The sequence below is a fragment of the Syzygium oleosum genome, unplaced genomic scaffold, assembly GCF_021117445.2.
Source record: "Syzygium oleosum isolate NSW1041296 unplaced genomic scaffold, Sole_v2.1 Sole_v2.05, whole genome shotgun sequence".
In the NCBI taxonomy this organism is placed as follows: domain Eukaryota; kingdom Viridiplantae; phylum Streptophyta; class Magnoliopsida; order Myrtales; family Myrtaceae; genus Syzygium; species Syzygium oleosum.
The window spans coordinates 13,630,351-13,757,339 of NW_026607489.1; the positions used below are offsets into that span (position 1 = coordinate 13,630,351).

The 126,989-nt window shown below is 40.6% G+C and overlaps 15 protein-coding genes and 1 pseudogene across 43 annotated transcripts; 7 read left to right on the plus strand and 9 right to left on the minus strand.

Moving 5' to 3' along the window:
* Positions 1-1,587: 1,587 nt before the first annotated feature.
* LOC115667047 (cationic amino acid transporter 8, vacuolar-like) lies at positions 1,588-11,645 on the minus strand. Its single transcript, XM_056311943.1, has 3 exons — positions 10,866-11,645; positions 5,540-5,752; positions 1,588-2,630 (listed from the first exon to the last, which is right to left on the minus strand). Exons 1-3 carry the CDS (start codon positions 11,263-11,265, stop codon positions 1,867-1,869), a joined length of 1,377 nt encoding a protein of 458 aa, XP_056167918.1. The 5' UTR covers positions 11,266-11,645; the 3' UTR covers positions 1,588-1,866.
* Positions 11,646-16,441: 4,796 nt separating this feature from the next.
* LOC115667031 (cationic amino acid transporter 8, vacuolar-like) lies at positions 16,442-18,588 on the minus strand. Its single transcript, XM_030588666.2, has one exon. The coding sequence runs from the start codon at positions 18,314-18,316 to the stop codon at positions 16,562-16,564; it is 1,755 nt and encodes a 584-aa protein (XP_030444526.1). The 5' UTR covers positions 18,317-18,588; the 3' UTR covers positions 16,442-16,561.
* Positions 18,589-30,292: 11,704 nt separating this feature from the next.
* On the plus strand, positions 30,293-38,179 carry LOC115663055 (ubiquitin carboxyl-terminal hydrolase 15). 3 transcript variants are annotated; one of them, XM_030585112.2, is made up of 14 exons: positions 30,293-30,603; positions 31,626-32,042; positions 32,773-33,142; positions 33,234-33,666; positions 33,752-33,891; positions 33,990-34,078; positions 34,376-34,461; positions 34,576-34,738; positions 34,925-35,048; positions 35,152-35,309; positions 35,395-35,479; positions 36,031-36,243; positions 37,070-37,131; positions 37,300-38,179. In XM_030585112.2, the coding sequence occupies exons 2-14, from the start codon at positions 31,756-31,758 to the stop codon at positions 38,009-38,011; spliced, it is 2,922 nt and encodes a 973-aa protein (XP_030440972.1). In that variant the 5' UTR covers positions 30,293-30,603; positions 31,626-31,755; the 3' UTR covers positions 38,012-38,179. The 3 variants fall into 3 exon arrangements, with proteins under 3 accessions (XP_030440972.1, XP_056167413.1, XP_030440990.1); XM_056311438.1 differs by having other exon boundaries at positions 31,639-32,042; XM_030585130.2 differs by having other exon boundaries at positions 30,294-30,603; positions 33,773-33,891.
* Positions 38,180-38,916: 737 nt separating this feature from the next.
* Positions 38,917-44,862, plus strand: LOC115663089 (putative pentatricopeptide repeat-containing protein At3g23330). 16 transcript variants are annotated; one of them, XM_056311733.1, is made up of 6 exons: positions 38,917-42,064; positions 42,241-42,402; positions 42,553-42,614; positions 42,713-42,787; positions 44,054-44,152; positions 44,234-44,862. In XM_056311733.1, exon 1 carries the CDS (start codon positions 39,120-39,122, stop codon positions 41,820-41,822), a length of 2,703 nt encoding a protein of 900 aa, XP_056167708.1. In that variant the 5' UTR covers positions 38,917-39,119; the 3' UTR covers positions 41,823-42,064; positions 42,241-42,402; positions 42,553-42,614; positions 42,713-42,787; positions 44,054-44,152; positions 44,234-44,862. The 16 variants fall into 16 exon arrangements, with proteins under 16 accessions (XP_056167708.1, XP_056167705.1, XP_056167710.1 ...); XM_056311730.1 differs by having other exon boundaries at positions 42,553-42,787; XM_056311735.1 differs by having other exon boundaries at positions 42,553-42,787; positions 44,254-44,862.
* A 4,151-nt stretch (positions 44,863-49,013) lies between these two features.
* On the plus strand, positions 49,014-51,203 carry LOC115665407 (pentatricopeptide repeat-containing protein At3g14580, mitochondrial). Its single transcript, XM_056311271.1, has 2 exons — positions 49,014-50,466; positions 50,551-51,203. Exon 1 carries the CDS (start codon positions 49,137-49,139, stop codon positions 50,331-50,333), a length of 1,197 nt encoding a protein of 398 aa, XP_056167246.1. The 5' UTR covers positions 49,014-49,136; the 3' UTR covers positions 50,334-50,466; positions 50,551-51,203.
* A 129-nt stretch (positions 51,204-51,332) lies between these two features.
* On the minus strand, positions 51,333-57,524 carry LOC115665391 (C2 domain-containing protein At1g53590-like). 3 transcript variants are annotated; one of them, XM_030587291.2, is made up of 13 exons: positions 56,914-57,522; positions 56,497-56,788; positions 56,232-56,306; positions 55,994-56,137; positions 55,401-55,496; positions 55,197-55,328; positions 54,362-54,514; positions 54,213-54,254; positions 53,997-54,048; positions 53,783-53,875; positions 53,503-53,686; positions 53,078-53,198; positions 51,333-52,667 (listed from the first exon to the last, which is right to left on the minus strand). In XM_030587291.2, the coding sequence occupies exons 2-13, from the start codon at positions 56,620-56,622 to the stop codon at positions 51,591-51,593; spliced, it is 2,295 nt and encodes a 764-aa protein (XP_030443151.1). In that variant the 5' UTR covers positions 56,623-56,788; positions 56,914-57,522; the 3' UTR covers positions 51,333-51,590. The 3 variants fall into 3 exon arrangements, with proteins under 3 accessions (XP_030443151.1, XP_056167245.1, XP_056167244.1); XM_056311270.1 differs by having other exon boundaries at positions 53,783-53,857; positions 56,497-57,524; XM_056311269.1 differs by having other exon boundaries at positions 56,497-57,522.
* A 14,029-nt stretch (positions 57,525-71,553) lies between these two features.
* LOC115665912 (60S ribosomal protein L18a-like protein) lies at positions 71,554-73,329 on the plus strand. The gene is made up of 4 exons (XM_030587727.2): positions 71,554-71,961; positions 72,162-72,237; positions 72,594-72,714; positions 72,973-73,329. Exons 1-4 carry the CDS (start codon positions 71,718-71,720, stop codon positions 73,030-73,032), a joined length of 501 nt encoding a protein of 166 aa, XP_030443587.1. The 5' UTR covers positions 71,554-71,717; the 3' UTR covers positions 73,033-73,329.
* A 231-nt stretch (positions 73,330-73,560) lies between these two features.
* On the minus strand, positions 73,561-75,614 carry LOC115665901 (uncharacterized). The gene is made up of 4 exons (XM_030587720.2): positions 75,102-75,614; positions 74,775-74,999; positions 74,305-74,415; positions 73,561-74,166 (listed from the first exon to the last, which is right to left on the minus strand). The coding sequence occupies exons 1-4, from the start codon at positions 75,228-75,230 to the stop codon at positions 74,128-74,130; spliced, it is 504 nt and encodes a 167-aa protein (XP_030443580.1). The 5' UTR covers positions 75,231-75,614; the 3' UTR covers positions 73,561-74,127.
* Positions 75,615-75,750: 136 nt separating this feature from the next.
* LOC115665887 (solanesyl diphosphate synthase 1, chloroplastic-like) lies at positions 75,751-79,603 on the minus strand. The gene is made up of 6 exons (XM_030587708.2): positions 79,001-79,603; positions 78,684-78,814; positions 77,602-77,729; positions 77,409-77,512; positions 76,856-76,983; positions 75,751-76,687 (listed from the first exon to the last, which is right to left on the minus strand). The coding sequence occupies exons 1-6, from the start codon at positions 79,215-79,217 to the stop codon at positions 76,139-76,141; spliced, it is 1,257 nt and encodes a 418-aa protein (XP_030443568.1). The 5' UTR covers positions 79,218-79,603; the 3' UTR covers positions 75,751-76,138.
* Positions 79,604-80,256: 653 nt separating this feature from the next.
* LOC115666305 (glucan endo-1,3-beta-glucosidase) lies at positions 80,257-81,812 on the minus strand. Its single transcript, XM_030588054.2, has 4 exons — positions 81,534-81,812; positions 80,987-81,015; positions 80,647-80,881; positions 80,257-80,457 (listed from the first exon to the last, which is right to left on the minus strand). Exons 1-4 carry the CDS (start codon positions 81,586-81,588, stop codon positions 80,432-80,434), a joined length of 345 nt encoding a protein of 114 aa, XP_030443914.1. The 5' UTR covers positions 81,589-81,812; the 3' UTR covers positions 80,257-80,431.
* Positions 81,813-82,207: 395 nt separating this feature from the next.
* On the minus strand, positions 82,208-90,521 carry LOC115666285 (SH2 domain-containing protein B-like). 9 transcript variants are annotated; one of them, XR_008816661.1, is made up of 13 exons: positions 90,150-90,519; positions 89,326-89,517; positions 88,527-88,733; positions 88,361-88,450; positions 87,682-87,759; positions 87,366-87,530; positions 86,227-86,568; positions 85,006-85,289; positions 84,431-84,593; positions 83,199-83,548; positions 82,974-83,030; positions 82,788-82,871; positions 82,605-82,694 (listed from the first exon to the last, which is right to left on the minus strand). XR_008816661.1 is itself a non-coding variant. In XM_056311833.1 (13 exons), the coding sequence occupies exons 1-12, from the start codon at positions 90,342-90,344 to the stop codon at positions 82,844-82,846; spliced, it is 2,154 nt and encodes a 717-aa protein (XP_056167808.1). In that variant the 5' UTR covers positions 90,345-90,518; the 3' UTR covers positions 82,605-82,636; positions 82,814-82,843. The 9 variants fall into 9 exon arrangements, 6 of the variants coding, with proteins under 6 accessions (XP_056167809.1, XP_056167806.1, XP_056167805.1 ...); XR_008816660.1 differs by having other exon boundaries at positions 82,605-82,636; positions 82,974-83,033; positions 90,150-90,518; XR_008816659.1 differs by having other exon boundaries at positions 82,974-83,033; positions 90,150-90,518.
* A 5,063-nt stretch (positions 90,522-95,584) lies between these two features.
* Positions 95,585-96,319, plus strand: LOC115665447 (protein VACUOLELESS GAMETOPHYTES-like). The gene has a single exon (XM_030587341.2). The coding sequence runs from the start codon at positions 95,585-95,587 to the stop codon at positions 96,317-96,319; it is 735 nt and encodes a 244-aa protein (XP_030443201.1).
* Positions 96,320-99,082: 2,763 nt separating this feature from the next.
* Positions 99,083-102,106, plus strand: LOC115665428 (ribokinase). 2 transcript variants are annotated; one of them, XM_030587317.2, is made up of 4 exons: positions 99,087-99,914; positions 100,920-101,105; positions 101,431-101,626; positions 101,713-102,106. In XM_030587317.2, the coding sequence occupies exons 1-4, from the start codon at positions 99,243-99,245 to the stop codon at positions 101,802-101,804; spliced, it is 1,146 nt and encodes a 381-aa protein (XP_030443177.1). In that variant the 5' UTR covers positions 99,087-99,242; the 3' UTR covers positions 101,805-102,106. The 2 variants fall into 2 exon arrangements, with proteins under 2 accessions (XP_056167842.1, XP_030443177.1); XM_056311867.1 differs by lacking the exon at positions 100,920-101,105 and having other exon boundaries at positions 99,083-99,914.
* Positions 102,107-104,540: 2,434 nt separating this feature from the next.
* Positions 104,541-106,347, minus strand: LOC115665435 (uncharacterized). The gene is made up of 2 exons (XM_030587327.2): positions 105,035-106,347; positions 104,541-104,874 (listed from the first exon to the last, which is right to left on the minus strand). The coding sequence occupies exons 1-2, from the start codon at positions 106,040-106,042 to the stop codon at positions 104,824-104,826; spliced, it is 1,059 nt and encodes a 352-aa protein (XP_030443187.1). The 5' UTR covers positions 106,043-106,347; the 3' UTR covers positions 104,541-104,823.
* Positions 106,348-107,383: 1,036 nt separating this feature from the next.
* On the minus strand, positions 107,384-110,466 carry LOC115665418 (probable sodium/metabolite cotransporter BASS1, chloroplastic). The gene is made up of 7 exons (XM_030587310.2): positions 109,797-110,466; positions 109,000-109,093; positions 108,872-108,905; positions 108,725-108,779; positions 108,375-108,458; positions 108,005-108,292; positions 107,384-107,760 (listed from the first exon to the last, which is right to left on the minus strand). The coding sequence occupies exons 1-7, from the start codon at positions 110,355-110,357 to the stop codon at positions 107,608-107,610; spliced, it is 1,269 nt and encodes a 422-aa protein (XP_030443170.1). The 5' UTR covers positions 110,358-110,466; the 3' UTR covers positions 107,384-107,607.
* A 3,474-nt stretch (positions 110,467-113,940) lies between these two features.
* Positions 113,941-114,874, plus strand: LOC115667384 (uncharacterized; annotated as a pseudogene).
* Positions 114,875-126,989: the final 12,115 nt, after the last annotated feature.

Here is a 126,989-nt window from a genome sequence, read left to right on the forward strand (position 1 = left end):
GACTGGTATTCCTGGAGGTCCTCCAATTGATACTTGACCTGTTCATATTCAACATCTTACAGTAGTTGAAAGCACAAATGTGCTTCAACGAGTTCATTCTCTTATTTCTTATGGGGACAAAAACCTTGAGCTAGTGCACAACTGGCCTTGATTTAGGGGAAATTTCACCAATGCTGAACCATGAAAATTATGTGTGTATACACGATGTGTCTGCCTATTCACGCACGCATTCCGGTACACACTCTAGTTGTGATCAAGATAGCATTTATTTGAATTGACTAGAGATGTACTTCTCAGATCATAATGCCATGCAAGTGAGAGTTACCAGCACTAGCGGACATGAACGAGGTGGCTGGCAGAAACACTGGAAGAGTGCCAGGAGATTGTATGCAAGAAAAAGGCCCATTGACATCCCACGTCGTCTCCTCGACGCAGTGACCAACGTTTCCACGGCTTCAATTCCTTTGTATTAGGGGCTAGTCTACAGTAAGAAAAGAAACAGGCCCATAAAGCATATACATAATATTGAAAACAGGCAACAAACATTTCACCTTCTCTGTGGAAACGATATTCGTATATGTTTCACACCATCACGATCATCTGAGTTGTTTTATACTTAAACTTTCATCCAATTTATCGATAAGTTTTTCTTCACCTGCGAATCTCGACTACTAGAAGTCAATGCCCAGAGGAAGCTTCAATATACTGGCTTTAGTTTAACTCCTGCTCATCCTGTCGCTTATCAAGAAACAGATCTAACAAAGTAAGAATAGTGATGACTCGCTCGTCACCGCAAGACTGTTTTCGTATGATAGAGTATTCTCCCATGCCCATATGAACTTCTTGTGTTAACTTCGTTGGATATCAAAGAAACCAAGATTCCAGATAAGAATTTTGCAGGATGAAGCAGTTGCAAACTATTATCATAAAAAATCACGCTTTCTTCTGAAAATCCGAAATGAACACGTTCTGCTTAGCAGATGACACAAAAAATGAAGAGCAGCTTCCATGCCGCATTTCTAAACATCGCTTCCTTTTGTGATGCGGTCATTTAGATTCAGAACAATGTCCAGACTGCAGTATATTAGTGCACTCGTCGTAATGTTATAAGTATCATGTTAGGTGCCCTCATGATCACGACAAACATGAAAATAACGTATGCCGATCAGCAAATTCAGATACCCAGTAAATTGACGCCATAGGACATGCGGCTCAACAGTACGGACGAGAGAGTTGTGGACTGGAACCCAGACCTAACAAAATGTTACCGAGGCAAAAGAAAAAAATGACCAAAAAAGGCACAATGACATGTTTGCCATTTTAATATCATTCCTCTATTTAACATGGCTTAACAAAAGTCACCAGAACTTTCTCCAGCATTTCCCATGGTGCAGCCCCAGTTTCTGAAACCAAAAAGAACAGCAGATTCAATCAATATTACTTAACTTTTGTCTAAAAATCCTCAGCAGTGAGCACCCAGCTGACCAGAGTTTTCAAAAGCCACAAGAGGCATTAGCTGATGATGGAATTCTGTAACCAATGGTAACAGACAGACCTCTTCCCAAAACTCCTTAAAATAACAGAATGTTCAAGAGAAGAAAAGGCAAATATAATCTATTTCAAAGAGTGATGAACAATAATTTCTACAGTCGGCATGTATATACCCAGCAGTAGCAAAATAAGATGACGTGTTGTGGCTGAAGATAAAAAATTCTTTCAGATGATGCGCTAATCAAAAGGAAAATTTGATATCAAGCTAAGTCACGATCTGCAGATCCTGCAAAAATAGCCAACCCAACGGCAACTATTTCCAAACTGGAAGGGGAATACTACTGTCCAGTGTCCAAGGCTAACCAGAACCATCCCCTATGACAAGCCACGATCCACATTCTCCTTTCCCTCTTTGACTTTTGATTCCTGTGCTATATGGTGAGCCACGTCATAAGTTGCGTGAAGCCCGACCAAGAAATAGTAGAGTATCATCACTGCGGTGCATATGAAGAATCTCCAGAATGCTTCAGCGCCCAGTGAACCAATCAAAAATACATTCATCCCAATTGACAACGACGGCAAATATGGAACCAGGGGAATCCCCCAGAGCTGTGGAGCACGCCGCTGAGGCAGCAATTGCATTCCTAAAGTGCCCAAAAACCAAAAAATAACAGCAACCACGTAACCAATCCATCCTCCAGTGTTTGTGCCCCAGACTGCTGTCCCTCCAATGCAAGAAGCGACTATAACAAAGAGATAAACCAAAAACTTGTGAAGGTCGCTCTTTGGAGTCTCGCCCTTAACATAATATCGTCTCACCAGAAATGCAATAGCCATGAGCATAAAAATGAACAGCGTGCTGAAGGACAACACGCTAGACAAGACATCCAAGCTAGAGAAGAATGCCACAACAGCACTAAGCACGGTGATCAATAGCGTGGCATTAATAGGAGTGCCAGTTTTCGGGTGAACAAGGGCGAACCAGGGCGGGATCATATGAGCCCTGGCAATCTGAGTCATATACCGAGCTTGCCCGAGAGCCCCGACCAGCAAACTTGTGGTCATTCCCTTGAGGGCACAAATGCTGACGACATACTTAGCCCACTTCATGCCGATCCTCGAGAAAGCAACAGAATAAGCTGCATTGTCACACCCCGAACCCTACGGACACGCAATATCCCGCTATGGTCGTTATGATGCGACGACCCAGGACTCGTCGCCGACCCTTTTCTTTTTATCTTTGAATTACGCAAGCGGAAACGATAACCAACACAACAATCCCCAAACAGTAATCAAATCAGGGATAGCAGAGGAAAACTAAACATAACAAAAGTCATTTTTAATATTCACTTGATTAACTCCTGGGAACATACTTACAAACCCACTCTGGGCGTTTTCACAAAGAGCCAGCAAAAGACAAAAGTTAGGGTTAATCTACTCCACCAACAAGTCGAACTCCAAAAAAACCAGCTTCCGAACACCCTGAACCAATTGGGTGCATCAACGTGCTAACGGCCTGAAAAGTGGTTAACAACAACAAATGAGACGAAAGTCTCAATAAGTTAACAGCCTAAGCCCCGCTTAGGAGGTCAACTCGCACGGGGGTCCCTAACCAGGCAATAGGGCATCATCAGCACATCGTTAAACAATCACAGGCATCCTTACCTCGCCTTGAGACATTCGTTGATGAAATGCATATGTCGCAAACTCGAAACATCTAAATCATTTACTCATGCATCAATGCATCACAAGCGTGCGTGTCTCGATTATAAGATAGAATCCACTTGGGCACGTCCCATACCATGCCTAGCAGTTTCTACCACATAATCAGGCACTATGTATCACACGTATTCCAGTTATTACGCCCCCTCGGGGCCACTACACATCAAGCGATACGCAGCAAGATGGCAGTCTTCCGGTAAAAACCGGGCTCCGTCCCTCCTCGTCGGGCACGGCTACGTCAAACGATACACAGGATGACGGCATTCCAATACGGCAACATCAAACGATACACAGTAAGATGGTATCCCGTAAGGAGCATCGAGTCCGGCCTCAGGCCGCGACAAGGCATCCGGGGTATCGGTACTCCAGATAATCCCCAGGCATCCGATAAATCGGGCATCGTCAAGCGATACACAGCAAGACGGCTCCAACGTGTGACCACACGAGCACACAAGCATTCCGGCCAATTATTATCTTCTCAATTAGTCCATGCATACATGAATCGTGCTCTCCTCAATGTCATGCAATAATACCAAGTGGCCACACATGCAAGCAGTCAATCAATTCTCACAAGCTTCGATATCAAACACGAATATCAACCACCAAGCATCACTAACATTACTTGGTATAACAGAATAAAATAATTTAATTCCAAAAGTCTCATAAATTTTCCACAGAAACTTTCGATCAAACAATTTGCCATAAAATCAATTTAATACGACAATTCGCGGCAAAATCGCCAACATTCAAGCTAGAAATCATAATTTGAAATTATAAATTTTCCAAAATAACAATAAATTAAATTCGGAATTAATTAATTAATAATATCCGAAAATAATTTAATTTTCCAAAATGTCAAAATATTTCCTTGAATCAAAAATCATTCAAATCATTTTCTAAATACGCCAACTTATACGGCGAAAACCAACATTGGCATCACAATTTGACGCTAGAAATTTTCCGAAAATAATAATATTTAATTTCCGGAAATTAATTATTTAATGATAAAATATTAATATTTAATTCGGAATTAATTTATTAACTAATAAAATAATATTTAAATTCCGAAAATAATTGATTTAATATAATAATCAATAACAATCAAATAACTGATAACTTATCACCACATCCGCGATAACCTATCGCACAACCACCGATAACCTATCACTTAAACCCAATAAAACAAACAAAATACTAATCTAAACATAAATTAAACTACTCAAAGCAAGTTTAACACCCTAAACACGGGATTAGAGGTTAACCTACTCGGCTAACGCCGGCGACGACGCGAGGACGACAGCATCGACGAGGGCGGTCCGCGGTGGTTTCCGGCTCGGCCCGGCGAGTGACGGACGGGCGACGAACGAGCGCGACGAAGGGAGTGGCTGCTGTGGTGGCTGGTCGGGGCTGTTCTCGGCATGAACAGCAGCTGGTGGCGGTGATTTGGGGTGCCGGACAGCGGCGGCAAGTGGCGGAGGCGAACGGTGGCTGAACTAGCGAGAGGCGCTTCTCGCGCGCGGGTTGGGCGAACAGGCGACGAGAGGTTTCGAGCGGCCAGGGGCGGTGCCGCACGGCCAAGGAGGAGAGCTGGGACGGGGTGGTTCACGGTGGGGAGGAGCAGTGCTCGGCGGCGCGAGGCGGTAGGCGGCGGTGGCTGGGCCGGCGAGAAGGGCCGGTCGGCGGGCAGCGAAAGAAGCAAGAAGCAGATGAAGAAGAAGCACACGCACGAAGGAGAAGCAGCGACCAAGAAGGAAAAGAAGGAAAAGAAGAAAAGAAAAAGGAAAAGAAAAGAAAGAGGGAAAGAGGGAGAGAGGGGTAGGTGGGGGTGTCAGCCGCAGGGGGGGTCAGCGGGAAAGAGGGGAGGAGAGAGAGAGAGAAAAATGCAAAGGTCAAATCGCAATAATTGCGATCTAACGGCCACGATTTAAATCCGGAAACGATCCGACGGTCCCCGAAAAATCCTAATTAATATTTTTAGGATTTGTTTAAAAGGGTGTTAATAAAAACACACTGCGAGGGTGATCTACCAGTCCAAATTCGCACCTGGTCAAAAACTCACTTTCCACATATCCCGTGCAATATCGAGGCTAGCCACAATAATATCGACACCGTCCAATTAAATTCGTCCTGGAACTCCGAGAAATTCGACACCAAAGTTTGGGCTCTAAATAACGGCTAAATTTGATCGAGTGCGATTCTAGCGAAATCTCAATTTTAAAATCAATAACCGAGAGTGATCAGTTCCCGGGCGAGATTTTACTATAAGCACACCGACGAATTACACGTTTTATAAATCCCAAAAATGGCCCGAAATTCAGAATGTCACATGCATTGCGGTCAATTTTGGTGTACTTCTGCATCATGGTCAGTGCCAGAGCCATCAAACAGTAAATCACGGTGATCACGGTCATCGAACCGGCCAAACCGATTGGGATGTCCCTGGACGGCTTCTTTGTCTCTTCGGCCATGGTCGCCACCATGTCAAACCCTGTGTAAGACCAATACACGATCGCCGCGGCCGCAAAAACCCCACTCGCTCCTTGAGGAAAAAAGTATTGAACAAACACAACACCAGCACGTGAAGTAGTGTTGAACTGGTCAAATTTCAGTTTTACATGTCTTCAATAATGTAGTAGTGGAGTCCTAGTTTGTAGGGATTTGTTTCTACACGTTTTAGTTAGTAGGATATGTTAGTGGGTCTTTGTTATTATTATCCTGTTGTTATTTTCTTGCTGAGTAGTTTTCAATGTTATGTCTATTTAATAGGCTTGTGATCTGTTGAGTAAAAAGTACGGGAGTTTTTCAGCAGCAATTTTTTGTGTGTGTCCTCTTCTACTTTTTGCTCTCTTTAGAGGTTATTGAACCATATTTGCCGCTTGTTCTTTTTCAACAATCTGGTATCAAAGCTAGGTTCTGGGTATTTCGTGAGCATCTCTATTGCCAAGATGGGTGATCTTCAAGTCGTTGGCGGAATCAAGAAGCTCAGCAACCAAAACTACAATTCTTGGTCTACCTGCATGATGTCTTATATGCAGGGCCAGGATTTGTGGGAGGTTGTCAATGGAAACGATGTGAGACAACCGGAGGCTGAAGATGCGAATGGGACATTGCGGAAGTGGAAGATTAAAGCGGGCAAAGCCATGTTCGTTTTGAAGACGACAGTTGAAGAGGATGTGCTGGAGCATATCCGAGATGCGGAAACTCCCAAAGAAGCTTGGGATACGTTCACCAAGCTGTTCTCTAAGAAGAACGATACGAAGCTCCAACTCTTAGAAAGCGAGTTGTTGTCGATGGTGCAACGCGACATGACGGTCACTCAGTACTTCCACAAAGTGAAGACGTTATGCCGAGAGATTACTGAATTGGATCCGGAGGCTCCGATTGGCGATACCAGGATGAAGCGGATCATCATTCATGGTTTGAAGCCAGAATTCAGGAGTTTTGTTGCTGCCATACAAGGATGACAAACTCAGCCGTCGCTTGTCGAATTCGAAAATTTGCTAGCTGGTCAAGAAGCATTAGCCAAGCAAATGGGAGGAGTCTCGTTGAAGAATGGAGAAGAGGCACTCTATGCCAACAAAGGCAAGTGGAATTCCAAGCGGCATGCCCACGGTGGATCCAAAAAGAACGATGACAAGGCGAGAAGTCATCAAGATGAAGGGAGCGTTCGTGCATGGAAAGGTTCTAAGAACCACGGCAATGGCCAAAAGTTTGAAGGGAAGTGCTACATGCAATAAAAAAGGTCATATGGCGAAATATTGCTGGTCAAAAAAGAAGGCCATCGAGAGTAACGCTGCTACTTCAAAAAACGAAGACGAATGGGATGCTAAGGCTTTCTTTGCTGTAGATAAGGAGGAGCTAGCCCTTACTGCAACAACATTCAATCAAATCGATTATGAGAATGATTGGATTGTTGACTCAGGCTGCTCAAACCATATGACCGGCAATAAAGAAAAGTTGCAGAACTTGTCGGAGTACAAGGGAAGTCGGGTGGTGGTGACGGCGAATAACTCAAAGTTACCGATAGCCCACATCGGTAATACGACCGTCTCTCCCCAATGTAGCGATGCCGAGGTGCCACTCCAAAACGTCTATCATGTTCCAGGTATGAGAAAAAATCTTCTCTCGGTAGCACAATTAACATCTTCTGGCCATTTTGTTCTGTTCGGTCCACAAGATGTGAAGATATATCGAGACCTTGAGATTACAGAAGAGCCAATAATGAAGGGACGAAGAACGGAGTCTGTCTACGTAATGTCTGCGGAAACCGCATATGTAGACAAGACGATAAGGAATGAGACGGCAAACTTATGGCACATGCGACTAAGTCACGTTAGCTATTCCAAGCTAGATGTGATGATGAAGAAGTCGATGTTGAAGGGACTTCCACTACTTGAAGTGAGAACAGACACTGTATGTGCAGGCTGTCAGTATGGAAAAGCGCACCAGTTGCCGTATGAAGAGTCTAAATTTAAAGCGAAGGAACCATTAGAGTTAATACACTCTGATATGTTTGGACCAATTAAGCAAGCCTCCGTTGGTGGGATGAAGTATATGGTGACCTTCATTGACGACTTCTCGAGGTACGTGTGGGTTTACTTTATGAAGGAAAAATCTGAAACTCTTTCAAAATTCATAGAGTTCAAGAAGGTAGCGGAAGCGGAGGTTGGTAAAAGAGTCCGTTGTCTACGCACCGACAATGGGGGAGAGTACATCTCAAATGAGTTCACAGATTTCCTTCAGGAGTGCAGAATACGCCATCAGTTCACATGTGCTAGCACTCCGCAGCAAAACGGGGTGTCAGAAAGGAAAAACAGGCATCTGGCAGAAGTATGTCGAAGTATGCTTCATTCAAAGAATGTTCCGGGACGGTTTTGGGCGGAAGCTATGAAGACTGCGGCCTTCGTGACCAATAGGCTTCCTCAACAAAGGTTATGCTTTCGTTCACCCTTTGAAAAAATATGGAACATGAAGCCTGCTGTTGGTCATTTTCGAGTTTTTGGATGCGTGTGCTATGTATTTGTACCTGACCAGTTACGTAGCAAGATGGAGAAAAAGGCTGTTAGGTGTATCTTTGTAGGATACGACAGTCAAAGAAAAGGGTGGCGATGTTGCGATCCAACAACCGGGAAATGCTACACATCTCGGAATGTGGTGTTTGATGAAGCTTCCTCATGGTGGTCCTCGAACAAGGAAGTACTACCGGACTCGGATGTTTTTAAGGAAATGTTAGAAATTTCTCAATTCCAGTTGAGTTCAAGTGAAACAGAGGTTGCAGACGACGATGTAGATGTTGAAGAAGGCATAGCTCAAAATCCTTGGCAAACAGGTGTATACCAAAGGCCAAGCGAAGAAGATGAGCCAAGTGGAGCAAGTACACCAACTGCACTTAGAAGGTCAACAAGAGCCCGAAAGCCAAATCCTAAGTATGCTAATGCTGCCATAGTAGAAGAGGCAGATGCAAAAGAGCCTGAGACATTTGAGGAAGCGTCTCAGAGTTCGGAATGGATTAAGGCTATGGAAGAGGAAATTGCTGCGTTAGAGCGAAATCAGACTTGGGAGCTCATACCAAAGCCAAGAGATGTGAAGCCTATTTCTTGCAAATGGGTGTACAAGATAAAGCGTCGCACAGATGGATCAATAGAGAGGCACAAAGCTCGTCTGGTAGCTCGAGGGTTCCCTCAACAATATGGACTAGACTATGATGAAACATTTAGTCCAGTTGCGAAGTTTACAACTGTACAAGTTCTATTGGCACTTGCAGCAAGCAAAAGTTGGAACTTGTGGCAAATGGACGTGAAAAATGCATTTTTGCATGGGGAGCTAGATCGGGAGATCTACATGAGCCAACCAATGGGCTTTCAGAATCAAGATCATCCTGAGTATGTGTGTAAGCTCCGAAAGGCTCTCTATGGGCTAAAACAAGCACCGAGAGCTTGGTATGGTAAGATTGCTGAATTTCTTACTCATAGTGGTTATTCGGTGACATGTGCGGATTCTAGCTTGTTTGTCAAAGCTAAAGGAGGGAAGCTAGCTATTTTGCTGGTGTATGTGGATGATTTAATCATCACAGGAGATTGGGAAGAAGAAATTCTCCAAACCAAGGAGAATTTGTCAGTTCGCTTTCAGATGAAAGAACTTGGACAGCTCAAACATTTTCTTGGTTTAGAGGTCGACTACACTCAGGAAGGAATATTTCTCCATCAGCAAAAGTATTCAAAAGATTTGTTGAAGAAATTTGCAATGCTTAGATGCAAGCCAATCTCGACACCGATGGAGGCAAACGTCAAAATGTGTGCTCATGAAGGGAAAGATTTAGAAGATGCTACCATGTATCGGCAGTTGGTGGGTAGTCTTATCTACTTAACTTTAACAAGACCGGATGTTTCTTTTGCAGTTGGTGTGATGAGTCGCTACATGCAAAATCCAAAGAAGACTCATTTGGAATCAGTTCGTCGAATCTTGAGATATGTGAAGAGCACGCTTGGCTATGGTATTATGTACAAGAAAGGTGGAGATTGCAGACTAGTTGGCTACTGTGATGCTGACTATGCAGGTGACCATGATTCCCGGCGTTCAACTACCGGGTATGTCTTCATGCTTGGGTCCGGAGCAATTTCTTGGTGTAGTAAAAGACAACCAACGGTGTCTTTGTCAACCACGAAAGCAGAATATCGAGCAGCAGCGATGGCAGCTCAAGAAAGCACTTGGCTTATGCAATTATTGAAAAACTTGCATCAACCAACAGAGTATGGTGTCTCTTTGTACTGCGACAACTTGTCGGCAATACGTTTGGCAGAGAATCCAGTTTTTCATGCAAGAACTAAGCATGTGGAGGTGCATCATCATTTTATCAGAGAGAAAGTCTTGCAAGAAGAAATTGAGTTGGAGCATGTCAAAACAGAAAACCAAGTTGCAGATTTGTTTACAAAAAGCTTGAGTAGCAATAAGTTCGAAAGTTTCTGTCATCAGCTCGGTATGGTGAAAAGAGTAGAAGCTGGTGTTGAGGGGGAGTATTGAACAAACACAACACCAGCACGTGAAGTAGTGTTGAACTGGTCAAATTTCAGTTTTACATGTCTTCAATAATGTAGTAGTGGAGTCCTAGTTTGTAGGGGTTTGTTTCTACACGTTTTAGTTAGTGGGATATGTTAGTGGGTCTTTGTTATTGTTATCCTGTTGTTATTTTCTTGCTGAGTAGTTTTCAATGTTATGCCTATTTAATAGGCTTGTGATCTGTTGAGTAAAAAGTACGAGAGTTTTTCAGCAGCAATTTTTTGTGTGTGTCATCTTCTACTTTTTGCTCTCTTTAGAGGCTATTGAACCATACTTGCCGCTTGTTCTTTTTCAACAAAAAGGGGACTAAATTCGACACATGACCATGAGAGAACCCAATTGCTATAATAAGCACTATGACCCCAGCACTGATCACAGAACTGATCCAATTCAAGCAAGAGGCCCGCTTTGTCCCGGCCATCGCAATGCTATTAGCCACCACAAGCACCACAACAGCCAAAGGGTCCAGAAGATTAAACCCCTCGGTCAAACCCTTGACGTGAAATCTCAAGAAATCAGGGTCGTTAGAATATTACCGGCCGCAATAAAAGCAATGAAATCGCCTAGCTCAATACGCAAGTACGAGAAAGACCCACCTGCGACGGGGATTTCGACCGCGAACTCCGTGTAGCAGAAGGCGGAGAGCAATGCAGAGAGGCCCGAGACGGCGTAGGAGAGCACGATGGCCGGGCCGGCGTGGTCGTGGGCCTCCTGGCCGGTGATGACGAAGATGCCCGACCCGACAACGGAGCCGAAGCAGAGCCACATGAGGTCCCACCAGTTGAGGCAGCGCTTCATGTCATTCTCGCTCTCCTTCTTGAGCTCGACGAGCTCCTTGGACTGAGTCGACCGGTAGAGGATGCGATCCCGGAGGCGAGGGAAGGTCTGAGAGAGGGCTGTCCTGTAGGAGGCGAAGCTGACGAAGGATTCCTCGGGGAAGAAGTCTTGCTTGCTCCATCTCCAGTAGCTCCTCTGCTCTTGCTTCTGCGCATCCATGGTGGCGATCCAGGAAAGGTTGTTTGGGGGGGCTGGCGAGGATTCTTGAACAGGGCACGATGTGCATTTGCTTTTGGCCAAGATGGGTGTGAATCGAATTGGGATGGAGAATTCTCTGCCTATATTTCATTCTTCTTCTGGGGAAGTTTTGGATTCTGTGGAATCCTAGAAAATCAGGGGATTTGGCAACCGGGTGTGTGGGGGAGGTCGGTAACTCCGATCCCGGAATTCTAGCAGGTGCGGCTACGTTGGACTGGGCTTGGCCGTTGTCAGGAATGATCGCCTCGAGAAGGGAGTGAATCTGGACAGCGCAGGTTCTTGACCAGATTCATAACTAAACCATGCCACCCATCCAACGGAAGATAGAGCTCTGTATCCAAAACAGAGTCAACAAGATTGACTTAGTATTCTGTAAAAGACATAATATACAGAGAGGAAGGTAGCGTCGGTCTAATGATAAACGGCAGAGATTGCATGCATGAACAGCGAAATGACGAGCACAACCGATTCCCACCTGATTTTTCTGGATGTTCTCCTGTCCAAAGGGCAACTAGCGAGCATATCAATCTGTCAAGTCTTTCTTTACCTGTGCATCCTCGATTGACTATTGCACTCCGGTCAAATTGACTTCTTTTCTCTCTTTGGTAGATGATGATGATGATGATTGATGACGCCTATATGTGGAAAAAGTACTTAAAAAGTATGTTGCATTGTAGTTCGGAACCTTTTAACATTGGTACTGACTAAGTCAATCTAATCAATTTTGATCGGAAATCGTTGAAGTGAACACTGGTCGTATCAAGTAGAACGATCGGTGCTAACGTTAATATTTTTTAATAATATTTTTAATAGTAATTGAATTTTCTTATAATTTTTTTGGTTCTTTTTTTCCTTTTTTTTCTATTCTTTATTTTTATTTTTTGGGCTGAGGGTGAACAAGGGCCGTCAGCTAACCCTCGTCGGCTCTAGCGAGGCCCTCGCTAGCCAAAGTGAGGGTGCACGACCCCTTGCCCAGATCTAGCGAGGGTCACGACACCCAAATCGAGTGAGGGCACAAGGCCCTCGCCGACGGCCAATGGGGGCATCTAGGCCCTTGCTTGTGACTGGCGAGGGTCAACTGGCATCCTTTCTTGGCCCATGACCAAAAAGAGAGAGAGATAGTAAAAACATAAAAGAAAAAAACCAAAATAATTACAACATATTTAAAATATTATTTAAAATATCCACGTTAGCGCTGGTTGTGCCACCTAGAACAGCTAACATCCACGTCAGTAATTTCCGGTCAAATGGACTTAATTGATACCAATGCAAAAAGGTTTAGGACTAAATTGGTCCAATTAAAAGGTTTATGATTCAATTGGTACCGATACAATAAGTTTAAGACTTTTTTGATATAATTCCTCTTACGTCATTGCAATTAGAATTAATATGGACACATGACAAAAGTCCAAGAAATATAGAAATAATTTGAATTGATTGCTTTCTTTTTCATCCCATTTATTGTAAATAGGTTCCCTCCATATTAGGCAAGTGGGATGGATCATCAAGTTCGAGTCAAATCGAAAATGGTTTGACCCAAATTAACCTATTCAACCCGTTTTGGCCCATTTTATATAAAAGAATTTTGGTAACCCATACCGGACCCAACCAAAGATTCAATTCTAAGCAAAATTTCTCATCAAATTGTTGCCTTTGAAGAATGGGTCCATCAAGACCATCCTAGGTCTACAGAGGCCAAGCTCGAGACTCCGGTGCCCATGCCTCAGCTTCCCGACATGTGTATTTGCGTTCATCGAGACCAAACCTGGGTCCATAGAGGCCAGGCTACGGACCTAGTGCCCATGCTTGGCTTCCCAGTGCCTAGGCTTGAGTTTCTAATGCTTGAGCCCATAGAGGCAAGGCCCATGACCCTGGAGCCTCGGCCTACGACTCTGGAGCCTCGGCCTGGGTCCATCGAGGGGTCCTAAGCCAGGCTTCCATAGACTTGGGCTCGATTCTCCGGCTGCTTATGTCCAAATCACAGTTAATGTCAATTTAGGAAAGTGAAAGCAGGTTTTCCTTTCAAACGCAACTCATTTTTTAGATTTCAGTTAAACACCGGAAAATATCATTATTTTCCTAGATAATTACTTCTTGGAAAAATATTTTCTAGAAATGTCAAAATTTCTATGAAATAAATGGAGCGTGAGATTGGTCGACTTATAAATTTCGAACATGCATATTTTAGAAAAGTAAAGATAAATCCCCAATCTACTTGTAGATTAAATCAGTGTTTTATAAGTTAATTGTGGAGAACGCTTGTGTCACCGCCTAGAGAAATGTATCACTCTCGAGGGTTTTTGAACGATGGATCGTAATCGATCCATGAACGAGCTGGCGAACCTCGAGGGTTTTAAGTCATAGGGTTTTCTTGTACGTTCTAGAATACTCCTGGGGGCGAGCAATATTATAATTGTATCCTCTTGTAATAAATGGAGGTAGTTCGTAATTGGGGAGATGTGATATCCACCGTTAGTTCAAAGAGAGATTTATAGATATGGTTGACCCTGTACTCGTATATAAAGGGATCTCCTACCTATCATTTGTACATATCATTCTCATAATAATAATACAATCCAAAACTTCTCTTTCTTGAAGTTTCTCATTTTAAGATCCTTGTGTGCAAGTGAGTGTGGAAAATACTGATTTGAGAAGAAATTCCTAAGATCGCACGAGGCTAATTCGATCGGCATCCCTTACCAATTGATGGCTCATTTAACCTCATCTCAAGCCTAAGTGGGTTCTGACCAAAAAAAAAAAAGCCTAAGTTGGTTGTCTTCTCCAACTCAACAACGTCCATCTCCTTCCACATAACACCTCTCTCTGAGTCTTTCTTGGCTTCCGAATAGATCTCCCGAGGCCTACACATTCAAGCCAGTGTGGAATCGTTTGGTATATCATCATCCTCATCGGCTCCTCCCTTTCTCTGTTTCTCAATTTTCACTGCCATCTCTCAAAACCTGTCCACCACCACGCCTCCAACGGCGCCACCACCACCACCATCATGAGCCTCCTCCTCCTCCTCCTCTCCCCCAGAAGTTGGAGCGGGGATCAGGGGAGCCGGAAAAAGAAAAGAAGCTCTAATTTCGACACTCATTCTTCAAGGTTCCACCCATTTCTTCTCCAGATTCATAACAATCGATCAACTGTCTTACAAAATTCATTCACCCATATTGCATTTCTTTTGGGAAAAGAGTGACCCCGTGAAATATCAATCGTCTTCAATATGAATCGCCAAATAGAGCTGTGACAACCATTGGTGAAGCTTAACCTCATACATGAAGAGGAGGAAAAGGATGAGGAGGCCAGTTTGCAAAAACAAAACAATCGATTCAATTGTTGAGCACATGCCAACCTATCAAATAGGTACCGTGGCCTTATAATTTTTTATCGTGAGATTGAAATATAGTAAATCTCAATCGTTTAACGAATTTTAGCTTGACAATTGTGATTTTTTTAATTTTTGAGAGAATTATAATTTCCCCCAAGTTTTGAGATTGTGGCAAGTTACCTGTGATGCTTTGATTTTTGCAATTTGCAATTTGCCCTTTGACTTTTTTAAATTTGTTGCAATTTCCTCCCTAACGTTGACTATTGACTAATGTTTTTCAAGTATCAAACCATGTTACTAGTTTTGAAAGGCAATTTGATTATGTATCGTCTCTATATATGAGAAAAAAAAATATAAGGGCTACTCAAAATATATATTTCAGAGTTGTATATCGATATGAGTGTGGTGTTGACTACGGTCATGTGCTCGCCGGAACTTTAGTCACTTACTCTCGTGTGTGTAATATACTTCTGGATTATTCTTTTACTTTTTGTATGTATATACTTATATAACAACTTTACCCTCCACAATTGAGTATGTGATCGAAGCTCCAAGCAGTATTTGGTCAGAATCAACTCTAGGGGACATGTTGCAATCAATTTCTAAAATTCATGGGGTAAATTATGAAAATTAAGGATGATCGACATCCAAACTCATAAAATATTTTGTGCGTCCTGTCCGAAGAATAGATTAAATATTTATTAAAAAGAAGAAAGTCATAGTCGCTAGTAGAAACGTATTACCTTAAGTCACTTCATGGTAGCTTTCTAATTTTTGATGTAGGTCTTTGTCATAGTATTAAATACAATCTCTTATTAGGAAAAATTGTAAAAAAAGTCATGAACTTAATATACGACAATCAATTCAATACTAAACCTTTCAATTGTGCCAATTTAATCTAAATATTTTGATAACTTGCCAATTTAGTCATAAACCATTAGACAACTTACCAATTTAGTCATAATTTTTTTCAATTGTGCTAGTGTAGTTCTAAGACTTTTAATGATTTACCATTTTAGTCTTAAACCTCTTCACGATTTGTCAATTTAGTCCTTTCAGCTAATTTTGATCATAAATTACAGACGAGGCATCTATTCAGCCTTCCTAAATGGCACGCCGGCACTAATGAAGACAATTTTTGCAATTTTTAAATTTAATGATTTTTTCCCTTTTCTTTTAATTTCTTTATCCTTTTTACCCTCCGCCGGCCTCGAGCAAGGATCGCCCTTGCTTGGCCTGGCAAGGGCCGCAGTCATTGCCCATGCCTGGGATGGAGAGGGCAGCCCTCACCTAAGGCTAATGGAGGGAAAAAGGAAAAAGAAAAAAGAAAAGAAAAGGAAAAAAAGAAAAAAAAATAAAAGAAACTATAAAAATTGTCAATGTCAGCGTCAACGTACCACATACGACAATCGATGTTTACTAGACTGCAACGTCAGTAATTTGTGGTCAAAATTGATCGAAATGACTAAATTAGCAAATCGTCAAAAGGTTTAACATCCGAACTCCTTAGGAGAAGAGATTTATGATACGCTTGAACCAAATTGACACAATTGAAATGTCAAAAATTAAATTAGCCGCCGTACAATGGATTTAGGACTCTTTGGACAATTTTCCCTCTGTTGTTGAGTCCTAAACACGTCGCTCGGGTCAAGATCGAGAAATTTACAGCTTGCTTACCTCCTAATCTGTCTTTGACCAAAAAAAAAAAAACTCCTAATCTGTCTCTCTCTCTCTCTCTCTCTCTCTCTATATATATATATATATCTAGTATAGGTAAGAATACCTTCTCTCCTTCATAGAGTTAGGTTTTAACAATGTATCATACTTTATTATTCGGCAAAAGTATCCAATTCATCAGCAACGATGTCCAAACTGGAAGGGGATATACTACTATACAGTATCCAAGGCTATACCCAACACCACCCCCTATGACAAGCCATGATCTACTTTCCCCTTTCCATCTTCGACTTTTGATTCCTGTGCCATATGGCGAGCCACGTCGTAAGTCGCGTGAAGCCCGACGAGGAGATAGTAGAGTATCATCACCGCAGTGCAGATGAAGAACCTCCAGAATGCTTCAGTGCCCAGCGAACCGATCAGGAATATGTTCGTCCCGATCGACAACGACGGCAGATGTGGAACCAGGGGAACCCCCCAGAGCTGTGGCACACGCAGCTGCGGCAGCAATTCCATTCCTAAAGTGCCCAAAACCCAGAAAACAACAGCAACCACATAACCGATCCATCCTCCAACGTTTGAGCGCCAAAGTGCTGTCCCTCCGATGCAAGAAGCGACTATGACGAACAGAGAAGCCAAAAACTTGCGAAGATCGCTCTTTGGAGTCTCGCCCTTAACATAATACCGTCTCACCAGCAATGCAATGGCGACGAGCATGAAAATTAGCAGCGTACTGAAGGAGAACACGCTAGACAATACATCCAAGCTAGAGAATAATGCCACAGCAGAACCAAGCACGGTGATCAATAGAGTAGCATTAACAGGAGTGCCGGTTTTTGGGTGAACGAGAGCGAACCAGGGCGGGATCATATGAGCCCTGGCAATCTGAGTCATATACCGAGCTTGCCCAAGAGCCCCGACCAGCAAACTTGTGGTCATTCCCTTGAGGGCACAAATGCTGACGACATACTTAGCCCACTTCATGCCAATCCTCGCGAAAGCGACAGAATAAGCCGCATTGGGGTCAATTTCAGTGTACTTCTGCATCATGGTCAGTGCCAGAGCCATCAAACAGTAAATCACGGTGATCACAGTCATCGAACCGGCCAAACCGATTGGGATGTCCCTGGACGGCTTCTTCGTCTCTTCGGCCATGGTCGCCACCATGTCAAACCCCGTGTAAGACCAGTACACGACTGCTGCGGCGGTGAAAACCCCGCTCGCTCCTAGAGGGAAAAAGGGGACTAAATTGGACACATGACCACGAGAGAACCCAATTGCTATTATAAGCACTATGACCCCCGCACTAATCACAGAACTGATCCAATTCAAGCAAGAGGTATGCTTTGTCCCGGCCATCGCAATGCTATTAGCCACCACAATCACCACTACAGCCAAAGGGTCCAAGAGATTAAACCCCTCGGCCAAACCCTTGACGTGAAATCTCAAGAAATCAGGGTCGTTCTTGATCATGCTCGCGAAATACGACGTCCAAGAACGACCCAAGCCAGCCGCGCCCACAATGGCCTCCAAGAGAATATTACCGGCCGCAATGAAAGCAATGAAATCGCCTAGCTCAATACGCAAGTACGAGAAAGACCCACCAGCGACGGGGATTTCGACCGCGAACTCCGTGTAGCAGAAGGCGGAGAGCAATGCAGAGAGGCCCGAGATGGCGTAGGAGAGCACGATCGCAGGGCCGGCGTGGTCGTGGGCCTCCTGGCCGGTGATGACGAAGATGCCCGACCCGACAACGGAGCCGAAGCAGAGCCACATGAGGTCCCACCAGTTGAGGCAGCGTTTCATGTCATTCTCGCTCTCCTTCTTGAGCTCGACGAGCTCTTTGGACCGAGTCGACCGGTCAAGGATGCGATCCCTGAGGCGAGGGAAGGTCTGGGAGAGGGCTGCCTTGTAGGAGGCGAAGCTGGCGAAGGATTCCTCGGGGAAGAAGTCTTGCTTGCTCCATCTCCAGTAGCTCCTCTGCTCTTGCTTCTGCGCATCCATGGTGGCGATCCAGGGAAGGTTTTGGGGGGAGGGGTCGGACAGGATTCAGGAACAGGGCACACGATGTGCGTTTACTTAAGGCCAAGATGGGCGCAACTCGAATTGGAATGGAAAGTTCTTTTATATATTCTTCTATTTTCTTTGGGAAAGTTTAATTTGGTCGGTGTGCGTAGGGGAGGTAGGTAACTAATTAGCATGTGCTTGTTGGCTAGCAAATTAAGTTTTGCTCGGCCATTTACAGGAATGAAGAATGGGAGTGAATCTGGACTGTGCCTTTGGCCGTTTACAGGAATGAAGAAGGGGAGTGAATCTGGACGGTACCTCTCTTTTAAGGCAGTCTTTGATTTCCTTGCCTTTTGCAAGCATCCTCCATCGCCAGCTGCACTTACCTTTGCAAGCATATCCTCCATCGCCTGCTGCACTCGGGCCATATTGATTTCTTTTTCTCTCTTTGATAGATGTAGATGATGATGTTGATGGATTTTTTATTGATGATTGGTGACTGATGATGCTTATGTCGTTGCAATCAGACTTTTATGTGGACACATGACTAAAGTCCCAAATCAAAAACTGTGTACTGATGTTTTAATTATTTCTACGTGCTTAATAATTAATATATATTCAAATCTCTCGAGGATGATTGGCATCCAAAATCTAGTGGAATTTTGTTCATATCTTTTAAATTAATGGAGTATTTAAAAAAAAAAAAATGAAAGACGCGATCGCTTGTAGAAACCAATCAACTTAGACCATGTTTGGTCATCTGGATTTTTAGCGAAGATAAGACTGGATAGGATAGTATAAGTAGAGGTTCTACTATATCCTATCCACTGTTTGGTGAATCGTGATAATAAAGCCGGATACTTTCATATCCCATCATGTCTATTATTTAGTACGAACGAAATATTGATGTAAATGAACCTAAAAATGCACAAACAGAGATGGCAAAAATCTCTTATGATTCACTGCTAAAGAAACGACAAATGCATAAACAGAGACAATCTCCATCGATCAATTCATAATCATTGCACCGTCTACATCTTACACGGAAAAAGAACTCATTGCAGCATTCCAAAATCATAGGTTCAACAATGACAACTACGGCTACATCGACGAAATAGATCAACCAGCGAACACCAAAATCTAGTAAAAGAAAGCTAACATGATTATTAACCTTTGCAATTCTGAAATATAGTGCTTTGACTCTTTCGCCACTTTCATGAAATTTCAAATAAACCACGAAGCTACGGAAAAGATGGGTTTCGACTTTTTTGCTACTTTCATATACTTTTGACATGAATCAAAGAACTGCAGATATTTTTATACATGTTATATCCCTCTTGTATCCAATTTATCCTATCTTCGGCAGGAATCAAATACGGAATAAGATAAATTCTATCATATCCTGACTTTTATCCTAGCTATCAAACATAGCCTTAAGTTTTCCATATTTTATATGCAGGTCTTTGTCATAATATTAAGTACCATCTCTTGCCGACTGGTAAACGTGTCATTCATATCAACATTACGAAATTCACGATATGTTTAATTCCTAATGGCTCGGGAAAAGCTCACATATATCTATATATAGCATAGTATAGCATCTTCTCTCCTTAAAGAGTAGGTTAATGACGATTAAGAAATTGCGATATAGCGCTTGGTTATTCTATACTCTTTTCTATTTCACCTACTGTACATTAAGATTGATAAGAATTGATGATATTAACTAATCCAACCAGAAAATTTGGCAACGATGCTTCCTTGATCCTCTTTTTTTTGCACTCAAATCAAATTGACACTGCATAATAGATGGAACTAGGATAATGCTTACAAAACGGTCCGTTACTTGTGCAAAGAGTAACTTACCATAACTGACCACAAAATGCTTGAAACCTTATGACTTGTATGTTCGATTCCTGTAATAGTACCTTTTGGTTTTAGATGCAAACTAAGAAACAATTCTTTTATTTGTTTTTTTTCCCTTGCAGTCTGCGAACTCTTTCTGTAGAGAATGTGTAAAAAAGTTATACAGTGATTTTTTCGTTGTTTTATTTATTGACAGATTTTCAAAACACTAGTTTTCTTTTCAAAAATTCCCAACACATGAAAACACAAAAAAATTCTACAATATGCATCTAGTGTAAGTATGTCTGTCTTTCACTTACTGACCCGCCTCTATGGAATTTCATGCAGTATTTCAGTAAATCATATGAATTTTGTGCTTAGAGACATTTTTCAAATATAATATTATCTTAAACATATCATGAACGCGAATCTGTATTATTTAATGAGATATGACATTTGAATTGTAACGCATTATTTGTTAGATAATCAACGTGTTGTGTTTTAATTGATCATTTTGATGTGATTGATTACAGTAGGCATTCTCTAATGGGCCTATTTTATTGTTAAAATTTCATTTATTGGGCGGGGAGTACTTTTATAGAAGCAATATGTCTATGAGGCGTGTCTGATTTTCTTTTTTTCTTTTGGTTTAAAGTGAGTGTTGCAAAATTATTTGTACTTAATCTAAACTAAAGGTTCGTTTGTTTTGCGAAAAACTTAGGGTGTGTTTGTTTTGGTGAAAGTATTTTATCTGAAAGTATTTTCTGGATTTTCATCTGTTTGATTCTCTGAAAATAATTTGGTTAACGGAAAATACTTTTCGGTCAACACAAATGTCATGTTTAATCTTAGGAAAGTGAATTCCCTAATCTAAAAAGGTAAAAACACTTTCCGGAATTGCTCATATTGAATTTGTTAATATTTTTTCTTTTCTTTCTAAGAAAGAAAACATTTATGTATTTTCTTTTCTTAATAAAAATAACAAATAATTTGAAATAATTTAAAAAATACGAATTTTTCTTATAATTTTCACCATCAGATTTTTCTCACCAAATAATTGAAAATACTTTCCAAGTCTTTTTTAAGTTTTATCCAAATACCGAAAAATGAACTCATTTTCCTGAAAAATAATTTGTTGGAAAGTATTTTCCAGAAATGGTCCATTTTCCACAAAACAAACGCACCCTTAATGATAAAGGAAAATGCTTTCTGGAAAATCATTTTCCAAGAAAACGCTTAGTTTTCCTTTGTTTGGTGATACAGGATGGAAATTGTTTTCTGATGCTTGGATATCATTGGAAAATGATTTCAATTTCATAACTTTATTTCAGGCAAAAAAAATCAAAATTCTTAATATTTTTATTTTAAAAATCGATTTTTTTATTTTTTCTTTTCTTTTTTGAAAAAATTAGAATTTTTTATAATTTTCTTTTTTCTCTTTTCTTTTTTCTTTTTTCCTTTCTTTCCTTTTCTTTTTCCTCCTTACTCCGCCGTGATTGGCTAGCGACGGCAACCGGCGAGCTTGAGGGTCGCTCGGCGATGGCCATAGGCAAGCTCGAGCTCAGGTTGTCAAGCTTCAGGCTCGCTGCCAGAGGTCGCAGGTTTACTAGCCTAGGGCAATGTGACGCCTCAGAACGTCACACGCGATACATGTCGTTTCCAATTATTACTTAAAATTATTAAAACACGCGAAAGCATATTAAAGCATTCGCACAATTCTCATACAAGTTTAATAAAATATATATGCATCTTTTTATAAACATTATCATCAGTTCTACAATACAACATTTAGCAAAAAACAAAATACATAATTTCTAGAAAGGGTCAAAGTCGCTTAACTTCAGCATTATACTACTATGTCCAAAAGTTTGCCTGTACACTAACGGACCATCAACTAAGGGTCGATGACTTCACTCGACGACATGCCACCATCACCAAACCCTGGAGGACCATCAAAGCGTCTAAGCGGTCCAACTAACTCATCCTCGATATTCACATACCAAGCGACATAACGATAGATTATATACTCTAGTAACCCACGTCGACCCATAAAACGGTAGTATACCTAGTATAAACTACTGGTGATCCAGGTACAATAATATCTTCATAACTATAATCGAAAAACATGGAATCTCCAAAACGCGGCGGCGGTGAGGGATCCATTTTACATATCTGAACAATAAGGAGTGAGCCGAGGCCCAGTAATTAAAATCTTTAAGTCTAAGATAGAAGATTTACTCACCACTCAATTTGGTATCAACAATAATTATGAGTTCAATACAGTACATAACACATGAATAAATGTATTATCCTTCCAATCATGACGTGTCAGTGAAACAACAATAACATTGCATAAAATCAATCACTCATGTGCAAGCGGATGACAAATTATATATCGTGAATATCATATAATATCTCATCGATTCACACATATGAATTCACATTCGTCACTGGCTAGGACCATCTTGATTCATGAGGCATCTCGACTAACAAGGCATCGTCACCATCAATTCATGGGGAACGGAAATCATTCATACCTTTTGCAACACCTCGGCCCATTTATCACGAGTGTTCTCTTCATTAGTGAGGATAAATACACCACTCTAAATCCGCATGATTATGGTCTTTTCTTAATATCATACCATAACTACAAGAGCCATGTCATCATAGGATTTCATATCATTTCAACCTTATAGAGAACCGTTTCATAGGGTAGAAAATCTTGCTAACTCCAGAGTCTTATCCATAAACTCATACAAGGGAATTCGCTTGGTGTCGAATAGGTTGTGGCAAAGGTCTTAATCACTTAACATCAAAGACATACATAATTAATTACAACACAAAACATGTCACGTATTTTCATAATTACAAACGCAAACAACATGTCAATCTATTGTTATTTCACATAATATACAAGACAATCAATTAATTATGCACCTTCCAACATGAGAACTAACCTAAAATTTTCACTAAGCCAATGTCAATTAGAGAAGAACTTTTGCAAGTTCTATAACATTTAAATACTACTACCCATAATTTAGTATCTCATTTAATTATTTTAAACCCCCTTGATTTAGCTCACTTTTACCACATATAAAAGAGATAAATTCCAAATTCTAAAAAAGATATTAACCTAGTAAATTTCTCATTTTATAATTTTATCCTTAATTTTCGATTTTTAATCCACCAAGCCATAATAATCAAAATAAAAAATATATGCTATTAATATGCTATTTAAAACACACAAATATCTTATTTACATTGTAGACTCCACATATATTACAAAATTTTCAAAACTGCCACTTTTAATTACTTAATACAAATTTCTCTAATTTTGCATAGTTAAACATATTACCTAATGAAGCAATTATCTCTAAAAACTAACTTAACCACTTATCAAAATGAGGGCCCACGTACTGTGAACAGTCCCCAGAACTTCCAGTTTTTACAGATTCACCCCTCAACTTGGTAAAATTACAAATTTTCCCCTTAAACTTTTAAACTCATTTTTTTCAACCGGTTTGATTTTATTTAATTAATATTACTTAATAGCTCACTAATTAACACTAAAAATCATAAATTAACACTGTTCACAGCCCCTCCTCATTTTCTGTAAATTCGAAATTCTTCCTTACCATAACAAGAAAAATTACCAAAATACCCTTTTATGCCTAATTTTACCATGTTCACACTTTTCCAACTCAAAATGTAACAAAACCTCTTAGTAATCTCTCAAAGACCACCCAAGCATGTGAAAAACTTTTACTTCAAGCTCAATAATCACCAAAGCTTAACATACATCTATTGAAACTTGCTCACACATAGCATACGATCTAAACTAAATTACAAACAATCAATCAATCAAGATCAAGAGTACTAAATAAATCGTTATAGCTTAGTCCTTAGAGTTTTCACTTACCCAAAGTAAAATCTTCAACAAAGCAAGCCTCTAACCACCTTGAAATCAAAATAGATACTAAGAATTAACAAATCTTATTCTTGTGAAAACAACAAAGCATATTTGATAAAGAAAAAGGAAAAGAAAGTCCAACAATATACCTTGTCACAAAGCTAGATTGAAAGTGAGCTTGAACTTTGATATATATATTTTTTTAAAGAAAGCCAAAACGAAAATTTGCTTGGGAAAGAGAAGGAGAAGAAGGGGGTGGTGTACGTGAAGAAGAAGAAGAAGAAGAAGAAATGCCCTTTTAGTCTCTTATCTTTCAAAAATTTTACCATAATGAAAAGTATTTTGGGATCACATTAATTGACTTGGGTTAGAAACTATAATAACAAATAACTATAGTTACATTTAAATAATAACTTTCTAGGGTTAAAATATAATAGATCATGAGTTACATTTAAATAATAACTTACTAGGGTTAAAATATAATAGATCATGCATGATGTCATAAACTTAGGTCCCAAGCATTTCAATTAGGCATATAACAAAATAGGGTGAGAATTAAGACATTTATTCATGTTAATATAGTGACAAATAAGATAATTTAATTGAATAGAGGAAGATATTAAGTTATTTTGGGTACATACTATACATAGAGGTAAATAAACAGATAAATCAGTATTCGTTTGAAATGTCGGTAAATCAGAAAATTATTTTGAAACCGCTAAAATCATTAATAAAAAGTATAGCATAAAAGTAACACCTTAACTCAATAAAATTTTTAATATTTGGAAATCATTCGATACGTATTTTGGAGCGTATCGGTCCCCGTTGACAATTACTAAATTAATTTTATTACCTTAATAACTCTCACTGCTTAGTATTTTAAATATCATAAACTATGAAGAAAATTTCGGATGTCATAAGCAAGCTCGATGCTCGTCACCAGAGGCCGCCGCAAGCTCATCGACCTAGGGTAAGCTCATCGGTGACCAGCCGAGGAAGAAGAGAAAAAAAGGAAGAAAAGAAAAAGAAAGAAAAAAGAAAAGAAAAAAATAATTCAATTTTTTTTTATGAAAATAAAAAAAATGATTTTAAAAAATAAAAAATTGAATTTTTTAAAATAAATATTTTTATAAGAACAAACATTTCATTAATTAAGGACTCGAGCCCGAGCGCCGAGGACATGCGCATGGCCATTGTGAACTCGGGCCAAAGGGTCGGGACTAGAGCTTGATCATCGACAACCTGAGCACGGCCTTTATGGACCCGAGTTTGAGTGCCGAAACATCGAGTACAAGCACTAGGGGTTTTGGCTCAGCCTCGATGGGTGTAGGTGTTGGGGGCCCGGGCCCTGGGCTCTAAGGTCTCGAGCTTGGCCGCCGAGACCTGATCTTGAATGTCGTTACTTGGGAATCAGGGTTGGGGTTTTCGTGCCCAAGCGTAGAGTTTCGGATCTAAGCGTTAATAGCTGTCATATTTTGGAAAACGTTTTTCGATTTTTTCAAAGAGAAAATCATTTTCCTAAATTTAAGTTTTGGTAAGAAAACCTTTTTCCGTTGACTAGGAAAACATTTTTTTTAAACTCATTTTCCTAAGCAAACCAAACGCCGAAAAATGAGGAAAGTGTTTTTGTGGAAAATATTTTTCGCGAAACAAGCAGACCCTAAAACTCCAAGCAAAAAAAAAGAGAGAGGGGCTAAAATAAGACAAAAAGGACCAAGAAAAAGAAAGAAATGGAGAAAAAAAAGGCATCCATTGCACAACAGGAATTTCCTTCTATGTTGCATCAAAGGAGAAACTAGATTGCCTAAAGCACTAAAAAACACGTAAAAGCAATCATTGTACCATATGAATTTGTTCTTTTTCCTTTTCTTTTTGGCGAGCAAAGAGTACAATAAAAACTATCTCATCACTAGTGATAAGGCAAAGGAATATTTCACAGATTGCCCTGGCCTATTGCAAAAACAAAAAAAACAAAGCAATCGATTCAAGTGTGGAACACATTTCAAGTTGCGGTCTGATCGGCATCTTGGCCTTATAATCTTTTGTTGTGAGATGGAAATGTAACAAGTTTCGACAGTGTAACAATTTTTAGCTTGATAATTGTGAATTTTTTATTTATTTTTGGGAGTATTATAATTTCCCCCAAGCTCTGAGATTGTGGCAAGTTACCCTGTGATGTTTCGATTTTTGCAATTTGCACCTTGAATTCTTGAAATTTGTTGCAATTTTCTCCCTAACTTTGACTCTAGACAAAATTTTCTCTCATATCCAACCATGTTGCTAGTTTTGAAAGGCAATTTGATCATGTATCATCTATATATGTGAGGAAAAAAAAATAAAGACTACTAAAAATATATATTGCAGAACTATATATCAATATGCACGTGGCGTTGACTCCGGTCATATATTTGCCGTAACTTTAGTCATATACTCTCGCGTGTAATATTTTTCTAGATCAATTTTTTACTTTTTTCTATGTATATACTTATATAAGAATTACCCTCCACAATCAATTACATGATCGGAGCTCCAAGCGACATTTGGTCAAAATCAACTCTAGATGACACACCAGGTCTTTGTCATGGTATTAAATACTATCTCCTATTGACTCATTAACACGTCACTCACTTCAACATCAAGAAATTCACAGCTTGTCTAACTCCCAATTCGACTCTCTCTCTCTCTCTCTCCATATATCTAATATAGGTAAGAATGTATGAGGGTTAGGTTTTGACAGTTAAGAATTTGCGGTACAACACTTTATTATTCTATATTCATTTCTTTTTCAGCAACTGTATATGTTGAGGTAGATAATAATTAAATAATATTAACTCGTCCAACGAAAAATTCAGCAATAATGCTTTTATCCTTTTTTTCCGCTTAAATCGAATCAACCTTGCATAATAGGAAAAACTATTGCATAAGGACGAAAAAAAGAAAGAAAAATAAAAAAAAATGGAAAAAAAGCAACCGTTGTACGTGAGGAATTTCCTTTTACATTGCATTAAAGGAGAAACTATATTCCCAAAAGCCAAAAGCCAAAAGACAAAAAAAAACATAAAAGCAATCGCGGTACAATAAGAATTTATCTTTTTTCCTTTTCTTTTTGGCAAGCAGAGAGTACAATAAAAACTATTCCGCCACTCGTGATAAGGCGAAGGGAATAATTCACAGGTTGATCGTTTTGTTGCAAAAACAAAGCAATCGATTTAGGATGTGTTTATTTTGCAAAAAAATGAATGATTTAGAAAACATTCTCCAGAAAATGATTGCTTGCATCACTTATAAAAATGATGAATGAGAAATATTTTTATAGTCCATAGAACTATTCAGACATAATTTGTTATTGATAATGAAAATATTTTTACTGGTTAATTATTTCAAGTTATACAAATAATCATTTTTTGAAAAATATTTTTCAAATCATTCGTCTTCTACAAAATAGATGGGTCGTTAACCGTGGAACACATGTCAAGCTATAGTCCCACAAGTACCGTGGCCTTACAATCTTTTATTCTGAAACTGAAATGTAACAAATCTCAACCATTTAACAAATAATTGTGATTTTTTATTTTCGAGAGAATTAAAAATTCCCCCCAAGTTATGGGATTGGGGCAAGTTTCCCTGTGATGTTATAATTTTTTGCACTTGGCCCCTTGAAATTTTGAAATTTATAGCAATTTCCTCCCTAACATTGACTTTAAACAAAATTTTCTCATACATTCAACCATGTGACTAGTTATGAAAGGTAAATTGATCATGTATCATCTCTATATGTGAGAAAAAAAAATATAAATGCTACAAAAAACAAATTTTAGAACTGTATATCGATATGCGTATGACGTTGATACCGATCAAATACATGTCGAAACTTTAGTCCCATACTATCGCATGTAATATATTTCTAAATTATTCTTTTACTTTTTGTATATTCTTATATAACGACTTTGCCATTCACAATCAGTTACGTGATTAGAGCTCCAAGCGAAATTTGGTTGGAATCAACTCTAGGGGACACATTGCAATCAATTTTCAAAATTTATAAGGGCAAATTAAGTAAATTAAGGATGATTTACTTCCAAACTCATAAAGAATTTTGTTCGTCTCGTTTAAAGAATGGGTTAAATATTTTATAAAAAAGAAGAAAGGCATAGTCAATAATAGAGACATATCAACTTAAGTCACTTCACGATAGATTTGTATTTTTTGACGCATGTCTTTGTTATAGTATTAAATACTATCTCAAACCGACTCACAAACATGTCATTCACGTCAACATCGAGAAATTCACAATTTGTTTAACTCCTAATCTCTCTCTATTTATAATATAGATAAGAATACATTCTCTCCTTCAAGAATTAGGTTTCGATAATTAAGAAATTGTGGTATAACGCTTTATAATTCTAAACTCTTTTCTTTTCTGCCGACTATATTAAGATTAATAAGGAACATGGTGAGGTGGGGACATTTATTTTCAAGTGTGGAATTCAACTCTTACGCTTCACAAAGAAAAATAGCAAAAGCCTAAAAAAGAGAAAAGAAATTTAGAGTAAGACAGACAGGAAAAAAAAAGCAACAAATTTGGCAATAACGCTTTATTTATCTTTTTTCCATTCAAATCCAACCAACATAGGATGAGCTATTGCATAAAGACAAGGCAAAAAAAAAAGGAAAGTAAAAGAAAAAAAGAGAGAAAAAAAGCACCCGTTGTGCAAGAGGAATTTCTTTTTACATTTGCATCAAAGGAGAAACTATTTTTCCTCAAGCGGAAAAAAGGAAAATAAAAGGAGAAAAATATGAAACACAAAAGCAATCATTGTGCAATGGGAATTTGTCTTTTTCCTTTTCTTTTTGGCAGGCAGAGGGGTACACCAAAAAGCATTGCATCAATTATATAAGTTTGGCGAAGGGAATAATATTTCACGGGCTGCCCCATTCTATTGAAAAAAAATCAATTCAAGCGTGAAACACATGTTGAGCCATAGTTTTCCACGGGTACCGTGGACTTATAATCTTTTACTGTGGGATATATATTCCGACATAAATAGTTTGTGATTTTTTTATTTTCGAGAGAATTATATTTTCCCCCAATTTTTTTGGATTGGGACAAGTTGTCCCATGATATTCGGATTTTTGCAATTTGCGTACCGGCCTTTTGAATTTCATGGCAATTCCTCCCCCAGTTCCGACTCCAACCGAATTTTTCTCACATAGCTGCTAACCATGTGATTGGTTATAAAAGGCCAACTAATTATAACGATCTTTACATGTGTGGAAAAAAATGTTAGTACAGCTCAAAAAATGCATTCCACAACTGTATATTGATACGCGCGTGTGTGGCATTGACTCTGGTCAAATGCTCGCCGGAACTCTAGTTGCATGCTCTCACACATAAAATTATTCCGAATTACTTTTCAAATTTTTATACGTATAAATTGATATGACGACTTTGCCCTCCGCAACTGGTCCCGTGCTTCGAAATCAACTCCAGGGGTCGCATTGCAACCGACTTCTAGAATTCGCGGGGCAAATTAGGAAAAATTTCATACGTCGGGGGGGGGGGGTGATTTGCGAAAACCCTAAAAGCCCGGGACGAGTATGCAATTTCGCTTTTCGTCTTCTGGGGATCCAATGGTAAAAAAAAAAAAATCGGTGGAGATAGGCGCCCACGAGGGACCAAAATCTGGAAATTTTGCAGGAATTTCTTTTTTTTCTCCCCCCCCCCCCACCCTCTTACATATATACAAGAAATCGAGACAAAACAGGACAGCCCCAAGACAACATTCATCCCCCACCCCTCCCCCTCTCCGGCGATCCCACCCGTACACGTGGCCCTCGGATGGGAATTATTGGGAAGAACATCCGGCGGGCCCCACCCGTTTGAACACTGACTTACGCTGGTTGTTTTTTTGGTTGTTTTTTTCTTCCCTTTTGACCCCCCCAATCAAACCGAGAATTTCCTCCCGATAGATAAACGAAAACCAAAAAAAAATGTACGGGGAAGTTTTTTTTTTCCAGGGATCCGACGGTGCAGAACGAATCGGGACGCGCGCTCTCAAGATCACCACCACCCCCGAAGGGGGGAAAGGGGGGGGGGAGGGGGGGGCGGTGCGCCGCGGTAGGCCCCACCCGCCCTGACAGTTAATGGCGAATCAGGGCCCTCCACGTGGCCCGAGGGGGAGTGGGGGTTGTGCTGAAAGCGGCCCGTTCTTCTCGAGTCCGGGTGACCGGACGCAGAGGAGCCCAAAATCTTGAAAAAGTAAGCTCGGCCCTGTGCGAGGTGGAAGCTGAAAAATTTACTTATGCTGGTGTGTCTGTGTGCGTTTGTGTGTGTGTGTGTGTGTGTGTGTGTCTGCGCGGAGTGTGAAGAGAGTTTGTGTTTTTTCCGGGGGAAGTTTGTGCCTTTTACCTTACCATCCGTGGAATCAAAGAATCTTTCTCCTCCTTCTTGGTGAAGAAAAGATTGGAGGAGCTCAAGAAGTTGGAACCCAACAGTGGGTCGTGCTTGGATTTTCTCTTCAGCTCACATGAGGTACGGGGCTCATTGGTTTCGATTTTTCCAGCCGTTTGGTGTGCTTTTTGTACTTGCATCTCGGGTTTTGATGATGCCTGCGAAATTGTGGGTCTTCTTGGTTCACCCTGACGAATCTCTGCGGGATGGTCTTCAATGTTAGCCTCTTGGGTTGGGATGAAGTAAAGCTTTTTCTTTTTTAATAGGTCTTCTTGCCCCTTGAGAAAATGGTGAATCTTGTTCCACTTGAGAATGCTGGGTTTTTAAGGGGGGGTTATGTTGGCAGTGTTTTTTAGGCTTCTCATTTGGCGGGGGATGTGCAATCTTGGAACTTCTGGTCTTCTTTAGTGCTGGATTTGTAATGCTTCCTTAGGCCACTGTAGTGGTTGGGTACATAAACTTAGTCAAGTTAGGAGCTTTAGATGTGTTGGCTCTGAGATGCTATCAAGGTAGACCCCAAGATGGAAGCGGAAACCTCCATCACAGTCGTGGAATGGTCAGCGTTGTTGAAATATCTCACTAGATTTTTTGTTCTATTATCTCTAGGGACTCTCAGCTTAGTCCGTGCCTTTGGCCCCCTAGGTTTGAGGAAAGAGCACTCCGCAGTCCGCACCTATTGCACCAATCTAATAGCATTCTCCTTCCTGTCCACCTCAATAAAATAATCAAGGCAAACTCCATTGTACTTACTGTTCCAAAGGCTGGTAAGAAATGCTTGTTGCATTTTAAAAGGAAACTATGGATTAATCTCGAGTTTTTCGATGACAGCCAGCATCAAACTTCTGGTGTATACTTGTAGAGTCATGTGTGGTACATCCTTTGCACTTTAGGAGCGATTGTAGACAAGGATTTAAAAGGCAATTGTCTTCTTTTTTTTTTTTTTTTAATCTCTTTTGATAACTTGTTGTTCGGCTGGCTTGCTCTGAATGATAACAGTCATGCACGTATCGTTGTTATCACTATTTTGAAGAGGTATTATTATTGACTGATCAATGATGCTACTCTCATGTGTACTGAGAATCATGATTCCTGGAACTCAACAGGTTTGCTTTGCAGAGCAGAGTTTTCCTTAGCGAACCTCCATGTTGAGAATGTTTCCCTGGAGTAGTTGCAAAGATTAGCCCCAGATAGCTGGTTCACATTAATTTTGGACATGAGTATGCTACTGGGACCATGCTTGAACCAAGGGAAGCTGATATTCCAATCTTGTTTCTTGTCTTGGTCGTGTTTCCTTTGGTTGCTTACATTTTACTTGGGAAGTGGAGTGATTCTGCAAAGAAGAAAGAGAGGATAAGTTTGCTTGCTCAGCTTGCTGCCGAGGAAGCTTTTAAAGCTGAAGCTATGGCTGTGGCTGACGTTGTCCCTCTTGTGGCTTCCTCAAAAAATGGAACGCATCAATGTGTACGATGCTCTGGTCGAGCAACAACTCGCTGCTCCAGATGCAAGTCTGTTAGATATTGGTCAGTGACACTGCAACTCACTCTCCTCGTTAGAAAAAAAGTGGTAACGATGGGAAAAAGTTAATTAAAATATGCGAAGCAGGAAACACAATCCCCCAAGGGACTGCCATTCGAGTTTTAAAGGGCTTACAATTTTTGACACAAATTAACATGATTATAAGGCAAACCTGAAAGTGACACGGCTTGGCACGACTTTGATATACATAAGTTTTATAGCATTATTAGCAATTATATAGTGTTATCCAATTACATGACTTGTCGCGATTATTACATGTGAACGTGAATTGCCACTGTCAAATGAGTTGATGAAAGGGCTGTCGATACTACCCTGATTGCATTTAAGTTACGATTGTATAGTTTGATCCACTAAATTTCTGCTTCCTTGGATGATAATCACTTACTTTAGACATATCTCTGTACGATTTTCGAGTGCATTTTACTCAAAAACTCCAGTTTTAGGTGTACCAATGGATTCTTTTTTATTTATTTATGTTGCTAATTTATTGATGGAGGCTCTTGAAGATGGAAAAGCATTGAGCATTGCCGTTCAAAATCATGGAAATCTTTTAATTAAGATATTTTCTTTTGAGCGAAACTGTGGTCATTTAGTTGAAAAAGGAGAAACTTATATTATGAACAGAAAGGTTAATTCCAGAAACTGTGCATCTGTAATATCTAATGGCAGGAGTGTTTGCAGAACTAAGTTATACCTTAAAATTCTTGCACGCAGTTCCGGTAAGTGTCAGATAATTCACTGGAGGCAAGTACATAGGCAAGAATGTCAACCACTGGCCATCACCTGGAACAATTCATGTCCTCAGCCCGGCTTAATGGAAGAAAATCTGGATGATCTAACGTACAATTCTGTGAGCTCCAGTTCCTCAGCTTCTGTTTCTTGTTCGTCTATTGATGCATCTCAAGTCTCAGCAGCAGAGAGGAAGAGTAAAGAGAAGCGAGTTTCATGTAAATTATGCAGGGGAATATCAAGAAAAGATGACGGATTCAAATATGATTTCCTTGATGAAGTTAGTGGGAACATGACTGAGTGTTCATCCTCTTTTAATTTGTGCCCCCGAAAGGAGGCTTTTGTAAGGCATAAGGTGTCATCTTTTGTGACAACTCTTTTTCCATTTGTGGTATTCTCATGATGGCTGGATTTTTTTACTAAATGTTATTCTTCATTATGTGCAGGCCAATACCAATGGATCGTTAGGGTCTGAAGGAGAAACTACTGGAAGGAACAGCTTCAATTGCATGAATGGGTATATCAATGGATATGCTGGTTTGACTCATAAAATTGAGGAGAATAGCAAGTGGGCAAGCCAACAAGAGAACTTATCTAATACAAGGGAGAATCATGGCAACTTCTTTTCTTCATCAGAACATGGGGTCAGTTCAAGTGAGAAATCCCCATTTACTGTTCCAGGTGGTAGCAATGTCTTTGAAACTTCTAGTGCTCAAACCATGGAATCGGACTGTCAGTCTAAAGCGACTACAAGGGGCAGTGTTAAAGCAGAAAGGGCTTCGCTTTCTTTTGAGAGCGGTGTACCTAAACCACCGAATTCAATGATAAAAGCGTCTACTGAGCGATGCTTAGGGAGTGAGAGGAGGGAACAAGTTACAGGTGATTCGAGTTCATTTAGTTGATTGCTATTTGCAATCTTAAGCATTTTATTGTTTATCCCAATTTCTTGAAGTAGCTTCACTAGTGCTAGGGGTAATTGCTGCAGAAGGGACCAGTACTTTCGCTAATACTGGAATCACGAAGATGATGGGTGTAAGGAAGTCAACGAAACTTACCCGCTTGGATGCTTCGGAACATAATGGCGAGAGGCAAAAAAAATCTAAGGTCAGTAACCATTAAATGCATTTTTCTTGCAATTTAGACATTTTCCCTTGATAAGGAAAAGAGTGTCTCTTAAAGTCTTAAAACATTTTCTACTACAGATGCTATTTCCTTATGAAGAATTTACAAGGTTCTTTCAGTATGAAGTTTTCGACTTATCACCTAGGGGACTTATCAATTGCGGCAACAGGTGATTCTATCATGCTTCTGCTTTTGCTTTTGGTTTCAGCTTAAATCATCTGGTTAGAGTATGAGACTACGAAAGACTGCAATTTCTTGTGAAGTGTGATTCTTTATACAGATAGTTCTGAAGCAATGAATTAAAGACGAAAATACTAATAGAAAACTACTTATGAGATGATGGTCATGTAATTATTGTTCTATTTGTCACTGTAGAAGTTCTAGCCTTAAAGCTAATCAAGGTTTTTGCTTTTTATTGGCATCAGCATGGATGTCTTATGTTCTTGTTTTCATATTTGCTTTGCAGTTGCTATGCCAATGCTGTGTTGCAGTGTTTGACATATACAAAGCCTCTCACTATCTATTTGCTCCACAAAGAACATTCAAGAGCCTGTAATTCCATCCATTCATACTCTTTGTAGTTAACTGATCATTGCTTTCTACCAATTTGCATAATTTCCTCTAGGTTGTCATCATCTATCCTCGTATCTTTTATATGCATTCCAGGTTTTGGAAAAGATTGGTGTCTTTTGTGTGAACTTGAGCAACATGTGACGATGCTGAGAGAATTCGGTGCACCACTGTCTCCTAGCAGAATACTGGTGCACATGCGGAGTCTTAATCGCCATATTGGTGAAGGAAGTCAGGAAGATGCTCATGAATTTTTGAGGTATTTAAAGGGAACTTTTCGAATATGTAAATACACGTTTGTAAAGACTTCGTGCTTGTTTTTTTGTAGCCGTGAATCTTTTGAAAGAATTCTTGGAATTTGAATTTTCAAATAAATGAAAGAGAGGATATTGAACGGGGCCTATTCCAGAATTTCAATGCACTATCCTTTTGTGTCATTCTCTAGGCTTCTCGTCGCATCAATGCAGTCCATTTGCTTGGAGGGATTGGGTGGGGAGAAGAAGGTTGATCCAAGGTTGCAAGAAACAACATTCATTCAATATACATTTGGTGGGCGCCTCCGATCGAAGGTGATTGCCCCTCTTTTTCCTTGCAAATGCTGCAGCAGCTTCATTTTTCTGCTTTTGCATCTTATTCCCTGAAATCATGAAAAGTGAATCTCCTCTTTTCCAGGTCAAGTGTTTGAGATGTCATCACGAGTCAGAGCGATATGAAAACATAATGGATCTCACGTTGGAGATATACGGTCCGGTTGAATCATTGGAAGATGCATTGACACAATTTACAACTCCAGAAGATCTGGATGGAGAAAACATGTACAGATGTGGAAGGTTAGATACCATTCTTCTTCGACTTGTAACGTGCATATAGTTTGTTTGCCCATACTTACCATTATCTAAACATTTTGGTGACTAGATGTGCTGCATATGTGCGAGCCAGAAAGCAGTTGAGTATACACGAGGCACCCAATATCCTGACTATTGTATTGAAGAGGTTCCAGGTAGCATTTTGAATTGTGAATTGGGTGCTTTGACAAGTTATTTAACTCATCAGTGTTAAGATGCTTGGCTCAAGATTACAGCTTAGACAGTTATGTTGCTTAGATAGTGGATCAAGCCGTTCGCAAGGGCCAACTTGAAGTTCCTTTAAAAATGGGAAATGCCCTAACTTTAAGTGAGCAAGGAATACTGTCTTTCTGCTAAACAGAATGTATTGGACTTGTAATTCTTTAGATACTTTTTATAGAGTGGCAGTCAAGAACGTAGAGGAGGTAGGATGGGCAGTTGCGGTTGACTGGACATGTAGGGGTAAAGCGCTGTTTCGGTGCGGGCTGCAAGAGTGGTACCAAATAGAGTACCTAGTTGATGTAAATATGATTGATTTGACTTCAAGCAGTGGAAATGAACTCAGATAGGTTTCACATGACATATGCTGATCATATAATTATTACTAACCAGTTGCCTGGATCTTCCTAGTGGTTAAGTAATATTAGTCGCATTCTCTCTTTGACATGAGTGAACTGATCCAATACATTATGCCTCTCTTCTCCAGGAAGGAAGATATGGGAAAATAACTAAGTGCATTACTTTTCCTGAAATGCTGGATATGATCCCATACATGACAGGAAAAGGCGACATGCCTCCACTTTACATGCTTTATGCTGTGGTTGTCCATCTGGATACACAGAATGCATCTTTTTCCGGACATTATATATCTTATGTGAGAAATTTGCAAGGCAGTTGGTTCAGGATAGACGACACTGAGGTAACATCTCTAAACATCTGTAACTTGATTGGAGATTTTTGAGATTGAATTTCATTTGATAAAGATGCTACTTACGTAAACTTTTTCTTCTCAACTCAGCCCCAAAATGGGCCCCAAAAAAAAAAAAAAACTCAGCGCCAAAACCTGCAGTCCCTTTCACCCTGGAAACCAACTTTCAAGAAAAGAGAGTCCTTTGCATTAAAAAACTCATGAAGCAAAGGCAGGGCTAGTGAAATCAAAACAAATTATTCCTGACTTTCAACTAGGACACGACCCATTGCGACCGTGGAAATGTTTAAATTCACAAAATTCCATAATAGGTTGAGGTTGACATCCCTCCAAGAATATAAAGTTAGTTATGTTCATATATCTTCTTAGTTTTCAATAGCGCATAGTAAAAGCTGGTCTCGACACCATTGATGCTGGCTCATACAAGGAGCTGCAAGGGCGTTGCCTATATCTGATCTAAGTGGACAGAAAGATCCCTGACTTAAGTGTTGTCGTAACTCTCTTGCGTCCACCCCAAGGCCACTCTTATTTGGGTTGAAATCGCAAATGCTCCTTGTCTAGAAGCATCTTGTATCTTACAGGGCATGTAAATAACTTTTTTTTGCATGATTTGGTTCACCTATCATTTATTGCTACTTATTTCTACCAGTTTAACTCGTAGCTCATTATTGGACAGTTAGTCAAAGGAAGAAAGATTAAGATGAGATTGATGTGTTCAATCCATCTTTAGTTAAACCTAACTATCAGTTGTAACTTGTTAGGTCTCTTTTTCCTTTTTAATTTTATTTTTGAGGTGTAATCTTTGTGCCAAAAACAGGTTCAACATGTACCAATGAGCCATGTAATGTCAGAAGGAGCATATATCCTATTTTACACGAGGTAATTAACCCTTTCAATGTTAAGATCATTTGTGGACTCTGTCTATCTGAGCATGAGAAACACTGAAACTTGTTCCTGGCTCTGCAAAGATTCCGAAGGGACATTGAAGACTATCCGGTGAAGCATCTCTAAGACTTTCTGTAATTCAATTTGTTCACTCTCTCTCAGGTCCTATCCACGCCCGCACAAAAGTTTATCTGGGAAAGCTGTCCGAGATCCAGGCTTTGCATCCGAAAGAAATTGCGTATTAAGAAGTCAAAAGTCTTCCAGACAAGCAGCAGAGACCAAACAGGACAGCCAATTTGATGGCCATGAAACTAAACTGGATCCAAGACCACCATATATTGCTGCAGGCACAGCAAAGTGTGCGTCTGTTGGCGTTACTCGGTTCAGCGAAAATGGGCGACCCTTGATTGAGAATTATAACGAGATATTTGGCACTGAATTTTCTGATGCTACATCAAGCGATTGGTCTCTCTTTACGAGTTCAGACGAGGCAGCTTCTTTTACTACGGAGAGTACGAGAGACTCTTTCAGCACTGGAGACTATGCCGATCTGTGCAATGTAGATCCAATCTCCTCGATCTTCAGCAACTTGTATGGTTCAGAGTACTCCCCACCAAATGCCGTCTCCTGTAGATTACTCTTGAACGGTGGAGCGCAGACGAGGTTTGTCTCGGAGGAAAAGGGCTATGTACTGGATTCCTACTTATCAACCCAAGAAACCAGTAGAGCACAGAAAGGAGAGAGGTCAAAACAGAGAGTAAATCCACCGAGCGGATCATCCAGTGATAGGAACTGTAATGCACATGTAAACAATGGTCGTTACCCTAAGCGGGTTGCTGCACGGACTTCCAGTCATTGTATATCTAGTTCTTAGGAATTTTTCAGATGGTCAGATAGCTTAGCTAGATAGATGCAACGCCCCATGTTTTTTTGATTAAATGCTTTGCTAATGGGGTGTCAGATATCGTACTTAAGCACTCGGAGGACGCAATGTTCTTGTTTCTTTGCATTATTGATTGAAATGGGAATGTTTTTACCTGTCCTCCTTGGGTTCTTCTTATTTGATCGAAGTTCAAACTGATGATCAGGTTAGCAGCACAATGGAGTTGTTTTCGTTACCTCATTACCACCTGTGATTCTTCGGTTCTTCCAAAGTGAAGGCATAGGGGCCAAAAGGCAATTCACTTTGGCCAGCCGAAAGCAAATTTCAAAGTTGGTTTTCTCCAGATGTGCATCTATGCATAAGTTCATAGGGGTTGGGTGATAACCGTACTAGTGGATTCAAAATTTAAAGTACAACCAGATCACTTTCCCCAGTATTTTGAGGAGATATAAGCTTAAAGATTACATTGATAAAATCAATACCTATCGACCCGAGTCAGCCTTCGATAAAATAATGTTTACAACCTGATTAATCTTCTCAATTTATGTTACTTTTCGTCGTTGCATGTGCGATTATAGCCCGAGCTTCCTGAAAATTGGAATCACTAATTGGTTCAAGTGCTAGTTGCTTAAAGGAGAAAGCGGAGGAAAAGAAGAAGGAAGAGTGCTGATTTGTGATTTCATCAATGTGATTCTAGCAGTGGGGTGAACGTCCTGCGTGGTTGTTACAAGACAAAGTGAAATTTAAGTCTTAGAACCCAGACAAAAAGGAAAAGAGCATGCTTTCTTCCATCCCAGATTTAAGAAATTTCCTTTAATCATGCGTATGATTAAATGGGTCACAAACATAAATATCATTATTTATTTTGTTTAAGTTGATATTCATCAAAAGTTGAAATTACCCATTATTACGAAATTGCCCTTGCCTCAACCCTGGCATCGCATGGAAAAGGAAACTTGTGGGTGCGTGTGGGGGCGGCCCTTCCCTCTTTGCTACTACGTTGCTCCTCTCCCCTTTAAGGCAAACCTCGGATCTTGACACTGCTATTACAAACACGCAGCTGTTCGAAGCCGCCATAAGCAGATGAATATGCGCAAAGATGACATTTTTAAGCAGTCGCTCCGCAGTGACGTTTCGCAGGACAACGCCTCTCTCTCTGCTTCAAAGGTCGCTCAGAAACTTCACCACGGTACCAGAAAGTGGGAAGCTCGACGTTCGAGAATGTGTCTCCCTCTTGCAACATCTCGGCGACACCAGAGCGTTGAACCCCGGCAGGTCCCTTCACTCGGTCATGCTAAAAGCTGGGTTGGATCGGGAAGTGTTCGTGCAGAACAATATGGTGAGGTTTTATGCTCTCTGTGGTGATCTTGCGAATGCCCGGTTCCTGTTCGACGAAATGCGCGAACGCAATTTGGTGTCTTGGACCGGCATGATCTCTTCGTACGTGAGTAACGGCCAATATGAGCTTGCTTTGCGGATGTATGCTCTTATGTGCCAGGCCGGTGTGAAGCCAAATGAATTTGGTTTCCCGGTGGCGCTTAAGGCATGTAGACTTGCTCATGATTTCACGATGGGAATGCTCATCCATGCTCAGTTGCTCAAATGCGGGTTCGAGTCTAATGGGTTCTGCAGTGCTTCTGTTCTTGGCCTCTATATTGAAAGGGGAGACTTAAGAACCAGTCGTATGATGTTTGACAGCATTCCTTTAGGCGAACAATCTGAAGCCTTATGGAATACTCTACTTGATTCTTATGTACAGAACAACTATATAGAGGAAGCTGTCCGGCTATTTTATCAGATGATGCAGTCTGATGTACAGCCAAATCATTTGACTTATGCGATCCTTGCAAAGTTAGCGACTGACACATTGGATGTTGGCTTGGCAAGATTGTTTCATGGCCAAATTTTTAAAGTTGGTTTAGAAAATGATGTTATTGTAGGTGGAGCTCTGGTTGATTCTTACTCAAAACTGGGATTCCTGGACGATGCTTTTGGAATATTTCAGAATCTAGAAGAGAAAGATAATGTGGTTTGCTGTACTCTATTGGCTGGGTTTCATCAGAGTGGAGATGCTGAAAAAGGCCTTAACTGCTATATCTCGTTTCTTGCTGAAGGTAATAAGCCTGACATACATACACTAGCTAGTGTTTTTAGTTTGTGCTCAAATGTGAATAGTGCAGCTCTTGGTAACCAGGTACATTGCTCTCTGGTTAAATATGGCTTCAAATTAGATTCATTTCTGGGTAGTGTTATAATAGAGATGTATGGAGGCATGGGAATGGTTTCCGAAGCTTACAAATGCTTCCTTGATGTCAACAGTATAAATGAGATATGCTTTAGTGTGATGATTAGCAATTTAGTTCACAATCATTACAGTGAGATGGCTCTTGATTTGCTCTACGAGGTTAAGAGTAAGGGTCTTGCACCAAGTCACTCCACAATTAGTGCCATACTCCGACTTTGTGGAAATCTTCAGTTGTTGAAAGAAGGAAGATCAATACATTGTCATGTTGTAAAAAATGTTGATGATGATGACTATAGATTGTACTTAGAAAATGCCCTTATCGACATGTATGCTAAATGTGGAGCAGTTGATGATGCAAAACTGGTGTTTGAAGAAATGCAAATGCACAATGAGTTTTCATGGACGGTCTTAATGTCCGGTTGCTATGAAGTAGGCTGGTATCAAGAAACTTTGAGAATGTTCTGTGACTTGGTTTGTACTTCAACTTCTGTAAAACCTAGCCAATTTACTCTTGTGAATGTCCTTCAGGCTTGCACACAGACAGAAGCGCTGGTTACAGGAAAACAAATCCATGGTTACATTCTAAAAGTTGGATTTGAGTCTCATCTCTTTATTAGAAGCGCATTGATCAATATGTATTCAGCATTTAAATCCGGAATTCAGGATGCTTTTCTTGTATTCTCATCTATGATGAAGCGAGATTTGGTCTCCTGGAGTACCATGATTACTGCATGCACTCAAAATGGGCACTATGATCATGCTCTAAAACTTTTCTCTGAATTTCTAATTTCACCCGAGTACTTGGTGGATGATTCTATACTATCAAGTTGTCTCTCTGCTTGTGCTGGCTTGTCTGCATTAGAGTTGGGTATACTCTTTCATGCCTGCATTATCAGAACTGGTTTTATGTCACATGTGCATGTTGCATCCTCGACTATTGATATGTATAGCAAGTGTGGAAGTCTGGAAAATGCATGTAAGGTTTTTGACGAAATCGAATGCCATAATTTGGTTTCTTACACAACTATGGTGTCTGGATATGCGCGACATGGCCAGGGTAGAGAGGCCTTTGTGCTGTTTAATAAGATGAAGGAAACAGGGTTACAACCAGATGCGATCACCTTTGTTGGAGTCTTGAATGCATGTAGTCATGCTGGGCTTGTGAAAGAAGGTTGGCTTATTTTTGAGTCTCTCAGAAATGAATATAATTCAGAGAAAACGGTAAGTCACTATGCCTGCATGGTTGATCTCCTGGGTCGAGCTGAACTTTTGGATGAGGCAGAGAATCTCATAAATGAAGTTCCGTCAGATTTGAGATCTCTTCTGTGGAAGACATTATTGAACACCTGCAGTAAACATGGGAATGTTCAAACAGCAAATAAAATTGCCCTGAGGCTAAGCAAGTTAGAGCCTAACAGACCTTTAAACTATCTCCTGTTGTCTAACATCTATGCGTCAGCTTCACTGTGGGAGGATGTTGCAGAATTTAGGGGAAGACTGAAAGAAGTTAATCCTCGTAGGCAACCTGGAAGCAGTTGGGTCCAAGTGGCACAGTGATCACTATTAATCTGTTGATCCTCAGTTCTCTCTGAGATATTTTGTCATGTTATGCAGATGATTGCACTTGAGAGGTGCATTTGCTAATTCAATGTAATGTAAATTATGGCAATGAAAATGCTGTTGAGGGATGAAGCACTCCTGACTGCACTTGAGAGCTACAGTACAAGTGGCAGCTTTTTTGTGCCACACGCTGGTTTTACATTCAGCAAGTTGCAAAATATTAACCCTGAGGTGTTCTGGTAAGGAGTTTCTCAGATATGATTATTTTGTCCCTGGTATTTGCTTGTATTTCTGGGCAGCAGTTAAGAGATTGCACCTTGTGTGCATTTTCTTTTTTGTCTGTCAATTCCCGTTCACCTGTTCTTCTGTATCTGAAAGCTGTGTTATCACTGATGGTGTTGACTTGTAACTGCAGGTTATCAGTCAATCCCAGGGGTGTTAGTCAGAGGTAGCCACTTGAAGCTGCTCGACTAAGAGTTGTTCCAGTTGCATTTGTAACAAATCGGTACTGAGAGTGGGGTCCTGAGAAGAGGATGATATGAGAGCTTCCAGAAATTTAACATCACAAAGAAACGAGGTGAGCCATAAATTCGTTTCACTATGCTTCATGAAAAGATAGAAAATCCATTTGGCTTATTTATTCATATCAGTTGTTTGGTCAAATGGAGGGCCGTGATGATGATGTCTGGCTGATCTTGTGCCTAAGACTGCCCAGCTTGTGCTGCAGGTGGTCATATGGCTATATTTGATGTTAGCCTTACTCATCTGAGACTCTTCATTCTGTAATAGGTAGGTTGCCTGCTTTATGATTTAAACTGGGAAGTTTTGAATGAGAAATTGGAACAATTACTCGGGATGAGCAGAGTGGAAGATGATGATGATTGCAGGTACTTATGATGGCTTACCGTCTCTGGATGTCTCCTGGTGCAGCAAACTATAGCTGTGCTGAGCTTCCAGGACATGTATGCATGACTTTCATCAACTGGACATCTGATCCTGTTCTGCTAACCATTTCCAAAATGTTTTTGCACTATTGATTTCAAAAGACACTAAGGCCTTGGAACAGAAGGAATGCATGTGCAAGTTGTTTTTCTTCTTTTCATGGTATTGTGCTTCTTACACACCAAAAGGCATATATATGATGTCCATTTGCATTAAATGCAGTGGCCCATGTGGTCGAAATGGAGCTTGATCTGAGGGTTATATCTTACAGAGGTTCTCATATAATTCTAAGTCCTGGTTGAGCTCTTTCACTGCAATGAAAATTTTGGACTGTGCTGATTTTTTCCACTCCTTCCTCAATCCACACTCATTTCATACTGATACATTTTTTCAGCATTGACTTTACAGAACTAACCTTTCTCATGATATGCTTTTGCTGGGGATACTTCTGCTTTTTTTTTTTCTAGAGTCGGTCAAATTGGAAATTACAGAGTTGTCCTTCAGGAGAGTGTAGGACGTAGTGTCATTTGTGCTTGGCTAACTTCTTTTTTGGTTCACCTAGCAAAGACGGGGAAAAGTTATTTTTGTGGATCACATCTTTGATGTGGGTTTTCCCTTATGCTGTCTGGGTTATTGAAAATGTAGAAAATGAATAAACCTGGCTTTCATTTCTTTGCTATACCTTCTTGAATTTTGCGTGTTTAATTGCATATCGGAAACCATAATTGTGCGCGAAGTTTGCCTTTCAGTTTTTGAAGGAACAAAAAAACGTGGTAAAAACAGAAAAAATTATCCAAATATGGAAAGAAAAATTGTGACTTCAATTGAATATTGAAGTTTGATGCATACTTGTGTAGAACGTTCTATTACCAGGCTGGCCTAATATGTTCCAGCAAGCTTTTTATTAAAATTTCAAAATAAAAATATCTAGATACCTTTTTGAGATTGTGCACGGACTTAGCAAATATTTTGCCCGTAGGACAGTGTGAACAATTACCATTCTGCCTTTAGATAGAATGCCCTCTCTTTATCAGTTATGACTAGTCTGTTGGAATTTATGAGACTCAGCCTCATGAAACTGTTTCTGGATTTCTTTTTCAATTTCTAGGGGTAGGTAAACAATTAAGAAATTGAATTTCCATCATCCTTGGCTTAGTTTGTTACGATATTGCAATTTATATCTTACGATGTGTATATTATGGTGGCTGACCATTCATGGAATGGACCAGACTGCTATCTTGACTTAACTTTGAATCTCTCTCTGTGCATACTCATCATCTGTGCAGATGATAGAGCATAGTCATGATTGTGAATGCATTCATTCCCAGGCAAAACCCGTTTAAAGGCAGAACTTCTTGCTAGGATAAATCAGGAGTCGATCACATGTCAGTCTTATACTTCCCTAACTTCTAATTAAATTGATTAGACCTTTCCCTTTTAAGAAACCTCATTAAATACATATGCAGGGGTTTTATATGCATCTCAGGTCCCAATTTTCTGAGAGCATGCTCACAGCGTTACATTTCCCTCTGAGAGATGGGAATGGAACACTGCTAAACTGATCTGTCCGAGCAAGCATTTTCTGCAATGGTGAATCTAAGAAGTCATGTTTGTCTATGCTGTGGAAGCTGCAAAAGGAAAGATGCCAGTGAACCGACCCTTGAATCTGTCAAGGCAAAGAGAAATCAGACTTACTTTGATGCCAATGAAGGTGGTGAGAATACCGGTAGCAGTGATGCAAGAGATGGTGGAATGGTGATTTGGACTGGAGTAGCTGCCGCTTTTGCGACTACAGCCTCTGTAACCACCATTGTTGGTCAAGTATCCGGTACGAACAAGGGTACTGAAGTGGGTGAGGATGGTGGCATTGACGTAGGAGGTGGTGGCGCTTGTGGTGGCGGATGTGCTGGCGGAGCCGGTGGGTGTGGTGTGGGTCTAGGATAACATAATAACATGTAAATTAGGAACAAATGATATATGTAAATATGATCTTTGTGTAAGTTTTGTGTACATGGGGAAAGATAGTTCATCTCGTATGTGTATAGCCTCTCATTTACAGAATGCTTGGGTAATATATTTCGTTCTTCTACGAAAAGTTTCATCCCAAAAAGATCGAATCTACATGCACTTTATTCAAGCTGATGAAATTATATTAGAGAAATGCATTACCACAGCTGAAACTCATTCTTCCACAATCCTTTTCGAAATGTCAATACCATTAAAAATCTCAAACCGGTAAACATATTAACCTAAATTAATTTTCGTCTCAAAAAATCATAAATTGATATTCTTACGATATATTCACTCTAAAGTGAGTCTAAACTAACTTTCGTCTTACAAAAAATCTCAAATCGATAAATCCACACCAAGTTTGTTTGTCACGCGCATGCGAAACTCTGTACGGCGGTTCCGATCCTATCTCAATCTTTCCCTCGAGTGTTATGCAACAATTCGTATATATTTTATGGAAAGACAAACGATTCCCATTCATAGAGTTTTTTATTTTAAGTTGATGAAATATTGAAATCTCATTATTTCGGAACTTATAATGAAAGTGGCTGGCTTTATGCGGTCACCGTAGGGTTTCTTGATTCTGTCCTCTAGTCTAGGGCTCCATGGTGAGCTCATTTCTTCCATTTGCGAGTGGCGAGGCATAAACCCAGGAATATGATAGCTTCGTTGCGCGAATTTGTTGTTCTGACTACTAAACAAGTCAAGAAGAGCAAATCTTTTACTTTTCTGTCCAAACCTAAAACATTATTCAAACTTTAAAACTAATAAAACCATTAGATGTGAGTATATATGTCAACATTCATATCGTGAAAGTTTCAAATTATTAAAACTAAAAGAAAAATAGAATCAAAGTGCGCGCACCAAAATATTCGAAAAGGAAAGTGAAAAATAGAAAAATACATTGTGAAAGTCCTCGAGACAAGGACAACAAGAGATGACATTTAAATAAGCAATAGACTTTTGGATAATATCAAGGTCTTTTGGCCAGCAGGGTTGTATTGGAGGTTGGTCCATTGAGAACACAGCCACATGTGGTGTCGGTTCATTCAACATCGCAATCTTCCACGTAACACCTGGCAATCGAAATCTCTTATGATATTTTGAAGTATGGTGGATATTATAGAAACCCAACATGGCCTATGACAGTCTCTTTGCATTGGTGGACCGGACACTAATCGATGAATTGATTGGTTTCTTTGTCAATTATAAAATGGAAGGTGCTAATGAGGTCTCTGGTGGCACACCATGTGCACCAGTACCGGTGGGCCGATGGTCAAAGATTTAGGGAATCGAAGCCTTACAATCTTGCTTCCATCAATAGCCACTTGGGTGCTCTCTCTTCCGGTCTTTGATGGGAAGCATCGTCTTTTTGTTTAGCGGTCCACGACAAGGTGCTATCCATGTCTGCAGCATATATTCAAAGCACCCCACTTTCCACGTCCCTGTGAATCGACAGACACATGCGTCAAAATCTGTCAATACACACTTGCATAAGATATGGGCATGCATCACAGAGTAACTCGATCGGTTTACATGTACTTGTTATCTCTATGTAGATTATATGGTACTCGACATATTAAATATCAGACACGGGGTTGAGCCTACCTATATCGACTGGTCCCTTTTAATAGGGACGACATGGAATTCGCGGCGATTGATTGACAAACTCGTGTATTTGACAAAGCGGAAGAAGTCTTCTACAAGAAAGTTTGAGTACCTTCTTGACTTGATTTAATTGGTCACGGGTATATGTCTCCATTCCGGATTAGTAGATTTGACACAAGATTAAAAATGGCATTTTCTTTGGTGTTTTAGAAATGGAGGTTATCGTACAAGGATTGTCGACCTCTTCAGCACTGTCACGTGTCATCTCGGGAGATCTATTAATAAAACATTAACAAATTATTGAGAGGCATTCGTTGCTTCGAGATTACCCATAATCAAATCACTCTCTCCTAACACTGCATTCATGAAATCATACTATGCATGGAGAATAATCATTTGTATCCATGTCGAGGCTACAGAGTTTGATGGCGTATCCCCTTTGTGTCTCCCGTCATTCTCCATCTGTCTCTTGATCCATTGTATTAATACGAACCGTCCGCCCTTTGTTTTCGGGCTTCCTTGTCGGGCCCTCCATGAGTCAGATCTGCATTAATGGTGGATTTTGCCTGCCCGGAAGCCCCATCCTTGCTAGATAATTTGAGATTAAGTCGCCCACTTTCATTATATTACACAGTCTTAAGTTCATAAACTTGTGAACTTACTCCATAATTACGTTTATTAGGTATGGCCATTACATATTCCCAGTTGCACATGTGCACACGATTTGGGTGGGCCTTGTCTTGCAAAGTGGAGATGTCTTTTTCATTTACCTTTGGTGCTTCCCTATATAAGCTCCTGCTTGCCCTCCAAAGGGTCATTGCAAGAACTCTTCTAGTCTCTCCATCTGTAGTTCTTCTCCTGGTCTCAGTTTGATCCTTGTTCTTTTCTTCATTGTTATAACTTCCTTTGATCACCAATGGCTTCTTCAGTTGCACGTGAGTGTTGGGCATCCACTTCCATGATAGATGATGAACTTGAAGGGTCCGTTAGCAATGACATACTCCTTTCCTTGCTCGAGGAATCGCCGCAGGGCGAAGAGCGCGACGACGAGCAGTTGAACGACGTCATCCGTTCTTTAGAAGCCGAGATTAACCTGGACATGGTCGACGGTCGCGATTTGGTCGGAGAACTCGAATTCACCGGCGATTCTTTCGAAGAGCATGGCGGACGGTGCACTGCGGGGAATTCCACGGAACCCTTCGATTTCGATTGGATTGATATGGAGATGGCGCCTTCGTCGCCAAGTGATGACATGAATTGGTACATGGACCAGTACGAAGATGATGAGATGATGAATAACATGGTTGAATTTGGAGTTACAAGTGACTATTCTCAGATTTACTATGGAGTTCCTCTTGAAGAGCAAGGTTACGGTTCTTTGTGGCAAGATACTTATGATGAGATGATCATGTAATTAAGGTCTCTTTGACCCTTTTTTCTTTTCTTTTCTTGGGTTTCTTCTTGGCCCATAGGTCCATATGACCTGTTAGCTGTAGATTTTCTTTTTGGTACTCGGGTGTACATTTCAATTAAATGCAAAAAGATGATTCTTCCTCAAGCCTTTCAAATTATTTTTTTTAACAAATTTTGCACCCTCTCTAATTTTCTCTGCATGTAAATGAGTGCTCAATGTACATGACTAGTGACTTGAAGCAATCATGCTCTGCAAGGACTGACCCTGTGTCAACCTTTTAATTTGGACGAACTGATAAGTATATGTGATTGAACTTTCAGTCTTTCACCATTATGACATAAGATTTTTGAAATGACTTGTGATAGCTTTCTTAGTTTTGCTAATAAAATGCATTATTAATTGTAGGACTCACATGATTTTTTAACTGCCTTTAGTTGATATTGACAAGACGGTGAATATCTTTATAAATATATTGTAACAAAGTCTTCGTGCATTTATTTCGTGAAAAATAAATCATTTGAAAATCATTTTCCATAAAAATGATCGTCTTTATTTTTCATAAAAATAAACGAACGAAAAATATTTTTCTTATCGATGAAAATATTTAAACATATTTTTTTATTGATAATGAAAATATTTTTTATTAACTAATTAGTTCAAGCGATATAAGCGATCATTTTTAGGAAAATATTTTCTCAATAAATCATTTTTCGCGAAATAAGCATGTTGTACGTGTTGTTTCCAAGTGTTTCACCTAACAATGTAATTTTTTTTTTGGGTATGAAACAATGTAAATTATTAAAACCGGACTCTATTTATTACAAGAAAAGGTTTTTGTACTATGTCCACAAAAATAATAAAAAATATACACACTAATATATCGACCCTCATCCTTCTTCTCTCTTTTCATTATTTTACTATTTAATTGCAACTCATTTATATTGGGGAAATACTTTTAATTTGAGCAGAAAAACATAATATAATTTTATTTTTTTTACATGACAGTCAATAGACAAAAAACTTCTATTGCTTATATGCATCTCGGAGATATTACACCATTTACGATATATAATACTTCATATTATGTTTTCCCAACATTTTATTTTTTATGCCAATTAGCTACCTTTGAATTTGATAATATAATTTTGCGTGTATTTTTTTTGACAAATAATAAAACATCAGAATAGTGCTGTATATTATGCTAAAATATTTTCAGTTCTATTTTTTTAGTCCAGCGCGCAGTATTTCTTTCTCCCTTCAAACCTTGAAACAAGCTTGCTGGCACCAGTTCTTGTTCGTCAGTTCCTGTCGGTTGATCGCCCATTTCACTTCCGACAATGAATCCACGCTCCCTCGTTGCTTCCGGCAGCAAATTTCACCGCCCACTCTCTGCAATTCCTTCTTCTTCCGTCGATCTTGATCCGCTCAAGAGGCTTCACCACAAGGACTGGCTGGCGCCGAACGAAGTCATCAAGATCATCAAGATCCTGAGGGACCCCAATTCAATCATCGGGGCCCTGAACCAGTACGAGAAGCGAAAGGACTACAAACCCAACGAGGCTCTCTTCGCCTTGGCCATAGACAGGCTCGCGCAAGCCGAAATGTTCGACCCCATTGAAGACATCATGCGAAGAATCGTAAAGGAGAGGCCTTGCAGGTTGTCCGACGAGTTCTTCCACAATGTCATTAAGATATATGGCAACGCGGCGGGTCGTATCAACCGAGCAATAGAGACCCTTTACGACATGCCTAAATATAACGTTTGGCCTTCGGTGAAGTGTTTTAATTATGTGTTGAATTTGCTCGTGTCGTGGAAGCTGTTTGATGCGGTGCATGAGGTGTATATGCGTGGGCCACAGCTGGGCATTGAGATTGATGCTTGTTGCTTGAATATTCTCATCAAGGGGTTGTGCAAGAACGGGAGCTTGGAAGCTGCATTCCAACTGCTCGACGAATTTCCTAAGCAACGCTGTCGGCCGAATGTGAAGACGTTCTCAACGTTGATGCACGGATTGTGCGAGCAAGGAAAGGTCGACGATGCGAAAGCTTTGCTTGATAGGATGGAAAATGAAGGCATTTTCCCAGATACAATCACCTTCAACATCTTGATCTCGGGGCTTCGGAAGCAAGAGAAAGTTGCAGAGGCAATGGAGCTTCTAGAGAGGATGAAACTCAAAGGGTGTCAACCGAATGCGGGGTCTTATCAGGAGGTTTTGTATGGTTTGCTTGATGAGGGGAGGTTCCTGGAGGCGAAGGAATTTTTGGCTGAAATGATATCCGCAGGGATCAATCCCAGTTTTGTCTCTTATAAATTGGTGATAAGAGGTCTTTGCAAGGAAAAGTTGGTAGGGGATGTAGATTGGGTGCTGAAACGGATGGTCGAGCACGGTTTTGTCCCGAAGATGGGGATGTGGAGACAGATCCTTCAGAGCATGTTCTCCCGACATGCATGTGACGTCATTTTTCGTGAAAAGCTTCTAGAGAGTAGTTCGCTTGGAGAGGAAAAAAATGGAACCGACGAACATTTCTCTTAGAAACTATGGTTTTTTGACGGATGGAAAGTTTAGCCCCAAGATCAATCAGTGTGGTAATGACTACAAAAAATTTATGGGAGGCAGCTCCGAGAGGAGAGAGCTAACTGGCATATGGAAGATTATGATGGGCAATGTATCATCGACACAGGTATCTTTAAAACCTTTCAATTAATAAACATCTTTCTCTAAATGATGAGATATCAACTTCTGGTTGCAGATGCAAGCCAGGATATAAACACATGCATCTTGGAAGCTCCAACGAGCCAGGTGTGGTGGTCTAATACTTTAGTTGCTATCTAACTGCAAGAAGCAAGTAGGTGAAAAATGTCTTGACTCAGGCGAAAGCCGCAGGTCTTGTTGGAAGAGGAGTTAAACTGTTGAATCTCCGGTACTCCGCCAATAAATTATCTAATGCCCGTGCCATGCCAAGCATCCTTGCGGGATGTTGAAATTCAAGAAAAGCTGTGCGGACGTGTGTTGTTTGCAAAATGTGAACCTGCAACAGTGAATGGTGATCAACTTGTGAGGTTGAGCATAGCGGTTGGAAGGATCTAGGAGTACTTGGGTGGATCTTCAAGGAAGTCAGAAAACTGAAAGTCTCGCGAATGTCCGAAAAGACCAAGACTCTTCTCCCTCTTCTCCAGGAGGGGTACAACGATACACAATTTCATTGTCAGTTCGGAAGAAGATCCAACTTCACTGGACGATCTCCCAGAGCCATTACTTGGAAGACGGCAGTCATTCAGAACTTCATAAGATCAAACTGGTCATAATTTTAGACTCCAAAAGAAAGATTGTAGACATTGATATAGCTAATGCGGTGAACAGCCGCTGCATTTTCGGTTTTTAATTGCCAGTTTTCATTCTTTAGCTTTATTAGCCGCACACCAAGTCGTCCAGGTCTAGTCATTCATCCAGTGAAATGAAAAATGGAGCTCTTCATGGTGAAGCATGAGGCAGACCTGAGACCATGTGAACATGTATCTTTTGGGGTCGAACGATAAAATATTCGCTTGAAGCACTAGTTATTCAAATGAATTCTCTAACCAAAATCCTTTACAAATTGACACGCTGTATAGACCACCAGTAATCTCCGTCACAGAGACGGAGGAAAGGACATTGACCTCAAACAGTGCCCCTGAATTTTGCCATCCACAACCTAGTCACTACCTTTTTGCGAGGTGCATATACAGAATAAAAGAGAAGAAAAGGAAGCAAAAACAGTGTTCTAAATTGGAGCAGGAAAGTTCCAACAGCTTATCCTTTTTGTTCATCGAAGCTCAAAACTTTGTCTTCAGGAATTGGAACTGAAATCACTGCTTTGGGCTCCACCTCATCTAATTTACGCTCGATAGACCCGTTTGAGCTCGTGGTCTCATCTTCTGCCCTCCCCGAACCTTGGACATTTGTATCCTTTGAAAGATTCCCGATATCCATTGTTTTATCACTTGTATCTGCCGAAATTTTGTTCCCATTTGAGATATCACCAAGACATACTGGTTGGGACTCGATTCGAATTGTTCCATCCATTGAAGTGTTAACCGATGATGAGAGTGACTCGTCATCGGAGGAATCAGATTGTGAAGATCCATTTCCTGCCACCGCAGCTGATGAATCACCTTTAAATTTATTTGAACCCTTCCTCGAAAGTACATGCTTAATGGTGCGAGCTGATTTCTCTGCTTGCTTTAAAAAGTTCTTGGCTTTGTTTCTCTTATGATGTCCTCTACTCGGACTTTCACAGCCGCTCCCATCAGAATTTGTGATCCCTTCACCTGGAGCCCTAGCAGAAGCAGGCGTATCGATAGCCTCTTCTCCAGCAACAAAATTTACACCTATCTTCCTCGATTTGATTGACCTAAGATTAGCATGTGGAGACGGAAGAACTTCTCGAGACATGCTATTCTGATGTTCCACTTTGGGATTTCTTTGAAACAGTGAACCGATCTTGTGTATACCCCGCCGGACTGGGTTTGTTGATTGTTTATCATCCACTTTTTCATTGACGATTTCATCACCCTTTGAAACCGATATATCTGTGTTTGAACCAATGCAGCCGGAGGCATCATTTTGCTCCCCTTGAATCTCAGTATCAAGACGCCTACTTTTCCCTTTTCTGGGTTCCCACGTTTGTGGAACTTCACTTCCTGGTTGTTGAATCCATACTGCAGTCTCTTTCTGCCCATCAACTTCTATAGGTTCAAATTTGTCAGCCACTTTTGCAGATTTCCCCGATGACACAGATGAGGAGTCTTTGTTTGTTGTGTCAGTTGCCAAAGAGTCTCTTTTACTCTCCTCAGTTAATTGTTCACCGTCGGGTTGATGTCCATCATCCTGTCTCAAGACAACATCATGGTTCAGATGAAGAGGTCACAAAAAGGAAAAGGTTGTCCAGAAGAAAGTTCATTTTTTTTGGTGTGGGGGGGGGGGGGGAGGGTTGGACGAGGAAAATGGGAGGCAGCTATATAGGCTACGCCGCAACTCCCAGGGGGAAACATTGCGCTTTTCACACCCACACACATCCGGAGGGAAACCCACTGTATCTGTCAAGGCTGAAGCTTAGGTTACCTCCGCAGATGGGGTTACTTGGACGTAGATATGCTACCATCACCAAAATACTAGGGACGAGACTTGGACCCAAGCATTCAGCGATGAGATTAAGCATGTTGACCACCGGACCGACCCCTTGGGAGCTTACTACAAATTCTCTTCTTTTTCAGCAATATATAATGAAAGAACCTCACCTTTCTATTGCCTACGATAGTTATTGCGACATGCAGCCTTCCCATTGTAATCTTCTCTAGAGGCACCCATGTATCATGTCTCTGTCCATCTTTGAGATCATTAATATTTATAGAACAGGTTCTGCAGATAAAATAAAGCAAGTCAATACAAAGCCGACATGCAAATACTCGCTCTGCCACATTTCCAGGTGGTTCATCATTACGTGAATCATAATTGCGTGAATCACATTTGCAGAAAGAGGTTGAAATGCTAAACTTTCTTTGTTAAAATTGTTAAAATTAATAGCTTGATAATGATGGGGAAAGAACAATCAACAAAAGAAACAGGTGGAAACACAGACTATAAAAACATTCTTCCAAAAGAGAGAATAAAACATGCAGGGATAAAAGAAAGCTAGTGCAACTTCCAGAGTCTGAAAACAAACCCGAGGGCATCATCAAAAATATGGTCTTTGTCATGAACTTCAAAATTCAAAGTATTAGGTGACTCCCACGATATGATAGGAATCCTGAACTCCTCTAGCCATTTCGGAGCCAATGTCTTTTTCTGTATCTTGGTCTTGAATCTGTAAGGTCCCATCTGCCCTTTCACATATGGATCAGCCAAGCCTGCAGATGATTCAAAGCAATGCAAATGGCAAAATATGAAATACGAGTGATGAGAAATTGAGCAGAGAGCAGAGCCAAAGAGTGTTGAAGACAAACCATTCAGATCCGATGGTTTCATTTCAGATGCTTCAATGACTTCTACTTTGGCATAAGCAACAGGCTCCTTCATGTCTATGGTGAACCAATCCTCTGTCATTCATTTACATTGTTTTAAGTTTCACAGATGCTCAATGGGTGCATGCTGAGAAATCCCAGCAGGATGCACACTTGTATATGCATGTTACTGGGGGGGAAGGCAATTGAAATGTACCTTGTGGAGGAGGACCGGCAAATTTCTCTACATCAACAACTAGCATATTGGGCTGCAAAAAATAGAAATGTTAAGGTTTTTAATCCTAATAACTATATTGTTCTAGTGTGAGACTAATAGATTTATAGGAAGGCGTGATGGTTTGCACATTAAATCGTGTTGGCCTCAAGAAGAAGAAGACAATGACGATACAGGGAGCACGATAAAGATCTTTACCTCAACAAGCGTCTCCTCAAATGCAACAGATAAAAGATTATCCTACCAAAAGAAATGAAATTTTCAGTATCAGATACAGCAACACAAGCATACAGGAGAGGGAGAAGAGAGAAACTCATTGCATATAATATAAGATGTGATTAACTTACTAGCCATCCATCTATACCAGGAATTTCCGTCACATCAATACCATGCGTAAATAAAGGTTTCACAGTCATTTGGAAGTACGGTGGCTCAGCAAAGCACACCCTTAAACGACCAAGAAAAGGCCATCTAGGGATAAATTTTATTCCAACCAAGACCTGTGAGAGAGAAGCAGCACAATTAAATTAAGGGTCTTGTTAATGAGTGCCCCAAGGCACTGGTTAACCATATACTTAATAAAAGAAAAAAGTTGATTCCCAATGGATTGATTATACATAACATGAGACAGATTGTGCATTGATCATAATAATTTGATCTTATTCGGGTGTTTAATGAGTGTCCCCAACCACTTGTTCACAAAATCCTAGAAAACAAAACTGCTGTTGTTGGAGTTCACACGAACAATATATAGAGTCGAGAGCTACTTTTTTAATCTAGGTTTCCTAAAGCACAAATCTCATGATTCAGAAGAGAGAGAAGTCAATCCACCTCACATCGCTAAGCATATGCTGTCCTGAGACTGAGCTATGTGTATACTTCTGCAAAAGAAAGACAGCAATACCACCACACTAAAAGTTCCAGGTCCATATTATCAGTACCACCCTGCCTTCTTAAATTAACAGCTAACCAACCTAGCTAGTCTACCAGAGACAACGGAACACAAACTAAATCAGAGAAGAGTTTTTCTTGATCTCATCCTCCAAAAGTCTACTCAAGACAACTGACCACCAAGTGGACATGAAAATAGTCCAATGTCAACTACAGAAAAGATTATACTATCTCATCATCTAATTTATACCCGTACAATAGGAATTTCACACTCATGCATGCATTATGTACCTTTCCTTCCACATGCATGCTGGTCAGATGCAACTTTGCCCACATTCCAAAGCCCAACCTTTTCCGCAGTTGAACGGCAAGTATCGCACTCATATCGTCTGCAGTGAGAAAATTCATTCCCAATTCTAGAACCTGCGAAAATTTCAGACTCCATTCAGACCATACTCCAAAATATTTTTCAAAAAATGCCAATAAACATATTACCAAGTGATCATCTTCTGAGCTTTGACGAAGTACCCGCATTTCTGTAAACATAGGTGGGTTCCTTCCCAAGTACAAATGCTGGACTAAGGCTTTCTTCTGCAGAAACAACCAGCATTTGCCATGACAAAGAAGAACATACAGACACAGATATAGGGAAGAAATAATTTTGGAATAGTGCACTCCAGCACATAGAGCAACCAACAAAAATAATCCATCACCAACGAGTTAAACTTAACTTATTTCTCAACACTCTCTACTTCCAATACTATCATATTGACATACTCACTGAACATGATACAAGGCAAATCTGTCCTGGATAGGGGTCTCTCTTCAAAACTTCGAATAGATAAGAGATGCAGAGTAAAAAAAAAAATACAAAGCACAGGACAATATATAGCAAATGCAGCATTTCATATCCACCGTTGTGGTTAATTGAACATTCTCAAATAGCCCAAGAATAGTAAACAACCCCTCTAGCCTACAGAGTTCGGTCAGGCATACTTTCAATCATCACAATGTCAGATTATACGAACAAAAGTAACAGTGGCATCACTTTGACAAGGAACAAATATGAAGAATGAGATTGTTCATACAGCAGTCCACGGTTTGTACTTCTCCAAGAACCAAGGTATGATAGGACGGAGAATCTTCTGCGATGTAATTTGCTCCATGCAGATAGGCCATATCTTCTCCACGGCATGGTTCAACCACCTAACTGTCTCGGAATCAGTAAGAACCTGGACAAAAGAAAAGTTAGCGATGCCAGACAAATCTAAGAACCCCACCATGCACCAATCAAAGAGAAACGAAATATTGAACTTGCAAGCATACCTTTCTCTGGTTTGATTGTGTCTTTTCCTCAAACTGGACTTTCTTTCGCAACCTCATGATGAAAACCTCGTGCACCTTAACAAAGAAGAAATTCACAGGTGTAAGCCCGTGGACATGTATAGACCATAATACTTCAATTTCATAACCAGCCACTTCTTTTTGTTCAGATATTTCAAGCACCAGAAATCAAAAAGATTCACTGTTAGCCCTTGGTAGGGCTAACACAAATTCAAACCGAAACAGAGGAAGGAATTGAACGCTTTACCAGGTAGAGATAGATTAAGGAGGCGAAGTAGGCGAGTGCTGTGCACCGATCGAATTTGGAAAGCAACCAAAGAGCAAACAGCACAATGCACACATGGTGCATCATTGAAGCCTGTGTTACATCCATTCTTCTTCCTCTTCTTCACCTTCTTCTTCTTCAATCTCACCACACTAAATCCAAATCCTCAATACCAAACACCACTTGATTCTGTACACACAGATGGACCCTTATTGAACTTTTTTTTTTATGGATATACCCTCGTGCTCGGACAACAACTATGCACGCGCTCTCTCTATCTTCATGGAAAAACAAGATCAGGGATCGAAACTAAAGCCACATAATTTGAGATTCATGATCCGCAAAACGGAACAACAACAACAAAGGGTCAACGAACAAGCGATAAAACCAGATATGTACAGAAGAATCTTTCGACAAGAAAGGTTGAGGGTGGACAGGCAGGTTTCCCGTAGGAAGAACTCAAAACTGACTCCTTGCTGCCGAATGGATCCCGTAAGCGCGAGTCTTACTGCTGCAGAAGCAACGAAAACGGCCAAAAGCTTTTATATTAACATCTTTCCACCAAATTCTATTTAATTTCGCTAATTTTTATTTATTTCCCGGCAGATCCAGAGCACTTTCCTGGATGCACTTTCCCACTCTTTTTGTACTTATTTCCAGAATAATACCCTCGTCCAACCAACAACTGTGCACGCACTCTCTCTATCTTCGCTATACAAAAAGAAAGAAAAAAGAAGAAGAAAAAGGGTCGAAGCTAAAGCCACAAAAATTTGAGATTTACGACCCCGTAAGACCGAACGACAACGAAGGATCGACGAACGAGTAAAAAGAAAAAAAATCCCAAATACACACAGCCCGCATCACCACCACCGTCATCATCATCATCCTCAAGTCAAACGAGTGATGTGAAACGCAATCAAAGACCCATTATTATTTGCCCATTGAACCGGAAAATCAAGATATAGACAGGGGCATTTCTTTAATATTTAGTTCAGCGGGAACTATAAACAATGAATTATCGTCATTACCTAAACCATTAATGGGGAAGACAAAAAAAAGAAAAGAAAAAAAGAAGGAGATATACTCTTTCAACGGACAGACGAAGTAACCGGGGCAAAGTGACGACGCAAACCGGACCCAGAGGCGAGACTGTCGAGAGGAAGGCGACAACAACCAACGAAGCAACTTGAGGACGAAACAGAACGAAGGAAGGGGGGGAGGAAGGAGGAAGAAAGAGAAAGGTTGACTGGCAGCCGGGCGGACTCCACGTGTCGGCGACGGGTCGGATACGTGTCCGCCCTTGATTACGTGGATAAAAACATATAACTTTTTACCTGGGAGACGATCGGAATGAGCAGTTGATCTTAGTCGAGGCATCGTAGGCCGTCGGATCTATTCATGAGGCGCCTGATCGCGTCGTCGAATCCCACTGTCGGGTGTCGGCCGTCTGATGAAGATCCCTGGCGGCTTCTGTGCGGGCCCACGAACGTGACCGGAAAGGGGAAAAAGAAGAAGTGAGAATCATGTGGATAAAGAGATTCGACCCAAAAAAAAAAAAAAAAAAGTGGGATAAAGAGGACATATACACTTGATAAGATCGGAAAAAGAGAAGGAAAGAACAAAAGAGCAGTGAGTATATTCTTACCTGTCGTCCCCCCTCCGTCGACTTCGATGCAGAACGGACTTTTGCAGAAGAGGGGGCCATGGACGTTGACTTTTTGGCTCGACGACGGTCATGAGAATGTTGTAGCTTGGCACATGGGATTTCCTGTGCATGAATCGACCGTCGTTCGAATCCGGCAATTGCGTCGATGATCGTGTCCCCCGGATTGCATTAGAAATTATCTCGGGGAGGTTGGTTCGGCTCAGGCATTCGTCTATTTGGTTGCTTAGCCCGGAAGGAATGCGAGAAGATAGTAAATTATTATGTCATGCTAGCTAAATACGTGAAAGGTTGATGCATATTATATTTTATCACGTAAAACGGAGTAGTTTGCCACACCACTCTCGCCACCTTCTCCCACTGTTTATTAGGGGTGAGCAAAAGGAATCGTCCGGACCGATCGGTTCTGGATAGTTCTCGAGAAAATCGGTTCGGTTCCCGGTTTTATAAAATTGGAACCGGTAAATTTCAATTCAGTTCTCGGTTCTAGTTGTGAAACCACCCAGACCGGACCGTTCTTTTTTTAATTCTTAAAAGTTTGTACAAAAACCCTAATTTATCTCCCATTTTACGGAGGAAGGTCATTTAAAGCTAGAGCGATTACGTTTACTTGTACACTCGTGAATAAGATGACAAGAACAAATTAAAACACAACAATAATTGCTCATTCCAACCAAAATTTGCCACAAATTGGAAAAATTTATGTGAAACCTACAATTCTACACGTAACTTGTTAATTGTAAAAACACATTAATTATCATAAATATCTTCAATTTCATCTTGAATATTAACGATTAATAAAAAAAATTGAATATATCACCGGTTCCATTGGCTCACCCGGAAATCGGACCGATAGGTCTAGTTCGGTTTCAAGGGACACCGGTCCGTTTCCCGTTCTAAAAAATGGGAACCGGTCCCTCTAGTCCAGTTTTTGGTTTTTGGGCAGGAATTGGGCTGCCCTGGAACCAATAACTTATACTTTTTACGATCTGTCTCAATTTTGTTTTTACCTTTTTGTACACTATGGTGCAACACATGAGATTACAATTTGATCTCAACATAGAGTAGGCGTCTTCGGAGTCACACCACATCACACTCAATTTAACATTTATCCTATGCGCATGCTTCGTTTGTTTTTCAAACAAAATAAACCAAGTAAGTTTTGTAGTAAGCGTCTTGATTATAAAATCATAACCGATGATCCTATATCAGTATTGCGTCTTCCAAGTCATCTACGTATTTCCAAGCTTATGAGATAAGAAGGCAGTGACTTTTTATTATCATATGAAATCTAGATTATAAGCTATCTACATTCGATTTGTAGATTTTCAGTATAAATAAATGGTGTCTCGGCCTCTTTTACCGATGTGTCAGATATTAGAGGATTTTCGTTATTAAAGATTAAGGAGAAAAACTATGCTCGGTGTATATTCACTCATCTCGCTAATAGACACAAGACATGTATTTTAACTAAGTTGTTGCCAAATATCAACTATTTTTTTTGACAAAAAAGATAAAAAAAATTATAAATTCATTACATATCCATTATTTTCTCATTCATTAAATATTTAATTAAGAAGCTGCTCAGGATACAGCAATTCAACTGATATAATCATATGCGCTACTGTACTCAACTTTTTATTACCATTAATGACAATTCTCGGTCCAGGGGGGTAAGTAATTTAACAGAGTTACTGACCACCTTTTGACATATGGCTTTCAAATTGGTCATAAAAACTCAAGATGACGTGTGAATTCACTAAAAAAACCCCCCATTTTGAGTCAAGTCTCAAATTTATTTCGAATTTTTTTTTGTCTAAAAAAAATTCTCAAACTTTAGGTTCAGTCTCAAATCTATCCTGAATTTTTTTTGTTTCAGAAAAAACTTCAAACTTTAAGTTCAGTATCAAATTTGTCCCGAATTTTGTTTTGTGTAAAAAAAAATCAGCAAATTTCAATTTATTTTCAAAAATATCCCCCGTGATCCAGTCTTAACTTGACGCGGCACTTCCATATTTATAACAAATCAACATCAACAAAGTAATGTGGCGATAGGTACAGATCGATGTCGTATTTCCACTCCGATAACAAATCCAACCCAATAAAAATTGTTGAAATTCTCCAAAATAAAACCATTCTAGAATATGAAAGTTAGGGACGATAACAAATCCACCCAAAAAAACTTTTTTTAATTTTAAAAAAAACTAAATTTGAGGTTAAGTCCAAATTTGCTCCGAACTTTTCTTTTTCTAAAAAAAGTCCCATTACTTTGTTGATGTGAATTTATTATCGACGTGAATTTATTATCGACGTGGAAGTGCCACGTCAAGTTGGGACTGGATTACGGGGTATATTTTTTAAAACAAATTGAATTTTGGTGATTTTTTTTACATAAAACAAAATTTAGAGCAGATTTGGGACTGGACTTAAAGTTTGAGATTTTTTCTGAGACAAAAAAAAGTTCAGGGCAGATTTGAGACTAGACCTAAAGTTTGGAATTTTTTATAAGATAACAAAAAGTTCGGGACTGATTTGGGTTTTTTAGGGAATTAGGCCCAATATGACTAACGCGTAAACGATGCGTCCAAAGATTCTTCTGTACATATATGATTTACAGATGTAATGAAAAATAAGTAAAAAAAAATTATTGAGATTCTCAAGCGGAATGTCCATTTAATTTAAATTTTATTTTTAAAATGAAGAAAAAGAAAAAACTCTGAATATTTTTTTAATTAAAAACATTGTTCATGCTAGCGTCGACCGTGCTACATGAGACGACCGCCGTTCATGTCAGCTATATTCGATAAAAAGATAAAAAAAACTGGTAAATTGTCAAAATGTTTATGATTAAATTGATTAAATTGAAAAGTTAAGTAATGCATTGACATTCGTATAATAAATTTAAGAATTTTTTTATAATTATTCTAATTTATTTAATCCGTTACCATAATTCACCTCAAGTGAAGGACCGGTCCGTCGCACAAATGCAACATTTCAAGCCTGGGATCCAATCGTGGTAGCTGGTTTGGCATACTTATATTAAATACATTTTTTTTCCTTCTTTCTTGTGCTGTGGTCAAATGCCTTTTTTTAAAAATTATTTTATTTACGCATCGGACTCAGCACACTCTATCATAAAAAAGAAAATAAAAAAACCAATTCAAAATGGAACAACTAAGCGAAAAGACGCTGTGAAAAAGGATTCGAACTTTCGGATCCAAAGTGCTAAATCGCATTAAGTGCTCATCTTAACCTCCCAATATAAATCTGTTCGTAACTTCGTATGGCCTAATGCAACAAAGACATATTAATATATCGGTCAAACGGGTGAATCGGGTCGAAAATGATCCCTCTTAAATTGACCAATTAACTTGTATTTTTTACTCGTTTCCATGCAATATAAATCTGGTGACTTATGTCCAATCAATACTTGACCCAATCCAATAAACACTTATATATAGGAAACCAAAGCTGAGGTGAAAATATGAGGTGAGCGAGCGTGAGATCGAATGAAAGCGAGAGAGAGTCATAGAGGTGAGTTAGGTTTAGATAAATTGTAAACTCATTTAACGTACATAGTAAACTCATTCATAACCCATAGAGCTGGGTCCAATTTTATTTATGATTTATTTACTCTAACTCACAAAATAATCAAACTCATTAAATATGAGTTACGAAATGAGTTGATGATCCATTTCGATGGCCTGCGTATTATTTTCGTGCGATTTCGTCAAGGTTTGATCAAATAAGCATATTACAGCTGGTGTAAAAAGATCTGGTTATGATAAGATGGAGAGGGTTGTCAAAGGTGTATTCTTCAAACACGACTCTAGAATAATATTAATATTCATATATAATAATACGTTGATTGGCAACTTGGAAGGGCCATTTGAGATCAGAACGTGCAGGGTACGAGAATGATGAACAATAATGGCTTGTAGTTGTCTTGTCACATGTGGCCTTGCCGACACTCCTTTGTTTATCGTCAGACTTTTGATTACTCTGATTTTATCTTTGAACTCTGGCCCACAGCCATAGCCCCACTCCTTAGCCGACGCTATGTAAAATGGCAATAAATATTTTTTAGAAAAATTTATTCAAAAAGTCTTAAATCTATTATACGAAAGGCAATTTAATCTTAAATTTATCAATATGTCAATTTAATCATAAACCTTTTGACAATTTATCAACATAATTCTTCCTGCCAAATATCGAAATAATAAATTTTTGATCAAATTGACAAATCTTCAAAAGGTTTAGGACAAAATTGCCAAATTGTAAAAAAATACTTATGATTAAATTGGTACAATTAAAAGATTTATGACTGAATTATTGCTGTAAAATAGTTTTATGACTTTTGGGACGATTATCTCAATATATTTACTGAGCATTTTTTCTTCATATGTCCGGTATGAAGTGGTATATGATAAGCTTGTTTAAATAATAGATTTATTTTCATGAATGAAATATAAACAATGTTCGAGATAATATAACCTTTTTACTTTTAGCGTTCAATATATGGTTTTTCTTTTTTTGAAATATTGAGCACCTCAAGTATTTGAAGGAATGTTAGTATAAAATAATATGGTTGGGAAACAAAGTTCTAAAGAAGAGCCATCCACACCGTTATCAACATATGGTGGAATTATTTCGAAAATAATAATAACGGAGGAAATAAGAGTTTGCAAAACAAGGAATACAAGCTTTTCGAGGTCCCGTTTGATTTGGTTTCGGGAAAACTTCGTTGTGTTCTTGGTATGTCGGTCGAGGCATATGACATGACACGAGCACGAAAAACACTCAAAAAGAGAAAAGTTACGAGATAAAGATCTTTGTTACCAACATTGATAATTGATTTATCTAGTTTGAGCGTCTTAATCTATATGAGGCATATGGGGTTGTTGAAAAATGAAGCGATAGGAAGATGTATCATCACATCATCAATCGATTAGATTGATGTGTATTATCAGTCGCTGCATGCAATTGGACACAATTTGGGCACAAGACAGGCCCATATAATGTAATGCCTTAAGGGGAAGGTGGGATCGATAGAGATTGATGTGTTCGATTTTCGATATTCGAATTGGGTCTTGACATTGATGTCCACACAAATAGAGCCCGTGATGGGGGCTTGTTGGACTCCTCAATGGCTCGGGATGAGAAGGATTCTCCTCCCATGACGGTCCCAATCTCAAAATCACCCGAACATATCTCGAGGACAATGACTGGGACTTTAAATAGGCTCTGTTTTATTTTGCAAAAAATAAATGATTTAGAAAAAAATTTCCTAAAAAATGATCGCTCGAATTGTTTGCATTAATTGGTCAATGACAAATGTTTTCATTATCGACAACAATTCATATCTATTTCTGTAAGTGATACAAGCTATAATTTCTAGAAAAATATTTTTAAAATCATTCTTTTTTACCTAGACAAAGAGAACCGTAATGTCATGTTTGTTTTTTGATTAAGAGTTATTTAACCAACATGGACGAGGTAATAAGGAAGCGATAAGATGCATCCTAATCGCTAGCTGAATGTTTGTCCAGCTAATTACCCAATGAAAAGTATTGGAATCTTTATACGATGTTATAGACTTGTATCCTATCTTAATTGCACCGCATTAATCATCAATTGTTATTTATTCACGATATTGAACTAATTAATTTAATTTCATGAAAACATAATTTCTTAAAAAACTTTACAATGTCCAAGACGTGATAGTCGGGAAGGTTAGCACTGCAAAACAGATGCATAATACAAAGAAAGTAACAGATACTGTAATAAATTCAAAAAAAACGAAATGACTATTAAGTTTAGGGCGGTGCTATTTCCACCCCTATACGACTAATCCACTTCATTTTCCATTGAAAAGATAAAATTATCCTCAATGATTCAATTGGAATTTAAAGTGTGGCCCCAAATCAATTTAGTTTTCTTATTTTTTTTATTTTCATTTACTATTTAGGATCTAGTTACCATAATTGAGCAATTCATGTTTTTTTTTTAATTGTGGATAATCCGTATATATATTAAAGGCACAGTGTTTTCCTTTTTATTTTTGGATTTTACTTTTGTAGAAATAAGTTTTGTTGAGTAAAAAAGTGATAGTGATAGACACAACATAAGTGAAAGTTTATAAATAAGTGATCTTGTTAAAGAGGTGTCTACGTTAAAAATTTTCTAGATTTTACTTGACAATGCAGAAAGAATTAGGTTTCTTAGAAAATTTTATTTTCAACAAAACTAATCTTACGAAAGTGATTAATTAGAATTAATCAATTTTGTAGTTGATCGCCCATTTCTGATTAGAATTGAAAATCATGTTTTTATTAGGTTATTATTTTTTTCTCTAATGCTGTTTTTCCCATTTTCCAGTAGAGAAAACCAGTGCTCCTTTTATAATTGAAGTGTGGAGGATGACGGGGTTGGCATCATAGACAGAAAATAGAGGACAATGAGATGTATGGAAGAAGATGACGGCGAAGAAGAAGAAGAAAAAGAAGGAGCGGGAGGCGTAGACGATTTGCAAGAGCGGAGAACTGAGACGTCAAAGGCGTGGAAAGAAAGAAAGAAGAAGGAAAGTGGGACCCGTAAGAAATAAAAGAAGAAATCAAATAATAATAAAAAAAGATAACTTTTGGAGAGCTGTACCAGAAGTGATAGACCCCACGAGGGATACTATTGTTAAAATACAAAAAAAAAAAGAGTATCTAAGTTAAAAAAAGAGTGAAAAAAGCGCAACCCGTAAGTTTATTACCTGGTTTACTTGTAAAAGATAATATTTTTCTATTTATGTGTGATAAATTTGGAACAAGTCTCAAATAATCAGTGAGATTTTAGCTCACAAGTTTGAGAAACAGAGATAGTACATATAGGGTGGCCCAAGGCATTGCCAAAAGGGTAGGCGGAAAAATGACACGTTATTTCTTAAGTTTCTATCAAGGAAATTGTATATGAAAATTCACGCACAGCATGCGCATTACGATGCTAGTGACCTTTAAAATTAACACATTTAGATTTCTAAACCCCATCTTGGTAAAATCATGGAGTGCCAAGATATCAAATATCAAATTGAGGAGATTCTTGTGGCATCGAAACAGGGCAGGAATGGCTTTACATATAAGGGATAATGAAACAAATAGTCCTTGAACTTTGGCTCAATTTATAATTTGGTCTATGAACTTTTAATTTATTCAATATAGTCCATGAACTTTAGTTTAATATTCAATGACATTTTACTATTTTTCTAGATCCGTGTATTCATTCATTTCGTGAATTTGATCGTGAAGATCGATTCCTAACTGGCTGTCGAGAACCACAGCGTTGGTTTCTCTTCTCTTCACTTTTCTTCGTGCCTCTTAAATTGCTGTGCGCAAACCCAGAAGTTTAAAGTGGACTTCCTTTGTGATGATCATATACCTAACTCGTCTTGGAACACATGGAGGTGAACTAACTTTTAAGCAGAATCGTTGTTACGGTGGACCAAACCTGCTGTGAGTTCAAGCAGCGATATTTGAATCTTTCTATGAATACGACACAAGATCCCTTGGACCAAAATCTGGGCGTCTATCGATCCAAACGATAAACTGTCTGTCTCTAATGTCACGCGAAGATTTCAGTAAATGTTGCGAAGAAAAGATGGGACGAGATTGGCAACCGAAACTGAATTAGCCTCGGATTTGAGAGCTATCGACTCTCGGGTCGACCAACTGGTTCACTCTCTCACGCTCTCCTGTATAAATACGTGAGGGACTAGTCCTTCTGAGGAGAATTCAGTCTCATTCAACAGTGCATGGACCGAAAATAGGGTCGAAATTATCCTCTCTTTCTTGATTCCGTTATAGCTTTGCGCACTTTTGTGTCTTTCCACTTCATATGATGCTCTCTCTCTCTCTCTCTCTCTCTCTCTCTCGCTGTTTTCCCATTTCATGCGCAGGTCCAAGAATGTTCCAAAGGATAGCTAGTCATGGATCGTGTGCAGAAATGGATGAATAATATGGAAAGGTACAGATCGAAGAGAGATCGATCTTGCTCAAGACCACGCAGTTTGTTCACGTTGCACCCCATCAGGGTTTTGGGTCTGTCCTATCGAGTTTCGACCGTGGTAATACTTTTATCAAGAATACAACTATATATACCCATTGGGAGGAATTGGAAGAGCTATAAGATGACAGTCCTTTGACCCTGATGCGTCGCTGATCATGCGTATAGGTTGCGTTGGCCTTGCGCAAGATCTCTCTCGCTCCATCCACGACTTTCGCATGGCCTGCGATTCTCTGATTTATTTAGGATCAAGATCAAGACGTGGTGCTCGAGAATTTCTATACAGTTCAGTCAAGGGACATCTTAGGATTTCTCAGACAGAAACCCTTCCCTGTTAAATGTTGATCCGATGTACCAAACTGTTTCTCTGGAGTTCTTACCTTGTCCAACATAGAAACCTTTTCGGAGGTTATTCCGGTGCTTAACTAAGTCGCCATTTACCTATTAACCCAAGCTTTTACGAAACTCGACATGGTACTGAGTCATCGGAGACCTCACAATTAGAGGTGTCAAAATGGGTCTTAAACCCATATATGGCCCATTTAAAAATAAATGGGTCATATATGGGTCACTTTAATTTTAAAGAGTCAACCTTAAATGGATTTTAAATTTTAAAACTTAAATATAAATGGGTCTAAATGGGTTGAGTTTAGAACCCATGTCCAACCCACCTACTAGACCCATCCACACACTCTCTCCCTCTTTACAAAAATGTTTAAAAAAAATCGAAATTTAATTTTTTTTTCTCTTTTTCTTTTTTCTTTTCTCTTCTTTCTTTTTCTTTTTTTTTATTCCGGCCGGTGGTCGGCCACGGCGACCGGCCACCGGGGGGAGACGACCTCGCCGGAGGCCGGCGAAGCTCGAGCTCGCCGGCCTCAGGCGAGGCTCGAGCCTCGCCGATCTAGCGAGCCTCGAGCTCGCCCGATTCCGGCGACCTCGAGGCTCCAGCCTTGCCGACGTGTGGCGAGGCTCCAGCCTCGCCGATCTGGCGAGACTTGAGCTCGCCGGCCTCAGGCGAGCTCGACCTCGCCGGATCTGGCGAGGTGGAGCCTCGCCCGAGGCCGGCGAAGCTCGAGCTCGCCAGCCTCGGGCGGCGAGCTCGAGTCTCGCCAGATCGGCGAGGCTGGAGCCTCGCCTAAGGCCGGCGAGGCCTCGGCCTTGCCAGATCGGCGAGAACGAGCTTTGCCGGCCTCCGGCGAGCTCGTCCTCGCCTGTGGTCGGTCGCCGGCCACGGCGGCCGGCGATCGGCCAAAAATAAAGGAAAAAGAAAAAAATAAAAATAAAAATAAAAAATAATTTAAAATTCGATTTAAAAAATAAAAAAAATATTAATTTTTTTTATTTTCTTGGATAATGACTTTATGGAAAATATTTTTTAGAAATGTCGCATTTTTCGTAAAACAAACAGAACCTCAATTTTAAAAAAAATTATAAAATTTTTTCACTAGCTTTGTATTGCATAAAATGTTTTAGCAGTATAATTTAAAAAAAAAATCATAAGAAACAAGTATTCCTAGATTAGGTTAAATATAAAAGTGTTTTAGCAATATGGGTCGGGTTGGGTCGGGTATGGGTCGAGATATTTATACTATGAATAAATTGATCATAAACGGGTTAATGGGTCAATTTGGGTCGAACCATTTATGACCCGATCCAAACCCGACCCGACCCACCCGTTTAACAGGTCTACTCACAATGCAGCCTTTATTGAGTCGCTACTTTTGTAGTGTATGTTGCGTTATTGCTGCAATGAGAACCGGCGAGACGATCCCAGTATTTTCACATCATTTTCTTTTGGCCTTTTATGCTCGCCTACTAATGCATTTACGTGGAAGCATTTGTACACGGCTTTCTCGGTCATCGATCTCCGTCACTAATTTTCTCGCGATCTTTAGGGTGCGCATGGAATGCATTCCGGAATAAAAATTCTGTTCCGGAATGTATTTTGGAACAGAATGGCGTTTGTTAAAAAATTTCTGGAATGCATTCTGGAACAATTTTTGCATTTTGGAATAAAAATGCGTTTGTTAAAAATACTTGATTCCAGAATGCATTCTTGATTCCGGAATGCATTTTTGATTCCAGAATGAGTTTTTGGCAAGAAAAAGAGAAGCTACTTTTTATAGCTTCTTGATTCCGAAATGCATTCTCCTTATTTTTTCATAATTTTTTTTTTCAGAAAATGCATAAAAATTGAAAAATTCTAGAAAAAATCATAAAAATTTCCGGAAAATAAAAAAAAAGTCAGATTTCTGGAAAATATGAAATTTGGTGAATTTTTTTTTTTAAAATAAAATAAAATCAAAAATTTCAAAACTTCACAGAATAGCTTAAAATACCCGTGGCCACCCACTTTGAGTGAAATTTAAATTTTTTGAGGTGTCCAAAAAAATAAAAATAATAATAAAATAAAATTTTTCAAAACTTCACAAAATGGCTTAAAATACGTGTGGCCACCCACTTTGAGTGAAATTTAAATTTTTTGAGGTGCCCAAAAAATAATAAAAAATTTCAAAACTTCACAGAATGGCTTAGAATACCTGTGGCCACCCACTTTGAGTGAAATTTAAATTTTTTGAGGTGCCCAAAAAAATAAAAAAAATAAAAAATAAAAAATAAAAAATTCAAAACTTCACAAAATGGCTTAGAATACCTGTGGCCACCCAATTTGAGTGAAATTTAAATTTTTTTAGGTGCCCAAAAAAATTTTAAAAAATCAAAAATTTCAAAACTTTACAGAATGGCTTATAATACCTGTGGCCACCCACTTTGAGTAAAATTTAAATTTTTTTAGGTGCAAAAAAAATTAACAAATCAAAACAGATTTCTGTTCCAGAAATCAATTTCTGGAGCAGAATTTGATTTCTCAAACAGATTTCTCCTCCAGAAATCAATTTCTGGCAAGAATTTGATTTCTGGAGCAGAATGGTTACCATTCGCATCCTTAGTTAACGATCTTACTTCATCTCTTTCTATGTGGAATTAGCCTGATTCAACAATTGGATCTTCTTGACAAACCGACTTATTAAGGCTGCAAATGATAATTATTCTGTTTCTTTATTTCTGTTCCAGAAATAGGTTTGGAATAGAAATCCGTTTGGTAACGCAATTTTATTTTCTATTTCTAGAATAAATTTTTGTTCCAGAAATAGGTTTTGAACAGAAATGAGAAGTTAAACTTTTCTAATTTTCTATTTCTGGAACATAAATGAGAAGTTAAAATTCTTCTCATCGCTCGCTCTTGCTACTAGCCGGTCGCCCATCCGCCGCCCATTGCCGCCCACTTGCTGGCCGTTGCTTCCTGCCATTCGCCGTCTCTCGTCGCTAGCCGTCGTGGGCCGCTGCCTGTCGCCCGCTGTTCACCGGCCATTGTCTCCCACTGTTAGCCGCTTTCCTCCCGCCGCTGCCCGCCTCCCACCGCTGGCCACCGTCTCTCGCCGTCGGCCGCCCTCCCCCCGTCGCCGCCTGCCTCCCACTGTCGGCCATTGTCTTCGGCTGCTGGCCGCCCTCCTCCAGCTGCCGCCCGCCTCCTCTCATCGCCGCCCACCTCCCGCCGCCGGCTGCTGTGGGCCGCCGTTTGCTGTCCACTGGCCACCGCTCCTGTCTTCGGCCGCCCTCCTCCCGCCGCCGCTTGCCTCCCCTCACTGGCCGCCGCCAGCTAGCCACTGTCTCCCGCCGCCGGTCGCCCTCCTCCTGTCGCTGGCCGCCTCCGGCTGCCGTCCTCCACACTAGCTGTGTCGCCGTCTGCCGCCGCCTCCCGCTGTCGCTCGCCGTTTGCTACCACCGTCCGCCGTCCGCCGTCTGTTGCCGCCATCCTCCCGCCGTCCACTTGCCGGCCACACAAGAGGGAGAAATTTTGTGTAGTTATCAAATAAAATTTTGTTTCAAAAATAGAAATTTTGTATCGTTATCAAACGTATTTTTTTGCTCAGAAACTCGTTATCAAATAAATTTTTACCAGAAATTGATTTTTGAAACATAATGATTATCATTTATAACCTAAATTTTTTTAGCGGATAAAAAAGAGACCTTTGATATATCGAAAGGTTGATATTATTAGAATGACACATAGCCCGAAAGAGACATGTATCTGTATCTTATTGAATCCACCATCAGTTTTGTCTCCGAGTCATTAAATTTGGTCCGAGTGGGGTGGGTCCATAGAACGTGGGTAGCTGAATTCTGATCTAAACAGCATTAAAAAGTTGAAATCGATGACGTTTAGGATATAGTTTCCATCTGATCAAACTAACCTTTTATTTTTACTTGTAACAACTCAAGTTATCTAACACTTAATATTTAGCACTTTTGATTAGAAAAAGAGAGAGCAAAAGTCAGTCATTTTCAGGTATTGACTGTAGGATTTATAAAAAAAAGGCTAGTTCCTTACATCGATCCCACTTAATTAAAAAAATTCATTTGGTTTAAAAATTACTATATTATGATTTTATGTATAGATTGTTTTTTTCCCAAGAACAAATTTCACTTAATTTTGATATGTTGGAATCAAATTAGTTATTGAAAAAGTTAAAATAGAAAAAAATAAAGCATTAAAATCCCACACTAAAAATATATGCTGTTTTAGCGCAACTGGATTTATTCGAGCAATTTGATTTAGCGCGGTAGAAAAATTATACTAAATTAAATAAATTCACTTAGTATAAAAAAGGTCCTTTACTTTAAAATTACAAAAATATTGACACTTATCTCAAACTTACAATAAAATAGTCAATCGTTCATGTTATTTTTATTTTGTAATTTTTCCGCAAACTTATTTCAAATATGGCTTTCGTTATTTTTATTGGCTTAGGAAACTTAACACCATAGCATTTTTTTCTACCACATATTAATATTAAGCCTTCAGAAAAAAATAAAATAGTTTTCTACAAGATTACAACATATTTCCATTATACTAATCTCATATTTTTTTTTGTTATATCACATCTCATATTATTATAATACCAACATTTGCATACACCAGGTCAAAGCGGGGGCTAAGTAACTAGCATCTTTTAAAAAGCATAGTTAATTTCAACAATTTCGCCGGTTGCGACCTCCGTCCTTCTTATCGATAAGAGGAAAAAGAATTTGGTCTTGAGCTAACTACCACCGAGCAACCGCTCCTTAAACGACGCAGATGGTATTATCTTCGATGAGATAATTTTCGGAAATGAAAATTTTTTTTTAAAAAAAAGGGGCGTACTCGTGGTACAAAACATAAGGTAGAGAAAAAAAAATCTGAAAAATCAATACCCTAATTAATCTTTTTATAATGAAGAAATCGTTTGAAGGACACAAAGAAAGGAAAAGGTTGACTTGGACTTAATCATCAATTCTTCTTATCCTGCAGGGTGCTCGTGCACTTCCCAGACACCTCTCTCTCTCTCTCTCTGTTGCTCAATAGAGTTTTAGATCCAATCTATACAACACCAGATCAAGATCGCTCACTCGTTTCGCTGTAAGCTCCCGCGATCTTAACGCACCACCGATCAGGATGGCCAAGGACGAAGAGCAGAGCAGAGGCATTTCCGCCGCCACCCCCGCCGGCGGCGGCGGCGGCGGCGATCGCCCGCCCCAGTACGGCACGTTCCAGGGCGTCGCCAACTACCCTCCTCCGCCGCCGCCGCCGCCTCATGCGGCGGCGATCGGCTTCCCTCAGCCGGTCCCCCCTCCCGGCGCCTCCCACGATCCCTCCGCTCCTCCTCCGTACCACGCCCAGGGTTATCAGGCCGTTCCAGGTAAGCTTGTTAGTTCATCGAATCACCGGGCGCCGATTTCGGATTCTTTTGGAGATTTTTGAGCTGCTACCGGTTTCGTTTCGTCCGATCCTACATTGATTGAGCTAGACAAGCGTGCTTGAATCACTGGCTATAGGTCATGAAGTACGGAGTTGTTCGTGATTAGTTTTGTTTTCCTCTGTCGGGATCAAATGTTGCAGGTTATCCAGTTGCCGAAGGAAGGCCCGTGAGAGAACGGCGCCTGCCTTGTTGTGGCCTTGGTTTCGGCTGGTGCCTGTACGTCTTTCTCGTCTCCTCTGTTTTCTTTCTTTTTCTTTATACCCCCGGAAAAGTTTTTCTCATCACCACAATCACAATCTTGCCTTAGATGATATCGATCGAGGGTTTCGCGGCGATATAGGTTGAATTTCATTTCATGCTTGTTTTGCAAAGTGTGTAGCATACTTACAGAGGCCGATTGCTCTGTGTCGCCTGTTCTTTCTTTTCCTGAAAAGGTTGATTCATGTGGTAATCAATGGATGGTGATAAAGATTCGTTTTTGCTCCTTGCAATGTATGTCCCACTTCCGCCCATTATCTCATTTCCGCAATTCTTTCTTTGCTGAGATAGTTTCTATAAATGTGGTGTTGAAGGTTCATCATCGGTTTCTTTCTGGCTGGCATCCCCTGGTACGTTGGGTTGTGTTTTGTAGTCTGCTGCAGACACAGAATGGACTACCGAGAGAAGCCCGGCTACATTGCTTGTACAATTGCCGTGAGTATATGAATCTCCTCCCATTCTCATTTCCATGGTTCTTTGAAATTGGCTGCAATATCATAGACGTGCCTTCCTCACTTCGGCACCCTCCACGTGAAACTCGCCATTGTCTCTTTTTTAAGTATTGGTCCTGTTGCCATGGCTTGTTGGTTATGTTTGTGTTGTTCTTGTTTGTTGTCATATAGGAGTTAAAATCTTTTATTCTAGTATACCTCCGATTCAGATAGAAGTTGAAGTTACTTGCTCATCGTGCAGGCCATTCTTGTAACGATCGCTATAATTTTCGGGGTGACAAAAGGAGTCGAGCATCGATAACCAAGTTGGAGGCTGAGCCAGCTGCTGTATGGATAAACTCTATGTGCCCTAGTTTGTGCACCTCTCTCTCTGATTTCTACGACTGGGATTGGTGTTCTTGGTGAACGCACATTTGTTGTATCCTGTTAAACAGCGATATGTGCACCAGTTGAAGAGTCGATATGATTTTCTTTATAGCATGGAGGGGTTAAATTTGCGCTACATTGGTGTTTGTTTGAGATAGTACTTGATATCTTTATGAGGGGTTGCAGACTCTTCTTACCTGTAATAATGAAGGGAACCAAAATCTTATCTCCATCTGAGATTGCATTCTCAGTTGCAATGGTAATTTTTTGGAAACCATTGACAGATGTTTAACCAAACATATAGTCGCTATATTCGTCACCGCTCCTTGAACATGGCGGATCAGATCGAGAAGTACAGCGATGGCTTGAAATGGAATTGCAAAATCACCAGAGACAGGAGAGACTTTTGCTGTTTGTGACGGAACCTATGAGTGAAGTAGACACCAGGACAAGAACAAGGCAGTAAGGATAAAGAGCTCACACAAAGATTTTCTCTATGGAATATTAAGCGGCACTAAGATTCTTTCCGGAACGTTTTTCCTCGAGGCATTCTACAGAAAGAACTATGACCGTGTTCGTCAGCCAAAAAAGGATACCATGTCCAAGATAGTGTCACAAATTAATGGATATATCTACCCTTAGAATGTAGCTATGTTTCCTGTCATACAAATTCCGTGACAACTGCTCGAGCGACAAATTGCAGCATGGCAAGACGAATCAGTCGCGGCAGGCTTTAGGTAGGACTCGACTCCAACAGAGGCAGCTTTCCCTAAATTGTAGACTAGACAGATCCTTGTGACTTAAATTGAAAAAGAGATCCTAGTGGCATATATTCCTTCTACACAGACCTAACCTGATTCAAGTGCATCATGCCAAATCTTCGCTGTAACAAGGGCAAAACTCAGATTCACTAAAGAGTTTGTAATGCGTCTGTTTCAAACTTCAGTTTATACACTCTTTCCTCTGCAGTGCCTCGCCTTCAGCCGGTTTGCTCCCACGATGAAGATGGGTTTTCCATGATGCACTAGAGTCAGTGATTCAGCAATCCGAATCCATCAAGCGGCCATACCTGAAGAGAAGAGCACAGCTTTTGTATTATGCAGATGATGGATGTTCCAATAGACGTAGGAATGCACTAAAAGCAACAAATGCAAAGAGAACCCATGCAAACGTGTGGCAAACAAATCATCGGCGCAGCTCTGCTCACCCTGCATAATATTTTGCCTTCGACGAGACCATAAGGAACAGGGCCAAATTGCCGCGAATCACTCGACGCGTAGATATTGTCGCCCTGAATCCACACATGCCCCCCCGGCACCTATTCACACAAGATCAGACACCAAAGCAGAGGTTGCTTTCATCAGTTAACACGAACATCTAAAAGCCAAAAGCACCAAGAGACACATTGATTTTGAAATCTCGTCCGAAAAGGATCCAAAACTCAAGCTTTGATTTTGATCATTTTCCCCAAACGGCGCTTCCACCATCTCCCAAGTGATTCAGAAGCTGTTCCTCACCCAAGAAAACTTATCAACAAGCCGCGCGATACACGCTTCCCTCCCGAGACGCCATATCAGAGGAAGCATTCTCTTAAGATGAATCGAATAGATAGATGACAAGTTTCAAGTTCGAACGGCCAAAGCTTGATGCGAAGAGAAAGAGTTTGCAGTAACGCACCACGATCGTGCGAACTCGGTCGCTGTTGCGAGGATCGACGACGTAAGTGACCTTATCGCCACCCATGGCGACGACGCGCTTGGTGAGGGACTTCCTGGGATCCACGGGCGACCTCACCAGCACCACGTCGCCGGGCCCCACCTTCCCCAGCCGGTGCGACACGCGCTCGGCCAATAGCACGTCGCCGGTCAGGTTCAGAGTCGGGAGCATGCTCGGGCCGTAGACCTGCGAGCACCGGGAACACTTTCAGCTTCCACTGCTCGGTAAGCACGACGAAGAAGAAGGAAGAAGAAGAAGAAGAAGAAGAGAGGTTAGGATTTTACGGACGAGAGTAGGAGTGCAGATGTAGGTGTTGGTGACGTGGAGCAAGCACAGGAACTTCGCCACGATCGCGGTGCGGTCGAGCGCTTCTTTGGCGATGCTTCCCCATCGAGCTGCGTTACCGAACAGATTCATGCCTTCGATCTGTGGGCGACAAGTTTTCAGCTTTGTTCGCAAGCTGTTCGACGTAATGCCCAAGCAGAGAATTTGCCGAACGATGAGGAGGAGGAGGAAAGAGCGTGAGCAGAGAAGTGGAATGAGGAGCGAACCTGGGCTTGGCCTTTAAGGCTTTGAAGCGCCTAACTCATCTCCTGAAGCCCAATGAATTCAGCAACTCATCCTGAAAAATTTGATTGACCCCAGCCGCTCCAAGATACTGGCCATATCAAGTTGACATCTCACTCTGTTCTGATCTAGACACAACGAAGATCGCATCGATCGCCATACTGCAACCTGATCATTCCTGATACGAAGGTCGCCTGTCATCCCAAGCCGGCGCATGAAGGGAATCAACATTCGCGACGAAGTTTAGACCTCTCCAAATCCTCTATCTAATCTCGAATAACCGCGAAAAGAAAAAAAAAAAAAGGTGAATAGCTTGCTTTGCCTGATGAGTTCATGGAAAAAAAATAATGCAGCATTACGTTATTGATCCTGTCGGAAACTCTGTTGTCATACAACAGTATTCGAATGTTAATCCTCCCTTTTGAAGAGAAAATTGTAATCGAATGAACAATATTAAGAGCTAAAAGTCATAGCTCAATGCCTATCATGCATGTACATATACAACCACCCACCAGCATCTTTTCCTCGTTTGGTCCTCTACTTGTTGATGCATGAACAATATCAAGAGCTAAAAGTCATAGCTCAATGCCTATCATGCATGTACATATACAACCACCCACCAGCATCTTTCCCTCGTTGGGTCCTCTACCAGTCTACCTGTTGATGCCCCCGAAATGCCGGATTCACTGGCAGGCTTCGATCTTCAACCTTCATATAAGCTAAAGAATCGCTCGCTCTTGTCCTATCAGCGTAGGCAGCTAATCTATCCTTTCTAGATTATACATCACCATGTCCTCAAGGGCTAACCTGAAGGTGCTTTGAGGAAGACACCTTAGATTCTGAACCGCGAGATCAGCCTTTTCTTTTGCTAATTGTTGAGCTCTTTCAATGCCACCACAGCTCTTGACCAACAGAATCGCTTCATCGAGAGAACCCGTTTCGCAGAATTCCGACTCGATGATTTCTCTAAGTTTGGGCTCCTTTTCTAAGGCGAAAATAACTGGCGCAGTCAAGTTTCCTTTCACAAGATCGCTTCCAGCTGGTTTGCCCAATTGCTCGGCTGATTGTGTAAAATCCAGTATATCATCGACCACTTGGAATGAAAGGCCCAGGTTCCTCCCGTACTCGTACATTTGCCCCTTAATGTTGCTATCCACCCCGCTGAAAATGGCAGCTCCTTTGGTACTGGCAGCAATTAAAGAAGCTGTCTTATAGTAGCTTTTGATAAGATACTCTTCAAGTTCCGTGTCGCAGTCGAACAAGCTCGATGCCTGCTTTATTTCACCACTTGCAAAATCCTTAATAACCTGCCAAAACATGTACAATGCACTGGATATAATTGCTTATGTTACTATGTCTATACTCCAGGTTTGAGTTTTGCCAATTCAGAAGGCAATCAGCCAGTCATCCACCCAATCATTACCCAAGGTGGAGGCGAAGTTACTACTGTGTTATAATGTAACAAAAGGACTTACCTGGCTAATGAGTTTGATGACTTCGAGATTTTCAAGATTTGCAAGATACCATGATGACTGTGCAAACATGAAGTCTCCAGCCAGTACTGCCACCCTTGTTCCGAAAAGCTGGTGAACTGTTTCCTTTCCTGAAAAATATGGAGTTCATATCAAGTCACGCTTTTCAAGAAGGGAGCAAAATGTGGAAGAAGGTGAAGATATAAAGTTATGAAATGTTATCTTCCAGGCAGCCCATTATTGATAACCAAAAACAAGGAACTTTCTCTCACTGCAGACGTTGACAATAAGTTCGTGAATTTGACAGCTGAAGTAAAAGATTGCAGCATCACATTGGGGAAACAATTTCACGACTTCCTGTTACCAACTTATAACCTTCACAAAGTTGGTTGACCTAGTGTTCATACAGCAAGTCAAAGGGAGGTTTATATATATCCTGGTTATTGAACGAAACAGGCTGCAGCTGCAGCTGCTCTACTACAGTTGCGGTGCTGCATCTGATGCACCGACACCCAAAGCATGAGATGCTATACAAAAAAAAAAAAAATAGACTTACCTCTTCGCATATCACTGTCATCTAACACATCATCATGTATCAAGCTAGCAGTATGGATCATCTCTATTATCTCTGCTAAACGCCTGTGCTCTCTCGTAAGTTCTCTGAGAAGGTAAGAAGGAGGGTACAATTACACCAAGACTTCAATAAAAGAAAACTTAATGATTGTAGAGAAAAAACGAGAAATGCTTACTTCAGACCCATTATTTCTGCTGTAGCTCTAGAGACAAGGAATACTAAAGCAGGTCTCATCCTCTTCCCACCAGCCCCAAATATTTGATCAGCAGCAGACATTAAAACTGGATTATCTGCGCCTACGATCTGCCAGAGAAATATAATCAGAATAGGTTTAACTAAGTGCCAAGTCTTTCCCATAAAACACCTTGCCTACAATGGAGACAATCAACTGAAAAATTAAAGACAGAAGATTCTTAGGATGGAGCTCGTATCCCCACTTAACCCCGGAGAAGAAACCTTGAGGGTTTTTATTTAAGCTGGCAAACTACTGTTGGAAACATGAAGTTTACTATAAACATGGCAACACAGGAGGACTGCGAAACATACATTTTGGCCTTTCATATGCATATGCCAGATTCAATGATATGGCAATAGATGACATCACTTCAGGTTCCCGAGGCAAGACATAACACAAGCCACAGAACAGAAAAGAGTGGACATTCTGAAGAGCAGACAGAGAGTAAAAACTAGTATCTGTTTCCCTAACGCGCTTTCATAATTTTCCAATCAATGTGTACAGGAAGCTTCAGCAAAAATCGAGTACAATGCAAGTAGTCTTAACTTCTGAACCCTCAACTCTTTTTTGTCCTCTGATGTATAGATCGCTTGGTCTAGACTCTAGATTATTCATCTGAAGACGGAGAGACCTTATACAACAGATATTCTATTACATGGGTGATTTCAAGACATGCCCTTTCCCAAAATGCCTTCATTCTGACATTAGCAACCAACAGCAGAGCAACCACAGGGCCGCTAAAACCATCATTATTAGCCTGAAAAAACATTTTGCTTTACATGCCGACTTTGCTAAACTTCGAAAGCAAGCATTTTTCCACGAATGCCAAGACCAACTATCACAATTGAGTCTTTGAAAACGCTCTTCAACCATTACACGGGAAACAGCCAACAATGAATGTGGATATCTGCTGACAAGATCATATCATCTCCAGTGAAAAGAGCATGACACATAACACTGCCAGGCTTTTCAATCATAATGTTGCAAGACAGGTGAAACCATCTCAATCAAACGAATCTTACTGTTCGAAGATTCTGATTTAGTGTCTGCAAGTCATCAGCAACAACTTCAAACAAATTTGGCAGTGATACGGGGCCTCTCAGCTCTTCCTTCAAATCCAACACTTGTGAAGGACTTTGAGCAATACCTGAATCTATTACAACCAGTGAAACTTATGTAAGATGCTGTGGAGTTCAATTGAACACAAATGGTCAACAAGAAACAAACTTCGGGATGCAAGACAGACAAAATCACTATCACCCATGAAATTAAGTACGACAAATCCAAAAACATCAAATAGAGCCCAGACGAGAACAATTGCAGACAAAGACACCATTACCATCGAGAAGAGTATTGGGGGTCCTGGTTGAAGAAACCCGACGCGAGGCAATATCTCGACGAAAGCAAAGCAACCTCCGAGCAGCGAAGTCTCTGCAATTCTTGCTCCTTGTATTGGCGTTCGCACACTTTCTCACGGAAGACCTGTCGAAGGAAGCATTTGACGAACACCCACAAGCAACCGGGTCCAAGAGATTATGGCATGTCATCGACATCATCCTCAGCGAACCGATATAAAATCAAATCTCCGCAATTTTATCACCAACGCTTGTAGTCGCAAGAAAATGAATGGGGAAAAGAAAAAGAATTTCACAATATCTCGGGGAAGAGAGGATCCGGAAGCAGACAATCATCGCAAGAATGATTGAACTCACCCAAAGAGTTCAATGAATCCGAAAACGAAAAAATTTCAAACTTCTGTTGACCTGTAGTGTTCTGTTTTTCTCTTTTTTTGGCGCTCTAATAACAAAGAACACACAAAAGGGAAAGAAGCAGTGAATATTGGGTGGATACTGGAAGCCCACGTGGGACCTGCGTTTCTTATCTAGCTCTCGGCTCGAAGTGAGGCCAGTAGTGTCCGGTCTTTTCTCTCTCTCTCTCTCTGAGTTCCGCGCAACAACAAAGAGCGAACGGAGAGCGAGAACATAATAGACGGACATGACATCACATGTGATGGAGAGGGAAAACAACCAACGGATCAGAATCTTTTTTCCTCAAATAGCAGTCGGTGGTCCAATTGCAGCCATGTAATCGCCTTTCTTAACCACGGATTTGTCCCTTTGGTACATCAGGAATGGCCGCTACGTGTGGGATCGCTGCTGGCGTAGAAATGAGATCTTGTTTTGAAAGTCGTGTAGTTAATGCCGGGGTTTTTAATTCATTGAGATTAAAAGTCTACCATGTGCCCAAAAATGGGTAGACCGGCCAAACGTCGTTTGCGACGTTCATCGACGAAGACCTCGCAGGAAGAAGGTTAGCCCCAAGCAAACAAGACACGGAAAAGGAAAGAACAAAGGTCAATGAGTTAATTTGTAGGGACATCGGTTGTTGCGAAAAATGTCTTTTTTATGTCCGAAATTAAAAAAAAAGGTGATCCTTTTCTTTTCCCTGGAAAACTCTGAAAAGCCTCGTAATTAATGTTTCTTGAAAACAACGTAACCCTCGCGATTTTGCAGGATGTGCTTTCACTATTTATTAAAATGCAAGGCTTGGTTTAGTTGGCACATATACGATTACGAGCTAATATGACCACTGAGCTGGCTTAACAAATATTAACGAAAACCTTTCATTCCCACATGTTTGCAGCAACTAAAACTTGGGCAAAACTAATGTAAGATGCAAAGAAGACTCGACAGATTGTCCTCCAGCACACGAGAGGATTGCAGCTTATTATGACCACGGGCGAGTGCAGCTTCTCCTTCGATACCGGCTGCTATTCATAGCTGCAGTTGCCATAGCCTGCCAATCGACATAAAACATCATGTTAGAACGATTGCGTACTCCTGGAGATCGCCGGGCCCGGAAGCACATGTTAGTTTTTGTTTTTGCCATGACCTAAGAAACGAGAACTACCACATTATAATGAAGATATACCCCTATTGGGATGACGATCAATGCACTAATCAGTAGAGAAAGGTGTTTACTTACTTGGATCGGTCACGACAATGAGGCCTGACTTCCTGAAATCGCAGTTCCACCAATTCCGCCCGTTGGCTTGATAGTAGAGATTCATGGCTATAGAGGCGTGGTTCATCAGATTATCTGGATAGGCGCAAGGGCAGCCCTTTCGAAGAATCTGGCAATCCAGCTGAGAGCATGCGTAGTTGATGTTTGCCATCAGAGTTGCCTGGTCTGACGAAGGCTTGGCTACGCACCAAGTTTTCTGCAACGCAATTGGAACGACTCTAACGATCAGCATTCATTTTCCTCTTTGTCACATTTCATTTTTTAGTAGTTTTCTTGGACAGTGTCAAGAAGACTGAAATACCTGGGCATGTACTATCTTGACAAGCTCTCCTGAAGACACCTCAAATCAGAGTTTGTAAAGATTAGAAAACGTCACAAAATACGGAGGGTAGTAATCTAATTTTGTCTGGACTAACTGGATTCACATTTGCGCAGACAATTGGTTCCTGTAAAGTCTAATTGTTATAGAACTACTATTCTTGAAACTATTTCATTGATAAACATTCATCTATGCAGATGTAGACTTATCGTTTAAGCCTAGCACAAAAAGAAAATGCCATGAGATGAGACCATATGACATGAAGCGTCAGAAAACTAATCATGCTAGATCTAGCGGGACATGTTCTGGGTCACATCGTGGTTTTTTTACTCCCATGTGGGTCAGGAAAACTGATTCGTGCAGATACAACCAACCAAGATTCAAAAGAAACTCAGAACTCGAAAATCTTGAGATCATAAAGACACACACACACAAAGAACAAGAACGGTCAAAAGGGTTTCTTTACACCTTCAGACATAGCTACGGCTCTCCCTAGGCCCTAACGTGAAGGTGAAGACTTCTCATTTACCTGATATGAAGCAAAGGAAAATGAGGAGAGAAAGGGAGAGCAATGCTTTAGCCATGACTAACGAGTACTGCGGCGGCCCTAGTCCTCCACTTGCTGCTACAGAAACGATGAAGCGATCAGCAAGCGATGTGGTTTGTGACGGTGATTAAAAAGGCCTGAACGAAGGACCAAGGTGACCGTTTTTGGAGAAGATCAAACGGCTCCATTAATTTTCGTGTAGAGAAGGAGAATCGTCGCCCAAGGAATCTGTCTAAAAAGGGAACTGAGAGGACGGGCTCGCACGTGATTGTCACTACAACGTCGCATTTTATTTTCGTTCTCTCCGGGTCAGACTCTCGACGCACTTTCTCAAAAAACAGTCCGTTCCGTTTCCCTTTTTCTTCCCAAAGTCCTCAGTCAACTGTTCCATTACACTTTATAAGTTTAATGGTATGGTGGGTTCGGGTCCGGGCGCACGTGAGCCCCTCCTCTTTCAATGTGTTCGATGAAATACAGTACTTGGGAGCTGTTACGCATCACTACGTGCTCAACTTATTGTTATGAAAGTATTGGGTTCTACTTGCGTACGCTCAACCTTACTCCAACATGGGCCAATATAGAATGTATTTACTCAAAGCTCACACTGTTCTACAACCGTGACCCCCTGGCATGGCAGCTGAATGAGATGCGATCCAACGTTAGTCGAACATTTGATTGAATGAATCTCTACTAGTTTAACCTTATACCGATGTAAAATTTTACTCATATTCTTCCACTGAGTGAATTTTTACTGTTCTCAAGGAGAATGTCAAGTTTCCCTACGTGAAAGATAGTGTGGCACTTTAACGATCTGGATCTTGCGCAACCTTTTCACGTGCAGGTTCCATAATTTGCACTTTAAGCCTTCTCCTGGATATGCAGGCTAGAAAAGTTGAAAAAATATATCTTTGTAACTCAGAGCCAATCAACTGAGCGAGCAAAATCAAATTTGACTCAACTGTACCTCACATTTAGTTTTCGAAATGCAGCTGACTGAGGATGTGACAAAGAAAAGAGAATGACAGGGTAAAATGATAACCCTGAAGCACCGGATTCTGGAATTGTTTCCCTCAATTACTCTTTGCCTAAGAAACGCAGCAATGTTAGTTTCCTAGAATGGCGCTATCTGCTGCAAATGATTACCTAACCAGAATGAAAGAACAAGAGATTTACTAACGCGGGACATTGAAGGTACAAAGTAATAAAGGAGATAAATGCAGCAAAAGTCAAGGTTACATTGTTGCTGCATGTATTGTCATAACCTAGAGAGCAGAAGTCCCTGGCAGAAATCTTCAAGGAGATAACTCGCTTCGGAACGCCCTGCATTAATTTGACAGAGATATTTATGTGTTATTAGCAGTGGCACTTACAATACTATTTCTATTGTATAGAAAGGCTCGACTAATGTGGAGTAAATCTTGCCTTCCCAATCGAGATAGTCCAGGCTCCATCAGCAGCAGGTCCCCTAGTGGCCTACTACTTCTTTGGCCATCAAAGGAAAACAATAACAAAGACAGGAAATTTGAAAGTTGAGCAACAAGTTGTGCTAGGCATTGTTATAGAAATATAGGCGAATGTGTTAAAGAGAACTGTAAGTTTATGTTACTCGTCCAGAAAATGAAACAAGAAATAGATAAAGGAACAAACCTGCAGATATAGTCAAAGGAAAGGAGCTTGTGGCGAAGGCTGTAATCGTTGCCCATGTAAGTCACAACCAAGCAACCTGCATCAGGGTGGGGCCAGCTCCTTGATGTGGGAAACCGAAGAACAAAAGTTCCAGGTTCTTGATGGCCCTTTGGACTTCGAAGAGAAGTTTCTGCTTCCTCCTTAGTTATGAAACCTTCTATCCATCTAGGGGACACAGAATGCCACATTGCCTTCACCGAATCTCTCAATAGAGTGAGGGCAACAGGGTACAACCAACACCACATCCTCTCAAAATTCTCTTGCATCAAATAATCTTGGCAACCAGAGATTCTCCTCAGGAGCTCGAAGTCCTGTGCCATGACAGAGAGAAAGATATCATCAAATTCAGGACCAATTCTCTATTAGAGAGCTTCCCTAACCAGTCAAATTTAATCAGGAAAATCAAGAACCTAGCATCCTGCAGATTTCTGAAATAGGCAACTCTCCATTCCAAAGGAAAACGAAAGTTGAACCAGTAAATGACTGCTTATGTGCCCCATTGTCCAACTCTTCTGTGTCTCTGAATTTGGGACAGTGGACTCACAAAGTACTTCATAATTGGACACATGCTTGGCCACATGAATGTCCAAAAGCGGAATATTACCTTCGATGTCAGATAGTGACATGTGTGAACTAGCATGGCTTTCTAGATTGTTTTATTTTCTTATACTGACATGGCTTTCTATATCATTTTGTTCCCTTCACGAATTCTATATGTTTCCTTTCCATTGTCTCACAATGTAATAGTAACTCAATAGCTATATGTTGATGTGGCATTTCTGGCAAAGCATCTCAAAAAACCTCCAAGAATCTACTCCATTTTTTTGCTGAATTCCAAGAATTTCCTCCTTAATAGGTACAAAAATAGCTGCTTTCCTTTTTTTACTTTTTTTTTTACGTAAGTACCCCTTCATCTTAGATTATAGCCTCAATCATCTATAACAGACATCAAATTTGGACCGTGTGCATCTAAAGCAATCTTTCAGAAATAAATAGATGTACTTCTTTACAGTCTATAGTCGTTGCATGAAGAAGCAAAAAGTCCCCAGGACACAAGGAGCACATACTTTAAAAAGTGGCTGAAAGGAAATGGTTCCAATCATCTTCCTCTTCCATTAAACATAATTTTCTCATATGTGTGTATGCGCGAGCGGTGTGTGTGTGAGAGAGAGAGAGAGAGAGAGAGAAAGAACCTGTTGGGAAAGAGTTCTAGTATTGCAGGAAGCAATCTTCATAAAGTACTCTTCAATCTCATAGATAGCGCTGTCCCAGTGAACACGGCTGTTGTTTTGTGAAATCAAGCTCCATAATTTTGTTCCTTCCTCTATCAATTTCTTTGCAACTGCAATTTGGTTCCTGAAAAAAAAAAAGTATTATGGACGCACAAGGTTCACGTACACGTTTTTTGAAAGTGTGGTAGTGACACAAGGGGAGACAGCAAACTATGGCAGGTGGGGAAACTACTTAGCCAGCAATAAGCAACATCGTTACTATTAAGTACTCAGAGAACACGGTATGTATCATGCATTAATGAGAAATATCAATTTCAGGTTTGAACATGTTTGGTCAATTGGCAACAAGAAAGTAAAACATGTGAGAAGACTAGTACTTAGCCAGCTTGTGGTTGGCTTTGGGAAGACAAGTGTTCTCCCGTCACTAACAAACACAATCATTTCAGACAAATAGCCTATCGTCCACATAAGGGAAAATGGCAAGTATAGTCTCTATCAGCATCCCTATGGAAACGACTAAAGAGATAGGACCTTACCGATGATGGGAGCATCCAGTGTACAAGGAGACCTGATTTGCGAGTTCCAAAACTTCTTCATCTGAAGCAGATACAGCAAACTCCTTCAGCAGAAGAGCCCTCTCATGTGAGGCTGCTAAGCAGTACCTAAATGTGATAGATTCTGAAACTGCTTTTCCAACACTTGGCATACTCTTGGAATTTGAATTTTGCATTTTAGTACATTCAGCATCTGAAGAACGCTTCTCTGCAGCTTCATAATTCTTCAATATCACGTCTGGGCTTGTCCCGAAACTATCCTTAGCCTGATAAACATTTAGATTGTGTTCAGATCAAGAGAGAACTTCACAAGACAAAATTTCAGAAATCAAGAACAAGAAGCTGAAAAATTATATAGTGTTGACAACATCGAAAGATGGGTAGCACTTTTCCAGTGCTGTGTTGCAAAAACAATTAGTACTCTCCTCAAGTAAAAGTTTGTTTGGAGTGACTTTTACTTTTGACTGTTGACTTATTTCGAATCTTGCAGCGTATCATTTTTGACAGTTTTTAATCTAAACTCATTGAAGTTTCACAATGTATACATGTTAATACACGTATTCATATCAAACTTTTCATAATATTTTAAATTGTAAGTAATACAAATTTGACAAAGGTAAAAGAGTTACTTCTGACTTTCTATAAGTTGCAGCCAACAAACCTTAAATATTCCACTTTCTTCAGATATGGCATATAAAGATATTTTTTAATCCAAAGGAGCATGAGAACTGGCAAAGGAGTATGAGCAGGGACAATCTAGATGTAGCATAAGGCAGTAACCAGGGTAATTGATAGCAACCATTAATGGTTCATGACTGCATCTTGCGGGCCCACCAATAAGTCCTTCTCTTAATGATTAGTGTTAGTAAATACATTAAGAAACATGAAATCCACTAGGACTAATCGGCAAAAACTTGCCTAACCTTTGGAAATTATACTATAGTTTCCACTCTTCTGGTGGAAATGGGAAATTGTTAGCCGGAGACATTTCTTAGGCTTACCTAAGATAAAGCATGCATTTACAAAAACAATTCGCATGCATGCAAATTTCCATGTGACTGGGAATGTACATGAGAGGAACTATTTCTGGAAAGGGCTCATAGCTCACCAGCACATCCAAATATGCTTCCCCTATCATATTAGCAGTACCGTGCTCACAATCTCACGATGGATACCGCAGTGTAAAATGATGATCTGCCGTACCTTAAAATCACTACGGATGTTAGAGTTGCATTCGTCATCCAGCTGCTGAAACGAATAATCTCCCTTTCCCAATCTAACCCTTTTTGATGATGGACTAGGTTTTGCTTCACGTACAGTATTATGCTCGAGTTCTGGCGATTCATATTTGGAAGATAAAGTACACTTAACTGGTAAAATGCCAGATGGTGGCCTTTTCCAAATTATCAGAGAGGATGTTCTGGCATTGCGGTTGCGAGAAATACATCGGATGGGATTTGAAAAAGCCTCTAAGAAAGGATAATTTCCAGCCTGTGGTATGTTAAACCTCACACGGAACAACCTGTTATCACACTTGGATGAAAGCTGAAAATGGAAAAAAAGAGCAAAAGTTTCAGGGACGAGAAAGTATTCTTCCATGTAAGCTATATGATTGTCTTCAATAAAAAAAGTCATAAAATGGGGCAATGGCATATCAAAGACTAGTTTCCTAATGGGGCAAACTAGAAAACCAAGAAGGCACTAAACTTGCCCCACTGATACTCTAGTAAATGTACTTCATGCTAATGCAGAGAAGAACACACATACAAGCAGAAATGTCACGTATAAAAGTTTGAATCAATAATAGGTCATTACAGCTACTCTTAAGCAAGTGTTATTATATTCTTGTTTATGAGCAATAACAAGTCGAATTCAGAAAATGTTTTGGAATCAATTCAAGTTGATCAACTGTATAAAGTATGAACACTTTATGTATGCCCAAACGTATTTATATGGAAGAGGCAAAATTGGTCCAAGTTCTTTCAGTTCTCCTGTAAGCTTCCCTTAAAGAGGTGATCTAACCATTATAGCTAACGATGTCTAAGAAAATATTCAACCAAAGAAAAAAAACGTTGCATCTAATCCGCAGTAATTTACAACCTACGCACATGATGACCCTGTCCAGCCAGTGATAAATGAATTTAATTAAGCGATCTCCAAGGCATACTGTTGCTGCGTAACATACTAATGCGACGCTAATATCAATTACCGCATGCCATTTACTTTTCATGTATACAATCCTACTCAAATACTTGGAAACAAACCGCAAGCCACTAATGCAATCTTTAATTCAGATGACAAGCTATCAATCACATAATACAAATCACACAACCGACATCTACCTGAGATATCTTGAGCTTAAAAGAAGCACGCCCATGCAATAATTTGCTAGGTTTCTCGTAGGAATCAAATTCAATTCCATCGTAGCTTGTCAAAAGAGGGGCTTCATCGTCGCTGGTTTTCTCCACCAGCGAGCCACTGTTAGCATACAGAAGTGAAGCAACAACCTACCATATAAAAAACACAAAAAAGGTCAATTATTAACTGCACCTTATCTATGATTTTTTTCCTTTTTCCTTTTTTTCTATTATGATAGCTGTTTTTAGTTGGGGTTGGAGAGAGAGAGAGAGAGAGAGAGAGAAGCAAGACGAAGCAAACCTCCATTTCCTTATTCACAATCTGGCCAAACGCATCTAGCAAGACAACATCCAACGCAAAGTTCCTCCGACACGATGCCTGCGATTCAGTATAACCAATTGTCAATGCCTATTGGAAGAACGATGTAGCTAGAGCATGGCACCTGACTTTTAAGGAGCAAATTGAACATTACAAATAACAAGCTAATTGGTTTTCAAAGAAGTAAGAACAGACTCATACAACCACGCTGAATGTAAAACACCACAGAGTAAGTTTTCTCTGCCCATCTCATTTTCCAGACACACTAGCAAGGAAAGCTATGACCCAGTCAGTCAGTCAGTCATATATATAAATTTATTTTGGATAGACAATTACAGGGAATCTCCAATTCGCAACCTTGCTTTCGAAGCACAACCAGAAACCACCCGAAAAGCTGAAATTGCAAATACTTGTGCATATCAGAAATTGATACATTTTCCAAAGAGGAAAGCTTTAGAGCCAACTGTTTTTCTATTAAAAGAAAAAAAAGACTCAGAAGCTATTAACATAGAAATATTGCTTCATGACGTCACAGAAAAAAGATTCAAATTGGTCAAGGCAGTTCAACGCCAAATGCTTAATACTGGATGCGAAACTCAATTAGATTCTGTAAAAAAAAATGTAGTAGTGATAAGATTATCAGGAAGATATAACGACTTACCTTTCCACCTATGATACTCCAGATACCATCACTACCTTCTTCTATGTCAGAAGCAGATGACTTGTCGATAGCTAAGTGTATAGGTGAGTCCTGGCATTACAAGAAAATATTCATAAAAGATATCACATCCACATGAAAAAGATCCAACAAACTTGACGAAAGGTACCTTATAGTGATCCTCAATGGATGAAGAAGGGTGCAAGACCTTTGGACTGTACAAATAACCTTCTATACCATCATCAGTTCCATTGGTACTAACCAAACTTATTTTCCTTAAAGGACTTGGATAAGTTTCTCCGTCTTTTGAAGCACTTAGGCACTTCTCATCCACCACTTCCCCGTCAATGTGAAGCCGTAAAAGGTCATTTGAGACCTGCCATGAAGATAGAAATCTGAGTAATTTACAAAGGGAAAAAGGCCCCAAGGATAAGAAACCTAGGAAAGACAAAGACATCATGAGCTTGACAAAAGACTTTCAATTGAGCACCATTTATGCAATCTAGACTTCTACTTTATCTCTTTCGTCAGGCCAACAATGAGACATAGACTTGCATGTAATTACATAAACACAGCCACTCCAATGAATATAAATTGAATCATACTTTATAAAAACTTGTTCTTTTCAGTCACAATGAAAGTGCGGCAGTTCTACGTGCTATTTGAATATCCATCGAATATGGCTTACTTTTATATATTTGAAGATTATGTACCATTCATACAATTCCAATTACATCTGAAAATGATTGGTTAAAGCTAAAACAGACAGATTACATGTTCAGTAACAACTTGCTTCAGCTCAACAGTTCCGACCAATAAGTGGTATTCATGACAGACATTAATGTGCTCAGCAATAGCCATAAAAATTTCAGCAGTTATCAACTCGAAAGGAACAAGCAGGTAAAAACTCATGTATAAAACCTTCTCATGCCAAGAAGCAGTGTAATCCAGACACTTGATATACATACCTGACAGCCAACATGGACCCATTTTCCAAATGGAAACTCGCTATCTGAAGAAGCGTACGATTTTTCACTTGAAAAAGGAGAAACCTCAGAATCAGGGGATTCTTTTTGTGGAGAAAGCGGTGGCAGAAGCACGAGTCTCTTATTTTCATTCAAAACAAGAATTGGAAAACCGTCCTGGACATCTGAGTTCACCTGTGTAAACAAAAATTTTAACCTGATTAACCATAGAACTTTGAGCTAAAAAGAGAAGCGACGGGCAACATTACTTGTGATTATTGTATACAAAAAAAAAGGCAGGCAATCATCCCTTAATCACCATTTTCGACTAGTCCCTAGTGTTACAAACCAAGGAAGAAAGTGACAGGGACGAAAAAAACAAGACACGACCCATTACAAAGGATTGATCCCAGACAAATCCACAAAAACCAAATGAGCTTTGGTTCCACCAACAGCCATTGACACTTACTGAACCATCTAACAGCAACAACACTGCAATAGACTTCAGTGAACCTTAAAAGACACTCTTGGGAAAATTCCACAGTGATTCAAACTTATCGTAATCAGACCGACACACACAACCCGAGAGCCGAGCAACGGTGATCGATCCAAACCAACGCAAAGTATCCCTCGAAATCACAAAATCCACCAACTGGCGAGTGATCAATCGCCAAAACAACCGCCAAACAAAAACCACATAACAACCTGACCTCTCAAAACAAAGAAAATTCACAAAATTGAGAAATGAACACAGTCCCCCATATCAAGAACCAACGAACGGCAAAGGGAAAAGAAGAAGAAGAAGAAAAACGGCGGCTTTTCTCTACCTGACGAAAAATGGTACAAGGGAAAGCGGTGGTGGAGTTCAAGAGATAAACCCAGAAGCAGAAAACCAAAGACCCATCTCCTCCTCCTCCTCCTCCTCGTTCTCGTCCTCCCTCTTTCTCTGCTTCGACGTCGAGCCTGAAATCACCGAGCGAAGAGTAACGGCTCAGGTCGATCGTGCTCTCGTCGTCCTCCATCTCCGATCAACCCAGCGCTCAAAGGTGACTCCTTTCACTCTCGCCAACTGAAAAATCCTTCAAGAAAACCCAAGAGACAGCTCTCTCTCTCTCTCTCCCTCCCCCTCTCCCTCTCTCTTCGTGAACATTATATATACCAACCAACGAATGAATCGAACACAAAACTGATTTTCGGGTCAGTTCGAGTCGTCACAAAGCCAAAGCAGTCTTTTTGTTTTTTTTTTTTTTCTTCTCTTCTCTTTCGATTACTGTTAACTAACGGCTGGGACTTCTTGTCTTCGAGGTTAAACTCCGAAACTTCGCGCCCATGAGCACGAGCTCGGGAAGGGCCGACATGGAGCGTCGGATGAGCGGCGGAGAGACCGAAAGCATCGACACTCCGGCACGTGGCGTGCGTGGATTGGGTCCTGTTTTGCCTAAGAATGGTCCCGCCCGTAGCTCGTGCGCTAAATCTCTTGAGGGGAAAAGCATGCAAATTTGCACGAAGCTATTATCTCGGGCTTGCGAGTGGATCTAGGAGAACCTAATTTTAGGCCCATTTGTCTCGGAAGATCGAATGTAGTTTCATGACTCATCATATGTTGCTCCAATGAAAAAAAAAAGTGTCACAGTTTTTTGTTGGAATTCTAGCGGTTTTGTCAAAATAGAAATGAAATATAACCTAGCAATATCTCATTCCTTTCATATCTCTTCGGACGTCGTCACGTACCCATGCAGCTGCAATGTAAGTGACGTTAATAAGTGACCGTTATGGAAAATGTTCTTTTCCTTAATCGCGACATGGCGTCTCTTTTCGTATGCGGTAACTCCGATCGGGATAACTCATCGAATGTTTCGTGATTATCATTTAACGTGAAGTGGTCGAAATAGAAATGAAATATGAGCTGGCAATGTCTCTTTCCTTTCATATCGTTTTGGACGTCGTCATATACCCATGCAACGTACCTGACATTAATATGTAACCGTTATGAAAATATTCTTTTCCCTAATCACGACACGACGTCTCTTTCGGTACGCAGTATGTGATATCATTTACCTGAGATGATGGAACAATTTGTTTCTATTTTCCGGAACAACGCGATATATATATATCTCTAATTGATCAACACGGTCGAGAGGTTATTCATGACTTGTTATATTGTTAGAGTCGAGTTCCTTCGTGGGTTTCATTACCTAAATTTTTAATTTCATTTTTGATTTTAATTGTCTCAATTTCAGTTAGGAATTAAGCTCAATGCTTAGGAAAGTTCAGCAGTTACTTGTATGAAGATGATTAACAAATCATGTCTTGTATCATTTGCTGTCTTCAAATCTCGTCTGTTTATCCAATATATTCGGTTCCGCAAAACGCAAACTAGTCACAGGAACTAATACATCACCGAAGGAACTCTGTCCAAATATAAGAAACTAGTGGAACCAATCAAAAGAAACATCAGAGAATAGGGCTCTAAATTGAAGAGAAAGGGCCACCGAAAGAGTGTGCAAAAGCCAATTAACTAGGACATTCTAAGAAGAGCATACTAGTGAAAAGTTCCCAAAATGAAACAACTTCGAAGAATCTTAGCTGCATCCAATACATGTGAGTCCAACTCGCGTGTACGGTTTGGACGAAGTGGGCTGCACGTGGGACTCACCGGATCGAACAGTTGATGTGAGCTGAGCTCGCCTGATCCGGGTGCTCCCAATACTTGCTCCAATATATCATTAGAAGCAACTTTTCTAGTCCAGAAGGGCAAAGACAGAATAATCCATTCTTATGGTCACGAGGAAGCAAACAGAAGCGTAAAATCCTATCAAATACGAACCACGAATCGTATCTGATTCTAGGCAACATCAAAGGGGCTCCATATTGGGGTTGGAGAGTGAACAAAGGACTAGGGGCATGCTTGTAAGATGAAGATAGCTGGATTGAGAACTTCTGCAGAACCAAGGCCAGGAGAACTTTGGCTTCACGGAGTGCAAAGTTTGGCCAATGCAAGTCCTAGGACCCCAACATAAAGGGAAAAAAGCAGAGAAAAAGCAGAGCTTGTTCTTGCTTGCCTTTGAGACTCCCTCGAAGAACCTCTCGGGGTTGAACTCATTGGCATCATCGGCCCACATTTCTTGGTTATGGTGGATCATGAGCACAAGCACAATCTGAACTCCCCGTGGAATTTGTATATCTCCCAACTGGATTGACTTATGAATTGTCATCGTTGTCGTATATCCAGGTGCATATAACCCGAGCACCTGATACAGTATCATGCTTACCAGCGTATCCATCAAATGTCAGCTTGTTTTTGTCCCAAAAAGAGACATTGAGGATGCGAGCATTAGATAAATTGTTGGAACCACTCGTGTGCTTGTTGAAACCAAGACGAACAGCATGAGTTCATATGAAGAGAATCCTTATGACTTTTAGTCTGCTCAACACATCAAAATTAGGTTTGTTGTCGCCGAAAACTCGCAAAACTTCCTCTCTTGCTGTCTTGCCAGTCTTGACACTTGCTCAACAAAATCAGAGTCCTAGTTAGTGAAACCAGCTGCCTAGAACAAGGAAGATGATTACAACAATGCAGAGCGATATCGGCATAAGTTGGAGACACTTTTTCCATGTCGCGCAGTACTTGTTTCTCATTGCTGCGATGAAACAAATACAAAGCTTGCCATGAAATGGGTACTCTTAGCCGCTTAGGCAGCAGAGAGATTAGTTGAGTGATTAAAATCATTTCGCCAAGGCAACAGCATCTTAATTGCCAAGACTAGCCCAATATTTTGGCGACCCTTCTATCCTATACTTTTTCAGCATCAATCGAAAGTCATTTAAACCATTTGTCCAAAAGAATCAGATAGCAGTTAAACGAGAGTGCCTCTAGAACGTGACCTTTAGATTTTAGTTTCCTTTTCGTGGTAATAAACATAAAGCCCATTCTAATTAAATCCTCGCTCAATTGCACGGAAATGATCTCAGGTCAACTATATACTCATGTAGGTTTTGCCCACAAAAAAGATGTTCATATATATAGAGGTGGGATACATCGATGGATCTTGCATGAGCCCTAAACTGCGCCGTGTATCTTCTTCCTGAGTTCTGTGAACGTTTCGCTGATTGTGGTTCCCCTATTGATCTAACTTATCTCATTTTGCCATCACGTCTCCAACTCTGTTATTTTGACAGCCCTTCTTATAACTAAATGACCGCCGATTTTCATCTCGATGTAGCCCAAGAGACATTGTACGGAGCAATGTTACGTGTGCCACAATTTATGCAGCAGAAAAATCGAGCACCATGCCCAGCAAGAGAGTTCTAAAGAGTCACAACCTCCGATTATCGTATTGATCCAAATCACAGATGAGATAAAGATTCATAATTCAGTTCAAATTTCATTATCAAACTATCTCAGAGAACTCTTGGGTAAGTACGAATTTGTTGTTATATTCATCTTCATCTATCCATACTTCATTCAGCAAACTCACTTGACAAATTCTCAATGAACTCGTTCTTTTCCATTATGTTGTCTTATGTTGACATTTTCAATTAATATTCACATGGAAAAATCTGCTGCAACTTTTGGAAGTGTATGTGGGGAACTTGTAAAGGTCTTTTGAGCAGGAAGAATCTCCTCCTCAAGGCCATATGCATTGGTTAGGTGTCTCTTCTGTGTACCACATACGCATTTGATTCGTAGGCGGGCCATCAAAAAGAGAATTCATTAGACGTTTTGGAGACTCTCCTTTTCGATCAAAGGTGACTTATTATTCTTTTCTTCACCTCTACGGACCAAACAGAACAATCCAGATTGATCCTAGACGGGTGGTCTATAATTTACATGCTTCTTCCCATTGATTTCCAATTTGGATACCTAAGTCATAAGTAAGACAAAAGGAAAGGACAATGTCATGTGATTTACGGTCCGTTTGTTTCGGGAAAAGTATTTTTCGGGAATCTGGTTTCCGGACTTTTACTCGTTTGATTTGCCGAAAATGATTAGTCAACCAAAAACACTATCCGGTTAAGGAAAACATTCGTGTATAAAATTAGGAAAATAGATTTCTTAATATAAGAAAGTAAAAACACTTTCCGGAATTGCTTCCCTTTATTTTTTTAATATTTTATTCTTTTCTTTCTTTTTCTTTTTTATTTTTAAAAATAAAATATTTAAAAATTCGAATTTTTTTTTTGCCTGAGATAAAATTATGGAATTGAAATCATTTTCCAAATGAGATCCAAACACTAGAAAATATTTTCAATCACATATCACCAAACAAAGGAAAACTAACTATTTTTCAAAAAAATAATTTTTCAAAAAATATTTTTCAAAAACGTTACATTTTTCGTAAAACAAACGCACCCTTAATTTACGTTGCTCACTTACTTAGCAAAAGTCAAGCCCAATTATTGACATAGACATACCTTGCGTACGAAGTATTGGGGGTGGGATCACGTGTCACTATTGACGTGGCATCATTCAAGTGATCATACCGGACACTAACATGGACAGTTAAGGCTATTTATCAGTGTTAGTGTCCAATTTGACATTTGTTGTCTGCAATTTTAATGGAAGTCTCAAATTGATCCACATAAAAAAAATTAAGGTATTTGATTGAACCAAGATTGGCTATTTATTGTGAAACGGTTAAAAATTCGGGTACTGAATGAGTCATTACCCCCAAAAAGAAAGGGCAACCGATAAACATTCAATGACTAGAGACTGGAAAGCAGATCATGATAATTCCCTCTAAAGTGTCAAGTCTTTTATTGTAGTAATAATTCTTCCATGAGCCAGAAACGCACCTCTTAGAATCTCAAATCTTGAAACACATTGTCCCTCTTCAAACATCCAGGTCTCATAACCGGGAAAATTCTGCAGAGAGCCCACATAAAATCCAAGATCAATCTCATTCTTCACTGTCACATCCTTCCTTTAGACAATAGAATCCAGGAACTGCTTACTTTTGCATGATTCCTCACTCAACCTATTAGACTTTATCAATAATTGCGTGAACAGGAGCAACATTTCTTCCACTCGGGATCATTCCAAAAGCAAAAGATCTCAAATGGATCAGATCAAAGCAGATGCTTCATAAGTTGCTTTTTTCTTTTGGCCATTTCGAGGACAAATGGAACCTTCTTTCTTAGTCCCATCAATCTCAGAATTTCTCAATATATAGGACCCGTCCATGGGTCCTCCCTCTTCATCAACACCATTGAACAAACTCTCCTAAGCAAGGGAACGCAAAACAAGATTGAATGAATACCAATGAAGATTGACAGAGAGATATCTCACCCTGCCCACTCACTACCGCACCATAAGCTCAAGCTGGAATACTCGGAGGTCCCGTTCGACTGCCACGGCTGCAAAGAAGCCGGGATCGGGCTCAGGTACAAGTGCCAGTTGTGCAAGTATGAGCTCCACAAGGCGTGTGGCGCAGTGCAGCCGACCGTAACGCACCCCTTCTACAAGAAATGCACATTTAATTTCTACTACCAACCCCCCGACCGCAACTTGAGAGTGTGCGACGCGTGCGGGACGGACATCCTCGGATTCGTGTACCACTGCGTGTGCCGTGATTTAGATCTCCACCCTTGCTGCGTGAATCTCCCCCAAGTCCTGGACGACGGGAACAACGTCCTCTACCTGTCTAAAAACATCTCCGGCCCGTGCCTTCATTGTGGAGGCAAGGGCTCCGGGCCAGGCTGGGCTTACAAGTCCCAGTCAAAGACGTACAATCTGCATGTGTCGTGTGTCAAGAAGTTGCTTGTCGAGAGCTGGTTGGCGTCCTACTTCAACGTGGACAAGAACAAGGTTCGGGAGCTGCACACCAAGATCCCAAGCCTCAGTGGCACGTCAAGGAGTAATCCGAGGGCAAAAGGTGATAATATGAAGAAGTATCTTCAGATGGCAGGTGGAGCCGTCCAGCTTGTTGTCTCGGCCATCCTGGGCGACCCAACGGCTATAATAGCCGGTGTCCTGAGAGGATTTATATCGAGTTAGCAAAGTAAGAGAATGTGAATAACATGCGTAATAAGAGCGCATCATTAACCAAGGGAAAAAGCAAACAGATAAAATGTGATGACCGGATCAGATGGCCCTTCCCTCCTGGTATTTTTGGTCTTAATTGTCTAGGAAAATGACTTTGTCTGTACTGTTATAGCCCCGTATTTTGTGTAAGGATCTTTTCAGCTTTAAGTTCCTAGTTGGATGTCATTGTTGGAAATATGGGATAAATTGATGGGTGAATGAACGAGAAATTGATGCTCAAAGAACACTCTTGAGTTGGAAGTGGGAAGTGAAAAAATACTATTCCCACAACGGAAATGAAATAAGGCTATGGAGTACTTTATATACAGTTACACTTATTTGAAGTGGTAATTATCATAGCACAAACTCTCTGCCTCGCGCGCAGGCACAGGGGGTGCAAATCCGACGCCCGACAAGTTGAAACTTGGGCGCGAGCGCACATCCCGCGTACACGATTGCAGGACCGAAAAGTGGGCCTCGTTGCCTTCTGATTTATTTTTCTTTCAACTCAAACAGTTACGAATTTCATAACGTGCGACAGATTTAATCGGCCGTTATTATTCCCGAATTGCTCTCCCCTCTGTTCCTTTTTATCGAAATCATTCTTCCTCTGGTTTTACACTCTCTCTGCATTTTTGCACTGTTTTTCGGTAGTGTTCATTCCGAGTTTGTTCAAGTTTGCCGGAAGCTTGGAAGTGCCGTGCTCTCTTCTTCGCTGTCAACCGTTATATCCTGGGAGACAGACGTTCACGAAACCTCAATCGCGTACTGGAGGGAACGAATCTATTTTAAGGAAACTGTGTCAAACACAGGCCTCGGTATTCGTTTGTATCGATTCCGACTTTATTATTGCAATTTCGTTTCTTTACAATTCTGTATTGTTTGTAATATTTATGCTAATGCCGATTTGAATTTCGTAACAGTCATGTCCTAATGTCGAATTTAAAAATCCTTCATTTTCGCAAACGCAGGAGACAAACATCGGCACTTAATACAGCGACATGCCCATAACAGAAGGGGAAGAATTTGCAATCGGCATCGATAGATTTGAAAGCAGGAACGAGAAAAATCTCTGAAGCCAAAGGTTGAAGGAAGGAGGAACCTACTTAGATATGACACTAACATCCAACTCTGTAGGATGGATAGAGATGAGCTGAATTTGTAAAGCGTAACATATCAATTGCCAACAGTTTAAGGAAAAAGGTAAAAATAATTAAAATCATGTCTGTCTTGTCCAAAATAACTGTGCATACTGACAGCATCTTCTATCAAGATAACAATTGCATGCATAACGATGTCAAAATCGATCGGATAAGAGATCAGCTAAAGCGTGACAAGGACAATTTAAAAGCTAGAATGACTAGCTATCTCTTCCATTGTAGAGTTACCGAATGTAAATAATCAAGTATTTGGAACAAAAGCCAGATACGGCAGTTAATAACAATGATAATCATGTTCTTAGAAGGCAACGATGAATTGAAGAGGTGTGATTCAATAGACGGATGACTGTTATTGAAAATATAAACAGAATTAATAAGTATAATTTGAGTTCGATTCATATTAGACATTAAGGGATTACATTTCGTCAGAAAATATACTACACATAGAATGAAAAATATTTGAAGTTATGAGTACATCAGGGGTGCGTTTGGCAACTATTCTGTTCCCGGAAACAATTTCTGTTCAGAAATGATTTTTCTTTTATTCCATATCCGGGAACAATTTCTAAACATTTGAAGTTGTATGGTAACTGCCCAAAATTTCTATTCTTAGAATAGAAAAAGAACAGAAATGCATTTAGTAATTGCACAAAAATTCTTTTTATTAATAATACTTTAATTTTATTAATATTTCTTTCTTTTTTCTTTTCTTCTTCCCCTTTCTTTGCCATGGCTAGGTCGCTGGCACTGGCCCTGGCCACAGGGCTCGACCCTCGCCGTCGCCGTCGCTCTCACCAAATCTAGCGAGGGTGGCTAGTTGCCTGGCACCCTCGGCAGCTTGGGTGAGGGTCGCCCTCGCCAGATCTAGCGAGGGTCGCCCTCGCCTAAGCCGCGAGCCGCTAGCCTTGCGAGGGCGGCGGCGAGGGTCGCCCATACCAGATACGGTGAGGGCCGCGACACCCTCATCGGCCCTGGCCTGTGGCCAATCGCTAGTGGCCGGCGGTCGGTGACTGACCACAGGCCAAGAAGAAGAAGAAGAAGAAGAAATTCTTTTCCATTTTTTGCGAGGGCGGTGGCGAGGGTCGCCCATGCCAGGTCCTGTGAGAGCGGCGACACCCTCGCCGGCCCTGGCCTGTGGCCAGTCGCCGGTGGCCGGCGGCCGGCGACCGACCACAGGCCAGGAAAAAGAAGAAGAAAAAAAAATTCTTTTCCATTTTTTATTCTTGTTCTCGGAATCAATAAATAACTTTTTTTGCTTCTTAATTCTGTTTCAAAACTGATTCTGAGAATAAATTTTTGCAAATTTGTGTTTGGGAATAAAATATTTATCAAACGGATTTCTGTTTCAAAACTAATTCTGAGAATAAAAGAATAGAAATAGTTACTGTTTGGCCGGTTATCAAACGCGCCGTTGATGAACTCTGATTGATTCTCATGCATAAGGAGGAACTGAATAAGCAAGATCCCTCAGGCCATTTTTTGGGCTAGAGGTAGTTTCTTTCTTCCATGGAGAGGCCCGGTTCCTCTTGGGCCTGAGAAGAAGAAGAAGGTCCAAATGATCAGCTGCAGCTCCAGCGGGACTGATCAGTCATCACCAGCTCCCACTTGTGTGAAGTCAATCGCTCTGTTACAGCGAACTGATTCACGTTCTTGTTCTACCAAATTACACGAATTCCAAAGCTGAATTTCATCAGAAACTCTCCACATCGGGCAAAGTTTTTCCTGATTCAACAGAGATGAGAACGACGGCATTTTCACCATCAAACCATTGGAACCCCGCCTTCCGAAACTCCCAGATCACACCACAACGTCCTAAAACCAACGCCAAACCATTTCTTTTCAACGCCAAGAACCCTTTGAATCACCGTCAAGCTCATCCACCATTTCCTTCCTTCTCCATAAACCCCTCGAAAAACCCACCAACACCCATCTCTCAAAATCCCAACTTTGACCCGCCGCCCTTGGTGGTCGTCGGATCGGCGAACGCCGACATATATGTCGAGATCGAGCGGCTGCCGAAAGAGGGAGAGACGATCTCGGCCACCTCCGGTCAGACTCTTGCCGGCGGCAAGGGCGCGAACCAAGCCGCTTGCGGGGGCAAATTGCGTTATCCCACTTATTTCTTGGGCCAGGTTGGTGAAGATGCTCACGGGAAGTTGGTTTCTCAGGCACTTGAGGATAGTGGGGTCAAACTTGATCATCTTAACACTGTGAGTGGGACCCCCACTGGGCATGCGGTGGTGATGCTGCAATCTGATGGGCAGAACTCGATCATCATCGTCGGTGGTACCAACATGTCCTCTTGGCCTGAGGTTTTGCCTGATGAGGACTTGGAGCTCGTGAAGAATGCTGGGATTGTTTTGCTCCAGAGGGAAATTCCTGATTTTGTCAACGATCAAGTTGCCAAGGTTAGTTGTTTTTTCGTTTTGGAAATGCTTCTTTTGGATTTTTTTTCTGAATTTCAAATGCTTGTGGCATGTTGGTGCTCTCTGTAGGGTGAAGTGATGGTATCTCTGTTTTCCTGATTTGGGAGTGGGATTAGTATGATTCTGTGGATTGTGCTAAAGAGAGAGAGTAACGAAGAAGCTTTATTGGGGGTCGTTGCAGTTTTTGAAAGAAAAAGAAATGCATCAGCCAGTAGTGTCTGATGGATAATTGAAGCTTGCTTGGATTGTGAGTTCTCTGCATTTTTGTCAACGACGAGGCGTGTGCGTATGAGATCCCTAACGATACCATTCAGTTGGTTGCTTTCAGGGATACATTTTTTATGTGCATCTTCTATTGAGCTTGATTACCATGTTGGGTTTATCAATCATGTTGTTGGCAGCATTACAGTTTTCATCTCAAGTGCTATATTTTTAGGCAGTGGCACAAGCGGAGGTGCTTTATCAGATTACATATGTTGTTGAGGCTATGATATCCATGATTGATTGAAGATTCGGTATCTTTGACATATATGAATGACTTTAGTAGATAAAGTGGCTCTCTATTGTAGTTTAGGCAGTGGCTAAGTGTTATGCTGCCTCCTCAGTTGAGAAACTAGTATCTAAATTAGTTACTCTACTACAACCTTTTACACTTTATCATAATTTGCTTCTAGATAGTGTGGAAAATAAATTTTCATCTCAATGGTGTTATTGCTATTGCCTTCAAGTTCTAACCTCCACGAGCATGGTACCTTTGGGTGTTCTAGGCCTTTATTTGAGGAGATTGTCTTTGTTCCCTTTCCCTGGCATTTGGCATTTTTGCAAGTTGCTGGTGGTGTATCTCTGCTGTTAAGTTTTCCTGTAAAAAAGGGAAAGATTTTTTGTTACCTTTTTTTCTCCCAGTCTGTTTGCTTGTGCCCATATTTGACCTGGCTTGCTAATAATTTTTTTTTGCACCACCTTATAATGAATGTCACGTGTCTTAAGGCTGCAAGGAGTGCAGGTGTTCCAGTCATTTTGGATGCTGGGGGAATGGATACACCAATTCCACATAAACTTTTGAGCTCTGTTGACATATTTAGCCCAAATGAAACAGAGCTCGCTCGCCTCACTGCAATGCCCACAGAAAATTTTGAACAAATATGCCAAGCCGTAGCGAAGTTTCATGAAATGGTGAGATTCTAGCACATTCAAAACAATTTTTATGATTTAGGAATTGGTGCTGTCATTGCATGTACTCCTAATTCTTTGAAGGAAATGCAGAGTTTCATTGCCCAAGGTGATCATGCAGAATGTTAATTGACTGTTCGGTTTTAGGTCAAAATAATATTCTCTACGTTCTACTTGTGTGGCTAGATGATGTACTGAGTTTATACTTGCTTGCTACTGCAGCTGCACCCTATATTGGCACATGTGATTATATCTCTTATCATAATAAGATTACAGCACATTTCGGCGAAGGCATCACACGTGACAAATTGTGCTCGTCTACTTTCAGGGAATTAAGCAAGTATTACTAAAACTTGGGGACAAAGGCTCTGCTTTGTTCATAGAAGGGGAAGACCCAATCAAGCAACCCATCATAAAAGCAAAGAAGGTCCTCGACACGACCGGAGCTGGTGACACGTTTACTGCTGCTTTTGCTGTGGCTCATGTCGAGGGCAAATCGAAAGCAGAGTGCCTCAGATTTGCCGGTATGCAGCGCGATGCTTTTGTTTTAGTTGAGATCCTTCTCATAGAAACGTTTAACTCGAAATGATAGTTCCTGCAATTGTTGCAGCGGCAGCAGCTTCTCTCTGTGTCCAAGCGAAGGGCGCCATTCCTAGCATGCCGGTTAGAGAATCGGTTTCAGATCTTCTGCAGACTCTCTGAAGATTTTGAACGTTAGACAGTCTTAATGATGTAATGCAATGAACAATATCAAAGTTTTTTTCTGAGGAGCTGACGAGGAGCAAACCGACACTAATTTTTCCAGGAATGATGGCACGGTTTTTCTTCTCAAGATTTTCTGGAGATAAAAGAAAGATTGCATGCCCACTTTTGACTGTGCTGGAAGTACAGGGGTATCTAAGCACTGTTACTGTACAGAAACTAAATGGTTCACTGCTTGCTAAAATGAACATTATTTATATTGTTAACTTTGCATCTGAAAGCTACATGTTGCTGAATTTTAATGTTTCAATGTCTGTATTCTGAGCTTTATTTCAGTGATAAGTGTCATCAACGTTTCTTAGGGCTTGAAAGTCTAAATGCCATATAACCCCTCGGAATTGAAAATTCAGTCACCTCTCTCTCTCTCTCTCATACAGACACAACTTACCAACTACTAAGCGACATGGTTTTTCCGAAGCATTCGGCTTTCTGGATGTAAATGTGAGGGTCCATGGATGAGGGGTGCAAGGAAGAAAAGTATTTAAAGTCGAGGACTCGTAATTTGAAAAGTCTCATTAGCCCAACTTGTCCAACTCTCCCACCACAAGAAGACAATCTCCTTTTGTTGCCAGCTCCCGCAAACAATATGACCTGTGTCACTTGGATCTCCTCCTCCAGTAATCACTCTCTTTTTACACAAACCTCACCGCTCCTTAACATAATCTCTATCAGAACTTGCACCGTCTCTTCCTCATGAAACTCGAGTCATGAAACTTTCTTCTCTTCTTATCATCTTTTGTATCTCCTGTTTCTTCCTCCACTCCAGCCTTGCCGAAGCAACCTTTCCAGGTACTCTCTCTCTCTCTCTCTCTCTCTCTGTGCATGTATTTGTGTACAGTCGTGTGCGTGTGCAAGCCCATTGTAGACAGTAGTTATCTGCAAGATGAATATATCTGCCGATCAGATGCAGAGACTGCTGAAGACTTGTTGATGGAGTCTCGGGTTGAAGCAAGTAGACCTCTTTCAAATCAATTCCAAGAAGGTTTCTTTCATCGCAAGTTGATTCCTCAATCAATGCAGACATCTGTCATAGATAACACCAACAACAACAGTGATGATGATATTGATGATGATGATGATCAAGTTCAGAGGAAAATGTTGCATGAAGTGCATTCAGGGCCTAATCCCATCGGCAATTCCTTCCCAAAACAGAAGATGAAAAGGCCTCGGCTACGATGAAGTCTGTCAACGTCTTTCTTTTCCTCATTCAATTCAAGGACGATGTAAATAAAAGAATGCTCATAGTTTGCCTGCGAAATGTCTGCTAGCAAATTCAACAAAATCGGGATCTGCAAGAATTTAACTGGCAGAGTTAGCCGCTTTTCTGGCTCTATGTTCCTTTCATATTCTTCACAATCTAAAACCACTGCTTTACCATTCCGCGACGTCGAATTCTGCCCAACTCATTACTACACAAATGAACTTACACTGTGGTCTAAGCTTTACGCTTGACTGTACCTCATGGACCTCTTTGACTGAAACCCTGGACACTGATTGATCAGTGAGCAGGTATTCGGGTGTTGTGTGGTGAGTTTAACGAAAGGCGTTCAAAAAGAGGAGACAAAATGCACTATTTTCGTTGACCAATTATAGCATAATGACTGTCAAGAGATGGACAAGACCAAAAGTGAGAACATGACTTTTGCTTTTTTTTTTCCGTACTGAGCATCTTCCGCATTCACAATTAAGCAAAGATCTGACAATATCTGCTTAAGGGGGCGTGTTCACAGACGTGGTCGAGGATTTTCTTGGTCCAAGATCTTTCAAAAGCAGCAAAGCAAGAGAAAAGGAAAACCTACGGATAAGCATCATTGCACAATCCTTGCGAAAAAGGAATGCAAATTATTCAAAGTGTCACTGTTTTGCTTTTCGAGAGAAAAATTTATGTGACCGAGTGAGATTGACGTTGACATAGGGCCAATGACGGAGAGACAGAAGACTGGTAGCTTTCGTTGGTCTCTGCACATTGTCACACCGTCAAGCGTCTTTCTTTTTTTTCGTACGATTGGATTAACTTGATGATACGTCTACAATCAACAGCAAAGAACAAAGATGTCAATACGCCTCCAAAAGATTTTCGGGTAATTCTAATTTGGTACTATTAAATAGGGGATCCTCTTATCCGGAACTCTTCATGGTGAGCATCTTGGCCAAAGCCTCGAGCACAAACAGGTTACTTATTATCAAACGAGATGCCTCGCGGAACACTGAACTTGATCATAAAGAAATCGCATTGCAAGCAGCTCATAAGTGGTTTGTCAGTAAAAGAATCGTCATTGAACGGAGACCATATTTGTCACCAGAAGGGCGTATCCCCTGCTTCTAATCAAGAACTGGTTGCATTTTATATCCTGCTTAATGCTTATTCTAGTAGAACTTGACTCAAGATTACTTTTAGATGATAACACTCATCCAGGAGTGCAACATGACTTCAGCTTTTCAGTCAGGTGTCGTCATATAAAATGAGTACCGACTCGATTGCTTTTAGATGATAGGGCTCATTCAAGAGCGCAACATGACTTCAACTTTTCAGTCAGGTGTCGGCATATAAAATGAGTACCGACTCATTGTCAATATATATAGAATGACTACCTCATAATCAAAATCATGGGTTGCTGAGAAATGAAAAAAAGCATATACAGAATTTGAATACATACTGTCGTGGGATAAATGCATCTAAAGTGTAAGGTGATTGCAGAAGAAAGAAATTTCATTCAAATTAGCTTTGACAACAAGAAACACTGAGCAAAGGATTACACTCATTTACGAGTTATTTAAGCATTAGACTTCTGACCAAAAAAAAAAAGCATTAGACTACTGAGATTAGGGATTCAAACACATAACAGAACCTACAAAACTACAAACTAACTTTTCCAGTACTGAAAATCTCATTTCGCCAATTCGCAAAGCAAGACTATCAATGTTGCCACAACATCAAAGTTGACCGCTCCAGGTCCGGCTACCGCTGCTCTTCCCTGGCTACAATCTTGAACTTTCCTGTCCGTTCTTGCTGCAGAAAACAATAAAGCAACAGGACTTGTGAACTCATCCACGAGAAATTACAACATCCAATACAAACAATTCGAGGAATTAGGTTCCTTGAATTTGGACATCCTCCTCGCGTGTAGACAAATCAGACAACTTTAGGGGAAACAAAAGAGAAATTGTACCTTTTTCCACAATTCGGTGTGGTTCTTGCAAAAACCAGCAACGATGGCAGCATTCCTTTTCCCTTCGCGGTACTCAATGCAAAGATCCTGACTCAACCCACAAGTGACATGAAAAGCCAAAGGGCATTTAGGCTCGGAGCAATCAACGGCACAGCCGTTCGTGTCTTGGCAAACATAGCACTTCTTCTCCCACCTCTTCTTCGGAACCTTAGAACAGTTGATCGAATCTCTCCCTTCTGGGTCCTCGAAGAAGACCTCAGGGACAAGCAGTGCGCAAACAACATGAGCCCACGAGCCGTCAACGGTGGACTTCAAAGCACCTCCACTGTTTGGACACAAACAACAAGAGAAGGACTCAACTCTGTTTTTAGAGGCATTAGAAACCAAGCATTGATTGCAGAACCAGTCGCCTTCCGGAACACCCTTCGCGAGAGGATTCCCATAGCAAGTGGTGTGCGCCATCAGATCGCAGCCGTCGCAGAACACGATCGGGTCTTCCGGGTCTCCGTCAGTACTTTGACAAATAGCACAGACGATCCCGTCCTCCTCCTCCTCGTTGCCACTACCATCTCTCTCTTCTTCTTCCACGTTTGTCTCCACTTGATCTTCTGGGTCGCCGATTGCCACTGCTTCATGAGCGCTAGGATCCAAAACCGAAGGCTGTCCCTCTTCCCCATCCTCTTCACAGATTTTCTTGGCTTGGGAAGCTCTCTCCTTCTCTGCTTCGGACCCGACTTCGAGAGAACAAGGCTTGTACTCGGCATTGAGGTCGAGAGGCAAAAGGGGCTTCAGATCAGGGTCCAGAGCCCACACCCTCTTCTTCGTGGGCAAGCAGTAGGTGGTGGCGCGGCCCGCGAGATCCGGAGAAAGCGGAGCCAGGTGGCGAGACTCCTTGCGTTTCTTCGCGGGAAGCGGGAGAGAGTCCGATGCAGGGTTCGCGTTCTCTTGGTTCTGCCTCTGTCGCAGGAGAGTGAACCGTTTCAGAGGAGGCAAGCCCTGGTAGTTCATCGCTCTCGGCTCACAAACGGAAGCAGCAGCAGCAGCAGCAGCTTTAGCTGTTCCTCCTCCTTCGTCTTGACAAATTGAGAGAGAGAGAGAGAGATGGAAGCTGGAAGGGAGTTGAGCTTTGGAGGGTTTTGAGTTTTGAAGGGGGAGCGAAAATGGGGAAGGCGGGAACAGAGAGAGGAAGACAGACAGAGGAAGAGAACAACCAGAGCTCCCTCCTTTTCCTTCTCTTTCGTTCTTTCGTTTTGTATTTCGGTTTCGAATTCGGCGGGAGGAGCTGAAACTTGCGCGGAAAATTTCGCATTTGCAGCCGGCCGGGCCAACGCGGTGAAATTTCGAAAGCTGATTTGCTAAATCCCAAATTAGGCGCGGGTCATGAACTTGTCCTGAACCCTGTCGATCGTCAATATTTTATTGATTTTCTTTTTGCTGGTTTGGTTTGGGTCGATAACATAGTGCCGTAAATCGAGTGCATTTGAACCGTCGATCGTGTACGAGCATCCAATGATTAATGGTTCGGATGAGTTTGATCTATATGATTTGAAGATGATAAATGATTTGCAATTTTTTTTGTGGTGTGTGTAAATAGTGAAAAGTTCTCTCCACAAATTTACTTAAGCTCTACTGGGCATTCATCGATGTACTACCTTGGCGAGAGAAGTATAATTATCTTAAAAAAAACATCAAAAACTGTGAAGTGATCAAGCATAGCTCCTAGTAATTAGTCGTTTGTTGCTTGTTAAAAGGTTCATTCCCCTCTGCAAAACATCAAGACTCTGCTTCACGAACCTCTAAGCTATGGTTGGATGATGACTTGGAGTAAAATAGGGAGAAAACTCTTCACAATCTTCAACTTCACAAACACTTTCAATATTCAATACATTTTCCTTCCAATTTATTCAGTTCTGTTGTTAATTGCCTAACTTACCATTGGTTGTTTAGTAAAGAGGGAGGCACCACTTCATCTTTTCGTTGCTATTGTATCTACAGCTTGATTGAAAGATAAATTTGGAGCTAAGCCACATTAGTAGACAGCAAGTTAGGAACATGGCCAAGCATCATCCGAATCTGATTATGTGCAGAAAGCAACCTGGAAATGAAACCGGGCATCTTCGTGAGAAAGGTGACAGGAAGTGTGTAACCTGTGACTACGGGCTCCTTTCGGTGTAGGAAGCGCCAAGATCAATCTAGTCTGGAAAGACTATACGTCTCCTTGATCGGATCGCTTAAGCATCTTCAATTTTGCTCCCTGTAACTACTTCACCCTAGAAGTTGTTATCTCCTTCTATCACTTGATCATCACAAAGCATAGTTGGCGATGTGTTTGAACTGACGCAAGGCAAATCTTCAGAAAGAGTAATTCGCGACATTTGCACTTCCCATACATTTTTTTCTGCGTTCTAGTTGACTAATGAGCATGCTTCTATGCAATATCTTTTACCCATTATGCCACAAGAGCTAAATCTGATCGCATCCCAATTCCCAAACATTTGGTCTCAACGCCAGCACTGGAGAAGAGAAGCTGAAAGTCTAGAATAAAGGTCTACAGACATTAAAGCAATAAACTTCTACTCGAGCTTTTGAGAGGGCAAAGTGCGTCTCCAGATTCCTGCCAAGACGCTACCGAAAATCGAATGACATACACTTGAGACTGCACATGGCACTGCCGTCAGCGGGTTCCCAAAATGTTGAGTGGCCAGAACTACTCCCAGCACCGAGTTCTGAAAAAAGAAAAGGATAAAACAAAACAAAACAAAACAAAACAGTTCGATAAATATTTGTAGTCATATTCAAGCACGTACTCTAGGAGAAATTGATCCTTTAGAATCGGAAAGCCAAATGCATATAAAAGATTATATACTGGAAGGTCTAGGATACAGGTACAACCAGGCATACTAGAATGGAAGGCAATGCAAGTGGAGTGCTCTAGCTTTTATATTAAGCTTCGAGAATGAGATGGTATACCTGCATGCCCACCTCGATCGAGATAGTCCTTGCTGATGCGACATCCAGCCGAAGCATTCTAGAGAGTATATAGCCAAAGAAAAATCCAGATACATGAAGAAGAGACGCTGCAAGCAGAACTTGTCGGCCCGACACGAGTATCGCCGAAGCGCTCTGTGCAATTGCATTTCCACATAATACAGCCACAGTTGCCACAGCAATAGGTGGCATCAAGGGGGAAACTAACTTAACCAAACTCTGGAAATACTGGTTAAGAAATGCACCAGCCAGGACAGGAAGAAGGACTACCTGCATTTCCTAGTTTTATGCGAGTGCTAGAGAGCGGTATCATAACCATGCAAATACAAAGGTTGAGAGCGAGAGAAGTAACCTGAAGAGTTGAAAGCAGGAGTCCAGCTGCATCAACCGCAACATACTGTCCAGCAAGTTTTGCGGTCAGAAATGGAGTCATTATCTGCAACATCAGAGGACAAGGAAAATGATGGGTAATTACACTCTATGTGAAGCTTATGGAGCCAGAGTGCCTCATGTGGAGTTAACGGTACATGCACTTCATTCCCGTCGTAACATAGAATTAATTTGTCCTGGATGACCTACCTTGGTAAAAGAGATTCCCATCTATGATATTTTATGTTAAATTAAATGTATTTTATAAATAATGAGCTGAATGATCCTACAGTCAAGGAGGAAGACATGAGAAATCGATTTCTGTTTACCAACCACAGCTGATATAGTGCTTGCTGCCGTCATCAACACTGAAAGAGCAACATTTCCCCTAGATCACAAAACACCCATCATACTTTGATAGAAGCATTTAAACAGCAGCTCAAATGCTTCTCAAGATACTGTCTTCCGGAATTCACTTACCGTGCAATATAAGTGACTATATTACTTGCTGTCCCTGCAATTAATAAATTCAGAATGTGCTGAGAGAGAGAGAGAGAGAGAAGGATTGTGTAGTAAAGCAGTATGAGGATAAGAAAAAATGCACATACCACCAGGGCAACAGCCAACCAATATTAATCCGGCCGCATAATGTGATGGCAGATTCAAAAGCTTGCTAATAAGAAATCCAGAGATCGGCATCACCTGCCACAAGCAATGCATTATTCTGGACCGAACATGTCTAAGTAAACAGGTAGAAAATGAGCACACGCTCACAATGAGGAGTCTCTAATCGGCTGCTACAGACAAGAAGAGTTCATAATGAGAAAGAAAACTAGGGAAACCTAGGTATGTAACCAAAGTGTAGGTACAGCGAGTGTTCGTAAAAAAAAAATTGAGTATGAACATGTCTTCCTATCCTACTCCTGTAAGCAGCACAGATACGCCGTTGCATCATGATCAACGCATATTATGTGCCTATGCACTTCAGAGTAAACACACAAAGGTGACTGGTCGTCTTCAAAGTCAAGTGCTAGACCACTAACACAAATCCACCATCCTACTGTTTTCTTTACTGTACTTCAAATCGCTTTGTACATAACGTTTCAATCGTCAGCGAAACACCACGACTTCATCATTTTTTATTTTTTTTTTGGTAACCCAGGAAATCCGCACGGCCGACAGCCGGAGGTAAACCCTGGAGGCGACACGTGCTAGCCACCACACACATGCACCGGTTAAGTCACCCTGCGGCGTCCGGGATTCGAACACTCAACCTTTTAAGAGAGAAAGAGTGCCTTTCCAGCAGCGCCACCCAGGCGGGTGGTCCACGACTTCATCATTAGCAGTCGGTAAAACCAATCAAATGAAATTTCCGAGCTTGACTAGGAGTAAGAGCAGAACGAACCGAGTACTGGAGCACAAGGCCAGAGACCAACTCCTTGGGCATGGCCAACGCGCCACGAAGATCATCGAAGCTGAGGGTCATCCCCATCCCAAGCATGGTCACCGCAATCCCAAGAACGGTCCACTTGGGCTGGACCCAGTCGTAGCAACTCGGCTTCGCGAGCCCCAACAGGCACCCTAGCGCCACCCATACGGGGAATGCCGTCGATATCGCCTCACCCACCAGCTCAATCCAGTCTCGGAAGCTCCTACCCTCGCCCGCATTGAAGGTGTTCGTCGAAACTCCGCAGCGAAGTGGCCAGACCCTAGTTCCCACTTTCGGAGTCGAATTGACAAAAGGAGGGCATTCCCGCGATTTCGATGGCAATAGGCATCGAGATATAGCGATCGAGTGGCGAGAAGAGGGCGATTTTGATGATGGGAAGGTGCGGAATTTGAAGCCGGGTCTGAGTATCGGATCAGCTCTTGATGGATCCCGTATTGTGGGAGTGGACTGGGGGTGGTGGCGATCGAAGGCGCTGCTTCCATTACAGGACGCGCGTAGTACGGCTGTGGACTGCATCTTTGCGGGGGGCGCTCGCCCTGGGAACTGCTGTTGGCGACGTTGCCGCGATTCGGTGCGAGTCGTCCGAGCAAATCGGATGAGAAATAATTACATCAAGCACCAAGCGTGCTTCACGAGCGCGTGGATCGTGCGGACGGAGTACTGCCCCAATGGATGAGGAGGCAAGCAAAGCAAGGATACAAATAATTGGGGGGAAAATTCCAAACAAAAACTGAAAACGGAGCTTGATTTTCTCGACAAGAATTTAACATGAATTTTGTTTTAAATAAGAGTCTAAATACCCAAGTTAGTCTTGGATAAGGGCGAGCTAGCATTGTTTTTCCTGCAGCCAGAATGGGGCATTTTTGTCCATAACGAAAATTGGATAAAGATTGAAAAAAAAAAAAAGAAAAGCTAAAAAATCCAAAAACAAAAAGAAATTCAAACCACTCGAGGAATAGAGATTGCATACGGTCGGGGTGCATGCCACCACCGATTTTGCCGGCGGGCTCAACGGACCCACACCGACGGTCGCAGCCTCCACCTTTCTTTTTCTTCATCGGCTCGCTCGCGAGCTAACACCGTTTTACCATCCTCATTCTGCTCAGAGCTCAACGCTATCATTCCGTTCCACCCAGTGCCATTTCTCAACTACCATGGCGTAGATTGCAAACACAGACCCTGGAGTCGCAACAAAATGAGCTGATGATAACGATTCCATGGAACAAACCAGCACAGACAACTATATTCAAGAGCTTCGGGGAGATACTTGATGCAAAGAAAAATTTATGTTCGCCATTCTTACGTAGCGTCCTCACGTATGGCTTTAAGAATGACCTCACCTCATTGATCTTTTCCCTGGTTCGGCTATTGAAGTCGGAAACATAAAAATCTCACCTTTTCGCCTTGCGTTTCGGCTTTGTGCACTAGCAACGCCTCTAGATTCCCGGTTCGCTCCTCCGTCAGCCGTGCCTTGGCGCTCTCTTGGTTGTTGCAATGGCGGTGGGTTCTTGCCGGTTTCTCTCCTGCTGGGCCGCCTCGCCGTCGAAGCGACGACCACAACCACTTTCTCATCGAGGGTTTTTTTTTTTTTGGCTTTTTAAGTTTTTATTTTGTAATCTTTATTCGGATTTTATTTTGGACAAAAAATGTTCCGGTAGCCGGAAAAATCCAATGCTCACCAGCCGGCTAAAATTTGACCGGCCAGCTAGCTTAGATCCTTATTTGAAATTTCCCTTAATTGAGTGACTTTTCATGTGACTTTTCAAGAGCTTAGACCCTTAGGGTCTGTTTAGTAACGTTTCTATTTCTTTGTTTTTATGTTCTTTTGTTCCCCGAAACAGAAAAAGAACGGAAATCCGTTTAGTAAAAAAAATCTATTTTTTTGTTTCTGGAACAAAAAAGTGTTCCTGAAATAGATTTGAAACAGAAACAAGAAGCAAAAAAAATCTGCTTCTTGTTTCTGGAACAAGAAAAAAGAAACGATTTTTTTTTCTAGAATCCTCCAAAAACAAGAAACAATCCATTGGCCACAATCCACCCACCGCCGCCTCTCACCGTCCTTCGCTGCCACCTACTGACCGCCTTCTGCAGCCGCTTGTCGGCCAACGCCTGCCGGCCGCCTCCCGCCCGCTAGCCGCCTCTCGGCCGCCTCTTGTCGTCGACCACTGTCCTCCACCGCTGGACGCTTGTCACCACCCGCCACCAGCCGTCGTCCTCCACCGCTGGCCGCCGTGCTCCATCGCCCGACGCCGGCCGCCACCCGGCGCTGGCCGCCTCCCCCTGCCAACCACCCAATGCCGGCGATCACCCACCACCGGTCGCCGTCCTCTGCTGTCGGCTGCCACCCACCACCGGCCGCCGTCCTCCACCGGCGGCGGCCACCCACCACCGGCCGCCGTCCTCCGCCGCGCGGCGGCCACCCACCACCAGTCGCCATCCTCCGCCGCCGGCCATTGTGCTCCACCGCCCGACGCCGGGCACCACCCGGTGCTGGCTGCCCTCGGCCGCCGGCCACCTCCCACTCCTAGCCACCCGACGCCGGCGGTCACCCGCCATCCTTCGCCACCAGCCGCCGTGCTCCATCAACCGACGATGGCCACCCTCCGCCGCCAACCACCTCCCGCCGCCGCCCCCCGCTGCAGTCACCGCCGCCCGACGCCACTGTGCTCCGCCGCTGACCGCCGTGCTCCACCGCCTCCCGCCGTGCTCCACCGTCTCCCACCGCCGACCACCGTCCTCCGCCCCCCACTGCCACCCGCCGTCCTCCGCCGGTGGCCCAGAAGGGAGAAACTCGTCCATGGAATAGAAATGAATCATTCGCGTCCTAAACGCGTTTCTATTCTTTTTTAGATTTCAGGAATAGAAATTTTGTGCAATTACTAAACGCTATTTTTTGCTCAGAAACTGTTTCAAGAAAAAGAAATAAAAAAAATTATTTCTGATTAAAAATTATTTCTGGGAACAGAAACGTTGCTATGCATACCCTTATTCGATTTCTTTTTGCAATTTTGCAGAACTTAAAATACTTCTTTTCATTTTTTGAATTCTACAGGGTTAACCGGAAAACGTGACTTGGCCAAGAGAGTTAATAATTCTACGGAGGAGAGAAAACAGGGACGTGTGAGTTGTGGAGGAGAGAAGACAGACTAGTATTTATGAATGGGAATCTTCCTGAAAAAAACGTAACTAGTGTCAGTTCGACAGAGATCACTCAGTCCAAGTTAAAAAATTTATGTAGTTTACAAAACTTGACGGCCTGTCACTGATGATGTAAAATATGGCTTTTGAAAAGTCAAAAAAGAAAAAAAAATGAAAAAGGTTGAAAAGTAAAAGAAGTTACAGTGGACGCTTTAGCTTTAGGTAGATCGGGGGCTTGCGCAAAAGAAGGGACAGAAAAGAGACAGAAAAAAAGAAAGAAGAAGAAAACAGTGAAGGAGGAGTTTCGAGTGCACACCACAAAGATTTCATCAAGTCGGATCAACTAAGTATCGTAATATCTGGTAAGTGCTCGCCCATCTTTCGTCCAATTGGAATAGTTTTCAGAATTATGGCTTGAAATAGAAATTTTATGAAAATCGAGCCGCAAAATCAGATTTTTGAATTGTTGAGCTATGAGATTTCATAAAAATGATAGATTATGTTGTGAAGCCATGGAATTTGATGGGAGTTGATTTGAAGCAACGGTTTTGTCGGAGCGAAATTTTAGAGTTTTGCGTTGCGAGTTCCGTATAGCATTTAGAATTGGATAATCGCTTTGGATGAAATGTAGTTGAGCTGATTCGTAATTGTTCTAATATTTTATTGGTTTTGATATCGAATCTTGTTTAATTGTTAGGATTATGAGATCGTCGACTCATTAAATTATGTTATTTGATCTTAGGATTTTCCAAGTAAGTAGTGCTATCTTTTCTTCGAGTTTGTAAATTCATATTTCGCAAGCAATATGAATGATATACGGCATGAGTTACGAAATGGCATTGTTGTAGCATAAAAAGCCGAATCGAGCATTTTCTGTTCCTTAATTATATATGCAAGGTATTGTGAAGAAATATATATGTATTATGTTACAAACTAGTTTATGAAATGATTTCTGAATGATATGAGAAATGCTTTGAAGAAGGTATTTCTAGCATATGGGATGAGTTGTGAAAATGTTATATGTTTTGGTTTATAAAATGTATTATGGTTTGTAAGAATGATTATGGATTGAATTTTTGATATTGGAGGATAATTGTTGAACCCATTGAGAGGTTTGTACATATGCATAGAGGTTTTAGGATATCCTTTTAGATCGAGCCACTGACTTTGTATATGAAAATCTTGCCAAGGGAAAAATCTTGATTGCCTTGTCACCGGGCGTTGTGTCGTCATCATGGTTTGAGGTTAAGTAATAGATTAGTCAATTGCTGGAGGTGAAGAGAAGACAAAGTCGAAAAACTAGAAGAATCAGATAAAAGTATTTTTGGAACTCTACTATGAAGAAGAGATTAAAGATGAACTCTGCTACATCCTCGCCAAATGACATCGATTTATCTAATCCACGAGACATAGCTACAAGGATTATGCCTAATTTTCAAGCATGATATGATGTCTTAGCTATATGTATGGACTCATCTCCCCCACCAATGGACAATATATCCACACCAAACCATTTTGATCCGTTCCTTATACTCAACAACCGCTGTGACACATGCGAAGGAGTCGTATGTTTCGCCTTCCCCTTGAGCATTGCACCAGCCAATATGGGAGATTATACGAGTTATTGGAATTTGGGCATGCAAAAGTGAGGCTTTTATGAAGTGAGTTTTCTGTTTCCCCCACTGGCTAGTAGCACAACAACCATTGAGGAGAATAATAACATACATATGGGCTACGGCATGAATGGGAAAAAAGATAACAACTTCTCTAATAACAATGATAATTGCTTCAGCATTGCTACTGCTAATTTTATAGTGGAGGACGACATATTTGGATTTGGGAATAATTTGCACGTAGCCAAGGACTCATGTTCACGTTGCCGACATTATCATTGAGGATGATCTGAATACTCCAGAAAGCATACCTAAAGGCACTGATCAGCATGATCCTATGGAAATGATAAAGGAAAGTGATAAGCATCCATGAAAAAGCAAGTGGAAACTCGATCATCGTCTTGTTCAGAGATGCAAGGTAAGGCTGCTCTTGCTGCATCTTTAAACAGCTAAAACTAATAAGGGTAGCCATTATTTCTCAATAACAGTTTACTGAGCCAAAAGTAAAAAAACAAGAATCCTAAATTCTCAAATAATGCTTAGCGCGTAATTTAAAAGCATCGACAGGGTATCATCTTTCACAATTCCAATAATGTTGGATATTCACTCATATAATGCACGTTTGTGGCAAGTCAAATGAAGTCCACGTAGAAAGGAATTGGCTTGCCAACCAGCTTGCTCTGTTGTCACTCATTTTGCTTTTTAGTAATGTCTTTCGTTGGCGATTGTTGGATTTTGAGGAGACATGTGAATATTGTGGATAAGTAGAGAAAGCATGGGCAAGTATCGGCACAATAAATAGAATATCTTATTGAGTAATTGTGTGGTACACATGATAAAGGAGGAGCTCTCTCTTAGTTGGTCTCTCTGTTTTTTCTTCTCTAATAGATCTTGTTGGAAACAGATTCCTAAACATAATGCAAAAACGCGGAAAACATGCCCATTCTGTACTTGAATCACTGATCGAACGAAGCATATTATGTAAACGAATATATCTCTTTGCCACAGATTAAATGCACCTATTGTAGCCTCGAGAGAGAGAGAGCGATTCTTCGATTGTCAAGTAAAGTCGCTTTTTGGTTTCAAGTGAGTGAGAGTTTCTGATAGTGAACCAAATCCACTTACATAACTCACGTAAATTTTTCTTCTTCTCACTTTTGTTCCCACAAAATAACTGCCATTTGCGGTTATTTTCTTTCATGGGCTCTTTCAAGGTTAATGGGCTGGGTTAACCCATCATGGGCGGCCCATTTATTCACAAAACCCATCATCTCCCACTCGCACATGGTGGGCTAAACATAACTCTCTCTTCTTTGCAATGTTCATACTAGCAAATAATCCGTGCGATCAGCATACTTCGAGAGCTCGTTGCCATGCATATGTTAGGAATACATAGCAGCTCAAATTGGGCATAACGTTTTCGAGTAAATATAGTGTGCATTACCCTAGATCAATCAGTCACATTTATATCTCTTTTGATCTCTTTTAGTATCTCGTATATTGTATTCACAACTATGATTTACTCAAAATCATAATTGATCGACCTATGAATACAAAAATAGGATGTGACATCATAAATAAATCGATCTTCCTCTTTCCTTAAACCTCTCTATTTCAGTCCAGCTCGCTTTTCTAGAAATGCCTCATTAGATCGAATCATTCATGACCATTGGCAACACCCTAATATAGCGAACACTGAATAAAAACTTTGAGAATAAGTCAGAGTCATGAAGGCACTAAATGAGGAACTCATATCCTCAAGAGTCTCACACGGTATAAAGTTGAGATCAAAACTTTTGCCACTCTTATTGGTCGTCTCATGCATACGTAGTATGAAAGACGTATTACGGTATTGACTCCTTTCCCGTGGAGCGTATGTCTTTACATTCAATACCGTACAGATGATAGTTCAGACATACTCAACGTCTAAACTTGAGTTCATGTATCTACTCTTCTAAAGAATCCATCAGAACTCAGATGCATCAAAGACAGATAAAGTAAAATATGTGGACTATTTTACTTTCGGACATAGTAAATGTTATGTCCTCATCTTAGCACTTAGCTAATGCGACATTTATATTTTAAGCTTGAGCTCTCGATTATCACCTAGATAATAAGCTTAAAATTGTCTCATCTCTATTTATCACACAGTTAATAGAGGTGATTACTCGTGTGAGTGGGTTAATCTTATCTGTTCGACATACTTTCTTGACATAATACACTAAGTATTAAGATGCATAAATATAAAAAAAACACTCATAGGCATTAACAATGAAATAACAATTTCATTTAAATGTGAACATTCAGGGAAATTACAATATTCAGTACATCAGCATCTACGCAGTCTTAGAGATTTTACATGACCATTGAAAACATCTCTAGGAATTGGCTTCGTCATAGGATCTGCTATCATTTTATGCGTAGATATGTACTGCAAGTTCACATCCTTTCGTGCTACCATATCTTTAACAAAATTGTACTTGGAATCTATATGTTTGGTTTTGCCATGATATTTCGGATCCTTGGTGTATGCTATCGCTGCTTGGCTATCACAATTGACTAACAATGAGCTTGCAATATGCTCAACAATACCTAAATGATCCAAAAATCTCTTAAGCCAAACTCCCTCTTGTACTGCTATTGACAATGCCTCGAACTCGGCTTCCATGGTAGATAATGCTATACATATTTGTTTCTTACTGCACCAAGATACGACGCCATTATTCAGTAAGAATGCAAATCCAGAGGTAGATTTCCTTCATCTAAGGCTCCGTTCGTTTGGCGGAAAATATTCTCCTTTTGGAAAATATTTTTCCGGAAGTCATTTTCCTGGAAAATGTTTTTTCGGAACATAATTTTCCGGTGTTCGGCGATCAATATGAAAAAGTTTCGGAAAATATTTTTCGCCGGCGGCGAACGTTCGGCGATCGGGGCGGCGGCGGCGGCGGGCGACGGCGGCGGAGGGGCCGGCGACCGGCGGTGGCGGCGGCGGCGGCCGGCGGCGAACGTTCGGCGACGGCGGCGTCCGGCGGCGGCGGGCGACCGGCGACGGCGGCGGCGAGCGACCTTAGTGAAGAAGAAGAAGAAGAAGGTCCGGAAAATGATTTTCGCTTTTGAAGAAGCGGAAGTCATTTTCCATAGACTTAGGCTATTTTGTGAGGTGGGGAAGGAAAATATTTTCTCACGGAAAACGTTTTCCGCCCCCCGAACACCGGAAAACCCGGAAAATATTTTCCGGGAGAATATTTTCCGCCAAACGAACGGAGCCTAAATCTCCTCCCTAGTCAGCATCTGAGTAGCCTTCAAGTCGCAGATCCTTTTCTTGATAACTCAGAGAATAATCAGCAGTACCCTTTAGATACCTCATGATTCTTTTGACGGCTTTCCAATGTGCTTGACCTAGATTGGATTGGTATCTACTTATCATTCCAACTGCAAAACATATGTCAGGTCTTGTACACATCATAGCGTACATTAAACTCCCAACAACACTAGCATAAGGAACACGTTTCATTTGTTCCTTCTCTTGTGGAGTCTTAGGACACAACCTACGGCTCAACCCTTCAACTTTTGTAATAGGAGTATTCATGCGTTTACAATCATGCATACAAAATCGTTCAAGAACTTTGTTTATATAAGTCTCTTGCGAAAGAGACAATAATCTCTTGGAACGATCTCTTGAAATCTTAAATCCAAGAATATATGCAGCCTCTCCCATATCTTTCATCTCAAAGTTGGACGATAACCAATTCTTTACGGTATTAACCAACTCTTTATTACTTCCGGCAATCAGTATGTCATCAACATATAATGATAATATCACAAATTGGTCTTAGGATCTTTTGATATATACGCAATGATCTTCATCAATCATTGTAAAATCATATGCCACTATGGCATTATGAAAACGTATATACTATTGTCTCGAAGACTGCTTAAGGCCATATATCGATTTTAGAAGTCGACATACCTTTTGTTCTTGGCCTTTTATAATGAAGCCAACGAGTTGCTCCATATAAATTTCTTCTTCTAATTCTCCATTTAGAAAAGCAGTCTTTACATCCATTTGATGTAATTCAAGATCCATACTTGCCACTATTACCAGAATAAAGCAAATTGAGGTAAATCTCACTACAGGAGAAAAAGTTTCCTCATAATCAATTCCATCATGTTGATTATACCCTTTTGCCATGAGGCGAGCCTTATATCTTTCTATTGAGCCATCAGCTTTCCGCTTTATTTTGAGAACCCATTTGTTTCCAATAGCTTTGCGTCCTTTTGGAAGATCAACCAGTTCCCAAACATGGTTTGACTTCATTGACTCCATTTCTTCTTCCATTGCATTTATCCATTTTTCCTTATTAGGGTAACTTAGAGCCTCATTTATATTCCTTGGCTCATCTTCATCTTGTGGAGCGATCATGAAAGTTTCCCCTTCAATGTCAATACGTCATCGGGGAACACTTTTTCGACTTGTTCGCCGTACGGGAGATTGTACACATGGTACATCATTCTCCATTATGCTCCCACTTGGATTAGATAATGATGGTATCGTCTCATCAAACGGTTACAATTGAGATTGAGTCGAATTTAATTCCTCATTTCTCACATTGCTCCCACTTGGACGATCTTCATCAATTTCATTATCATGATCCAAGGTTTTAAAAAGTGAGTAGTCCTTACCTATTTCGCCCTTCTTAGGAAACTCATTTTCTAATAATGTGACATCTCATGATTCGAATTCAGTAATACTCCCACTTTCTTGCTCACCTATAAACACATACCATTTCGAGTGCTCTGAGTATCTTATAAAAATACTCTTCTTGCCTCGAGGACCCAGTTTCCCATACTTGTGAGAGGGCTCGTGAGTATAAGCAGCACAACCCAAGGTTTAAAAAAATTTAAATCGGGTTTTCTATCTGTCCATAACTCATACGGAGTGGAAGTAACTGATTTAGAAGGCACATGATTAAGTACATATGCAGCAGTTAACAAAACATCACCCCAAAAAGTGATAGGTAAGTTAGCTTGTGCTATCATAGACCTAACCATTTTCAAAAGGTTCTGTTTCTCCTCTTGGCAACACCATTTTGTTGAGGAGCATATGGAATAGACAACTGTTTTTCTATTCCTTTTTCATCACATAAATTTCTGAACTCATCAGATAAATATTCTCGACCTCGATCGGATCTAAACGTTTTTATTTTCTTAACTAATTGATTTTCTACCAAGTTCATAAATTTCTTGAAGCAACTTAATGCCTCAGATTTATGAGAAATCAAATAGACATATCCAAATCGAGTACAATCATTTATGAATGTGATGAAATACACAGCCCCATGCCTTGCTCTTACATTCATTGGATCACAGATGTCAGAATGGATTAGGTGCAAAGGAAACTCAGCTCTTGTACCATTTTCGAATGGTTTCCTTGTTGTTTTCCCCGTCAGGCAATGCTCGCAAATAGGCAAATCAACTTTTTCAATATTGCCTAATAAGCCCTCTTTGGCTAATCTTTGCATTCATTATTGGCCAATATGACCAAGTCTAGCATGCCACACATTCACATCATTTTCATAGGAATTGGAAGATGCAAATAGAGAATAACAAACATTAACATCACCACAGTTAACATTTAATACAATAAAACCATTCAGAAAGTATCCACAACCATAGTAATTCGTATTTAAATACAAATCAACACCACCATTATGGAAGTTCAAATTAAAATCAAGTTTAACCAACACTAATACAGACTCTAAATTTCGACAAATCTCCATATCATTAATACATTATGTAGGAACAATGTGCGTCTACCACGCATCATCAACTGGCAGGTGCCAATCCCTTTAACTTCAGCTTTGGAGTTGTTCCCTACATAGATCCATTTTTATTCCGGTCAAAACCCGTCGGAACTCCACGAAGGCATCTTTGTCCTTCGCTACATGGTTTGTTACTCTCGAATCTACAGTTCACAAAAGATTAGACTCGGTTAAAAATACAGAACTTGACACATAGGCAAAGTTCTCATAAATGCAAGAGGAGTTTACCTTCTTTGGCTCGCCACAATCGCGAGCGAAGTGGCCTTTCTTGCTATAGTTGTAGCATTTCACCCTCGACATCTTCTTAACAAAAGAACGCTTTCCTTTGTCATGTTGATTAAATTTTGGTTTCTTACTCGAAAAACTTGCTCCCTTGCCTTTTCACTTCATGAACCTTTCGACATGCTTGCTTTTGGAGCCCGACGCCCCATGTGAGCTAGAACCAGCATAATAGATGTCGGTTTCTGGTTTCGCCGCCATGAGGCGATCATCTTCTAACTCAAGATGGCGCATGGCATTTTCAAAGGTCTTGATGTTCTCATTATGGGTCAGGTGCACCTTCATGTGCTCCCAGCTTTGAGGCAAGGAACGGATCACTGCTTGCACTTGCTGTTCATCAGTCAGAATGTGTCCAACATCCTTTAGCTCAGTGATCATGTTCGACATCTTTCTCAGGTGTTGTTTCATGGACTGACCATGAGGCTTCTTATACGAGTCAAACCTTATAGTGAGCTGTCTCAACTTGGTCACTAATGTATGATCAAATCTTGCTGCTAATGCTTCCCACATTTCCTTGGCATTCTCAAAACGCCTGAACTCTCGCATGATATCATTCTCCATGCTACTCAGCAACGTGATGTGAGCAATCGAATTCTTCTTCTTCCATGCAGCAAATGCATCTCTGTCTCTCTTATGCTGTGCAATGTTCCCATCCTCAGGTTCTTTCATAAGTTGGTTAAGAGCTTCTAGTGCTTCTTGTTTTTCTAGCACATATTAGATTTTCATGTTCCATATTTCATAATTTTCGCCGTTCAATTTCTCTCCTTTGTTCAATTCAGCCACTATGTTCTTAGTTGCTGAAGCCATGGTATCTGAACATTTTAGACATATAGCATGAATTATTAATGTCACTCATTTATGCATCAGTTTTACACAAGCTGGTTATATTAATGAGTAATTTCATATAGTTTTTAGATTCGAAAGTTCACTATGTTCCCAATTATCATCTAAAATCCTAATGTGAAATTATCATTAATATAATCATTAAGGTAAAATTACGTTCTTTAAAGTTACTAAAACTTTTAGAACTCCCACTCAACCACATGATATTAATAAGACAGATATTATAATATAATAGTACCATAAACTATTCATAACAGAAAATATCCATCAACATCTATTCATTAAAAACTATTTACATGAGGAACGAATCCATCATAGGAAAGAAACATGAATATTAACATGAGAAGAAATATCCACCTAGGATATCTAAAACCAACTTAAAACATATATGAAATCAACGATACCTAACTTTCCTATAAACAGGGAACGATTTTTCAAATTTCTTAGGAAACTTAATTTCTTTCTTTGACAACCAAGAAAAGACTGTCGGGTATCCCTTAGGGTTTCTCCATGGCGCATTCATTCTTCGCTAAGTTCCATTCATCCCTAGGGTTGAAGTCTTTGTTGTCTCAATTCTATAGTATTCCCTCACAAAATCTATTGCAAGTTTTTTGTAGGCTGGGACCACGTTGACCTCCCATAGGCGATGCAACACCTTTTTCCATTCAGATGGAAGAGTGTTGATCAGTACATTCAACTTCTCAAAGTCCGGCATACAGTAACCATTCCAGATGATTTTTTGTATCATCTTATTGACCTTGACCACGTGATTCTCCAAATCACCATTGTCCCATCGATAAGCATCTAATTCAGCTCTCAACGTTGCAAGTCTTGCCTTTTGTTGAGCCAATCGTGGGATAATAGGTGTGCGCATCCTACTGGGCGATATTGTTCCTACAACAAATGCAGAACCAAATAGGATTACACATAATCCTTAAAGTACATGATCAGCAATTTTTTTTTCGGTGGTCAACGGTAGTCAACGATCCACGGATGATCGGGTCGGGTCCACGGGTCAGGTCATCATGTAGAAAAACGGGTCGAATCGGACCAACCGGGCCGGGCAGGCCCTATCGGCCCAGGAGAATAACCGGCGTGGCTGACGTCAGCCACGTCCACACGTGCACGCTTGGCCCGTGCAACGCACGTGCACACGGTAACCGCTACACACGTGCGACGCACGTGCCGGCAAGCCGCCACTTACGGCGGCGCGTGGAGGCGCGTCCGACCTCCCCCGGAAGCGTGCCACCAGTCGTTTTTCTCATCTCGATGAGCACTACGACCCTACACTTTCAAAAATAAATTTTGATGCACGAAAATCGAGAAACAACCTCGAACAGTATGGCCGGGTGTTAATTTTTCGTACCAGAGCGTTCGTCGGCGCCGTTTCACGAATTCCGGCCAACATTCCATTTTATAAACACGTTAAACAATCAGGAAACAAGAACGCATGCTTTTGATACCAATGTTGGAAACAGATTCCTAAACATAATGCAAAAACGCGGAAAACGTGCCCATTCTATACTTAAATCACCGATCGAACGAAGCATATTACGTAAACAAACATACCTCTTTGCAACAGATTAAATGCACCTATTGTAGCCTCGAGAGAGAGAGCGTTCCTTCGATTGTCAAGTAAAGTCGCTTTTTGGTTTCAAGTGAGTGAGAGTTTCTGATAGTGAACCAAATCCACTTACAGAACTCACGTAAGTTTTTCTTCTTCTCACTTTTGTTCCCACAAAATAACTGCCATTTGCGGTTATTTTCTTTCATGAGCTCTTTCAATGTTAATGGGTTGGGTTAGCCCATCATGGGCGGCCCATTTATTCACAAAACCCATCAGATCTAGTTTCCTATATTATCGGTCGTGCATCTAAGCGGCTTGTTTACTGACTTTGACAAGGTAACTGCCTAAGATTTTCTGATACTTTATACTACTTAACAGTAAGTTACAAAACTTTCCCTGCGTCCATAATTTCTAGTTCTTTGACTTTGTCTTCACTTCATAACCAAACTTATCAACACCTTTTCAACTTGAACTTCTCTTTGCTAGTTGTAGTTGATGAAACAAAATTACTAAGTTATTTCGGCTACTCATTGCTCAAGTTCTCTAGAGTACGATAGCCATAAATTTCTTTAGAAAAATTGGTCAAACTTCAACAATGCTTAATATTAAAGTCATGTCATGACACGAATAAGTAGGATGAAATGTAGCTCAGCTGTCTTTTTTAATGCTCAACAATGGTTTCTAAATGGATTGCAAGTGTCACGCCCCGTACTCACGCGCACACGAACATCCCATCGCGGTCGTTATGTTGCGATGTCCCAGGATGCGTCGCCGACCCATTTATTTCATCTTTCAATTATTAGCATGCGGAAACGTGTACTAAACTCCCGACAATTAAAAAGACAGGGATAGCGCAGGAAAAATAACCATCCATAAAATATATCAAGAAGATGTTTTTGTACATTTACATCATTACCCTATGAAGTTAGTATATTTACAAACCAACACTATAGTACTTCCTATAAGACCAACCAGTCAGAAAAGGGTTGGTGGTCAGGAGTTTAACGTCACGATTCTACTCCAAAAAGGGGCTTCCCAAAAAGTAGACCGTACGCACCTTCATCGCTACAGTCTTGAAAAATGTTAAACAACAAGGAGTGAGATAAAATCTCAATAAGTCAGCTAACTAATCCCCGATTAAAACGCTGATTCGCCTCAGGCATCCCATGTCCCCACGTTTCAATGACGATGGTAGATCAATAGAAAGGCGCTTTGCGCCCTGCCTTAGTTACAATACAGGTTGGCAAATCAATCATAACATAATAAATTAACCAGTCACATCCACACGCAGGCAACCCTACCTGGTCCTGAAACACTTGCTGCACATGACAGGTTATATTATCACATAAATAAGCAGCATACATCACATATAATCAGAACACATCACAACAGCTCCATGTGCAATGCACCCTGCGTGTTCCGATTATTAATGACCCCTCGGGCCACGGCACATCCTGAAGGATGGCGATCTTCCGGACCTACCTAAGCATTCTCCCGCCCTATCGGGCATGGCATTGTCCCGCGTATATATACGCCTCAGGACGGCATACCATTTGGAGCATCGAGTCCGGTCTCTACCGTGACAAGGCATCCGGACACTTTCCGAGCATCCGATAAATCAGGCATCATCCCACGTAAAACGCATCAGGCATCGTCCCATGTAAAACGCATCAGGACGGGTTCAACCGCGCGTAAAACGCATCAGGGTATTATGTGATCACACAAGCACACAACCACTCATGCCAAATTATAAGTTGTCTCATTTAACTCGATGCAAGAGTGCTATATGCTCATACGTCGGAATATATTCGATTTCACACGTGAAAATATACAATATATTCCTACGTGATCACATGCCACCTGTTAATGTACCAACACTACACACCAAGATTGCATCATGCACTCAAATATTTCATCACATGACAAATGTTTCTTATCATGAACCTCATACATTATTCCACATCTCATAACCAAGTCTTATATTATAATATCTCAAAGGCCACTAGGGTAGTGTGACACCCTTCTAACTCATGGCAACTTTCACACCATATTCCAGATTCTTCCATCACATGCATAATCACATTTGTCTCATCATTTGACCTCCAATCAAAATTTAACATATCTCATTTGAAAGCTCAGAATGTGCACATAAAATCACTAGAAGACATTAAGTGCAAATTCCCAAGGTTTTCAAGTGAGAAATTGTGCATCTTTGAAATTGGGTAAATCTGAGCAGTTTTGCACAATAACGAAATTTCCTTCAAAATAAATAGTAGATGTACTCAGAAAATTCTAAAATTTGGATATGTTATAAAATATACCTAGATAAACATTTCTCATGGAGGAACCAAAGTCCAAATATTTCTATAAGTTTCTTTTTTAATAACCCAAAGACAGACTAAAAATTGCTCACGTGAGGTGGTGAGGAGAGTAGCGGTGGTGTTGGTGCGAGAGGGGCTAGAGAGATGAGAGGAAAAGAGGGGGGTGGACGTGAGGGGAAGGGGGAAAGAATGAACGTGAGAGAGAGGAGAGAAAGAGAGAAATAAGAGAGAGAGAGAGAGACGAGCCTTCTCACTCAAGCCAAGAACACTTAGTTCACATTTCTTCTTGCTCTACAAGTTAGGATGCTTGGCTAGGAATTGAACTTGCTCAACAAGCTAGAATGCTTGGCTAGGAAGTGAACTTCCAAGCCAAGTTTACCAATTATCATAAATTGCATTAATATGCAAGAAACAAAAGAAGAGAAGGAGACCATCTTCGCTTGTCTTCTTCAATTGGTCGGCCAACAAAAGAGAGGGGGGAAAGACAACTTTGCCCCGAAACATCTTCAATCTATGTAATCCCGAATAGTAATTTCGTCTTCGATTTCTACTTTTGAAATTGGAGTTGAATCGAAGATGTCACAGCAGACATATGTTCAAAATGGACGAACTTGGTCAAGAGATATTGGGGATCGTTTTTCCTACTGTCTTGGCTTTGACTATTAACCCTATCACTTTCTTAATTCAAACGGCCTTCATTCGTCATATAGATATGACAATTAAGTCTACGCTTTTTCTCATGAACTCTATAACATGTTGTATACATGTTCAAAAACTTGATTTTGGGCTACGTTTTTATGTCTATTCAAGCATCATTTGACTGATGAGTTGAGTTGTTTACTTGTTTTTGCAATCGAAGTATTTCTTATAACATCTTTAATTGCCAAAATTCAATAGCATGTAAATGCTTTTGGATTTTGTGTGTCAGAATTCACCTAGAGTTTTGTTTTGTCTTCCTAATGCAAAACATTTGGTGAAAGGATGACTAGTTTTGCTAATTTATTTGTTTTAATATTACTTTTATGTTGATGGTTTCAAAGCAACAATGAATTCGAGGACTAAGCTCATCCTATGATGACTAGTTCAGAGACAAGTTTCCAATTGGTGCCTTAAAATGGCTCATTATATCGGCATCGATTGTGATAATTAAATGAACACTATAGCATATAGCAACTTTGTTATGGAAAGATCCAGTAGAGCTCGCAGCTACAGGAGTTTTTATCTTCGTATTTAATCAAGCTATGAACATTATTACATTCGTTTTGGCCAGTGTGACAGCTTCATTTGTCGCCGAAGAGAAACTCTTGGAAAAACATGTACCGACCCGGTAGAAGATGAAAGCATTAAGAAATGCTCAACAAAGAAGATGTAATTGAAAGAGTTAAACACATGATGATGAAATGCTTGATTTATTGGAAAGATGTTCAAAAGGTAATTTATCATCTAGACTTCAAAAGGTATGATAATTAGATAGACAACGTAGAGTAACTTTGTCATGGCAGGTCCAATGGAGCTCGTAGCTATAGAAGTTTCCATTCTTTTATAAGCTTTGAACATTATTACAT

Bases quoted from the DNA above. Each gene is read 5' to 3' on its own strand.
- LOC115667047 (XM_056311943.1), bottom strand. From the start codon at position 11,265: ATGGATGCGCAGAAGCAAGAGCAGAGGAGCTACTGGAGATGGAGCAAG. The intron at 5,753-10,865 runs GTGGGTCTTTCT...TTTTTCCTCAAG, and splicing joins GGTCGAAATCCCCGTCGCAG to GAGCGAGTGGGGTTTTTGCG. The intron at 2,631-5,539 runs GTGACATTCTGA...GTGACAATGCAG, and splicing joins CAAAATTGACCGCAATGCAT to CTTATTCTGTTGCTTTCTCG.
- LOC115667031 (XM_030588666.2), bottom strand. From the start codon at position 18,316: ATGGATGCGCAGAAGCAAGAGCAGAGGAGCTACTGGAGATGGAGCAAG.
- LOC115663055 (XM_030585112.2), top strand. From the start codon at position 31,756: ATGCTTGAACCAAGGGAAGCTGATATTCCAATCTTGTTTCTTGTCTTG. The intron at 34,462-34,575 runs GTAATTCCATCC...TATGCATTCCAG, and splicing joins CAAAGAACATTCAAGAGCCT to GTTTTGGAAAAGATTGGTGT. The intron at 35,049-35,151 runs GTGATTGCCCCT...CCTCTTTTCCAG, and splicing joins GTGGGCGCCTCCGATCGAAG to GTCAAGTGTTTGAGATGTCA.
- LOC115663089 (XM_056311724.1), top strand. From the start codon at position 39,120: ATGACATTTTTAAGCAGTCGCTCCGCAGTGACGTTTCGCAGGACAACG.
- LOC115665407 (XM_056311271.1), top strand. From the start codon at position 49,137: ATGAATCCACGCTCCCTCGTTGCTTCCGGCAGCAAATTTCACCGCCCA.
- LOC115665391 (XM_030587291.2), bottom strand. From the start codon at position 56,622: ATGGATGTAACACAGGCTTCAATGATGCACCATGTGTGCATTGTGCTG. The intron at 54,255-54,361 runs GTAAGTTAATCA...TTCTTTTGGTAG, and splicing joins CTGGTATAGATGGATGGCTA to GATAATCTTTTATCTGTTGC. The intron at 53,876-53,996 runs GTACATTTCAAT...AATGAATGACAG, and splicing joins TGCCGGTCCTCCTCCACAAG to AGGATTGGTTCACCATAGAC.
- LOC115665912 (XM_030587727.2), top strand. From the start codon at position 71,718: ATGGCCAAGGACGAAGAGCAGAGCAGAGGCATTTCCGCCGCCACCCCC. The intron at 71,962-72,161 runs GTAAGCTTGTTA...CAAATGTTGCAG, and splicing joins GGGTTATCAGGCCGTTCCAG to GTTATCCAGTTGCCGAAGGA. The intron at 72,715-72,972 runs GTGAGTATATGA...CTCATCGTGCAG, and splicing joins ACATTGCTTGTACAATTGCC to GCCATTCTTGTAACGATCGC.
- LOC115665901 (XM_030587720.2), bottom strand. From the start codon at position 75,230: ATGAATCTGTTCGGTAACGCAGCTCGATGGGGAAGCATCGCCAAAGAA. The intron at 75,000-75,101 runs GTCCGTAAAATC...CGGTGCTCGCAG, and splicing joins ACATCTGCACTCCTACTCTC to GTCTACGGCCCGAGCATGCT. The intron at 74,416-74,774 runs GTGCGTTACTGC...TTGTGTGAATAG, and splicing joins ACCGAGTTCGCACGATCGTG to GTGCCGGGGGGGCATGTGTG.
- LOC115665887 (XM_030587708.2), bottom strand. From the start codon at position 79,217: ATGATGTCGATGACATGCCATAATCTCTTGGACCCGGTTGCTTGTGGG. The intron at 77,730-78,683 runs GTAAGATTCGTT...TTTCTCTGGCAG, and splicing joins TAAATCAGAATCTTCGAACA to ATCGTAGGCGCAGATAATCC. The intron at 76,984-77,408 runs GTAAGTCTATTT...CATATTTTTCAG, and splicing joins TGACAGTGATATGCGAAGAG to GAAAGGAAACAGTTCACCAG.
- LOC115666305 (XM_030588054.2), bottom strand. From the start codon at position 81,588: ATGGCTAAAGCATTGCTCTCCCTTTCTCTCCTCATTTTCCTTTGCTTC. The intron at 80,882-80,986 runs GTATTTCAGTCT...ATTGCGTTGCAG, and splicing joins TCAAGATAGTACATGCCCAG to AAAACTTGGTGCGTAGCCAA. The intron at 80,458-80,646 runs GTAAGTAAACAC...GTCGATTGGCAG, and splicing joins CATTGTCGTGACCGATCCAA to GCTATGGCAACTGCAGCTAT.
- LOC115666285 (XM_056311830.1), bottom strand. From the start codon at position 90,344: ATGGAGGACGACGAGAGCACGATCGACCTGAGCCGTTACTCTTCGCTC. The intron at 86,569-87,365 runs GTAGATGTCGGT...TTCCATTTTCAG, and splicing joins TTAAGCTCAAGATATCTCAG to CTTTCATCCAAGTGTGATAA. The intron at 83,549-84,430 runs GTTCTTTCTCTC...GTCATGGCACAG, and splicing joins CTAGAACTCTTTCCCAACAG to GACTTCGAGCTCCTGAGGAG.
- LOC115665447 (XM_030587341.2), top strand. From the start codon at position 95,585: ATGAAGATTGACAGAGAGATATCTCACCCTGCCCACTCACTACCGCAC.
- LOC115665428 (XM_030587317.2), top strand. From the start codon at position 99,243: ATGAGAACGACGGCATTTTCACCATCAAACCATTGGAACCCCGCCTTC. The intron at 99,915-100,919 runs GTTAGTTGTTTT...ACGTGTCTTAAG, and splicing joins TCAACGATCAAGTTGCCAAG to GCTGCAAGGAGTGCAGGTGT. The intron at 101,106-101,430 runs GTGAGATTCTAG...GTCTACTTTCAG, and splicing joins TAGCGAAGTTTCATGAAATG to GGAATTAAGCAAGTATTACT.
- LOC115665435 (XM_030587327.2), bottom strand. From the start codon at position 106,042: ATGAACTACCAGGGCTTGCCTCCTCTGAAACGGTTCACTCTCCTGCGA. The intron at 104,875-105,034 runs GTACAATTTCTC...TGTTTTCTGCAG, and splicing joins ACACCGAATTGTGGAAAAAG to CAAGAACGGACAGGAAAGTT.
- LOC115665418 (XM_030587310.2), bottom strand. From the start codon at position 110,357: ATGCAGTCCACAGCCGTACTACGCGCGTCCTGTAATGGAAGCAGCGCC. The intron at 108,459-108,724 runs GTTGGTAAACAG...CTGATGTTGCAG, and splicing joins CAAGCACTATATCAGCTGTG to ATAATGACTCCATTTCTGAC. The intron at 108,293-108,374 runs GTTACTTCTCTC...TAGGAAATGCAG, and splicing joins TCCTGCTTTCAACTCTTCAG to GTAGTCCTTCTTCCTGTCCT.